Genomic DNA, 144,179 nt, shown 5'->3' on the forward strand with positions numbered 1-144,179 from the left:
CTGTCATGATCAACGAAATGCAGTGATGAAGGATATGCATCCATTATCAAGAGACAGAATATGACAATGGTAAAAACTGATCCCATAGTCTTTGTCAAAATATCAAATTTCAACGTGTCTATGTCTGACAGCAAGGCTATAAACTTGGCCTCCGTGATGCAATCTAGATTGTTCAAAAATAGATTGGTGCACCCCTGAAAAAAAGCGGTCGGCTTAAGAATGATTATTTTAGATGATGTTTTGGATAACTTTAGTCTTACTTGCTGATATTAAAGTCGCAGACCATAGTTTCAACCCGTATAAATGGACACTACATTTAGTTAATCTACAAACCTGTTACTCATTTGCATAAAGTTACAACAGAGTGAAACAAGAGTCTGTAACGTTAAAATTGGGAAATATCCTTTAAAAAATAGACTAGAACTCGAATCAGTAAACGCTACTTCTCGGACGCACGTGCGTTTTTTAAAATTATGAAAAATATGTTTTGTAATATTATAAACACCAGAATAACCAGAAACACTTCGGTTCTACGGAAATGGATAATCTAAACAATAAAATATAAGTAATTTTTTATTTCAATGATCATAAATGGCTCTAATAGTGACACACATGTTGTAGTGCTTAAAATCTAGGGTCTGTCCCTTTAAAATATATTTAAAAAAAGAAAAAGATCAGATACCCTCAAAACTTTCAAAATGATTTTTTTATACGATGCACAAACCGTGGACATTTCTTTGCTTTTTAAGCCATTTTGCTAGCCATCATGGATTCAAGCAATGATAAAAATTGCTGTGCATTAGAAAGTAAATGCAAGAAATAAATTTCTTACCTCTAAATATCTCTGTATTTAAAGTAAGTATTATTTTGGGAAGTAAATTAGAATGTAAGATAAGGTTAGTTCTTACACTTGGTGACTATTTTCGTGGCCATCTTGGATTTAAATGCTGATGCAATATCTCATTTACCAAGATATTGTTATAAAGTAATTCCTTGACCCATACAACTCAATCACTAACATCACAATCTTACCCTAGATGATCTGAAATTATAATGTCTGTGTTCTGACGTTTATGGTGTTGGCCATCTTGGATTTAAATGATGTTGCAATGTCTTAATTAGCTGGGTGTAGTTTAAATTAATTTCTTGATCCCAAAATCACTGTCATATAGACATCGACAGGTTTTTTTTTCATATGTGATAAAGTATACGACGTCTCTGTTTTGGCAGCCATCTTGTATATTTAAAAATACTCAAGTGTGCCAAGTTTGCACACCTCGGTTCCTTAGTCAGGAAGGAAGGACATGATTTATTTAACGACGCACTCAGCACATTTTATTTACGGTTATATGGCGTCGGACATATGGTTAAGGACCACACAGATATTGAGGGAGGAAACCCGCTGTCACCACTTCATGGACTACTATTTTCGATTAGCAGCAAGGGATCTTTTATATGCACTATCCCACAGACAGGATAGTATATACCACGGCAATTGATGTACCAGTCGTGGTGCACTGGCTGGAGCGAGAATCCTCAGTCAGTACCTGTCAAAGATGCAAATACCACAAAGAACAATTGTGGGTACTGAAATGCAACGTTTAGCAGTGGCGGATCCAGAAAATCCATTTGGGATGGGGCGGGGGGGGGGGGGGGGGGGGGCAATGACATGAGGGGGAATGCCAATGGAACTTTGGGGGAGGTTTGGAGGGGATCGTAAAAAAATGAAAATTAATATATAATAAAATTATAACTCGCAAAAACTTTTTTTTGGGGGGGTACGAGCCCCTGCCCCCCCCCCCCCCCTCCTAGTCCGCCTCTGTTTAGTGCCCTGGCAAACAAGACTATTATGGAGAAGGCCTAGTAAGTAGTATAACTTGTGTCTAATTCATTTGTTGTATTTTTAAAGCAATAAAATATGTGTCAGTCAATTCCGTCGTGACAGCTGGTAGTCTGATCCTAGCATGGTGAACCTTTTTGCAGACTGAACGTCATATATATTGTATGAACGGCGCAGCCGCAATGAAACAAAAAACCAAACTTTTTCTCCAGGAAATTAATGTGTCCGTGTGTGCGTGCGTGAGTTGTGCATGCATGCGTGTGTGACTGACTTTTAGAAAGAGCATAAAATAAATAATTAAACAAGGCTCACATTTACAGGTTGTACTGTACCAACTAAATTCCCATAGGTGACAATGTTGACATATGTCGTTAAAAACACTATATATATATATATATATATATATACACAAAGAAAAAAGTTAAGCACCCTTAGATGTAATTAGTACTGAAAAAGCCCCATTCGTAAAAACTGCAAATTACGTGACGAATATGTCGAGAATGGTGTTCAGTTGAAATAATAGGAGAGTACAATGATAACTGTGACATCCCACAACAGAACGACATGCACATGCATCATGCCACCCATGCTTTGCTCAAAATGCAGTATCAATACACTGCAAGTGTTGACATTTAACGTCACTGTCTTGCATTGTTGAAGTTTAATTGTTGAATATGGCACGTCGACGGTTATCAAGAGGCCCAAAGATGGCGTATTATTGGTATGCATGTGACCGGCATGACCTTCAAAAATATAGGATGTCAGCTGGGGTATCATTACACCGTAATCAGCAGACTGATACAAAAACACGGGCATACCAATGCTGTAAAGGATCTTCCACGGCATGACGTCACAGCGCGAGGACAGGGCCCTGCTTCGGCTTGTACGTCGTCAACCCTTTGCTATGTCTCCTGTTCTGAAGAGCCAATGGTTACCCAATAGACGGATGTCAGCCAGAACAGTGAGGAATCGTTTAAAATTTGTGGGATTGAAGGCCAGAAGGGTCATCAAGCATCCCTTTCTTGCTGATTACCATGAGAGACGCCGTTTAGCGTGGTGTTTGGCCCAGAGAGGTTGAAATCAGAGGTCCTGGCGAAGAGTCCATTGGTCCAACGAAAGCCGGTTCCTGCTCCATGTCACAGATGACCGATTGAGAGTTTGGACACATAAAAATGCTGCCTACACACCCAGGAACATACGACCTATGACCTCATATGGTGGAGGTTCAGTAATGGTTTGGGGTTGCCTATCACATGATTGTAAACTGGATCTTGTCACCATCCAAGGCAACCTCAATGGTGATCGGTACATTCGTAACGTCCTGCAACCAATTGTTGTGCCGCATCTTGACAACCATCCACTCGCCACCAGACCTCTGTACATGGATGACAAAGCTAGGCCACATCGTTCCCGAGCAGTAACAGCTTTACTCCAAACTGAAGCTGTGACGACCCTGCCCTGGCCGGCCATAAGTCCTGACCTAAACCCGCTAGAGCATGTTTGGGACATCTTGGTGCGTTGAGTACAGGCAATGACCCCACCTGTACAGACTCTGGCACAATTAGAGGCAGCTCTTCATCGAGGATGGCAGCAGTTGCTCATGCAGCAGATCGGACGATTTACTGGAGGGATGAGATGAAGGTGGAAGCTGTCATCCAAGGCACGTGGAGGGTTTACCCGCTATTGATGATTTGTGTCATGAATGTCATCTGTGAACTTCAAATGACATTTTTCATCATCAATCATGATGTTGACTTGTATTTCTGACTCTGCACCTCCATACTTATTGTGCCTCAGTTTTTGGCTCAAATACAGCATATTGGAATTCTTCTCAGAATTATGATTAAAATTTCAAAACTGGATACACTTGTTATGTTTTCTTACTGTCAAAGATGTATTCTTGCAAAACACATTTGTTTTTCAGAAGTTATGTTATCAGGCTTTCAACGCCAAACCTCGTAAGACAAGTCATTGTGAAAAATACAGGGGGTACTTAATTTGTTTCTTTGTGTGTGTGTATATATATATATATATATATATATATATATATATATATATATATATATATATATATATATATATATATATATATACATACACGATATATCAACAATATACTATGGAACATAAATATGAATACCATAACCCTTCCCTCAATGTACTGGCTGAAGAAATTCGAACGTTTTGTGGCTCATTTTCGATAGCGTTGGTAGTGGTTAACAACATCTAAGTTTAATATCATAACTGGACTCGAGAATAATCAGACTAAAGCTCTGTGCTATCAGATTTAGGGGGAAAGTGTATTTAAAACACACTAGCTGACTACCATATGGTCGTCGACGATTGCTAAAATATTATACACAGTCCTCTTTAGCCTTCCCATCCTGGGCCCCGTTCCACGAAACGATCTTAGTCCTAAGATCAACTGAAGTGCATAGGGTAGCTATGCGCTTACGGTAATCTTAGGGCTAAGATCGCTTCGTGGAATCGTGCCCTGTCCTGAACGGAGGAGCCGGTTGAGGTCGGCACCTGTGCCCAGGACAGCCGTGCGCTACGAGAGTTTGTTCTGAATGTGCACGTTAACCACCTTGACCTGACCTAGCCCTCCGCTACAACATATCAATACGGGGAGGGCTACAGGTGATTCGAGCTAAAGGCTACTTGATATAGTGGTGCTGGATGCAATAAACATATATACATTTATTGCCGGGATAAAAGGGGTTTTTTTTTCCCTCAAAAACACTGTCACATCTATCATCAGTGGCAGGACTGGCGGTATTAACAGTGTTATCAAAACTTTCGAACTTTGATCCAGCCAGAATTGTTTTGGTTTAGTGATACATATATACTGACAACTTTCAAAAGGTGTCAAAATCACGTGTTTTTATGCCTATCAGGATCTGAGGTATTCTGACATGCACTGACAACCTCACTGAAACGGTTATTTCTACAGTACAACTTAATATATTAACGTACATGTATACCCACAAGGCAAATACGCGTATAGTGTATAAATGCAATATGTCATTTTTTTTTTTTTAAAGTAAAGAAGTATATAATGCTCCTGAAGATATTTACTGTCAGTTGGGTGCATGTGCTCAACTATATATATAGTGACAAAATGAATATTCAGAGAATATTGTCTGGTTAAATCATTCCATTGAAATATATGTACTACGCTGACCCGATAACTGTTAAAGCTGTAACAGGCACAGGGCGACCAACCTAATGGAACTATTTTCCCGGAATTTTCTGATATTTTAATTTTTATGCGCGCAAACGCCCTTTTCAAAACAATAATTTAAAGTGCGCGAAAATGTCATTTTCATAAAAGTAATTTTAAACAGTACGAAAAATATTTGCAAAATGATAATACAAATGAGTATATCATTATTTATATGTGAATTATAACTTCCTCATAAACATATGCACTATTTCACCATATGCATGTAATGGGGTCGAACTGATTTGTGGCGAACTGGTTCGGGGACGAAACGTCTGCTACCCACGTTAAGACTGGCTGCCGTTTTTCATTACGCTCACATTACTAATACAGTAACACTTTTGGGGAGCCAGTGTCCAGAAGAAAAAAAAATCGCGTTATTATTTAACTTACTTGAATAAAATAATATCGGTAGGTGTATTAATGTCATGGATGCCTGATGCACATTATGAAAATATCGCTGTTAAAGGGACATTCCTGAGTTTGATTAAATATTAAACATGTTTTTTTATCGTTCTAATATTTGTAGTAGGTTAAATTTCATTTTATTTCTAAAAAATATATTTTTTCGTACGTACGAAATTATTTGAAGACAAAATCCAGTTTGGGCTTCTTACAAATATTAAGACGACCAGAAACACATTGAATATACAGACACTGATATTCTTAAAAAAAAAAAAAAAAAAATGTAATATGTAAATTTAATCGTAAAAATATTTTATTAGTCGGAAACATCTTACAATGCCGCAAACTCAGGAATGTCCCTTTAAAAGAAATGCTGTGTCTGACGAAGAACAAAATCATCATGTCTGCACCTGTACGAAGTAAGGCCATCGGTCTATAGGCTGGTAGGTACTGGGTTCGGATCCCAGTCGAGGCATGGGATTTTTAATCCAGATACCGACTCCAAACCCTGAGAGTGCTCCGCAAGGCTCAATGAGTAGGTGTAAACCACTTGCACCGACCAGTGATCCATAACTGGTTCAACAAAGGCCATGGTTTGTGCTATCCTGCCTGTGGGAAGCGCAAATAAAAGATCGCTTGCTGCTAATCGGAAGAGTAGCCCATGTAGTGGCGACAGCGGGTTTCCTCTCAAAATCTGTGTGGTCCTTCACCATGTCTGACGCCATATAACCGTAAATAAAATGTGTTGAGTGCGTCGTTAAATAAAACATTTCTTTCTTTCTGTACGGAGTAATGACTTTGGGCCGAATTTACGAAGCAGGGGCCTAATTCACTAAACTCTCGCAGCTTTGCGGTCTCACAGTGCAATACTAAAAGACTTACAAAAAGGATGCTTTGTTGTCTAGCAGAGCCTAAGGAGACCTTTGTGAATTAGACCCCAGGGCCCTGTTCTACGAAGTGATCTTAGCCCTAAGTTCAACTGAAGTGCATAGGGTAGCTATGCGCTTACGGTAATCTTAGGACCAAGATCGTTTCGTGGAACGGGCCCCTGGTGTTTAAGCATTGTAAATGTATGTATGTATGTAGTTAAACGCGTATATGTGGGGGTTTTTAACGACGCACTCAACACATTTTATTTACGGTTATATGGCGTCAGACATATGGTTAAGGACCACGCAGATTTTGAGAGGAAACCCGCTGTCGCCACTACATGGGCTACTCTTCCGATTGGCAGCAAGGGATCTTTTATTTGCGCTTCCCACAGGCAGGGTAGCACAAACCATGGCCTTTGTTGAACCAGTTATGGATCACTGGTTGGTGCAAGTGGTTTACACCTACCCATTGAGCCTTGCGGAGCACTCACTCAGAGTTTGGAGTCGGTATCTGGATTAAAAATCCCATGCCTCGACTGGGATCCGAACCCAGTACCTACTAGCCTGTAGACCGATGGCTAACCACGGCGCCACCGAGGCCGGTGAAACATCTTACAATGCCGCAAACTCGGGAATGTCCCTTTAAAAGAAATGCAGTGTCTGACGAAGAAGAAATCTGTACTTGTACGGAGTAATGACTTTGGGCCGAATTTACGAAGCAGGGGCCTAATTCACTAAACTCTCGCAGCTTTGCGGTCTCACAGTGCAATACTAAAAGACTTGCAAAGAGGATGCTTTGTTGTCTAGCAGAGCCTAAGGAGACCTTTGTGAATTAGACCCCAGGGCCCTGTTCCACGAAGCGATCTTAGCCCTAAGTTCAACTGAAGTGCATAGGGTAGCTATGCGCTTAAGGTAATCTTAGGACTAAGATCGTTTCGTGGAACGGGCCCCTGGTGTTTAAGCATTGTAAATGTATGTATGTATGTAGTTACACGCGTAATTATTATTATTATTTTTTTTTTTAACGACGCACTCAACACATTTTATTTACGGTTATATGGCGTCAGACATATGGTTAAGGACCACGCAGATTTTGAGAGGAAACCCGCTGTCGCCACTACATGGGCTACTCTTCCGATTGGCAGCAAGGGATCTTTTATTTGCGCTTCCCACAGGCAGGATAGCACAAACCATGGCCTTTGTTGAACCAGTTATGGATCACTGGTCGGTGCAAGTGGTTTACGCCTACCCATTGAGCCTTGCGGAGCACTCACTCAGGGTTTCGAGTCGGTATCTGGATTAAAAATCCCATGCCTCGACTGGGATCCGAACCCAGTACCTACCAGCCTGTAGACCGATGGCCTGCCACGACGCTACCGAGGCCGGTCATTACACGCGTATAATGCATAAAGAGACTTTGTGAATTCGGCCCTTAAGATCCCATCAACGTTATCATCACTGTTTGGGGGAAATCCTGTAGGCAGGTTGTGCATTTCTTCAAGTCACCGAGTGCAGGATTTTAAAATCATTTAGCTTTACAGGGCGCAATTTGACAAAACACCGTAAGCCTTGTTTTGCACGTAAACGTAAATCTACGACTAAACCACAATACTTATCACTATTATAGTTCAATTAATATAGTTAGAAGAACACGTTTCATTTTCTTTTGTCTTTAAAATACTCCAGCTTTCGTAATGATGTAATTTTCTACTTGAAATTGATGCCAAACACGTGTAAACGCACGACCGGTGTAAATGCTAGTAGCAGACGTAAACTTACGATGTTTAATGAAATGGGCCCCTGGTTTTCTTATATGATCCATGAAAACCATTGGCAGCTATTTCTATTCCTAACTACTGTAAATCTTAAAATACTAGTGATCATAAATTTATCGAAATCCAAACAAGTGTCATATTAGCGACATAAAACTTCAGTGAGGTAGGCATATCAGTCATTTAAAAATTAATAATAAACTTAAATTGTAGGAATTGCTGAATTGATACCTTTGATATATTTTGATGTAACAAAGCCTACAGACAATTAAATTTAGTATCAGTAATAAAGAAAACAAATAATTGCAGTACCTTTAATTTTTTATTTTATTTTTAAATCGCACAAGCATTTTTTTTTTTGAACAGTCTATTGTATGTCTGTTTAAATTTAGCGTCGTGAAATACGAGTATTAGCTCCGTTTTTGTGGCCTTGTTAATATTTTATGCTCAATAATATTATCTGATTTTCAATTTCTATGCTATTTTCGGTCTACTGTTGTTGAATGTTTCAAATATTTGTCTGTCCCGAATCATCCTGTTTATAGGATGATCGTCCTACATCTGGTGGTGGGAGGCCACTTGAATTCATTAGAATTCCATCCTTCTCGTCCTTAGAAATGATGTGCAATCCGGATGCAGTGTTGTTTGCTATTTCGTTAACTCGACTATTATTCTTCTGGTCATCGTCTGCGTTCATCGTGTTGTTCTGGTTAAACGCACGTGTTCCTTTGGACTCATGGTTTTGTTTTTCTGATCCATTCTTTAGTTTCGTATCTGAATCATGGAGTCCATTCTTTAGTTTCGTATCTGAATCATGGAATCCATTCTTTAGTTTCGTATCTGCATCATGGGATCCATTCTTTAGTTTCGTATCTGAATCATGGAATCCATTCTTTAGTTTCGTATCTGCATCATGGGATCCATTCTTTAGTTTCGTATCTGAATCATGGAGTCCATTCTTTAGTTTCGTATCTGCATCATGGGATCTATTCTTTAGTTTCGTATCTGAATCATGGAGTCCATTATTTAGTTTCGTACCCGAATCGTCGTCATGGCGTTTAGACTTAGAACCGATCAGAGTTCGTACATCAGAGTCATCAACTTTGACGCTCATATCATCCATGCGGTGTTCGTCTGTGAGGTCACGTCTGCCGGTGACGTCACTTCCGATTGGTGTTTGGTCTACAGTACCTGCTGATACTTTGCCTATAATTGCTGGTAGTTGAGCTGTCGCAGTGTCTTTTTCACCGTTTGTTTCTGTTATATTTCTGATATCATCTATGTTTAAATCATCTTCCTGCTTCGATTCCCGAGCTCCACTAAGTGCTTCTTGTTGTGACGTCTCGTTTTCAAATCCTTTGTTATCGTCATCGTCAACCATTGTATTATTATCATTATCATTATCATCATCATTTATATTATTATTATTATTGTCATTACCATTAAGTGTATCATTGTTCTTATCATAATGTCCATCGCCATGATCATTTGTAGTATTAACGTCATCGTCATGAACTTTATCCGTGCTATTATCAGTATTAGCTTTGCTTTCGATATCACTATGACCATCGTCATCTGTATCATTGTTGGTATTAGTATTGTTTCCATTATTACTATGACCATCGTCATCTGTATCATTGTCACTATTAGCATTGTTTTCGATATCACTATGACCACCATCATCTGTATCATTGTCAGTATTAGCATTGTTTTTATTATTACTATGACCATCAACATCTGTATCACTGTCAGTATTAGCATTGTTATCATTATCACTATGACCATCATCATCTGTATCATTGTCAGTATTAGCATTGTTTTTATTATCACTCTGACCATCTTCATCTGTATCAGTGTTTTTATTATTACTATGACCATCAACATCTGTATCACTGTCAGTATTAGCATTGTTATCATTATCACTACGACCATCATCATCTGTATCATTGTCGGTGCTGTTTCTTTTAACGTCTGTGCTCATTGTTTTCTCTCCAGCTTTGGCACTGTCATCATCAACGTCAGCATCACTATTGTCTTTATTATTATCACCACCACCATCATCATCATTATTCTTATAATCATTATTGATATTCCCACGACTATCATTAATGTTGTCATCACCACCATCGTCACCATCATCATCTTCTTCGCGATCTTCACCATTACTCTCATTGATATCCCGATGGGTATCACTAATGCCGTCGGCATCATCATCGTCATCACCACCATGACCACTCTTTCCATTATCATTGTTATTGTCAATATCATCATCATTTCTCTTCTGATCGTCATTATCAGAATCATCATGATCATTATCATCATCATCATCATCATCATTATCTTCATTTTTATTCTGATTCTCATCATTATTATCGTCATCACGATCATTAGTTTTCTCAACAGTGACAACGTTGTTAATAACATTGACATCATCATTATTATCATTATCATCGTCATCACGATCATTAGTTTTCTCATCATTGACAACGTTGCTAATATCATTGACGTTATCATGATCATCATTATCATCGCCAACACCATCATCATTAGTTTTCTGACCAGTGACAACGTTGTTAATATCACTGACATTATCATGATCATTATCATTAGCAACTCTCTTCTCGTCACTGTCATCACCGTTATCACCAACATTGTCATCATCTTTTCTGTTATTATCAATAGTTTTCTTATCACCATTGTTAGCATAAGGCCTATTATCAACATCCCGATTACTATTGTCCTTATTGCCATCATCATCATCATCATCAACATCATCATCATCTCGATCACTATCAGCTTTCTTATTATCATCGTCATCAACATTGTTATCATTATTATTATTTTCCTCATCGCTATCATCACCATTCCGATAACTATCAACTTTCTTATTATCATCATCATCAACATTGTTATCATTGTTCTTTTCCACATCTATATCATCACCATCCCGATCACTATCAACTTTCTTATTATCATCATCATCAACATTGTTATCATTATTTTCCTCATCGCTGTCAACACCATCCCGATCACTATCAACTTTCTTATTATCATCGTCGTCAACATTGTTATCATTATTATCATTATTATTTTCCTCATCGCTGTCAACACCATCCCGATCACTACCAACTTTCTTATTATCATCGTCGTCAACATTATTATTATTATCATTTTCCTCATCACTATCAACACCATCCCGATCACTATCAACTTTCTTATTATCACCGTCATCAACATTGTTATCATCATTATCATTATCATTTTCCTCATCGCTGTCATCGCCATCCCGATCAAAATCAACTTTTTTATTATCATCGTCATCAACATTGTTATCATTCTTTTCCTCATCGCTATCATCACCATCCCGATAACTATCAACTTTCTTATTATCATCGTCATCAACATTGTTATCATTATTCTTTTCCTCATCGCTATCATCACCATTCAGATCACTATCAACTTTCTTATTATCATCATCAACATTGTTATCATTGTTCTTTTCCTCATCGCTGTCATCACCATTCCGACCACTATCAACTTTCTTATTTTCATCGTCATCAACATTGTTATCATTATTATCATTATTATTCTTTTCCTCATCACTATCATCACCATCCCGATAACTATCAACTTTCTTATTATTATCATCATCATCAACAACATTGTTATCATTATTATCATTGTTCTTTTCCTCATCGCTGTCATCACCATTCAGATCACTATCAACTTTCTTATTATCATCGTCATCAACATTGTTATCATTATTATCATTGTTCTTTTCCTCATCGCTATCATCACCATTCCGACTACTATCAACTTTCTTATTATTATCATCATCATCATCAACATTGTTATCATTATTATCATTGTTCTTTTCCTCATCGCTATCATCACCATTCAGATCACTATCAACTTTCTTATCATCATCATCAACATTGTTATCATTATTATTCTTTTCCTCATCGCTATCATCACCATTCAGATCACTATCAACTTTCTTATTATCATCATCATCAACATTGTTATCATTGTTCTTTTCCTCATCGCCGTCATCACCATTCTGACCACTATCAACTTTCTTATTATCATCGTCATCAACATTGTTATCATTATTATCATTGTTCTTTTCCTCATCGCTATCATCACCATTCAGATCACGATCAACTTTCTTATCATCATCATCAACATTGTTATCATTATTATTCTTTTCCTCATCGCTATCATCACCATTCAGATCACTATCAACGTTCTTATTATCATCGTCATCAACATTGTTATCATTATTATCATTGTTCTTTTCCTCATCGCTGTCATCACCATTCTGACCACTATCAACTTTCTTATTATCATCGTCATCAACATTGTTATCATTATTATCATTGTTCTTTTCCTCATCGCTATCATCACCATTCAGATCACTATCAACTTTCTTATTATCATCGTCATCAACATTGTTATCATTGTTCTTTTCCTCATCGCTATCATCACCATTCTGACTACTATCAACTTTCTTATTATCATCGTCATCAACATTGTTATCATTATTATCATTGTTCTTTTCCTCATCGCTATCATCACCATTCAGATCACTATCAACTTTCTTATCATCATCATCATCATCAACACTGTTATCATTATTATTATTTTCCTCATCGCTATCATCACCATTCAGATCACTATCAACTTTATTATCATCATCATCAACATTGTTATCATTGTTCTTTTCCTCATCGCTGTCATCACCATTCTGACCACTATCAACTTTCTTATTATCATCGTCATCAACATTGTTATCATTATTATCATTGTTCTTTTCCTCATCGCTATCATCACCATTCAGATCACTATCAACTTTCTTATTATCATCGTCACCAACATTGTTATCATTGTTCTTTTTCTCATCGCTGTCATCACCATTCTGACTACTATCAACTTTCTTATTATCATCGTCATCAACATTGTAATCATTATTATCAGTGTTCTTTTCCTCATCACTATCATCACCATCCCGATAACTATCAACTTTCTTGTTATCACCGTCATCAACATTGTTATCATTATTATCATTTTCATTTTCCTCATCGCTGTCATCACCATCCCGATCAAAATCAACTTTTTTATTATCATCGTCATCAACATTGTTATCATTATTATCATTGTTCTTTTCCTCATCGCTATCATCACCATTCAGATCACTATCAACTTTCTTATTATCATCGTCATCAACATTGTTATCATTGTTCTTTTCCTCATCGCTATCATCTCCATTCAGATCACTATCAACTTTCTTATTATCATCGTCATCAACATTGTTATCATTGTTCTTTTCCTCATCGCTATCATCACCATTCAGATCACTATCAACTTTCTTATTATCATCGTCATCAACATTGTTATCATTATTATCATTGTTCTTTTCCTCATCGCTATCATCACCATTCAGATCACTATCAACTTTTTTATCATCGTCATCAACATTGTTATCATTATTATCATTGTTCTTTTCCTCATCGCTATCATCACCATTCCGACCACTATCAACTTTCTTATTATCATCATCATCAACATTGTTATCATTATTCTTTTCCTCATTGCTATCATCACCATTCAGATCACTATCAACTTTCTTATTATCATCGTCATCAACATTGTTATCATTATTATCATTATTATTTTCCTCATCACTATCATCACCATCCCGATAACTATCAACTTTCTTATTATCATCGTCATCAACATTGTTATCATTATAATTTTTCTCATCGTTATCATCACCATTCCGATAACTATCAACTTTCTTAGTATCATCATCATCAATATTTTTATCATTATTATCATTGTTCTTTTCCTCATCGCTATCATCACCATTCAGATCACTATCAACTTTCTTATTATCATCATCAATATTTTTATCGTTATTATCATTGTTCTTTTCCTCATCGCTATCATCACCATTCCTATCATTATCAACTTTCTTATTATCATCGTCATCAACATTGTTATCATTATTATCCTTTTTCTTTTCCTCATCGCTGTCATCACCATCCTGATCACTATCACCATGCACATCATCAACAGTGACATCAGATGCATTGACATAATCACCATCTGTTTTTTCATCATCATCATCATCATCATCTGAACTGATGTCATCATCGTGATGTTTCTGAATATTTACACTGATTTCGTTTCTAAAGCCATCACCAGCATCACTGGCATCCGCATTTTCATCACCAGCAATAATAGATGTGACAATGTTGTTGCTACCATCGTTATTAGCTGAATCATCGTCGTCATCATTAATATGATTATTAAAGATTTCAGCAGTCGCATTTCGTCCAAGAGTGTTATTACCATTCGCTTTCCTGTCGTCACCTTGATCGACATTGGCACCAATAAAAGGAGCCCCATTGTTCATATTCTTCTCACCATTACTAGAATTGTTATCGTCTTGTGTTGCAGCAGTCACAGTTCTACCATCTGCGTTATTACCATTGTCTTTATAGTCGTCACCATGATCGACGTTGGCATCAGTAAAAGGAACAACAAGGTTAATTGTATTTTTCTCGCCATTACTAGAATCAGAGTTATAGCCTTGAATTGTATCAGTAACAGTTCTCCTATCTGCGTTATTGCCATTATTTTTATGGTCATCATCGTGCTGAACAAAGGCACCAGTAAAAGGAACCCCATTGTTAATTTTATTATTTCCGTCATTACTAGAATCAGAGCTATCGTCTTGAGTTGCAACAGTCACAATTCTCCTATCTGTGTTATTGCCATTATCTTTCCTGTCGTCACTCTGCTGAACAATGGTACCAGTAAAATGAACAGCATTGTTCATGTCATTCTTCCCATCATTACTAGTATCAGAGTTGTCGTCTTGTGTTGCAACAGTCACAATTCTCCTATCTGTGTTATTACCATTGTCCTTACGGTCATCACTCTGCTGGACAATGGTACCAGTAAAATGAACAGCATTGTTCATGTCATTCTTCCCATCATTACTAGTATCAGAGTTATCGTCTTGTGTTGCAGCAGTCACAGTTCTACCATCTGTATTATTACCATTCTCTTTACGATCGTCACCATGATGGACAAAGACGTCAATAAAAGGAATACCGTGGTTTATTTTATTCTTTTCATCATTACTCGTATCTGAGTTATCTTCTTCTATTGCAGCAGTCACAGTTCTACCATCTGTATTATTACTATTATCTTTACGATCGTCACCATGATGGACAAAGGCGTCAATAAAAGGAACAGCAGAGTTCATTTTATTCTTCCCACCGTTACTAGTATCAGAGTTATCTTCTTCTATTGCAGCAGTCACATTCCTACCATCAGCGTTGTTACTATTATCTTTACTGTCGTCACTATGATGGACAAAGGCACCAGTAAAGGGAACAACATGGTTCATGTTATTCCTCCCACCATTAGGGTTATCGTCTTGTGTTGCAGCAGTCAAAGTTCTGCCACCTGCGTTATTGCCATTATCTTTACGATCGTCACCGTGATGGCCAGAGATTTCAGTAAAAGGAACAGCATGGTTCGTGTTATTCTTCCCACCATCAGAGCTAGGGTCTTGTGTTGCGTCAGTAACATTTTCATCATCTGTATTATTACTAGTATCTTTACGGCCACCATCTTGATGGACATTGACTTCAGTAAAAGGAACCCCGTGGTTCGTTCTGTTCTTCCCGACATTACTAGAACCAGAGCCATCTTTTTTTATCGCATTGCTGTCAGTGAATTTCCCCAGGGCGTGCAGTTTTCCCGTCAGTTTGTAAAGTGAATTCTCATGTTGACTGTTGGCAATACTACCATCGTCACCAATAGACAAGACATTGCTGGTGGATCGAGATTTCCGTTCTCTGCCCTTTCTCAAAATGGCTCTGCTGTCAGACACAGGAACAATGGACGCCCCTGAAACAATGCAAAAATACCACTAAGATAAAAAGTGTAAGAATATAGCTAAGTTATATTTTACAATTTGTAACCTTACGTGACAAACCTTGCCCCCCAACCAACCGTTGTTCTTTGTCTCGCCATACAGATTTTGGGTCAGAAGTACAAGATTATGAGATCGAATCTCAAAAATATCTATAGTACATCACTGAATGATTCCAGCGGAATCCTAAAACCACTTCCCCAAACTCCGTGCATGCCATATACAAACCAAATCCAAATATTTATATTATGAATGAATGAATGAATGAATGTTTAACGACACCCCAGCACGAAAAATACATCGGCAAACAAATAAGGTGATGATCAACATCAATATAAAAATTCAAGATTTAAATAAAAACAGTGTAAAGAACTGTGCAAAAATACAAATATCACAGATAGATACTGACTTTTACTCAAAATTTCAATTTGTGCTGCATTGGCCATTCTCAAAGAGAATGTTACACCCCTGCACCACGGTTAGGTTACAGCACGCGCAGGGGTAATAATATTTATATTACATCACTGAATGATTCCAGTGGAATCCTAAAACCAATTCCCCAAACTCAGTGCATGCCATATACAGACCAAATCCAAGTGTAAACAAGAAGACCGATATATCGGGTGGCCCGATAAAGAACGAACGATAACTCTACTGGATATGGAATTATTTAAAATGTTTGGGGACTGTAACTATATTTATGGGTATTTGTCATCTTCAGTGAACATTTTAGGCTCTTAGATCAAATAGTGTTAATATAGCAACAGATTCAAAATGTGTGTGTGTGTGTGTGCGCGCGCCTGTATGTTTGTGTGTGTGTGTGTGTGTGTGTGTGTGTCTCTGTGTGTGTGTGCGTATGTGTGTGTGTCTGTATGTATGTGTGCCAGTGTGTGTATGTTTGTGTGTGTGTGTGTCGTTGTATATATGTGTGTATGCATGTATGTGTGTGTACATACGCGCGTGTGTCTGTGTATGTATGTACTGGTGTATGAATATCTATATATTGTATGTATGTCGAGGTTGACTGTTACATACATAGTTATTAACGCACTGGCGCAGGGGATAATTAAATCCTTTCTGGCCTCACAATGTGTCTCATGCCGTTGTTGGGACTCGAACCAGTGGCACCGAATCGCCCGCAAATAGCAGACTAACCACGATGTGTTCTGAGCTACCGAGACATCCATAAAAAGGATGCTCTTTAACTCAACCACATGCATTGAGTCTACAATCTACGCGGTTTATCCCGCTTACGCGCGCGCGCGTGTATTTGTGTGTGTGTGTGTGTGTGTATCTGTGTGCGTGCGCGTGCGTGTGTCTCTGTGTGTATGTATGTTTGTGTGTGTGTTCATATGTGTGTCGCGCGTGCGTGAGTGTATGTATGTGTGTGCATGTGTCTGTGTGTGTATGTGTGCATGTGTCTCTGTGTGTATGCATGTGTCTGTGTGTATGTGTCTATGGTGTATGTGTTTGTTTTTATGTATGTGTGCATGTATGTGTGTATGTATGTATGTGTGTATGTGTGGGTTTTTGTATATTTTTGGGTGTATGGGTGTATGCATGTATGTGTGTGCATATACGCGCACGCGTGTGTATGTGTGTGTGTGTCTGTCTGTCTGTCTGTACGCACGTACATGTATGTATATTTGTGTGTGCCTGGGTGCGTGCGTGCGGGCGAGCGAATGTGTGTGCGCGCGTGCGTGCGTGCGTGTAACTGTACACTTTGTGGGTGGGATGACATTCAAACACACAGACAGACAGACAGACAAATAATGAGACAGACAGGCCACATAAACAATTAAATTAAATACTAAACAATGCGATATGAATGGTATATTGTTTTCTCGTATGATCTTAATATTATATTGACCCTCGAGACGTTCGGCTTCCAGGTAGATTCTCCTCACCTTGATTTAATTTTAGATGTGTTTGGCGGGTTTTATTGTGATTTATTACATATTGAGTTTTTCAGTCGCGACTGTATGACAGAGGTAAACTACATAACATTGTTAACAGTTTATGCCGCCATCTGTTCGCTACACTTGACTGACGTATTAATATGACATATTATGATTTATATCTTTCTATATTTACAATATCAGGGGTATTATTTTGAAACTTGATAGCTAGACAATAACTTGCATAGTGTATCATTCAAGATGCATTATCAAAGCTTATTTTAAAAAATATTTATTCGTGATATATAACAATAAATTAATGAATCCCATGTTGGGGGTTTTCTTTTATATATAAAATAGCCAAGAATCTAAAGACTGTTGTGTAGACTACTGTCACTCAGCGTAAACGAATATATTCCCAAGATTCCCCAAGGCTACAGACAGCTTATAAATACAGTAAAACCACTCTAAACTGAACACCCACTGTACAAAGTAAAAAAAGTCCAGTTTTAAAGGGCATACGGTTTACAGAGAGTTGGGTTGTGTAGGGTTTTACTATACATAAAAAAAACCTCAACACGTATCCATCAAAATAACATACAGACAGGTTTTTTAAAGACGCAACTCAAAGTGTGACGTCACGCATTATTCTCTTGGTCACCTCATTTGGATTTTGCAATTATATACTTTAATAAATAATTAAAAGTTAAAGTGCTGTGCCAGATGTATGATGTATTGAGCTATACCAATCAAGATATTATTTAATATGATTAGAAAATTTTAAAAAAAATGTAAAAAAATTATATACCGGTATATTTTCCATTTAAAAATATTCCCCTGAAAAACAGAACCAGCTGAATTCGTTTCGGGAATTTCCGTAAGATTTGATCCGTGACGTCACGAAGGGAACTCCTTTCGATAGTCAGCGCCATTGTTCATTGCTTCGTTTGTGTTTATTATGGTTAAACGGCGTGTTGTTGGCGGCTGTAGCAACACAAAAGCCGATAAATTTAGTCTTCACGCATTTCCTAGTAATGTTGCTGTGAGAAAGCTGTGTGTGAATTTGATTAAAACAACGTGGAAATGCTGGACAGGAAGAAAATGCCGGAGACCGTTGCGACAGCAGACACTTTAGTTTCGATTCGTCCCAACTGGCTTGTCGGCTTAAGCGAGATATGGGAATACCATGTGTTATGGTTTTTAAAAAAAGATGCCGTACCAACAATTTTTCTGTGACACAAAACAAATGACAACAAGCCGACGCCATCCACACCGAAACGACCTTGGGGTGCATATCGTCAATGTCCCAAATTGCGTTATGCTTTCAACTCCGGTCAGGTTGTTTTCTCATGCACGGTTCGTGCAATCATCGAGATCCGATTTGTTGTCGTTTGCATCTCGTCCATTTGTGAGATTTTTCTTTACAGTTCGAGAATATTAAAACAATAAAGTACAAACAAAACAATAAAGTACAAACAAGTAAGTATCTATAGCCTAGTCCGTCCCATCCTACAAAAATGTAGGTTTTTTTTGTAAAAAAGAAAAAAAAAGAAGCTAAATTTGTATGCATCTTAGAAAACAATCGGCTCAGAAAGAAAGAAATGTTTTATTTAACGACGCACTCAACACATTTTATTTACGGTTATATGGCGTCAGACATATGGTTAAGGACCACACAGATTTTGAGAGGAAACCCACTGTCGCCACTACATGGGCTACTCTTCCGATTGGCAGCAAGGGATCTTTAATTTGCGCTTCCCACAGGCAGGATAGCACAAACCATGGCCTTTGTTGAACCAGTTATGGATCACTGGTCGGTGCAAGTGGTTTACACCTACCCATTGAGCCTTGCGGAACACTCACTCAGGGTTTGGAGTCGGTATCTGGATTAAAAATCCCATGCCTCGACTGGGATCCGAACCCAGTACCTACCAACCTGTAGACCGATGGCCTGCCACGACACCACCGAGGCCGGTCCATTCGGCTCAGAAATAAATGACTTGTAAATTCCATAGTATGAAAAAAGGCGTTCCCTGTAAAACAGACTATAAATACGTCAAACTAAACTGAAATTATTCACACAAAAAAAACATCTTCATAGTCGTTTTTTTTTGTGTTTTTTTTAAATTCAAATAAGTTATTTATTTCTGAGCAGACTGTTTTCACAACTGCACACAAAAAATAGTATTGTTTTGTTATTTCCAAAACACTTTTACTTTTTTTTTTTTTTACGTTAAACTAAACTGAAATTATTCACACACAAAAAAACATCTTCATAGATGGATGGGACAGACTAAAAGTCGTTTTTGTTTATTTCTTAAAATTACCGATATATGGTTCACTTGACTCGTAGAATTCAAGAGTTATTTATCGTCTTTTCTACTACATCACAAGTATTAGAACATACAGTGTAGCAAAATAATTCGCACGAAAAGTTAAAGAACAAAACAAGAATAAAAGTTGTAAATTAGTGGTAAGCTGTCTCCACGACCATTTTCATCGTCATCTGTCAGGCCGGTGGTTCGTCGGAAGATGTTCCAGGTTCAAACTGATAAGGCATTATTTGTTGTGTTGCACAAATATTAGTCCAGTCGTCATTACTACACTATTCATCATCGAAAGAAAAATCGCATGATCAATGAGCTTGGCAGTCGCTGTCGGTCCCACTTTCGCTTGCGCTGGAAGTCATCTCGTGGTAGGTTTCTGTGAAGCGCGTTCCCTTCGTGACGTCACGGCTATTTACAGGCAAATGTGTTTACCGAGAATTTTACTCGGTCGTTTCCGGCAGTGTTCTACGGGAGTGATGTTTTAATACTTTTATGGGGCATTTTCGTAATTATTGATTTACATATCGGTGTAAAATATTATTGCAATGAATTAAGAAAGCATTTAATTGTGGAATTTGAAATTTTAGTGTATGGTCTGGCACAGCACTTTAACGTTTGTTTTGTTTAACGACATCACTAGAGCACATTGATTTATTAATCATCGGCAATTGGATTTCAAACATTTGGTAATTTTGACAAGTATTCTTGGAGAGGAAATCCACTATATTTTTCCATTAGTAGCAAGGGATAGTTTATATATACCATCCCACAGACAAGATACATTGTAGCACATACCACGGCCTTTGATATACCAGTCGTGGTGCATTGGCTGGAATGAAAAATAGCCCAGTAGGCCCACCGACGGAGATCGATCCCAAACCGACCGGGCATCAAGCGAGCACTTTACCATTGGTAATAAAAAATGAAATTATTTGGTTGTAATATTTTAATGAGCAAAAAGAAAGAAAGAAATGTTTTATTTAACGACGCACTCAACACATTTTATTTTACGGTTATATGGCGTCAGACATATGGTTAAGGACCACACAGATTTTGAGAGGAAACCCGCTGTCGCCACTACATGGGCTACTCTTTCCGATTAGCAGCAAGGGATCTTTTATTTGCGCTTCCCACAGGCAGGGTAGCAGGATCATATGTCGGTGCAAGTGGTTTACACCTACCCATTGAGCCTTGCGGAGCACTCACTCAGGGTTTGGAGTCGGTATCTGGATTAAAAATCCCATGCCTCGACTGGGATCCGAACCCAGTACCTACCAACCTGTAGACCGATGGCCTAACCACGACGCCACCTAGGCCGGTATTTTAATGAGCATGTAGTTAACGTATAAACTTCAAATTTCACTTGACAATTATTACATATTTTTGGTCATTAAGCAATTTATTGTGCACTGTTCCTTTAACGGACCGGCATCGGTGGCATCGTGGTAGGCCATCGGTCTACAGGCTGGTAGGTACTGGGTTCGGATCCCAGTCGAAGCATGGGATTTTTAATCCAGATACCGACTCCAAACCCTGAGAGTGCTCCGCAAGGCTCAATGAGTAGGTGTAAACCACTTGCACCGACCAGTGATCCATAACTGGTTCAACAAAGGCCATGGTTTGTGCTATCCTGCCTGTGGGAAGCGCAAATAAAAGATCCCTTGCTGCTAATCGAAAAAAGTAGCCCATGTAGTGGCGATAGCGGGTTTCCTCTTAAAATCTGTGCGGTCCTTAACCATATGTCTGACGCCATATAACCGTAAATAAAATGTGTTGAGTGCGTCATTAAATAAAACATTTCTTTCTTTGTTCCTTTAACGCGAAATTTAACGACTGATTACAGACTGATTTGGGTCAGAACCAAAATAAAACAATTGCTAAAATATTTGCTTTTATATTTTATTTATTTATTACTTCAGCGTATAGTGTTCAGTGGTTACTTCTGGCATTGTTTAGAAGTACTTATAATCCCCAGCTATGGGTGTTTGTAATCCCCTATTACTCTACTACAGGCGGTTTGTAGTTCCATGGGTCCGACCATTTATTAGCGACACTAGATTGTCAGGTACCGGTATATGCAAGGAAGAGGACAGCTTACAAGACTGGGTCGGGGGAAACTGACAGCTGCAATAGGGTCGAAACAGTTTGAAATCGTAGGAAATATTTAAACTATCATAAACATACATTTAAAATAAATAAATAAATACAGACAGACAGACAGACAGACAGACAGACAGACAGACAGACCGACCGACCGAGAGAGAGAGAGAGAGAGAGAGAGAGAGAGAGAGAGAGAGAGAGAGAGGGAGAGAGAGAGAGAGAGAGAGAGAGAGGGGGGAGAGAGAGAGAGAGAGAGAGAGAGAGAGAGAGAGAGAGAGATACCGAGAGAGAGAGAGAGAGAGAGAGAGAGAGAGAGAGAGAGAGAGAGAGAGAGAGAGAGAGAGAGAGAGAGAGAGAGAGACCGAGAGAGAGAGAGAGACCGAGACCGAGAGAGAGAGAGAGAGAGAGAGAGAGAGAGAAGAGAGAGAGAGAGAGAGAGAGAGAGAGAGAGAGAGAGAGAGAGAGAGAGAGAGACCGAGACCGAGAGAGAGAGAGAGAGAGAGAGAGAGAGAGAGAGAGAGAGAGAGAGACCGAGAGAGAGAGAGAGAGAGAGAGAGAGAGAGAGAGAGACCGAGAGAGAGAGAGAGAGAGAGAGAGAGAGAGAGAGAGAGAGAGAGAGAGAGAGAGACACACACACAAATATATATATATATATATATATCATTTTTATTTTATCGTCTTTCTTTCATTATTACAGTGTATTTTCAATTCCACCAAATAAAGAATAAACTAATAATAATAAATCACATTAAGATGTTTTGTGAATATATTTGAAAATAATTATTATATAACACTTACCAAAAATCAGCAATAATAGAGTGTTGACAAGTTTCATTTTTGTCTGTCTGTATGTTTTTTTTTATCGAGTATACATACTGCAGAAATACGCATTAATGTGAGAGCGGGAGGAGACAAGGTGCAAGCCTGGATCCACGGCTATTTGTAGTTTCTTTTCTCTCAAGTTTAGTCATAAGCGTGCTCGCGTGACTGATTTGGGAGAGATATAACCGTCCACGGTTTATGACAGTGTCACAACTTCGTGACTTTATGCTGTTCCGACCGGTTCTCTAGCGTAAAAATCTCGTTAAATTCACTGGTTTTTTCTTCAAAACTATGACATCAGCAGCTCAATGGAATTTTCTGTCACGGAAACGGATTTATTTTTGATTGTTTGTGACTGAAATATTAAATTCTAGGATCATAAGGAAATAAAATATTTAAAATTAAAAAAAAAATCATAAAAAAATAGGAAAAATATATATGGAAATAAAATGTTCAGAAGAATTAGAGAATGTTTTTGGAATAAGAAACTTAAAACATATAAAAACGATATAGTTTAAACACTAAGGACTGAACTACGGTGGTCAAGTGGTTAAGCCATCGGACTTACGGCTGGAAGGTACTGAGTACGCATCCCAGTAACGGCTCCCATCCAGAGTGAGTTTTAACGACTACACAGACTTCTCTCTCACTAATCACCTTGCCACTGGACAGACAGGTCAGACAGTTGAGTTGGGTGTCCAGGACAGCGTGCTTGAACTTTAATTGGCAATAAGAATGAAAATAACTATATATGTAAATGAATGAATGAATTAAGTTTTATGAATTCATTTAATTTATTCTTGCTTTTTTTTTTTGCTTATATCAAAAATTATTTACAGCCGTTGCACTTGTAGCTGACTTACGCGTCACAGACACACGATATAATAAACCGGCCTCGGTGGCGTCGTGGCAGGCCATCGGTCTACAGGCTGGTAGGTACTGGGTTCGGATCCCAGTCGAGGCATGGGATTTTTAATCCAGATACCGACTCCAAACCCTGAGTGAGAGATCCGCAAGACTCACTGAGTAGGTGTAAACCACTTGCACCGACCAGTGATCTATAACTGGTTCAACAAAGGCTATGGTTTGTGTTATCCTGCCTGTGGGAAGCGCAAATAAAAGATCCCTTGATGCCTGTCGTAAAAGAGTAGCCTATGTGGCGACAGCGGGTTTCCTCTAAAACAATCTGTGTGGTCCTTAACCATGTCTGACGCCATATAACCGTAAAATAAAATGTGTTGTCGCCATGTAATTTTATTTTACATAGCAGAACCTTCAGGTAGGGAAGCATGGGGGTAGATGCTGGGAATGCGCACTCCACACCTAGAATATCGAAGTCACTGTAAATCCGGTCTTTATTAAATGTTGGTAATCTGTTACTAAGCCCACAGCTTAAAGCTGATGGGAAATGACAGGCGTGTGGCACGGATAGCCACAAGAGACAAGCACATGTCGGAGTTGTAGAGACGAGGAGTGGGATGTTGAGCTGACCAGTGAACTAAAAATTATTTACAGCCGTTGCACTTGTAGCTGACTTACGCGTCACAGACACACGAGCGTCAGGTTAACTATACGTCACAGTCTAATCAGTTGCCATTGTGTAGTTTTTCACTGGCTGCATGGCACTGGTGACCTGGTCATCACACCTAGGAGCAGTCAGTCGTAGGTCTTAAAATTGTTAACACACGTACGTTATCAAAAATAATGCATGGTGTTCTCACTAACGGGTGTGTAAAAAATATATATATATATATTAATTGATCTATACTCTTCAAAAGAAGAAACGCAAAACCACATTGTCGTAACATTTGGAGAATTGATTTAATTATTGAATGGTGAGTCCAATAATTACCAAATGTTGCAGGATTGTTCACAATTCACTCTAGTCCATTGTGAGTAAGTGATAGGACACACCACCAAGGTCATGGTCATCTGGAGTCAATACCGGGTGTGGCCTCCGCGTGTGTTGACAACTGCCTGGCACCGCCTGCCCATTGAAGCAACCAGAGTACGGATGACGTCCCGGGGGATGGTGGCCCACTCGGCCTGCAAGGCTGCTGCCAGCTCGGGCAGGGTCTGGGGCTGTGGTTGTCGCTGTCGGAGGCGTTGGTCCAACTCGTCCCATAGATTCTCAATTGGGTTCAAATCCGGTGATATCGATGGCCAAGGAAGGACATTAATGTTGTTGTTCTGTAGGAAAGCCGTTGTGAGACGTGCTGTGTGAGGCCTGGCGTTGTCATGTTGGAACACTGCGTTGGCGTTGGCGTTGGCCATAACTGGAACGATGTGTGGCCGGAGGATCTGGTCAATGTAGCCCTGTGCATTCAGGTTTCCCTGCACGTGGACCAGGTCAGTTCTGCCAGTGTGTGAGATGGCTGCCCACACCATGACACTACCCCCGCCGAATCTGTCCACTTCCTGCACGCAGTTTGCCGCATAACGTTCACCACGACGCCTATACACGCGACATCTTCCATCATGACGTCGGAGCAGAAATCGGGACTCGTCACTGAACCACACCTGTCTCCATCGCAGTTGAGGCCATTGTCGATGAATCTGGCACCACTGCAGTCGGAGTCGACGGTGTTGTGGTGTTAAGATGACACCTCGAACTGGACGTCTGGCACGAATTCCTACCTCACGTAGGCGGTTCCGTACGGTCTGGTCGGATATCCTGCGCAAACCTGGTATTGCTGCGGCTGTGGAGGTGGCAGTAGTCAATCGTTCCCGAAGGTGGCGTACCCGGATGTAGCGGTCCTGCCCGGGGGTAGTGACCCGTGGTCGACCGGATCTAGGGAGGTCACGTGTTGATCCATGTTGCTGGTAACGGTCCCACAGTCTGGAGATGGTGCTTGGGGACACATGGAATGCCCTGGCAACGGCCGTTCTGGATTCGCCTGCGTCTAGTCGGCCGATGGCATTGTTTCTCTGCGGTTCACTGAGACGTGGCATGTCCTGGATTGTCAACTGTCGGCCAGATACAGAGGCCAGGCAAGCGAACACCCTGCACTTTTATACTGTCGGTGATATGTTGCACGTGCAGACAACGCACGTGCAGCGGTGACATGGTTTGCACGTGGCTGCGTTTTTGCGAATATTCACATTTTGGAACTTTATTGTACAGTAGCTGCGTTTTATCGAATGTAACCGTGGGAATGTGTTTGGGACATGCAATGATCTTATATTCACAAAGCATGAACCGGTAGGAAACATAAAATCGGAGTTATAACCCATTTGTACCCTTTTGCGTTTCTTTTTTTGAAGAGTATATATATATATATATATATATATATATATATATATATATATATATATATATATATATATATATATATAGTATCTATGTATGTATGTATGTATATGTGTATGTGTATGTGTGTGTGTGCGTGTGTGCGTGCGTGCGTGTGTGTGCGTAGTGACGAGCACCCTAAGGTCAGGTAATAGTTCACAACACTGAGGCATTTTGAACTACTGATTTTTTGTCTCGCATTTTATTTAGACACTGGTCGAGTGAAAGAAAAAACTCTTATTTCCACACGTTAATACAGGGGGAGTGTTTACTGGCCATTAATTCTAAAGATGCGTCACTTGTGGTGTTAGCTCGAGTTACTTCCAGCCCTACCCCTTATTGTTATCGACATGTGGGGTAAGGCTAAAGGAAAGTCTATGTAATGCTTTGGCAACCAAATGGTAGATAGATAAGGTAGATAACTAGTTCATTGACAACCAAATGCTTGTCAGCTACTGTGTTGTAAAATACAACTTTCCCCCTAAATCTGATGCCACAGAGCTTTAGTTTGATTATTCTCCAGTCCCGTCATGACACTAAACCTACATGTTGTTAACCAGTACCAACGTGTCACGAAGAAACACGACGCCGACAAGAAGAAAGTACAGCGCTGGTTCGTTTTGCGGTGTATTCAAGCACGTGTGCAAGAGTGTGTGTATCTGTGTGTGTGTGTGTGTGTGTGTGTGTGTGTGTGTGTGTACAGGCCATTAATTCTAAAGATGCATCATTTGTAGTGTATTTAGTCGCGTGGTCAGGGGAAGGGTTTACTGCCTGTGACGGACCATGCGCTTAAATTTGTTTCGCCTGTGGCGATTTTAATTGTGTTAGAGGGCCGTGTGCAGTTTCATTGCCCGTAGCCCAGATGGGCAACTTGTTACGTAATACTTCGCGCGATCGGGCATTCCAATATGCACTTAGTCCAGCTGTGGAGGCCATGTGGCGAGTAGTTACGTAATACCTCTGCGAGTGCGGTTTTTACAACCGTGATTTGGCGACGATGGCGTCAGTAAGTCTGACGATCAGAGAGAAATATACCGACTCTAGTAGAGTTGGAATATGAGATGATACGTGAGGTACCTCCTTGTACCCCCAGGCAAAATCCTGATTTATAATAAATAGCTAGTGTTTTAGAGATATCGAGGAGAAACATTTGGAAGGCGTCCAGGGGGAACGTTGTCCGTTTGGACTGGTAAATATATTATTTCTGCTCTGTGTATAACCTTGATGTGATTGATGTGACTTTTAAATATTTTAATACTGTATTATACCAATATTCTTTAGACAGTGTCTTCGGTCATCTGACGAAGTAAATCGTAGACTTCTTGTTCTAACTTTATATGAGTATTTGGTAATATAAAGCTTAGCCAGTCATCCTAGCGGACCTAGGTACACTGTAGGTTATTGTCTTTATTGTGATCGGTACCAGTATTAATTCTGTGTTACAAGGTTACTGAAAGAGTAGTTAAGGGTTAATTAAAAATTAACCCGTTAGGAATAGAGCTGTAATTCCTTTATTAATTAAGTTCCCCTGGAAGCGTTTCTAAATTATCACACGTTACTGAACGAGTAGTAAGGGTTAATTAAAAATTAACTAGTTAGGAATGGTGTTGTAATTCCTTTATTAATTAACTTCTCCTGGAAGCGTTTCTCAATTATCACACGTGTGGGTGTGGTGTAACGGTGAAGTGATTCGCATATTGTGTAACTAGACACCTAGAGATTAACTAATTAAGTGATCAGTTCTGGGTTGTTATTATTGCTGTTATTAATTAACTACTACGGCTGTACATTTGTCAGCGTAGATTAATACAGATTCCAAAGTGTATTGTGTTTTTGTTGTGTTTTCTAGAGAACTAACGTGCTATAATAATATATACTTATATAAGATCATATCTCTGATCATACCTAGAGACGAGCCATACTAGGGTTTAACCGCCTGTTACAGAGAGATCTAATAGATATACAGTTAGGAGAGATATTTTAATAATCGTGTTTTATTCAGTTACGGGAATTATAGAATCCCCGTGATACTGCCCATTAATTCTAAAGACGTTTCACTTGTAGTGTATTTAGTCGCATGTGCAGGGGGTGGGGGTTACTGCCCATTAATTCTAAAGACGTTTCACTTGTAGTGTATTTAGTCGCATGTGCAGGGGGTGGGGGTTACTGCCCATTAATTCTAAAGACGTTTCACTTGTAGTGTATTTAGGCGCATGTGCAGGGGGTGGGGGTTACTGCCCATTAATTCTAAAGACGTTTCACTTATAGTGTATTTAGGCGCATGTGCAGGGGGTGGGGGTTACTGCCCATTAATTCTAAAGACGTTTCACTTATAGTGTATTTAGGCGCATGTGCAGGGGGTGGGGGTTACTGCCCATTAATTCTAAAGATGCATCATTTGTAGTGTATTTAGTTGCGTGGGCAGGGGGAGGGTTTACTGTCCAATAATTCTAAAGACGTTTCACTTGTAGTGTATTCAGGCGCCTGCACGGGGGTGGGAAGTGGGGGTGGGGATGTTTGGAGGTCGAAAACCCCTCCCTGCTCAAGCAAATTTTCTTTTTTCTTAATCTGTTTTTGGGGCAGCATGACTCTATCTCCCTATAAACTTCGATTGCCACAGTCTACCCCATTCCCGCTTATATTCCTGTACAGGTGCCTGGTAGTTCAGTGATTTGAAGTGTGAATTGATATACGTTTCAGGAAGGACGGAAGGGAATGTTTTATTTAACGACGCACTCAACACATTTTATTTACGGTTATATGGCGTCAGACATATGCTTAAGGACCACACAGGTATTGAGAAAGGAAACCTGCTGTCACCACTTCATGGGCTACTCTTTTCGATTAGCAGCAAGGGATCTTTTATATGCACCATCCCACAGACAGGATAGAACATACCACGGCTGTTGTTAAAACAGTTGTGGAGCACTGGCTGGAATGAGAAATAGCCCAATGGGCCCAGTTGGATCCTAGATCGATCACGCATCAGGCGAGCGCTGTACCAATGAGCTACATCCCACCCCCTGCCTTGTTTCAGAAACAAAAATAATTCATGAAATATGAATCTGATTTATTTGCACATGAATCATTTAAAAAATTGCATTAAGGTAGTAATGAGCAAACATTTGGTGATGTGTATATCCTGTATGTATATAGTATGTATAACATGAATACTAAATAAATTACATTCTTATCACAACCTTATCTACATTCAAGTTAAAGGGACATACTCTAGTTTTTAAACACTAAGGCATATTTATTTTTTTACTATTAGAGCCGTTTTTGATAACTGAAATCATACTTTACTTAGATTTTATTGTTTAGATTATCCATTTCTGTATATTCGAAGTGTTTTTGGCCATTCTGGTGTTTTTAATATCACAAAATGCATTTCTCATATTTTTAAAAACGTATGTGCGTCTGAGAAATAACAGTCATGGAGTCAAGTTTTGGTCTATTTTTAGAGGGTATTTCACCATTTCAAAGTCACAGACTCATGTTTCACTCAATTGTAACTTTATCCAAATGTGTTACAGGTTTGTAGATTAACTAAACTTAGTGTTAATTTTCACGGGTTGAAATAAGGGTGTGTCCCTTTAAAATGCATTCTAAAAATCTATAATAAAAATAATTCTGAATAGCACTATGTAATGATATATACTCTCCTCAAAATTAATAAATTTTCTTGTTCGGGCCAAATTGGCCTAAATAACAAGCGTCCTGAGAGTACTGCTAAAGCAATACATGTCCCCCACCGGGCCCAACGAATGTTTGTATCTCCTAAGTTCAAGGGACATAACTTTGTGAAAAATGGGTAAATTGATATGAAAGTTAAACTTGATCTGTAACAGAAGAAGAAGATTGTTTTGTTTAACGACACCACTAGAACACATCGGCTATTGGATGTCAAATATTTAATACTTCTGACTCACAGTCATTAGAAGAAGAAACCCGCTACATTTTTCCTAATGCAGTAAATGATCTTTTATATGCACTTTCCCACAGACAGGAAAACACATACCACGGCCTTTGATATACCAGTTGTGGTGCACTGGTTGGAATGACAAAAATCACAATCAGTTGAATGGATCCACCAAGGTGGTTTGATCCTGCAACGCAAGCACCTCAAGCGAGCACTCAACCGACTGAGCTAAATCCCGTCCCTTATCTGTAACAAGACATTGTAAAGCTATATACAAAATTTCAGCTCACTATCTTGAGTCACTGCAAAAACAAATCTGGAATATATATAATAAATTACATATTTATGAATCTCCTACGTGCAAGAACAATAATGGAGACGAGGCAGCTAGGGCAGAGTCCCATTATTTTTCAGTTATGAGGATATTCCCCTACATAAAATACACCAATAGATAATGGAGAGTTATGAGGATATTCCCCTACATAAAATACACCAATAGATAATGGAGAGTTATGAGGATATTCCCCTACATAAAATACACCAATAGATAACGGAGAGTTGCGAGGATATTCCCCACCTTAACATACACCAATAGATAATGGAGAGTTGCGAGGATATTCCCCTACATAAAATACACCAATAGATAACGGAGAGTTATGAGGATATTCCCCTACATAAAATACACCAATAGATAACGGAGAGTTGAGAGGATATTCCCCTACTTAAAATACACCAATAGATAATGGAGTTATGAGGATATTCCCCTACATAAAATACACCAATAGATAACGGAGAGTTGAGAGGATATTCCCCTACTTAAAATACACCAATAGATAATGGAGAGTTACGAGGATATTCCCCATCTTAAAATACACCAATAGATAATGGAGAGTTGCGAGGATATTCCCCTACTTGAAATACACCAATAGATAATGGACAGTTGCAAGGATATTCCCCTACTTAAAATAAACCAATAGATAATGGAGAGTTGCGAGGATATTTCCCTACTTAAAATAAACCAATAGATAATGGAGAGTTGCGAGGATATTCCCCTACTTAAAATACATCAATAGATAATGGAGAGTTGCGAGGATATTCCCCTACTTAAAATACACCAATAGATAATGGAGAGTCGCGAGGATATTCCCCTACTTGAAATACACCAATAGATAATGGAGAGTTGCGAGGATATTCCCCTACTTAAAATACACCAATAGATAATGGAGAGTCGCGAGGATATTCCCCTATTTAAAATACACCAATAGATAATGGAGAATCGCGAGGATATTTCCCTACTTGAAATAAACCAATAGATAATGGAGAGTTGCGAGGATATTCCCCTACTTGAAATACACCAATAGATAATGGAGAGTTGCGAGGATATTCCCCTACTTGAAATACACCAATAGATAATGACTTATATGTCTGTCTAGATATATCTATATTTTATCTATATTACTCTTAGTAATGGAGAGTTATGGAATCATCGCTCCATTACTGAATAACAATGAAGCATTGAGACAATACAGTGACGTTACAGGTGTATTTTAATCACTAGTACACACACTACTGGATGAAGAAACCTGACAGCACCCTCTTTCAATAATGTTCCAGTTAAATACATATTTGCTGATGGCTAGAGAGCGTGATAACTGTCCAAATGTCTGTCTAACTCTCTTACGGCCAGAGTACTCTAACTATAGGCTACATCCCATCTGTATTAACTGGAACATTATTAAAACTACTGATCTGATAATGCAGTTTCTGTGTTAAGTTGGAAAGATACACTGTGATCTGAGGTAGTTGTAGTCAACATAAATCTTCTGATCAATGCCTGGTAACTATGTAATTTATTCCAAATTAAATATATCCATTGAATAATACCCCTCCCCTCAACCCCTTTTCTGTCATGCAGGGACCGAAGGATGATGGGGGGACTGTAGAGACCATACCCCGCCCCACTTCTTTTTCCTGTCATTGTGCTCAGAAGGCTGAAAATGCCATATTTGAACATCTAAAATCAAAATAAAAAATTCAAGGGAGTATCTCCGACATCCCCTTTTCATCTCTTCTCCCCATCTTCTGTAAGTTTCATGCCCTACCCTTTTTCTGTTGTTGTGCTCAGAAGGCCGAAAATGCCATATTTTAACATCTAAAATTCTAAAACTTTTCTCAAGGGAATACGCTCTTGAAGCCCCCACCCTTTGTAACAAAAAAAAAGAAAGAAAGAAAGAAATGTTTTATTTAACGATGCACTCAACACATTTACGGTTATATGGCATTAGACATATCATTAAGAACCACACAGATATTGAGAAAGGAAACCCGCTGTTGCCACTTCATGGGTTACTCTTTTCGATTAGTAGCAAGGGATCTTTTATATGCACCATCCCACAGACAGGGTAGTACATACCATGGCCTTTGATATACCAGTCGTGTGCACTGGTTGGAACAAGAAATAGCGCAATGGGGCCACCGGCGGGGATCGATCTCACACCGACCGCACATCGGAGGGCTGTACCACTGGTATACGTCCCACCCCTTTAAGGAAAATATGCAACAAGATAAAGAAAATACATCCTACAGGTTGAAGTTGATTTTTAAAACATGAAATATATGTACTGAAGCTTATTTAACAGGCTACAGCAATACATGTCCCCTACTAGACCCAACAAATGTTTTTATCTTCTAAATTCAAGGGCAGTAACTCTGTAAAAAATTAGTAAATTGCAATGAAAGTTAAACTTGATACAATTATATAAAAATTTCATATCAATATCTTTAGGCATTGCAAACAATAAAAGTCTGGAAAACAAATTTTCGTATCTCCTAAGGTCAAGGGCCATTACTTCGTCAAAAATGTGTAAATTGCCATGAAAGTTAAACTTGATCTGTAACAAAACATGATAAAGCTATATATAAAATTTCACAGGCCATAGGATTTCAAATTTCATGGGAAACACTTTTTCGGTTCCACTGAATAGTCGTACTCGATAATTATAGTAATCATGGGAAACAAAATTTCGCTAACAACACAACACGCATCTTCATAAATCAAGGCTAATATTCGTTCCTCGTATTCAGCCTTGATACATGTCTGTAACAAAACATGATAAAGCTATATATAAAATTTCACAGGCCATAGGATTTCAAATTTCATGGGAAACACTTTTTCGGTTCCATGTCTTGTGATCATGGGAACCCATCGAAAACTGTTTTTAGGTTCCACTGAATAGTCGTACTCGATAATTATAGTAATCATGGGAAACAAAATTTCGCTAACAACACAACACGCATCTTCATAAATCAAGGCTAATATTCGTTCCTCGTATTCAGCCTTGATACATGTCGTCAAGAAATCGTGCCACAAAATGCTTAAATTTCATTGGATGCGATGAGATCTGATTGCAACGAATCGCAACGCTCCTTATAGATTCCCTTGTTATTGTAAACAAAGATGGCAGCGTCAGCATCCGGCGGTTAATTTCTGATATTGCTTTCAAGATTGTCACATGTTACCGGATGCTGTGATTGGTCAGCGATGTCATCGTGTAAGGGACATAATCGGTGTTAAAAATTTTCTTCCAATAGAGGGCGCTAGTAGTGGATATCAGTAATCTTGACTACATGTATCAAGGCTGAATACGAGGAACGAATATTAGCCTTGATTTATGAAGATGCACAACATGATACCGACTAGATTTAAAAGAAATATAAATATATTTTTCATTGTGAAACTTAAAGATCAAATTGTATCTAACAATTTGATCTTTAGATATAGCCTCAAAAAACTAGATTTAAAAGAAATATAAACATATTTTCCATTAAGAAACTTAAAGATACACAAGACTTAAGATATAGCCTCAAAAACCTAGATTTAAAAGAAATATAAACATATTTTCCATCATGAAACTTAAAGATCAAATTGTATATAACAAACACAAGGCTTAAAATATAGCCTCAAAAAAACACCCAGATTTAAAAGAAATATAAACATATCTTTCATTTACATGTACATACATACTTATTTATAGCATTTTCAATTCATAGATAGCAATTGGTTTCCATTGTTTTAATTTCAGTAGATGGTTTTATTACATATATAATACTTTACCAACCATTAAAGGCTTACGTAGGAGATATTGCTGGCACTATAATTTGCGATATCTCCTGCAATATTCTCCTAGGAGATATCGCTTCTTTTTGTTACTTCACTGTGTGTGTTTCAGCGCTAAACCTATCATTAGTGATGTCACGGCACTGTCATTCTGCTAGTTAACGAGTCTACTGCTGCCAAATATAAGAACATTCAACCCACAATACTGACATAGTTTACAATCGTCACAAATGAAAAGAATGATAATGGATGATAAAAAGAATAGCCCCTCGTGTCTTGTGATATTATAATTTATCAGCACTCGTTGACAAAAGTATAAAAATTCTCGGCAAGCCTTGGATTTCATATTATTATCAACTTGTTCTGATAAATTATGATATCACAAGACACGAGGGGAGTATCCTCTATTTACGACCATGAAACAGCCAAAAAGAAGAAAAAAGAAACAGCCAATCAAATGAATGTAAACTGAACATCAAAATATGTCTGATATTGCCATTTGATATCACAAATATTACACTGGATCCTCCCCACCATGTGTGTAAGATATAAACCTGATGATTGTGTATGAAAATCGGTAATCGTTTCTCAGCAGTATTTTATACGAGTCGCACATACCGTCTTTGGCCAATGCAGAGGATGCTGAATATGTTGGGTACTTCTGTGTAGTATCACAAATATCACACACAGTCTTCCCCACCATGTGTAAAAGATATAAAACTTGTGATGGTGTATAAAAGAGTGTAATCTTTTCTCTGCAGTATTCTACACCAGTTAGCATCTTTGGTCATTGTGTAGAACGCTGAATATGCTGGGTACTTCTGTTTAGTATCACAAATATCACACACTGTTCTCCCCACCATGTGCAAAAGATATAAAACTTGTGATGGCGTATAGATGTCTGTAATCTATTCTACGCGAGTGCCGAGTCTTTGGCCATTGTGTAGAATGCTGAATATGCTGGGTATTTCTGTTTAATATCACAAATATCACACAGTGTACTGATTGTATACGAGTCTGTGATCATTTCTCGGCAGTATTCTACACGAGTCCAGCGTCTTTAGCCATTGCGTAGAACGCCGATTTCCTGTCTTTAAGAAGAGAGTCGGGAGTGTCGTACTCTCGTATCAAACCTTGATCCAGCACAAGAATTCTGAAAACAAGAAACGTAGACACATTATGTCAGAAAAAAAAACATAAATTCAAGTTATGTGGCTGTAGACAAATGTTAATTCCAGGGGAGGTCCGGAGGTGAACAGCCCCATTCTCCCAAGGGAGGTACTGGAAGTACACACAACCTTCCTTCCAGGGGAGGTACTGGAGGTACACACAACCTTCCTCCCAGGGGAGGTACTGGAGGTACACACAACCTTTCCTCCCAGTGGAGCTACTGGAGGTACTGGCGGTACACCCCACCCCTTCCTCCCAGGGGAGGTACTGGAGGTACACGCCCTTCCTCCCAGTGGAGGTACACACGCCCTTCCTCCCTAGGAGAGGTACTGGAGGTACACAGGAGAGCTACTGGAGGTACCTTCCTCCCAGTGGAGGTACTGGAGGTGCACAACCCCTTCCTCCCAGTGGAGCTACTGGAGATGCACAACCCCTTCCTCCCAGTGGAGGTACTGGAGGTGCACAACCCCTTCCTCCCAGGAGAGGTACTAGAGGTGCACAATCCCTTCCTCCCAGTGGAGCTACTGGAGGTACCCTTTCTCCCAGGGGAGATACTGGAGGTGCACACCCATTTTCTTCAATTTTCAAAGTTAAGGCGCACCTGCTAATTTCATCTAAATAAAATAAAATTCCATACACAAGGCTCTCGTCTGATTTATACCCAACCCATTTAGCGTTTGTCAGACATATTGTTAGTGCTTTACTAAATGGCAGGATTTTTTTTTTTAAATACTGAAATTTCATTATTTTAAAATTTGCTCGGTACAGTAAATCAGCACTGACATGATACCGATACTGAACGGTATGTATGGTATACCGCCCAGCTCTACGTCTAACACATGATTACTTTGGATTTCTCTTTCCTGGGGAAGGTGTAATATCTTGGATGCCTGGGTGTTTATATAACGAAGGAAATGTTTTATTTAACGACGCACTCAACACATTATATATACGGTTATATGCCTTCGGACATATGGTTAAGGACCACACAGGTATTGAGGGAGGAAACCCGCTGTCACCACTTCATGAGCTATTCTTTTTAGATTATCAGCAAGGGATCTTTTATATGCACCATCCCATAGACAGGGTAGTACACACCACAGCCTTTAATATACCAGTTGAGGTGCACTGGCTCGAGTGAGTATAATTTGATTAACATTCCGGTAAGTCTATAGTGCACCAATCGTATGACGTTGACCTGTTACGTCCCACTTGACGTTCTAGTGGGACGTATCACTTTGACATGAACCAAGATATCTTTAACAATATGGTTAATACAAGTGGGGCCGATTTACGAAGCCTGTTTTTCCTAAAGCATAGTAAATGTATGTAGTAACTACATCACGTGTAAGTCTTAAACAGGCTTGGTAAATTCGGGTCATAGATCTTAGTAATGTAGACCAAGCTAATAATAATTAAAATCTGTCTGACCTGTCATAATCTAGGATTGTGTTGAGACGGTGAGCAATGGTCAGAATTGTACAGTCCTTGAATTCTGTTCTTATAGTTTGTTGAATGAGGTCATCCGTTTCCATGTCAACCGCAGCCGTTGCTTCATCGAGAACGAGAATCTTGGTTTTACGGAGAAGAGTTCGAGCAAGGCACACAAGTTGCCTTTGTCCAACACTACAACAAATCCATTACATCTGTTATATTAAAGTTATAAGATACTAGTTTCTAGTGAACTGACCTTCAGTTCTTCTCAGTCTCATTAACATAATAATGAATGGTTTACAAGATACTAGTTTCTAGCCAACTAACCTCAGTTCTTCCTAAGTCTCATTAACATAATAATGAGTGGTTTACAAGATACTAGTTTCTAGTGAACTGACCTTCAGTTCTTCTCAAGTCTCATTAACATAATAATGAGTGGTTTACAAGATACTAGTTTCTAGTGAACTGACCTTCAGTTCTTCTCAAGTCTCATTAACATAATAGTGATTGGTTTACAAGATACTAGTTTCTAGTGAATTGACCTTCAGTTCTTCTCATGTCTCATTAACATAATAATGACTGGTTTACAAGATACTAGTTTCTAGTGAACTGACTTTCAGTTCTTCTCAAGTCTCATTAACATAATAATGACTGGTTTACAAGATACTAGTTTCTAGTCAACTGAGCTTCAGTTCTTCTCAAGTCTCATTAACATAATAGTGATTGGTTTACAAGATACTAGTTTCTAGTAAACTGACCTTCAGTTCTTCTCTCTCATTAATATAATAATGAATGGTTTACAAGATACTAGTTTCTAGTCAATTTACCTTCAGTTCTTCTGTCTCATTAACATAATAATGAATGATTTACAAGATACTAGTTTCCAGTCAACTGACCTCAGGTTCTGTCCTCCCTCGCCACACTCGTACTCGATGGTTGTGGGCAGCTCGCTGACAAACTTGTTGAGGTGAGCGTGTTTCAGAGCCGTCCAGATCTGCTCATCAGTGTACAGGTTAAACGGGTCCAGGTTCATTCGCAGGCTGCCAGAGAACAACACCGGGTCCTGACGGGGCAGAAAAACAATAACACAAAATCTCATCATATATGTTAAGGAGATGCAGCTGTCTGGCAGGTATATACAGAGGATAATAAACAAGTTACCAGTTATTATCAAATTTTTGTCACGAGTTAAATACTTTTCACTTGTCACAAGCTTTATTTCATGAGGGACATAAATTTGACAATAACTGGTACTGAATTTGTTATTCTATTTATTACCTTTAGTTAGACATTTTTTTTCTTTAAGAACCTTCTATTCATAAGTGTACAACAGAGGGTGGTGGTGGTGGGGGGGGGGGGGAGCTGGAGCAAAACATTAAATTTGGGCAAAAATTATAGATATCCGGGCAAAATGTGATAACCTGAAACCTTTTCACCATGTATTTCCAACATTCTACCCTCAAAATTAGTTGTAATCCATGTGAAAATGTGTGACGACTCGTTTACAACCTTATATAGCTATTTGGTAGTAATGCAAAAGCCAGCCTGCCCGCCCCTCCCCCCCCTTACAAAAATGGGAGCGCGTATGCCTATGCTTCTCTTTTCATTACAACTACGTTTATATAAAAATTATGTTTTTTAAAACACATGAAAGTGAGCAGAATAGCTGCATCGGCTATCTCTAGAGCCCGTAGAGGTCAAATGTCATCCAATCAGCGATAATGTTATTAATCGTTTTGTCTAAATGTGTGCTAGCATAAGCCTTTCAACGATTTTATCTTTTATTAGAATGGTGAGTCTAGATACTCGTACTTTTTATGCATATATGGTAGTCATGTGTTTATTACCTGTGGTAGAATGGTGATTCTAGATCTGAGATCATAAAATATATACATGTGTTTATTTGTTTGTGAGTTTTTTCGTAATGTCATGGTGAGGTCAGACCATGAAGTCCCATGTAATGGGTTGTTTTAATCTTGTACTTGTGGTAGAATGGTGAGTCTGAGATCATGAAGTCCCATGTAATGTGTTTATTAGAATCTTGTACTTGTGGTAGAATGGTGAGTCTAGATCTGAGATCATGCAGTCCCATGTCATGTGTCCCCTGTGTAGAATGGGTTTATTAGAATCTTGTACTGTGGTAGAATGGTGAGTCTAGACCATGAAGTCCCATGTAGGGTTTATGTAGAATCATTGTACCTGTGGTAGAATGGTGAGTGAGATCATGCAGTCCCATGTCATAGATGTTTATTACCTGTTGTAGACTTGTGGTAGAATGGTGATGTCACACCATGACTGTCCCATGTAATGGGTTTATGTAGATGTCTGTGTTTTACCTGTATAGTAGAATGGTGAGTTAGATCATGAAGTCCCATGTAGATGTTGTTTATTAGAATGTTGTACCTGTGGTAGAATGGTGAGTCAGAGATGAAGTCCCATGTAATGTTTTAGCTGAACCTTGTACTTGTGGTAGAATGGTGAGTCTAGATCATGCAGTCCCATGTCATGTGTTTTATTACCTGTGGTAGAATGGTGAGTCTAGATCTGAGATCATGTCCCATGTAATGTGTTTATTACCTGTGGTAGAATGGTGAGTCTAGATCATGAAGTCCCATGTTTTCATGTGGTAGATGTTGTGTTAGAATATTGTAGATGTGATAGAATGGTGTGGTAGAATGGTGAGTTAGATCATGCAGTCCCATGTCATGTGTTTATTACCTGTGGTAGAATGGTGAGTCTAGATCATGCAGTCCCATGTAATGTTTTATTAGAATGTAGATGTACCTGTGGTAGAATGGTGAGTCTAGACCATGAAGTCCCCATGTCATGTGTTTATTAGTTGTAATGTTGTACTGGTGAGTCTAGATCATGCAGTCCCATGTCATGTGTGGTAGAATGGTGAGTTAGAGATCATGATCATCAACTGTTGTCATGTGTTTATTACCTGTGGTAGAATGTACCTGTGGTAGATGTGGTGTTTCTGTTGTAGATGGTGAGTCTAGATCTGAGATCATGCAGTCCCATGTCATGTGTTTATTACCTGTGGTAGAATGGTGAGTCTAGATCATGCAGCCCCATGTCATGTGTTTATTACCTGTGGTAGAATGGTGAGTCTAGATCTGAGACCATGCAGCCCCATGTCATGTGTTTATTACCTGTGGTAGAATGGTGAGTCTAGATCATGCAGTCCCATGTCATGTGTTTATTACCTGTCGTAGAATGGTGAGTCTAGATCTGAGATCATGCAGCCCCATGTCATGTGTTTATTACCTGTGGTAGAATGGTGAGTCTAGATCTGAGATCATGCAGTCCCATGTCATGTGTTTATTACCTGTGGTAGAATGGTGAGTCTAGATCTGAGATCATGCAGCCCCATGTCATGTGTTTATTACCTGTGGTAGAATGGTGAGTCTAGATCTGAGATCATGCAGCCCCATGTCATGTGTTTATTACCTGTGGTAGAATGGCGAGTCTAGATCTGAGATCATGCAGCCCCATGTCATGTGTTTATTACCTGTGGTAGAATGGTGAGTCTAGATCTGAGATCATGCAGCCCCATGTCATGTGTTTATTACCTGTGGTAGAATGGTGAGTCTAGATCTGAGATCATGCAGTCCCATGTCATGTGTTTATTACCTGTGGTAGAATGGTGAGTCTAGATCTGAGATCATGCAGTCCCATGTCATGTGTTTATTACCTGTGGTAGAATGGTGAGTCTAGATCATGCAGCCCCATGTCATGTGTTTATTACCTGTGGTAGAATGGTGAGTCTAGATCATGCAGTCCCATGTCATGTGTTTATTACCTGTGGTAGAATGGTGAGTCTAGATCATGCAGTCCCATGTCATGTGTTTATTACCTGTGGTAGAATGGTGAGTCTAGATCATGCAGTCCCATGTCATGTGTTTATTACCTGTGGTAGAATGGTGAGTCTAGATCTGAGATCATGCAGTCCCATGTCATGTGTTTATTACCTGTGGTAGAATGGTGAGTCTAGATCATGCAGCCCCATGTCATGTGTTTATTACCTGTGGTAGAACGGTGAGTCTAGATCATGCAGTCCCATGTCATGTGTTTATTACCTGTGGTAGGATGGTGAGTCTAGATCTGAGATCATGCAGTCCCATGTCATGTGTTTATTACCTGTGGTAGAATGGTGAGTCTAGATCTGAGATCATGCAGTCCCATGTCATGTGTTTATTACCTGTGGTAGGATGGTGAGTCTAGATCTGAGATCATGCAGTCCCATGTCATGTGTTTATTACCTGTGGTAAAATGGTGAGTCTAGATCTGAGATCATGCAGTCCCATGTCATGTGTTTATTACCTGTGGTAGAATGGTGAGTCTAGATCTGAGATCATGCAGTCCCATGTCATGTGTTTATTACCTGTGGTAGAATGGTGAGTCTAGATCATGCAGTCCCATGTCATGTGTTTATTACCTGTGGTAGAATGGTGAGTCTAGATCATGCAGTCCCATGTCATGTGTTTATTACCTGTGGTAGAATGGTGAGTCTAGATCTGTCATGCAGTCCCATGTCATGTGTTTATTACCTGTGGTAGAATGGTGAGTCTAGATCATGCAGTCCCATGTCATGTGTTTATTACCTGTGGTAGAACGGTGAGTCTAGATCATGCAGCCCCATGTCATGTGTTTATTACCTGTGGTAGAACGGCGAGTCTAGATCATGCAGTCCCATGTCATGTGTTTATTACCTGTGGTAGGATGGTGAGTCTAGATCTGAGATCATGCAGTCCCATGTCATGTGTTTATTACCTGTGGTAGGATGGTGAGTCTAGATCTGAGATCATGCAGTCCCATGTCATGTGTTTATTACCTGTGGTAGAATGGTGAGTCTAGATCATGCAGTCCCATGTCATGTGTTTATTACCTGTGGTAGAATGGTGAGTCTAGATCATGCAGTCCCATGTCATGTGTTTATTACCTGTGGTAGAATGGTGAGTCTAGATCATGCAGTCCCATGTCATGTGTTTATTACCTGTGGTAGAATGGTGAGTCTAGATCTGAGATCATGCAGTCCCATGTCATGTGTTTATTACCTGTGGTAGAATGGTGAGTCTAGATCTGAGATCATGCAGTCCCATGTCATGTGTTTATTACCTGTGGTAGAATGGTGAGTCTAGATCATGCAGTCCCATGCCATGTGTTTATTACCTGTGGTAAAATGTTGAGTCTAGATCTGAGATCATGCAGCCCCATGCCATGTGTTTATTACCTGTGGTAAAATGTTGAGTCTAGATCTGAGATCATGCAGCCCCATGTCATGTGTTTATTACCTGTGGTAGAATGGTGAGTCTAGATCTGAGATCATGCAGTCCCATGTCATGTGTTTATTACCTGTGGTAGGATGGTGAGTCTAGATCTGAGATCATGCAGTCCCATGCCATGTGTTTATTACCTGTGGTAAAATGTTGAGTCTAGATCTGAGATCATGCAGCCCCATGTCATGTGTTTATTACCTGTGGTAAAATGGTGAGTCTAGATCATGCAGTCCCATGTCATGTGTTTATTACCTGTGGTAGAATGGTGAGTCTAGATCTGAGATCATGCAGTCCCATGTCATGTGTTTATTACCTGTGGTAAAATGGTGAGTCTAGATCTGAGATCATGAAGTCCCATGTCAGATGCTCTCCGCCCATCAATTACAATACTTCCACCGGCTGCTTCAATTAGACGAAACAATGCAACGGCCATTGATGACTTTCCCGCACCTGTTCTTCCCACGATTCCAATCTGCAAGTAAATATCAGATGTTACTCAAATTTACATTGAAAACTTGCATGTCTTTCTTCCAACTGTCAAACTGTCACTGGTGAGGTGATAATGGATGAGATGGGAACTCGTTTTACATGCCCACGTCCAAAAGTAAGTGCACGCCCATTCCGGACTTGATCTCTGACATCGCCAGTGACCAATTCCAGGACGGGAGGTAGGTGATAATGAAGATTAAGCATTTATATGAAGAGTTTAGGCGCAAAACGTGATATATCCATTTTTCATTATCAGTAAAAGTGATTTTTTAAATTGGCGTATATCGTGTTTTGATATAAAAAAAACCGGGATTTACCCAATACAATTTCAAAAGGATCAATCAGGTTTTGCAGCTAAACAGCGGACCTACGATTAGCCCTTACTGACATACAATAATGGCTTTAACTAAAACCTAGAAAGAAAATGGTTTATATCGCATTTTGCGCTTGAACTCTTCACATATATACAAATCATATAGTTTAATGTCACCAAAATTAAGTTATACAAGTTACATATGTATAAGAACCAACAAAGGAGAAAAATATTTAATTATTAAAGTTTGAACTTAATTTACTGCATCTTGAGAAAGAATAGAGTAAGATGACAGGGTTGAAAATTAACAAGAAAACCATGGTCACCAGCAGGGCCAGTTGATGAAAAATCTTACTGACCCTTCTCAAATTCAACTAGCTCTCCAATTTAACTGCACAGTGAAAATCAAACCTTGAATTTTCTTTGTTGAATAATAACCATGTATAATAATAACCATATACACACACAAAGAAACAAGTTAAGCACCTCCTGTATTTTTCACAATGACTTGTCTTGCCGGGTTTGGCGTTGAAAACCTGATAACATAACCTCGGAAAAACAAATGTGTTTTGCAAGAATACATCTTTGACAGTAAGAAAACATAACAAGTGTATCCAGTTTTGAAATTTTAATCATAATTCTGAGAAGAATTCCAATATGCTGTATTTGAGCCAAAAACTGAGGCACAATAAGTATGAAGGTGCAGAGTCAGAAATACAAGTCATCATGATTGATGATGAAAAATGTCATTTGAAGTCCACAACTGACATTCATGACACAAATCATCAATAGCGGGTAAACCCGCCACATGCCCAGATGACGGCTTCCACCCTTCATCTCATCCCTCCAGTAAGTCGTCTGATCTGCTGCATGGGCAACTGCTGCCATTCTCGATGAAGAACTGCCTCTAATTGTGCCAGAGTCTGTACAAGTGGGGTCATTGCCTGTACTCGACACCCCAAGATGTCCCAAACATGCCCTAGCAGGTTTAGATCAGGCCTCATGGCCGGCCAGGGCAGGGTCGTCACAGCTTCAGTTTGGAGTTAAGCTGTTACTGCTCGGGAACGAGGTGGCCTAGCATTGTCATCAATGTACAGAGGTCTGGTGGCGAGTGGATGGTGTCAAAATGGCACAACAGCTGGTTGCAGGACGTTACGGATGTACCGATCACCACTGAGGTTGCCTTGAATGGTGACAAGACCCAGCTTACAATCATGTGACAGGCAACCCCAAACCATTACTGAACCTCCAATATACGGGGTCGTAGGACGTATGTTCCTGGGTGTGTAGGCAGCATTGTTATGCCTCCAAACTCTCAAATGGCCATCTGTGACATGGAGCAGGAATCAGCTTTCATCGGACCAATGGACTCTTCGCCAGGACCTCAGATTCCAACCTCTCCGAGCCAAACACCACGCTAAATGTCGTCTCTCATGATGATCAGCAAGAAAGGGACGCTTGATGACCCTTCTGGCCTTCAATCCCGCAAATTTCAGACAATTCCTCACTGTCCTGGCTGACATCTGTCTATTGGGTAACCATTGGCTTTTCAGAATAGGAGATGTAGCAAAGGGTTGACGATGTACGAGCTGACGCAGGGCCCTGTCCTCGTGCTGTGACGTTATGCGCGATCTCCCTGACAGTGGGAGATCCTTTACAGCATTGGTATGCCCGTGTTTTTGTATCAGTCTGCTGATTACAGTGTAATGATACCCCAGTTGACGTCCTATACTTTTGAAGGTCATGCCGGTTGCATGCATACCAATAATATGCCATCTTTGGGCCTCTCATAACCGTCCACTTGCCATATTCAACGATTAAACTTCAACAATGCAAGACAGTGATGTCAAATGTCAACAATTCCAGTGTATTGATACTGCATTTTGAGCAAAGCATGGGTGGCATGATGGACATGCATGTCGTTCTGTTGTGGGATGTTACAGTTGTCATTGTACTCTCCTATTATTTCGATGGAACACCATTCTTAACATATTCCTCACATAATTTGCAGTTTTTACGAATGGGGCTATTTAAGTACTAATTATATCTAGGGGTGCTTAACTTTTTTCTTTGTGTATATATAGTCTCTGAAGTAATCGATAATGCTGTATAAAGAGACTAAAACCTTAAAAGGTAGTACTGCGCATGTTTTAGTAAATTAGTCAGGAGTGGCAATCCTCTTTATGGCAATGCAAGAGGGATGAATTATCCATTAAAGGATTTCCTTGGGAGTAGCTGTCCATCTATAGACAAGGCACTAGATAAAGATTGATGAAATCATCCACAATTTCCCAAATACCCATCCGACAATGACAACTGACAACTTACTTTACTGCAGTATAAATTCAGAATAATCAGAAATGACTAAAGTTTTAACTTAACTACATTATTATTGACGGTCAGAAATGACTCAAGTTTGAACTTAACCACAGTATCAGTTCAGAATAATCAGAATTGACTAAAGTTTGAACTTACCTTCTGCCCTCCCTGGACATCATACGTTATTCCCTTGATGACGAGATCAAGACCCGGTCGGTATCGAGCCTGGTAGTTCAAGAAGTTGATGTCTCCTTTCTGCGGCCAGTCTTGAGGAGGACGTCTGAATGGATTCTCCCATTCAGCCTGTAGGGGTGTAAAAATACGAATCGCAATGTACAAAGGTGTTAAAATACGAATCACAATGTACAGTAGTGTTAAAATATTAATCACAATGTACAGTGGTGTTAATATACAAATCACAATGTACAGTGGTGTTAATATACAAATCACTATGTACAGTGGTGATAAATACGAATCACAATGTACAGTGGTGTTAAAATATGAATCACAATGTACAGTGGTGTTCAAATATGAATCACAGTGTACAGTGGTGTTAATATACAAATCACACTGTACAGTGGTGTTAATATACGAATCACAATGTACGGTGGTGTTAAATACGAATCACAATGTACAGTGGTGTTAATATACGAATCACAATGTACAGTGGTGTTAATATACGAATCACAACGTACAGTGGTGTTAAATACGAATCACAATGTACAGTTGTGTTAATATACAAATCACAATGTACAGTGGTGTTAATATACGAATCACAATGTACAGTGGTGTTAATATACGAATCACAATGTACAGTGGTGTTAATATACGAATCACAATGTACAGTGGTGATAAATATGAATCACAATGTACAGTGGTGTTAAAATATGAATCACAATGTACAGTGGTGTTCAAATATGAATCACAGTGTACAGTGGTGTTAATATACAAATCACAATGTACAGTGGTGTTAATATACGAATCACAATGTACAGTGGTGTTAATATACGAATCACAATGTACAGTGGTGTTAATAAACGAATCACAATGTACAGTGGTGATAAATACGAATCACAATGTACAGTGGTGTTAATATACGAATCACAATGTACAGTGGTGTTAAATACGAATCACAATGTACAGTGGTGTTAATATACAAATCACAATGTACAGTGGTGATAAATACGAATCACAATGTACAGTGGTGTTAAAATACGAATCACAATGTACAGTGGTGTTAAAATACAAATGACAATGTACAGTGGTGTTAATATATAAATCACAATGTACAGTGGTGTTAAAATACTAATCAATTTAAATTAGTATATATTTTTAAAAATTAAGTTTATCAATAGGAGAAACTGAAAGATAAAAGTTAGATCCTAACAGCTGCATAAATGTCTGTCTGTCTGTCTGTCTGAACCAAATGACATTAACAGGATACTCTGTGAGTACAATGACTAAACAAAAGGAAAGATTTTTTTTTAATTTAACAACGCCTCTAGAGCACATTGATTTTTATCTTATCATCGGCTATTGGACATAAAAAATATGGTCATTCTGACATATTTCTTTAAGAGGAAACCTACAGGGCCTGTTTATGAACTGAGAAAGCTAAAGTTTGTTTAACGACACTACTAGAGCACATTGATTAATTAATGGATGTCAAACATTTGGTAATTCTGACACATAGTCATCAGAGGAAAGCCGCTACATTTTCCCAATAGCAGCAAATATATTTTATATGCCCATGGACAGCACATACCACAGCCTTTGGTATAGTACCTTTTGTCAGGCACAGCTTGGATTGGAAAATAACCCAATCAGAGAGTGGATAAACCAAGGGGGTTCGGTTGTATAACCCAAGCACCTGAGGTGAATGTCACAGAAACAGAAACACAAAGTCTAATCATGAGTGTACTAGACGGGGTTGGGGGGTGGGGGGGCAACTGCCCCCCTCTGGTGCATGAGAAAATCCTGAAATTCAGGCAAAAACAACAGAGATATTCAGACAAAATATGAGCTAGTCTGAAACATTTTCAACATGTATTTCCATCATTCTTAGGTCTCACTACACAGATCACTTCTGGGTGAGAATTCATTCATCACGGTCCACTATAGTTCCTAATTGTGACACGTGTTATGGTTCACATATTCACTTCTAGGAAATGGTGAAGAATAAAACAATATGTATGTTTAATGGTAAGCCTTCTGGCTGTATTTTGCCCATGTTATTTTGTAATATTGTGCATCGACCTTTTGGGACATGGGTATATAGCGCAAGAGACAGCTGGAGTGAATTAGTTAATGAACCACCTGTTCAGACCGATACTACAGCTAGATGCGGTCATATAGCAAAAAACTGCGACGGAAATGTTCTCAGTTTTGGAGTGAAAACAAATGCTTATATAATGTATGTTCGCAAGGGTGTATGTTGTTAGTGCCAACGAGAACCCATCTATTGGCATCTTCGTTTGAAGTTGGGCAATTTAACATGGGTTTCAATGGCAGATGACATCTGTGTAGTGAGACCTAACCACAATTATAGCAATCCATGTAAAAAAAGTGTAGTGATTAATATGCAACCATTTGATTATGAATATTGATTATTGTCTGATGTCCATCTTGTATTGGAGAGCACTTATATAGGCTCTGCCTGTTGTGCAATATATCAATAAAATATCTCCAAAAATAAATAAAAATGCAACCATACATTGTAAATATATATAACTTTTTTGGCAGTAATGCTAATACATATATATACAGTGAAACTCCTCTAAACAGGACACCCTCCAGACCAAGTAAAAAGTCTGATTTTAAGAGGTATCCGGTTTAAGAGAGGTTCTCTTATATACAGATATTTAAAAAGGGGCAATGAAAAACGTCTAAATAATGTTATCCAGATTCGGACATTTTCATTTAATTCGGAGAAAACTCAGGCTGCCCCCGCCCTCCTCACAAAAATGGGAGCCCGTACGCCTATGCAGAGCTTCTAGATTATGGTTGTCCCACTCCCATGGCTAGTGATATTCAATGTTGGGCTAGTAAATAACTATTATTGCCATGCCAGACAGGGCTTCTAGATCATGGTAGCCCCACTCCCATGGCTAGTGATATTCAATGTTGGGCTAGTAAATAACTATTATTGCCATGCCAGACAGGGCTTCTAGATCATGGTAGCCCCACTCCCATGGCTAGTGATATTCAATGTTGGGCTAGTAAATAACTATTATTGCCATGCCAGACAGGGCTTCTAGATTATGGTTGTCCCACTCCCATGGCTAGTGATATTCAATGTTGGGCTAGTAAATAACTATTATTGCCATGCCAGACAGGACTTCTAGATTATGGTAGCCCCACTCCCATGGCTAGTGATATTCACTGTTGGGCTAGTAAATAACTATTATTGCCATGCCAGACAGGGCTTCTAGATTATGGTTGTCCCACTCCCATGGCTAGTGATATTCAATGTTGGGCTAGTAAATAACTATTATTGCCATGCCAGACAGGGCTTCTAGATCATGGTAGCCCCACTCCCATGGCTAGTGATATTCAATGTTGGGCTAGTAAATAACTATTATTGCCATGCCAGACAGGGCTTCTAGATTATGGTTGTCCCACTCCCATGGCTAGTGATATTCAATGTTGGGCTAGTAAATAACTAATATTGCCATGCCCGACGGCTAGTGAAAACAAAGGGAGTCAAATGTTGCAGTTAAGTCTATTTTGTAAATATGAATATCCTGCCCCCATGCCAACCCCCCAATGTTAGTGTTTTCTAAGCTCTATCTCCCTCTTTAGGTGACATATTTGATTATTACTATTATGTAGTAAAATTCTATTAACTTACAGTAAAGTAGGGCTAGTGAAATTTTAATTGTGGCTAGTAAATTTTTTAAATCACTGATCCCATGGCTAGTGGTTTTTATAAAAATGCTAGGAGCACTGGCCTATAAGTTTAATATCAACATAACTTACCTCTGTCGGAGTTTCAGAATATTCTTTCACTCTTTCCACCGACACGATGTTCGTTTCAAGGTCAGAGGTCGTCCGAACCATCCAATTTAAAGTGGCCGTCACCTGCAAACAAAGTGTTGGATATTGAAATTTTGCCTATATAACCATCATCAGGGGTGGGAATTGGTGAACTGTGAAAAAGAGGAAATCTAGAGAGGTCCCGGAAATTCTTGAAATCCTAGGTTAAAATCTGTGCCATCTGACACATTTTGGAGGAAAGGATGATTAAAATGCGAGGAAACGCAATGTTCCACGAGAGGTAAACAGCTGATCCGAGGAGAATTCCCACACCTGCATCATACTTTGTGGATAAGGTTTTTAAAAATCTGTCACATGATAATGCTTTGTTATCAAGTTTATTTGATAATAATGACACAGAGATTCATTAAAAAATTTATTATCCACATGGTTCAACATAACTGAGTTAATAAAAATCATATAAAGCACACGTGTAATAACAAAGGTAATGATATAATTTTGGGAAGCGACGTCATAACATGAGGTTGCTTCTCCAGTCCTAGCTCAGACTGTGCATGTGAAATACGACGTCATTTCATCATCTCCTTCTTAGTTGTGGCTGAAACATTTTGAGTTGGGTCTTGTTATTCGTAAAGAAAACAACAACAATAATACGGATAATAAAGAAATTATTACACTAGCGTTTGAGTCGTACTGATTTTATGAAAAACTCGCTCATGCAATACAAAAATCTTGACACAAGCTCATATAATAATCCCTATATTCATTACACTCTAACAGACTTCACCAACTGAAGACTGAAAATTGTTTTAAAATGAAAAGATGACATATAACTACGTTGTGATGGTCAACTGTAACACATATAATACACCCATCCACTCATAAACTGATGACCTATATAGAGGATATTATATAAGTGTCCATGACAGAAGATGTTTACGACACAAGTGCCTAAATTATCGTATTTCCTGAGTGAGAGCGAGGGAAATGCGATAATTTAGGCACGAGTGTCGTAAACATCGTCTGTCATGGACACGAATGTAATATTCTGTTTATTACCGTAGAACTGTCTTGCTAAATGAACATTCCAGTCATTGTTTACAAACTAACGTTTCCTTAACGGCGGAGTAATGTTTGTTCATTGATGTCTTGAAAACCAAATCGCAACCTGTTCTAAAGTTACGTGATATTTATACGCCCATAAGTACATGTAAAGAGTACACATGTATCAACAGCTGTAAATTGTAAAGCATGTGTATACTAAAAAGCAAACAAATACACAGTAATTGAAATAATTAGTTTTGAATTTGAATGACGTCAGTATTCCAATGACGTCACTTTGCATCTCCTTACAATAACTATAAATTGGGTACATGACGTTTCCGTTTTAAGAATGCTGGAAAAATTCCACTGCAAAATTGCTATTGAATTTTTGTTTGTTTGAACATTATTAACGCACCTGAATGTGTTTGAAGAAAATCTTGTGATTAAAACATTGTACCTTTTACTAAATATGGCTTTCAAGTGAAATTACGGTAAGATATGCTACATTTATTATGTACGAAGCCAAAACAAGGGTGCGAAAAGTGACTCGTCGACCTTAGTATAGATTTCTAACAGTTGTATTTGATGTGTCACAACTACATTGTAATATAATACAAGTTATCATAAATAATCAATTAATGTTTTATTAAATTCATTAAAAACACGTATTTGTCATTACGGCATGTGATCAGCTTACACTCGAAATAAAAATGTATTAATGAAGAAAGTAGTATCTGTGGAATGTCATGTCAGCCAATCAGAAAGAAATGTACTCTTACAACAGCCAATCATTACACGACAATGTCAGGAGGACATACGATTTAGTTATGACATACGAGGGAAATCGTACAATAAATATGTCCCTCGTTATGCTGTAGTAATAAAACTATGTTGTGATGGACATCTGTAACACATATAATACACCCACCCACTCATAAACTGGTGACATATAACTATGTTGCGATGGTCACCTGTAAAACATGTAATACACCCACCCACTCGTAAACTGATGACATGTAACTATGTTGTGATGGTCAACTGTAACACATACAATACACCCACCCACTCATAAACTGATGACATGTAACTAAAATGTAATTTGTAATGGTCACCTGTAAAACGTATGACACACCCACCCACTCGTAAACTAATGACATGTAAGTATACACTAGGTTGTCATAGTTACCTGTAAAGCGTACGTGATTGACAGACCGACGAGTCCGCCCTCCAGCCCATCGTCATTGACGGCGAAAACCGCTGCAGCTAGTATTACTATGCTTCCTAGAAAGTCCAGACGCCAGCCCAGCCATCTACAGCAGTTTATAGGATAAATTATCAGTTAATTAATAGTAGCTATACCAGGCTTTCACTCAGTAGTGTGCCTGACATGCACTTTAAAGTTCTGCTTGTAACGACTAATGCACTTAAAGGCATATTGTCACAGACCACTGACCTATGAAATGGCCTAACAAAGTATTACCTGAAAAAAGATATATTGGGTCTGTCCCTAAATGTACATCATCTGCGTAACCACCATATTCCACTTATTAAGGATATTTTGTACAAATAATTGAATTATGGCAATGGTCCATAATTAAAAACCTAAAATTGTGGAGAGGGTTGACATGGATTTCACTCCATCATGGTTCAGTTACGATGATGCGATAGCTACAATTAGTTTCCTAAAATCAATGTAGTTTTCATTTATTATCAATTTTTTAGAGAAATAAGGTCCTTAAATCCATGACAGTATGCCTTTAAGCCTAAGTGTAACCAAATTTTTTCACGTAATTATAATCTACATTATAACTGTTTTACGATATCAAAAATTTAGAAAACACACGGAAATAATACATATTCTTTCACACATGAACATTATTTTGAATATTTATATATTCATTTATTTATATTTATAAATATTTGAGAACAAATTATAAACCTGAACCCCTTTGATGTAATTTTTTTCAAAAACTGATCCTGGGAACAACAGTTTAAAGACTAATTCACTGCTATTTAAATATTACAATAATATAAAACAATAACTTTACAATACATGTCGGTCGGGATGTAGCCCAGTGGTAAAGCACTCGCTTGATGCCCAGGAAGTTTAGTATCAATCCCCGCCTGTGAGCCCATTGGGCTATTTCCCGTTCCAGCCAGTGTTTCACAACTGGTGTAACAAAGGCTGTGGTATGTACTATCCTGTCTGTGGAATGGTGCATATAAAAGATCCCTTGCTGCTGGCACCATATAACCATAAATTAATGTGTTGAGTGCATCATTAAATAAAACATTTCCTTTATTCCTTCCTGATAACCATAAATAAAATGTGTTGAGTGCGTCATTAAATAAAACATTTCCTTCTTTCCTTCCTTGCAATACCTGTTTGAAGCTATTCCACAAAAATAGTAGACAAGATTTTTGTCCACTTTAGCTTGTGATTCTTTAAAGAACCTCTCAGAGACACCAAAAGCTCGTATGGTGGAAGCACCCGTCACGGTTTCGCTGAAGTGAGAATATATTGGGGATCTCGTCACAGATTCTATCCTCTTCAGCTGTCGAGAGGTAGGAATGTAGAAGTGCTGAAAAACCAAAAAACCAAACAAGGTTAAACATAAAACAAACTGTATGAATGTTTTGTCTGAGAATGCATTTGAAGTAGTATTGTAGTAATCTGCAGTCTGAATGTTAGATAAATAGAGAATACTACACGACTTTCAGTTTAATACCATTTTTATGAACGAGTACAGATACCATTCTCTAATGTACGAGATGTTTTTACCAGTAAACTGTCATTTTTGCTGAAAATCATAATTGCATTTTTTATATTGTCGACTGTAATATTCAGTTCTTTTCCCACTCACCTGAATAAAAGTTTGTTTTGTTTAACGACACCACTAGAGCACATTGACATATTAATCATCGGCTATTGGATGTGAAACATTTGGTAATTCTGACCTAGAGAGGAAACCCACTACATTTTTCCATTAGTAGCAAGGGATCGTTTATATGCACCATCCCAGAGACAGGATAGCACATACCACAGCCTTTAATATACCAGTCATGGGGCACTGGCTGGAATGAGAAATAGTCCTATGGGGCCACTGATGGGGGTTGATCCCAGACCGACCAGACATCAGGCGAATGCTTTACCATTGGGCTACATCCTGCCCCTGGCATTTAATAGATTTTAAAAATGTGGTTTTTTACCAGTAACCATCATTTTTGCTGAAAATCATAATTGAAATTTAAAAAATTATACTGTCGATTGTAATATTCCATTCTTTTCCCACGCACCTGAATAAGCCAGTAGAAGAGTGCAAGGGGGATAATCACGACGAGGAAGATGGGCGTGCTGTAGCTGATGACGATGACGATACTGAGAACCGAGAACACCGTGTTTATCCACATCCGAACCAGCTGCATCCCTCACTAAAAACATTAAGACTGGATCGATCAGACTCACCGGAATTAGCCAGTAGAAGACTCCAAGGGGGATAATCACAACGAGGAAGATGGGCGTGCTGTAGCTGATCACAATGACGGTACTGAGAACCGAGAACACCGTGTTTATCCACATCCGAACCAGCTGCATCCCTCACTAAAAACATTCAGACTGGATCGATCAGACTCACCTGAATTAGCCAGTAGAAGAGTCCAAGGGGGGTAATTCACGACGAGGAAGATGGGCGTGCTGTAGCTGATGGCGATGACGATACTGAGAACCGAGAACACCGTGTTTATCCACATCCGAACCAGCTGCATCCCTCACTAAAAACATTAAGACTGGATCTGACTCACCTGAATTAGCCAGTAGAAGAGTCCAAGGGGGATAATCACGACAAGGAAGATGGGCGTGCTGTAGCTGATGACGATGACGATACTGAGAACCGAGAACACTGTGTTTATCCACATCCGAACCAGCTACATCCCTCACTAAAAACATTAAGACTGGATCGATCCAACTCACCTGAATTAGCCAGTAGAAGAGTCCAAGGGGGATAATCACGACGAGGAAGATGGGCGTGCTGTAGCTGATGACAATGAAGGTGCTAATAACGGAGAATATCGTGTTGATCCACATCCTGACGACGAACGGCATGTTGTTGTCGATGGTCTCCACGTCACGTGAGAACCGGTTCAGGATCCGGCCAATGGGGGTCGTATCAAAGAACATCATCGGCGAACGCATGATGTTGGTCAGCATGGCTTGGTGCAGTCTGCCCGCCGCTCGCACCGTTTGTATGGCGGTGAGGACGGCGAATAATAGAACAATAAGAGCTGCAAATACATTTTTGTTATCATTACAAAAATACCGTTTTGGGGGTTTTGTTGGGGGGTTGTTTGTTTGGGCGTTTTATTGGGGGTTGTTTGTTTGGGGGTTTTATTGGGGGTTGTTTGGGGGTTTTATTGGGGGTTGTTTGTTTGGGTTTTTTATTGGGGGTTGTTTGTTGGGGGGCTGTTTGTTTGGGCATTTTATTGGGGGTTGTTTTTGGGGGGTTTTATTGGGGGTTGTTTGGGGTTTTTATTGGGGGTTGTTTGTTTGGGGTTTTTATTGGGGGTTGTTTGTTTGGGGGTTTTATTGGGGGTTGTTTGTTTGGGTTTTTTAATGAGGTTGTTTGTTTGGGCGTTTTATTGGGGGTTGTTTGTTTGGGCGTTTTTATTGGGGGTTGTTTGTTTGGGCGTTTTTATTGGGGGTTTTATTGGGGGTTGTTTGTTTGGGGTTTTTAATGAGGTTGTTTGTTTGGGGGTTTTATTGGGGGTTGTTTGTTTGGGGTTTTTATTGGGGGTTGTTTGTTTGGGGGTTTTATTGGGGGTTGTTTGTTGTGGGGCTGTTTGGGCATTTTATTGGGGGCTGGGTTTTTTGGGTTTTATTGGGGGTTTTATTGGGGGTTGTTTGTTTGGGGTTTTTATTGGGGGTTGTTTGTTTGGGGGGGTTATTGGGGTTGTTTGTTTGGGGTTTTTATTGAAGGTTTGTTTGTTTTGGGGTTTTATCGGGGGTTGTTTGTTTGGGTTTTTTATTGGGGGTGGTTTGTTTGGGGTTTTGTTTAGTTTTTTAATACTACCATAAATGGAGCAGCTAAAAAGTGTTTTCTTAATTTCGAAAATACAGAATTCAATTCCCCGTTTTGGGGGTTTTGTTGGGTGGCTGTTGGGTTTTTGGTTTGTTTTCTTAATACTAGCATAAATGGAGCAGCTAAAAAGTTTTTACTTAATTTCAAAAATACAAAATTCAATGCCCCATTTTGGGGGTTTTGCTGGGTGGCAGTTTGTTTGGGTTTTTTTTAATACTACCATAAATGGAGCAGCTAAAAAGTGCTTTCTTAATTTCGAAAATACAGAATTCACTTCCCCATTTTGGGGGTTTGTTGGGTGGCTGTTTGTTTGGGTTTTTGGGGTGGTTTTTTTTAAAACTACCATAAATGAAGCAGCTAAAAGGTGTTTTCTTAATTTCAAAAATACAGAATTCAATGCAAATTAAACAATGAAACACAATGTTTAAATATAAGGCCGAAAAAAAATATGTGCGTGTTTCAGGTTTCTATGTGTTTTGCAAAATCAGCATAAAATGTAAATAAAATAGTTATTTATTACTCAATACATAGCAGTGATGTCAAAACAGAAGTTACAATTATAATCTCCGATGACTGGAAAAGAAGTTTGTTTTGTTTAACAACACCACTAGAGCACATTGATTTATTAATCATCGGCTATTGGATGTCAAACATATGGTCAGGAACTTTTTTTTTTTTTTTTTTAATCGAATCAAATCAAGAAACTGTAAACTGTTTGGTAATTCTGACACGTGAACTAACCTAGAGCGAGAGAGAAACTGTAAACCGTTTGGTAATTATGACACGTGTACTAACCTAGAGTGAGAGAGAAACTGTAAACCGTTTGGTAATTCTGACACATGTACTAACCTAGAGCGTTCTGACACTTGTACTAACCTAGAGTGAGAGAGAAACCGTAAACCGTTTGGTAATTCTGACACGTGAACTAACCTAGAGTGAGAGAGAAACTGTAAACCGTTTGGTAATTCTGACACGTGTACTAACCTAGAGTGAGAGAGAAACTGTAATCCTTGGGTAATTCTGACACATGTACTAACCTAGAGTGAGAGAGAAACTGTAAACCGTTTGGTAATTCTGACACATGTACTAACCTAGAGCGTTCTGACACGTGAACTAACCTAGAGCGAGAGAGAAACTGTAAACCGTTTGGTAATTCTGACACGTGTACTAACCTAGAGCGTTCTGACACGGGTACTAACCTAGAGTGAGAGAGAAACTGTAAACCGTTTGGTAATTCTGACACATGTACTAACCTAGAGCATTCTGACACGTGAACTAACCTAGAGCGAGAGAGAAACTGTAAACCGTTTGGTAATTCTGACACGTGTACTAACCTAGAGCATTCTGACACGTGAACTAACCTAGAGCGAGAGAGAAACTGTAAACCGTTTGGTAATTCTGACACGTGTACTAACCTAGAGCATTCTGACACGTGAACTAACCTAGAGCGAGAGAGAAACTGTAAACCGTTTGGTAATTCTGACATGTGTACTAACCTAGAGCGTTCTGACACGTGTACTAACCTAGAGCGAGAGAGAAACTGTAAACCGTTTGGTAATTCTGACACGTGTACTAACCTAGAGTGAGAGAGAAACTGTAAACCGTTTGGTAATTCTGATACGTGTACTAACCTAGAGCGTTCTGACACGTGTACTAACCTAGAGCGAGAGAGAAACTGTAAACCGTTTGGTAATTCTGATACGTGTACTAACCTAGAGCGTTCTGACACTTGTACTAACCTAGAGCGAGAGAGAAACTGTAAACCGTTTGGTAATTCTGACACGTGAACTAACCTAGAGCGAGAGAGAAACTGTAAACCGTTTGGTAATTCTGACACGTGTACTAACCTAGATCGACAGAGAAACTGTAAACCGTTTGGTAATTCTGACACGTGTACTAACCTAGAGTGAGAGAGAAACCGTAAACCGTTTGGTAATTCTGACACGTGAACTAACCTAAAGCGAGAGAGAAACTGTAAACTGTTTGGTAATTCTGACACGTGAACTAACCTAGAGCAAGAAAGAAACTGGAAACCGTTTGGTAATTCTGACACGTGAACTAACCTAGAGCAAGAAAGAAACCGTAAACCGTTTGGTAATTCTGACACGTGTACTAACCTAGAGCGAGAGAGAAACCATAAACCGTTTAGTAATTCTGAACCGTGTACTAACCTAGAGCGAGAGAGAAACTGTAAACCGTTTGGTAATTCTGACACGTGTACTAACCTAGAGCGTTCTGACACGTGAACTAACCTAGAGCGAGAGAGAAACTGTAAACCGTTTGGTAATTCTGATATGTGAACTAACCTAGAGCGAGAGAGAAACCGTAAACCGTTTGGTAATTCTGACACGTATACTAACCTAGAGCGTTCTGACACGTGTACTAACCTAGAGCGAGAGAGAAACTGTAAACCGTTTGGTAATTCTGACACGTGTACTAACCTAGAGCGTTCTGACACGTGTACTAACCTAGAGCGAGAGAGAAACTGTAAACCATTTGGTAATTCTGACACGTGTACTAACCTAGAGCGTTCTGACACGGGTACTAACCTAGAGTGAGAGAGAAACTGTAAACCGTTTGGTAATTCTGACACATGTACTAACCTAGAGCATTCTGACACGTGAACTAACCTAGAGCGAGAGAGAAACTGTAAACCGTTTGGTAATTCTGACACGTGTACTAACCTAGAGCATTCTGACACGTGAACTAACCTAGAGCGAGAGAGAAACTGTAAACCGTTTGGTAATTCTGACACGTGTACTAACCTAGAGCGTTCTGACACGTGTACTAACCTAGAGCGAGAGAGAAACTGTAAACCGTTTGGTAATTCTGACACGTGTACTAACCTAGAGTGAGAGAGAAACTGTAAACCGTTTGGTAATTCTGATACGTGTACTAACCTAGAGCGTTCTGACACGTGTACTAACCTAGAGCGAGAGAGAAACTGTAAACCGTTTGGTAATTCTGATACGTGTACTAACCTAGAGCGTTCTGACACTTGTACTAACCTAGAGCGAGAGAGAAACTGTAAACCGTTTGGTAATTCTGACACATGAACTAACCTAGAGCGAGAGAGAAACTGTAAACCGTTTGGTAATTCTGACACGTGTACTAACCTAGATCGACAGAGAAACTGTAAACCGTTTGGTAATTCTGACACGTGTACTAACCTAGAGTGAGAGAGAAACCGTAAACTGTTTGGTAATTCTGACACGTGAACTAACCTAAAGCGAGAGAGAAACTGTAAACTGTTTGGTCATTCTGACACGTGAACTAACCTAGAGCAAGAAAGAAACTGTAAACCGTTTGGTAATTCTGACACGTGAACTAACCTAGAGCAAGAAAGAAACCGTAAACCGTTTGGTAATTCTGACACGTGTACTAACCTAGAGCGAGAGAGAAACCATAAACCGTTTAGTAATTCTGAACCGTGTACTAACCTAGAGCAAGAGAGAAACCGTAAACCGTTTGGTAATTCTGACATGTGTACTAACCTAGAGCGTTCTGACACGTGTACTAACCTAGAGCGAGAGAGAAACTATAAACCGTTTGGTAATTCTGACACGTGTACTAACCTAGATCGTTCTGACACATGTACTAACCTAGAGCGAGAGAGAAACTGTAAACCGTTTGGTAATTCTGACACGTGTACTTACCTAGAGCGTTCTGACACGTGAACTAACCTAGAGCGAGAGAGAAACTGTAAACCGTTTGGTAATTCTGATATGTGAACTAACCTAGAGCGAGAGAGAAACCATAAACCGTTTGGTAATTCTGAACCGTGTACAAACCTAGAGCAAGAGAGAAACCGTAAACCGTTTGGTAATTCTGACACGTGTACTAACCTAGAGCGTTCTGACACGTGAACTAACCTAGAGCGAGAGAGAAACTGTAAACCGTTTGGTAATTCTGACACGTGTACTAACCTAGAGTGAGAGAGAAACTGTAAACCGTTTGGTAATTCTGACACATGTACTAACCTAGAGTGAGAGAGAAACTGTAAACCGTTTGGTAATTCTGACATGTGTACTAACCTAGACCGAGAGAGAAACTGTAAACTGTTTGGTAATTCTGACAAGTGTACTAACCTAGAGCATTCTGACACGTGTACTAACCTAGAGCGAGAGAGAAACTGTAAACCGTTTGGTAATTCTGACACGTGTACTAACCTAGAGCGAGAGAGAAACAGTAAACCGTTTGGTAATTCTGACACGTGTACTAACCTAGAGCGAGAGAGAAACCGTAAACCGTTTGGTAATTCTGACACGTGTACTAACCTAGAGCGAGAGAGAAACCGTAAACCGTTTGGTAATTCTGACACGTGTACTAACCTAGAGCGAGAGAGAAACCGTAAACCGTTTGGTAATTCTGACACGTGTACTAACCTAGAGCGAGAGAGAAACCGTAAACCGTTTGGTAATTCTGACACGTGTACTAACCTAGAGCGAGAGAGAAACCGTAAACCGTTTGGTAATTCTGACACGTGTACTAACCTAGAGCGAGAGAGAAACCGTAAACCGTTTGGTAATTCTGACACGTGTACTAACCTAGAGTGAGAGAGAAACCGTAAACCGTTTGGTAATTCTGACACGTGTACTAACCTAGAGTGAGAGAGAAACCGTAAATTGTTTGGTAATTCTGACACGTGTACTAACCTAGAGTGAGAGAGAAACCGTAAATTGTTTGGTAATTCTGACACGTGTACTAACCTAGAGTGAGAGAGAAACCGTAAACCGTTTGGTAATTCTGACACGTGAACTAACCTAGAGTGAGAGAGAAACTGTAAACCGTTTGGTAATTCTGACACGTGTACTAACCTAGATCGACAGAAAAACTGTAAACCGTTTGGTAATTCTGACACGTGTACTAACCTAGAGTGAGAGAGAAACCGTAAACCGTTTGGTAATTCTGACACGTGTACTAACCTAGAGTGACAGAGAAACTGTAAACCGTTTGGTAATTCTGACACATGAACTAACCTAGAGCAAGAGAGAAACTTTAAACCGTTTGGTAATTCTGACACGTGAACTAACCTAGAGTGAGAGAGAAACCGTAAACCGTTTGGTAATTCTGACACATGAACTAACCTAGAGCAAGAGAGAAACTTTAAACCGTTTGGTAATTCTGACACGTGTACTAACCTAGAGTGAGAGAGAAACCGTAAACCGTTTGGTAATTCTGACACATGAACTAACCTAGAGCAAGAGAGAAACTTTAAACCGTTTGGTAATTCTGACACGTGAACTAACCTAGAGTGAGAGAGAAACCGTAAACCGTTTGGTAATTCTGACACATGAACTAACCTAGAGCAAGAGAGAAACTTTAAACCGTTTGGTAATTCTGACACGTGTACTAACCTAGAGCGAGAGAGAAACCGTAAACCGTTTAGTAATTCTGAACCGTGTACTAACCTAGAGCAAGAGAGAAACCGTAAACCGTTTGGTAATTCTGACATGTGTACTAACCTAGAGCGTTCTGACACGTGTACTAACCTAGAGCGAGAGAGAAACTATAAACCGTTTGGTAATTCTGACACGTGTACTAACCTAGATCGTTCTGACACATGTACTAACCTAGAGCGAGAGAGAAACTGTAAACCGTTTGGTAATTCTGACACGTGTACTAACCTAGAGCATTCTGACACGTGAACTAACCTAGAGCGAGAGAGAAACTGTAAACCGTTTGGTAATTCTGATATGTGAACTAACCTAGAGTTAGAGAGAAACCGTAAACCGTTTGGTAATTCTGACACGTGAACTAACCTAGAGTGAGAGAGAAACCGTAAACCGTTTGGTAATTCTGACACATGAACTAACCTAGAGCAAGAGAGAAACTTTAAACCGTTTGGTAATTCTGACACGTGAACTAACCTAGAGTGAGAGAGAAACCGTAAACCGTTTGGTAATTCTGACACGTGAACTAACCTAGAGTGAGAGAGAAACCGTAAACCGTTTGGTAATTCTGACACGTGTACTAACCTAGAGCGAGAGAGAAACCGTAAACCGTTTGGTAATTCTGACACGTGTACTAACCTAGAGTGAGAGAGAAACCGTAAACCGTTTGGTAATTCTGACACATGAACTAACCTAGAGCAAGAGAGAAACTTTAAACCGTTTGGTAATTCTGACACGTGAACTAACCTAGAGCAAGAGAGAAACTTTAAACCGTTTGGTAATTCTGACACGTGTACTAACCCTGAGTGAGACCGAGACCTCCGTAGACTCCGAGATACATTGCGTTTTTGTTCTGATACTCCGACGTATTCCACCGACTCGTGTTCTTCAGCAAGTCATCGTCCGTCCAGTTACTCAGCCAGATGTTGGCGTAGACGCTGCTCGCCTGGAATGCTGCGTACAAGAAGACAATGACCAACGACATCACGTAGCCAACGGATTTAGCATACTGTATGTACACCGACATCTTCACCTGATAAAACAAGACAAAAGTGATCATAGATTTAACAAAGTGTTATGATTTTAAATTTAATTTTACGTCATAAATACACTTTCTTAAATCTATGATCAATCTTACTTTCATGGATTTACTTAACGTTAAGAATCATACTCCGAGGCAGCCTTGTGTAATGTTTCAAATACGATGCGACGTCATTTGTAAATCATATATGACGTCAGTAAATAAAAGGCGTTAACTGCAGTAAAAATAAAAAGGGAATTCCCCATTTAAAAGTTCTAGTTAAGATTGCACATATGTGATACAAAATAAATTTATCACACGGTTTCAAAATGTCTTTATCACTATAGTAAGATTGAATACATGTAGGTATGTAATAAAAAGTAAAACAACACATACTCACTCACTCTTTCTCCCCCTCCGTCTCTCCCCCTCCCTCCTCTCTCTCTCTGTATCTCTGTCCCTCCCTCCCTATCTTGCTCTCTCTCTTTCTCTCTCTCTCTCTCTCTCTCTCTGTGTGTGTCTCTCTCGTTTATCTCTCTCCGTCTCCCTCCATCCTCTCTCTCTCTCTGTCTATCTCTCTCCGTCTCCCTCCATCCTCTCTCTCTCTCTCTCTCTCTCTCTCTCTCTCTCTCTCTCTCTCTCTCTCTCTCTCTCTCTCTCTCTCTCTCTCTCTCTCTCTCTCTCTCTCTCTTACTCTCTCTACTGAGGAATCACTGTTATGCTATTGTATGGATGGAAATTATTACATATTATGCAATTTCACGTACTGCCTTTGATTTTGTAATGACGTAATAAACAGGTAGCAATGGCCGTCTACCTCCTAAACGACGAGACCAACTGACCAATGAAAAGGGCACATTACCGTCTAGGGAACAATTTTTCTAGCACAGCTTTCTGGCACCTTTCTATCAGTTAACTGAAACAGAATTACCTTTCCTGCCTCCGACGTCTCTTTCTGAATGAGTTTATCTCCCTTGTCATCTGGTTTTACCAAGTCTTTTACTTTCGTTTTATCCTCTGATTCGGTTTTCTTTTTAGCTCGCTTGACCCTCCTCACAGATTTAGCACTAAAATGAAAGTAGATAATTGTATTTAATATCTGTCCATGAATGTATTATGTACCTACCTGCCTGCATACTTATAGTCTCTTTTTTTTCATACTTTTTTTTTCATACTATGGAATTTACTACAAGTTATTTATTTCTGAAGTGACTGTTTTCTAAATTTCACACATAAATATTTTTATTATTTTAAAAACACTTTAAATTTACTTTTCTGAGGTCAAACCAAACTAAAATTATTTATAAAAAACATTTTTGTAGGAGAATGGGACAGGACTATAAATGTAGAGGATATTTCTTTTCTTTTTTTTTAAATTTGAGTGAACTTTGGATGCAGAGTACATTGATTAATTAATCATCGGCTATTGGGTGTTAAATATTTTGTAAATCTGACACATAGTCTTCAGAAGAAACCCGCTATGTATTAGAAAAGGATCTGTTGTATACACCTATCCAAAGACAGGACAGCACACACAGCATATTAATTAATGAATCATCAGCTATTGGGTGTCAAACATTTAATACTATAATTTAAATTATTAGTCAGGAGTAAATTTGCTACATTTTTCTATAGCAGGGTCAGGTCACGTCAGGTCATAGCTAGGCTTAACGTGCACATTCAGAGCAACTGTTGTAGCGCACGCCTGTCATGGGTGCAGAGGTGTCTATAGCAGCAATGGATCTTTTACATACTGTAAAATACTCTATTTTCACAAGATCAAATTTTCGCGATTTAATAAAAATGAGTCAGTTTCACAAGCATTTATTTTCACGAATTCCCATCCCTCCCCAAATAACAAAACAAATTAAATTCTGATGTTAATCATTTTGACGTTTATTGTTTACAAAATACTGTAAGTTTACGCAAGGTGCTTTTTTTTTGTAATCCTCAAACTTGTTATAAAAACCGAACCAGAAAACAAAACTGAATTTGCGCAAGTTTGATTTAAACATTATTTATGACTGTCAAAACACTTGTTCAGTACGGTTTATGATTGACCAACAGGTAAATAAAAACTTTAGTGTGAAAACCCAATAAGAACTACGAGTATAGTATTGCTACAGCATACAAGCCCAACCCAGATTTTTTTCACTTCCACATTTTAAGATACTGTGATGTTTACTTCCAATTTTTAAACGTATATTGCTTTCACTTATGAAAGAAAACCATACAAACCTTCATATTGTTTATTATCACGTCTCGCTTCGTGATATAAAGTTTTAAGTGTCACACTGTTACTACTGTAGTCCTGTAAAGCAGAAACTAATGATGTCTGATTTAAAGAGACTACATTAAAAAAAAAAAAATTAATGTCCAATTTTCATCAGACTTTAATTTCTTGTGGAATTTATTTTCATTTATTTTATTCAAATGCGAAAAAACGCGAAAATAAAGTAATTTATAGTATACATTCTCAAAACAGGCCTGTAATATACCAGTCATGGGGCACTGTTTGGAATAAGACAAAGTAAAAGTTAAAGTTTGTTTTGTTTAACGACACCACTAGAGCACATTGATTTATTAATCATCGGCTATTGGATGTCAAACATTTGGTAACTATGACATATAGTCTTAGAGAGGAACCCGCAGTGGGATAAAAAAAGGAGAAGATATTTGCTTTACAGTATTTAACAATAATTTCTTTGTTTACCCAGCTTCATCTCCTGATGTGGCTGCAGTATCGGACGTTACTGAATCAACTCTCTCGAGAATCTTCGACTTGATAGCTTGAACTGAAAATAAGAACACGTTCTACTTTTACTAGTAACAGAGAGACAGAGAGACAGACAGAGAGAGAGAGACAGACAGAGAGAGAGAGAGAGAGAGAGAGAGAGAGAGAGAGAGAGAGAGAGAGAGAGAGAGAGAGAGAGAGAGAGAGAGAGAGAGGAGAGAGAGAGAGAGAGAGAGAGAGAGAGAGAGAGAGAGAGAGAGAGAGAGAGAGAGAGAGAGAGAGAGAGAGAGAGAGAGAGAGAGAGAGAGAGAGAGAACCTCAGGTTAACACTGCCAACTGAGCTAGATCTCTCCCCTTATACAGGACATTTTTATTTTTTTAAGAAAACATAGATCATTTTGTCTACAAGAAAACTTAACCAGTTTTGTAAGACCCACTCAGCCTCCCTGCTTCCGTTTCTCTAGACAATGACACTCAAAGAAAAGAAGCATGTTCTTGTCAGTGAATTTCAATGGAGGAAATACCAATGGTGAGAGGTCAGGTCAAGTTAAAACAAAAATACCTACATTTGTAACTATAGTCCTTTCCACAGGGAATGCCGTTTTCTTACGGTGGTATTAAGTTTTTTATTTTTGGGCATGTATGTTTTCTAAATTGGACACAAAAATAGTGCTTTTTATTATTTCCTAAACACTTTTTCTTACATCAAATCAAACTGAACTTCTTTACAAAAAACAATGTCCATGGCTGCTTTGAAGGACTATAGTAAGTAACAAGCATTCTGAGAGTACTGCTGAAGCAATACATGTCCCCTCACAATGGGCCCAACAAATATTCTTATCTTCTAAATTCAAGGGTCACAACTCTGAAAAAACTGGGTAAATCGCCAGAAACGGAAAAAAAAATTCCAGACTTTTTTGGGGTAGTGCTAACATTTTATATATTGCATTATCGTATACTGTTACAGAAGGAAATGTTTTATTTAAAGACGCACTCAACACATTTTATTTACGGTTATATGGAGTCAGACATATGGTTAAGGACCACACAGATTTTGAGAGGAAACCCTAGCAGCAAGGGATCTTTTATTTGTGCTTCCCACAGGCAGGATAGCACAAACCATGGCCTTTGTTGAAACAGTTATGGATCACTGGTCGGTGCAAGTGGTTTACACCTACCCATTGAGCCTTGCGGAACACTCACTCAGGGTTTGGAGTCGGTATCTGGATTAAAAATCCCATGCCTCGACTGGGATCCGAACCCAGTACCTACCAGGCTGTAGACCGATGGCCTAACCACAATGCCACCGAGGCCAGTATACTGTTACAGATCACATTTATTTATCTCCTAAGTTCAAGGGCCATAACTCTGTGAAAAATGTGTAAATCGCCATGAAAATCAAACATGATATGTAACAGTACGTGATAAAGCTATACACAGCTCAATATGTCAACAGAATAGATGCTTAAAGCCACACACCCTAGTTCCAGCCAGCGAAAATAAATTATAATTTGGTTAATCTACAAACCTGTAACACACTTAGATCACGTTTTTATCAAATGGAGTGAAAAAGCAGGTTTTATATCGATAAATACCATGGGAATCCCCATGTCCCAATTGCTTGAAATAATTTTGAAAGTTAGTATTCTGATGTCACCGGTAGATGTCGCTCGAAGTACAACAATGCCTATGTCACGACAAATTTCACAGACTTGGGGTGCGTTCGTTTCACCTCTCCTGGACATGTTCCAACTGTTCTGTCCTAGTTGTATCCCCTCTCTAGATATCATAAGACTTAGCAAAATTATTGGTTTTAAGGGTTTGTAACGTTTTGTATTGAGACACTTACTTGTCTGAACTTTATTGTTACAGAAAATGTTCACGAACTGTGAAGAAAAATCTCACAAATGAACAACAACAAATCGGATGTTGATTGCATGAACCGTGCACGAGAAAACAAACCGAACCAAAATGATAACGGTCACGTGATATACCAACGTCTGTGACATTAAAAATAGATTGGACCTCATTTGCTTAACGTTTTTTTCTCGACAGAACGAATTGTGAAAAAATTCAAAAAATGCATTTCGTGGTTTTACAAACATCAGGATTACCAAAAAGCACTTCAGGTGAATGGAAATGTGTATTCTAAATAATAAAATGTAAGTAAAGTGCAATTTTATTTGTGAAAAATGGGGTTTAATAGCGAAAAACAAAACCGTAATGGTTAACAAATAGCCGTAACTAGGGTGTGTCCCTTTAACGTCACCCCAACACGAAAAATACATCGGCTATTGGGTGTCAAACTCTGGAACATGCAAACAGGGGTGTAGCGTGCTCTGCACCTGGGAGGGGTTCGAATCTGATACAAGTGGACTCTTTTTCTATTTTGTTTTTGCACCACCAGAAACTCCATATGTATAAACCTGTATGTTTTAGTTCTGAAGGCGGACCATTTGCTTCAGCTGGGGGGGGGGGGGGGGGGGGGGGGAGGGGGGGTTTCGTCTGAACCCCCTCAAGCCTACGCCCCTGAACATTAAGTGATGATCAACACCAATATAAAAATGCTGTTAAAACTGTTAAATTAAAAGAGTGTAAAGAACTGTGCAAAAATACAAATATCACAGATAATTTAAATTAAAATTTAGAATAAAATTCAGTATCTTGAAAAAACTGCAATAAAAGTTCTGGATGGAATCGAAATGATTCCATCACATTTCTTCGTCCAAATACATCTTTTCTAGTCTCCTTGACAAAATGTAGCGTAGCATCAAAATACTCAATATCTCAAGGCACTGTGTAATAAAACATCAGGAAAAATATATGTGGGGCAGACAGACGGACAGACAGACGGACAGACAGACGGATGGAAGGATGCACAGATAGACGGACGGATGGATGGACAGACTGACACACAGATGGACGGACAGACAGGCGGACAGACAGATAGATGACGGATGGACATACAGACTAATAACTTACTTTCAGGATCTTCATCCTTATCATCATCACTCTCTTCCTCTTGGGTGAAATACGTCTTGAGGAACTGAGCGAATGGTCCATCATGTGACAGCAGCTCATCATAGGAACCGAGCTCCGAGACTCGGCCGTCCACCATCACGATGATCTTCTCAACCATCGGCAACCAGTGGACGCCGTGAGTTACCAGGATCCGGGTCTAGGAAATAATTACATTACTGTTTGTGAGTTACCAGGATCTGGGTCTAGAAAATAACTATGTTACTGTGTGAGTTAATAGGATCCATGTCTAGAATATAGTTATATTACTGTGTGAGTTACCAGGATCTGGGTCTAGAAAATAATTACATTACTGTGTAAGTTACTAGGATCCGGATCAAGAAAATAATTACATTACTATGTGAGTTACTAGGATCCAGGTCTAGAAAATAATTACATTACTATGTGAGTTACTAGGATCCAGGTCTAGAAAATAATTATATTACTATGTGAGTTACCAGGATCCGGGTCTAGAAAATAATTACAGGATCCATGTCTAGAAAATAATTTCATTACTCTGTGAGTTACCAGGATCCAGGTCTTGAAAATAGTTATATTACTATGCGAGTTACCAGGATCTGGGTCTAGAAAACAATTACAGGATCCATGTCTAGAAAATAATTACATTACTTTGTGAGTTAACAGGATTTGTGTCTAGAAAATAATTACAGGATCCATGTCTAGAAAATAATTCAACAATCTGTGAGTTATCAGGATTCGGGTCTAAAAAATAATTACAGTATGATATGAGTTACCAAGATCCGGGTCTAGAAAATAATTATACTACTATGTGAGTTACTAGGATCGGGTCTAGGAAAATAACAAAATGATCAAATGCATGACATCCAATAGCCGATGATTAATACATCAATGTGCTCTAGTGGTGTTGTTAAACAAAATAAACTTTTTTTAGAAAAAATAATTACAGTATCTGTGTCTAGAAAATAATTACATTACTCTGTGAGTTATCAGTATCCCTGTCTAGAAAATAATTACATTTCTATGTGAGTTACCAGTATCTTTGTCCAGAAAATAATTACAATATCTGTGTCTAGAAAATAATTACATTACTCCATGAGTTACCAGTATCTCTGTCTAGAAAAAATTACAATATCTGTGTCTAGAATCTGTATTTAGAAAATAATTACATTACTCTATGGGTTACCAGTATCTTTGTCTAGAAAATAATTACAATATCTGTGTCTAGAAAATAATTACAATATCTGTGTCTAGAAAATAATTACATTACTCTGAGTTACCAGTATCCTTGTCTAGAAAATAATTACTTTACTCTGTGAGTTACCATACTACTTTATGAGTTACCAGAATCTGTATCTAGAAAATAATTACATTACTCTGTGAGTTACCATTATCTTTGTCTAGAAAATAATTACATTACTTTGTGAGTTACCAATATCTTAGTCTAGAAAATAATTGCTTTACTCTGTGAGTTACCATACTACTTTGTGAGTTACCAGAATCTGTATCTACAAAATAATTACATTACTCTATGAGTTACCAGTATCCCTGTCTAGAAAATAATTACATTACTCTGTGAGTTACCATACTAGTTTGTGAGTTACCAGTATCCGTGTCTAGAAAATAATTACATTACTTTGTGAGTTACCAGCATCTTTGTCTAGAAAATAATTACATTACTCTGTGAGTTACCATACTAGTTTGTGAGTTACCAGTATCCGTGTCTAGAAAATAATTACATTACTTTGTGAGTTACCAGCATCTTTGTCTAGAAAATAATTACATTACTCTGTGAGTTACCAGTATCCCTGTCTAGAAAATAATTACTTTACTCTGTGAGTTATCATACTAGTTTCTGAGTTACCAGTATCTGTGTCTAGAAAACAATTACATTACTCTGTGAGCTACCAGTATCCGTGTCTAGAAAATAATTAAATTACCCTGTGAGTTACCGGTATCCCTGTCTAGAAAATAATTACATTACTCTGTGAGTTACCAGTATCTGTGTCTAGAAAACAATTACATTACTCCGTAAATTATCAATATCTATGTCTAGAAAACAATTATATGATTCCAGACTGAGTTATCAGACCGAGTATTCTTATGTAGAAAATAATTACATTATACATAGAGTTATCAAAAAACATTTACATTTTTCCGTGAGTTATCTGTTTCTGTGTCTAGAAAATAATTACATTATACATGAGTTATCAAAAAACAGTTACATTTTTCTGTGAGTTATCTGTTATTGTGACTAGAAAATAATTACATTACTCCTCGATTTACCAATATCTGGGTCTAGAAAATAATTACATTACTCCTGAAGTTACCAATATCTGGGTCTAGAAAATAATTACAATAATCGATGAATTACTGATATCCAGGTCTAGATCATAATTACATTTAAAGTTTGTAGATAAGTCTATACACACCTTATTCTTGAGCAGTCCCTTACTGCTGATGACGTGGTTGAAGATGTGTTTCCCCACGTGCGAGTCCACGGCACTGAGCGGGTCATCCAACAGGAAGATCTCCGCATCACTGTAGATCGCTCGCGCCAAACTCACTCGCTGTTTCTGACCACCACTCAAATTTATTCCCTGAAACATGACAAACTCAGATGAATTTGACATTCTTAACAATCTATAAACAAAAAGATGTCTATATTACAATCTATATTAAAGGCTGTGGTATGGGCTATCCTGTCTGTGGGATGGTTGATATAAAAGATCCCTAATTGCTATTAGTGGAAAAATGTAGCAGGTTTCCTATCTAAGACTATACGTCAAAATTACCAAATGTTTCACATCCAATAGCCGATGATTAATAAATTAATGTGCTCTAGTGGTGTCGTTAAACAAAACAAACTCTATTAAAATCTCTACCCACATTTTTACAAAACATCCCTGAGAGTTCTGATCCTCACATCATGTACACAGACCCTAATTTAGAATTGAAAAAGTAGGAGAAGTGACTTCTCCCTTCCCAGAGGAAGGAAGGAAAGAAAAGTTTTATTTAACGACGCACTCAACACATTTTATTTACGGTTATATGGCATCGGACATATGGTTGAGGATCACACAGATACTGAGGTAGGAAACCCGCTGTCACCACTTCATCGGCTACTCTTTTCGATTAGCGGAAAGGGATCTTTTATATTCACTATCCCATAGACAAGATAGCACATACCTTTGATGTACCAGTCGTGGTGCACTGGCTGGAGTGAGGAAATTGCCCAATGGGCCCACCGACAGGGATCAATCCCAAACCGACCGCGCATTAAGCGAGCACTTTACCACTGGGCTACGTCTCGCTCCCCCGAGAGTAAGAAGAAAAGTTTGATAAAAATAGGTCAAGTGAACATTTAAGGGATAACTGTGTTGTATTTGACCATTTGCAGACATTCATGCTGGCGACATTGTTATCCCCATTCTAATTCAATAAATGCTTTTTCTTTTTAAAAATCGTTTAAATAATAATTTTTTGGAATGAACGCAGCGTTAACAAAAACCTGATCGCTACTATTATGTTTGAAGTCATCCGCCGTATAAAATAATTATAGCAGAAGCAGATTAAAAAATATGTTTTTATGTGAAATACAACTGTTGCTCCTAATATTGTTTGTGTATTTTATTGTTTTATTAACAACAATACCAGCCATTATTACCGATTTCATTTATTCCTAATACACATCACAACAACTGGTGCATGATAATGAAGATTTATAATTACTTCCACATTCCTATCAGCATTGGAGGCAGGACGTAGCCCAGTGGTATAGCGCTCGCTTGATGCACAGCCGGTCTAGGATCGATCCTCGTCGGTAGACCTATTTGGCTATTTCTTGTTCCAGCCAGTGCTCTACAACTGGTGTAACAAAGGCCGTGGTATGTACTATCCTGTCTGTGGGATGGTGCATATAAAAGATCCCTTGCTGATAATCAAAAAGAGTAGCCAATGAAGTGGCGACAGTGGGTTTCCTCTCTCAATATCTGTGTAGTCCTTAACCATATGTCTGATGCCATATAACCGTAAATAAAATGTGTTGAGTGCATTGTTAAACAAAACATTTCCTTCCTTCCTGTCAGCGTCACGTAGGTGACATCACACAAACAGCTTTTACGTCATCAAATTTAGAAGAGCACACATTTTGCTTCAGACGAAGACTCAATGTTTTTTTTTTTAAAGTAAGTGCATCCAAATAAACAGAGAGAAATAGCGTAGGAATAAGCAAATAGGCTCTTGGGGAATCCCCCAAATTTCCGACAGGTACATGCATGGTCATTATACTGCCACAAATGAATTTGATTAGTCAATCGAATTTTGCGTTACATGCAGAGTGAATTAGAATTATTGGTGCATTTCGTAATGTTTCGCCATGTTCCGCATTCATTCAGAAAAACCAGCCTCGGTGACGTCGTTGTAGGCCCAGGGGTTCAAAAATCCCATCGCCCAACGCCCGTGCCAAGTGGAATTTTAATGCCGGGCAAGTAATTATGTTAACTGCATAAGCCTGATGACAAGTGACTAATGTAACACCTAAAACCTTTTTTAAATTTTATTACAAATCTCGGTAAAACCTTTGGAAAGAGTTCCGATCGTGCGAGCATTTACATAGCTCTAAGGACAACTAACCCTAAACCTAAATGCTCAAACGATCGGAACTCTTGCCAATGTGTTGACACACCAAAACTGAAAACAATGTGTTGAAAAGTTCGATAACAATTTTAGAGTTATTCCCCTTTTACTATCGACTAAGATCGGCAATTTCCGCCACTGAACGTAATCGGTTTGATGATCTTCAAACTTAGAAATAACATCCAATACGCTTTACAGCTCATATAAAAATAAAGTATAAATGCCTTGTGTGTGCAATCATAATGTTTAATCCTTGCAAACATGGTAAATGAGGTGGGATACAGTTTAGAAATGTCATATTCAAATTAAATTAGACGTTAATGTGGTTCCGGAATCTGCTCTTTGCAAATGAACGGGGGCGTAAAGCAAATTTATAATTTCCGAGTTCACTTGAACAGAGCATAAATATTATGAACTGTATGCTTATAAAAGATGCAAGACATTTTAGTTTAGATATAATAAACCTTGTAGCAGAAAATACTTAATGTGTTTCAGTACTTTGCAAATGTAAATCTACGTTCGTGTAAAATGAACGGGTAAGGTGAAGTTAGATTTCATTAGCCCTACGTCATAATCGTGATGGTGCGATGCCCTCTAAGCATACATGAATATATTCACTTTTCCTGCTTTATTAATAGTTTTTAACAAATAAATTATGCTCAATAAATTAAAAATACAAGGCTGCAATCGATGTACACCCCCTCCCGGCTGTTACCAAGCCTGCACTATTTAAAAACATTTGCAAAGTAACAGAGCTCATGTTTACTTTGAGCTCAGCCACGACTGTTTTCGAGAGACTTTTCTCAGCTATTAACAGGGTAAAAACAACCCAGAGAAGTGTTCAGGGGCAAAACAATTTAAATAATATACACACAATAATGACACATGGGCCAAAATCCCTAAACATTTTTAAACCAATGCCAGCCATAAAAAAATGGCTCACGAGTGGAAAGGGATCTCACAACATCCACGGTCATACAAGTGGTCACTAAGGCATACATCGACACAATAATTATATTTAGATGAACAAGTGGACACTACCAAACAAATAAGAAAGTTTAAATCAACAAATGGACACTATTTAAAAAATAAAGTTTAAATCAATAGAGAAGACAGTTGATACTACTGGACAGACATATACATTTAGTACTTCCTAGTTAAGTGTTGTAACCTATTGGCAAAATTCTTTATTTGTGGAATTAAACCAATTACTTTCAAGATTATTACACTATTAAGCACTGTATTAAATTAAATAGGAGTAACACAATTGGTTACCTTAAGAAGTATGGGCAAGTGGAAAAATATATTGGGCAAGTGAATATCTGATTGGCACTTGCCCTGTGGCAAGTAATTTTTTTGAACATTTTTGAACCCCTGAGGCCATCGGTCTACAGGCTGGTAGGTACTGGGTTTGGATCCCAGTCGAGGCATGGGATTTTAAATCCAGATACCGACTCCAAACCCTGAGTGAGTGCTCCGTAAGGCTCAATGGGTAGGTGTAAACCACTTGCACCGACCAGTGATCCATAACTGGTTCAACAAAGGCCATGGTTTGTGCTATCCTGCCTGTGGGAAGCGCACATAAAAGATCCCTTGCTGCTAATCAGAAAGAGTAGCCCGTGTAGTGGCAACAGCGGGTTTCCTCTCAAAATCTGTGTGGTCCTTAACCATATGTCTGACGCCATATAACCGGAAATAAAATGTGTTCAGTGCGTTGTTAAATAAAACATTTCTTTCTTTCATTCAGAAAAATACTAAAGTAAAATACTCCATGGGACATAGGGGAAATACTACAGGTTCAGAGGTCAGGTTATGTACGGTATGCAAAGAAATATGTTTTTGTTATCAGCTCTGTAAACTATACACCCAATCTGACCTTTTCTCCGATCTCTGTGAGGTCACCTGCAGGAAGAATGTCAAGGTCGGGTTTCAGGGCGCAAGCCTCGATGATGCGATCGTATTTCTCAGCGTTGTAGTGCATCCCAAACAGAATGTTGTCTCTCACAGTCGCGTTCTGAATCCACGCCTGCTGGGCCACGTACGCTACAGAACTCTGAAAGAAAACAATATCACAATAACTTCTCACGAGTTATCTATAGACCTGCTGGGTCATGTACGCTACAGAACTTTGAAAGAAAATAATATCAGATTAACTTCTCATCAGTTATCTATAGACCTCCTGGGTCACGTACGCTACAGAACTTTGAAAGAAAATAATATCAGATATACTTCTCATCAGTTATCTAGGCCTACAGAACTCTGACAGAAAATAATATCAGATATACTTCTCATCAGTTATCTAGGCCTACAGAACTCTGAAAGAAAATAATATCTGATATACTTCTCATCAGTTATCTAGGCCTACAGAACTCTGAAAGAAAACAATATCAGATATACTTCTCATCAGTTATCTAGGCCTACAGAACTCTGAAAGAAAATAATATCTGATATACTTCTCATCAGTTATCTAGGTCTACAGAACTCTGAAAGAAAACAATATCAGATATACTTCTCATCAGTTATCTAGGTCTACATACATGTAACTCTGAAAGAAAACAATATCAGATATACTTTTCATCAGTTATCTAGGTCTACAGAACTCTGAAAGAAAACAATATCAGATATACTTCTCATCAGTTATCTAGGTCTACAGAACTCTGAAAGAAAACAATATCAGATATACTTCTCATCAGTTATCTAGGTCTACAGAACTCTGAAAGAAAACAATATCAGATATACTTCTCATCAGTTATCTAGGTCTACAGAATTCTGAAAGAAAACAATATCTGATATACTTCTCATCAGTTATCTAGGCCTACAGAACTCTGAAAGAAAACAATATCAGATATACTTCTCATCAGTTATCTAGGCCTACAGAACTCTGACAGAAAACAATATCTGATATACTTCTCATCAGTTATCTAGGCCTACAGAACTCTGAAAGAAAACAATATCAGATATACTTCTCATCAGTTATCTAGGCCTACAGAACTCTGACAGAAAACAATATCTGATATACTTCTCATCAGTTATCTAGGCGTACAGAACTCTGACAGAAAACAATATCTGATATACTTCTCACTGAAGCTCGCCTTTTACATCGTTATCAAAACGTCCCCAAATAACCACAATATCAAAACGTAGTAACCTGATATTCTATATTTATCTGTACAGAAAAACATGGGTGAAAAAGTAACTTTCTTATTTGACCATGTTATCATAAACAAACTACATTTATTTATCTTTATTTGCTGTGTTTGTTTCACGTCTTAACTATAACAGTAAACTAAGACCTACAGATACATGTGTAGACAAACGTTTCTGTTACAATACCATAACTAGAGTTATCCAAGCCTGTTGCTAAAGATCTCTAAAACAGGGGCGGCACGTAGCCAAGTGGTAAAGCACTTGCTTGATGCGTGGTCGGTCTAGGATTGATCCCCATTGGTAGGCCCATTGAGCTATTTCTCATTCCAGCCAGTGCCCAACGACTTGTATATCAAAAGCTGTGGTATGTGCTATCCTGTCTGTGGGATGGTGCATGTAAAAGATCTTGCTACTAATGGAAAAATGTAACGGGTTTAATTCCTCTCTAAGACTATATGTAAAAATGACATCCAATAGCTGATGAAAAAGAAATCAATGTGCTCTAGTGGTGTCGTTAAATAAAACAAAAAAACTTTAATTAAATCAATACAACTCATGATTAAAATATCTTAAAGATTGTAAAATCACACCCACATCTCATTAGTTAGTTAACTTGGGTTGGTAGGTATTGGGTTCCGCTCCTACCCAGTGAGTTTCAACGACTCTTTTTTATAATTCTTTCTTTTTCTTTTTTATTGACAAAAAATACAGTTTACAAAACATAAATTACAAAATGCAAGAAAAAAGAACAACACACTATACACACAGCATGTAATTAAATACAAACAGTAATTGAGAAAAAAACAGAAGGAAAAAAGTATATATTTGTATCCCCTAAGTTCAAGGGCCATAACTCTGTGAAACATGGGTAAATTGCCATGAAAGTTAAACTTTATTTGTAAATGTACATGATAGAGCTAAATAAAAATTTCAGCTCAATATCTCGAGGCATTGCCGAAAAAAAAAAAAAAAAAAGTCTGGAAAACAAAATTTCGCATCTCCTACGTTCAAGGGTCATAACTCTCTGAAAATTGGGTTAATTGCTATAGTACTTAAAACTAATCTGAACTTATGTATGTTAAACATATACACAACATGTCATCTCAGTATTTCGAAGTATTGTCTAGAAAACTATATGTGGGACAGACAGACAGCAGACAGACAGACAGACAGCAGACACAGAGACAGACAGAAATGAAACCTATAGTTCCCTCCGGTTGGACCGGTAGGGGACAATAACAAGCTGTCAAAATGTATCAAATATTAAGTCTCTTTATTAGCCGAGTAGTTGACCCTCACCTTGATGACGACCTTGCCCTCAATGTTCTCCATCTCTCCAAGAATAGCTGATATAAGCGAAGACTTCCCCGATCCGACCTGACCCACAACTGCGTACAGTTTCTCATCCTGGATTTCTATGTTGATGCTGCAAACACAGAACATAAATTACATCATCCGTGACTGACCCACAACTGCGTACAGTTTCTCATCCTGGATTTCTATGCTGATGCTGCAAAGTTACCACAGAACATTCATTTATATTTACAAGTATAGTCTGTTACTTTTTTTTAGGTTCATTGGGATTAAAAAAAAAAATTAAAGCTTTGTAGCTTGTGGGTACATGTACCACCAAATAAAATCAAACAGACGACAATAGTAACATATGTGGCTAAAACTCCTACCTGCAGCATATAAATCGACATATACACCACAGATATAAATACTACCACCCCTCACTTTAAAGTGAATCAGAACAAATCTGGGGTTAAGCTGCTCATTTCAGAGATAAGGGGTAGCGTATATGACTACCCTAGTTCTGCAAAAAAAAATTAGTAGGATCCTGCACATGTCTGAAGCACAATCATGGTAGTTGGTACATTGACATTAGTGCAAATTAAATTACATGAATTTACTGGCCAGATGAAACACTATTTTATCACAACAAACACTCTCACGTTTATCACCAATGGCAGGACTTGTAGTTACAGTATTAACTGCTCTATCAAAAGTTAGGTGCACCTCAAACTTTGATATTTAGTTTAGTACTACCCATTATTAACCATAGGATTAAAAATATCTTGGGACATATCAAAGTGATACGTCTGACTAGAACGCCAAGTGGGATGTAACACGATGACGTCATCGATTGGCACACTGCACCCTTACAGGAGCATCAACCAAACGAGTCGAGTGATATAAATTAAGATTGATTATGGGTAATAAATAGGATATTAAACTCGCTACCATAAAGCTTGTGACAATTAAACATTATTTCACTCGGGATATAAACATGATATGAAATGGAAGCTTGTTTAATATCCTATAAGTGTTGCAATTTAGGACCAAGGTGAACACTATAGTAACAGGGATATTGTGAACTAAATCAAACTTATGTGCACGTTACAACATCAATTAGAGGATAATATCACTGTGTTTCGTTGTTAACTATAAGGATTTATCACAAAATGTGGATTTAGGGACGAGACGAAGTCAAGTCCCTAAATCCAAATTTGTTTTTTATAAATCCTTATAGTTAACAATGAAACTCAGTGATATTATCCCTATTACATCTATTAGGAGCATCTGTAAGCAATTCTATTGTGTTTTTATTAAAGAAATCCCACAAATTTTAGAAACCTAATTATCTACATGCATTCTCCTTACTTACGATATTCAGTGATAAACGCTTGAAGTAAAAGTATGACGTGATATATATATTTTTTTTCATTTGACATGACGTCACTGACTTTGGAGCAAAGGAAAGGCAAATTGCTGCGATCGATCAGCAGTGCTTCACCACTGGGCTACATCTCGTCCCCGTTTTTGCACATAGAATGGAAGGGACAGAGTGAAGCAACAAGCAAAGGAAAGGAAGAAAATGTTTTATTTAACGACACACTCAACACATTTTATTCACGGTTATATGGCGTCGGACATATGGTTAAGGACCACACAGAAATTGAGGGAGGAAAACAAACAAAGGAATACAGATTTGGGGTAGAACTAAAATCTGAATTCTTTTTATTGCTGATAACGAAACTGTCAGATATTGAGCCATATGTTCCACCAAATTAAAAAATGTGAAAGTGAACTAGCATGTATAAGTATGTTTTTCAGTCAATAAGACTTTGAACTGGTCGAAGACTGCCAAGAAAGGACATATTTTTTCAACATTACCTGTCCTCAACCAGTGCACCTCTCCCCCACGCAAGTGGTCTGACCAGACCAACTGTGTGTGTGTGTGGGGGAGGGGGGAGGGGGGTAGGTGCACTGGTTGAGGACAGGTAATGTATCTACATGTGTATAAAAGAAAAAACACTCCAAGTTTTCTCTATTTTTTGTTATTCCGGATTTATACTGACTTTTTCAGTGTTGGATGTGGCATCGTTTTGTCCCACGTAAACGTTCCATTTCTCACAGAGATGGCACTGTCTGAAAATAAGCAAATAAAAAAATTAAAACAGAAAAAGAGAAAAAAAGACAATAAATATGAAAAGAAGGTCATTTACACAAATCTAAATTTAAAAATTAAAAAAGAAAAAAAGAAGAAAAAAGACAAGAAATATTAAAAAAGGGGTCATATATACAAATCTAAATTTGAAAAAAATTAAAGTCTTAAAAAATTTAAAACATAATTATTATTAAATATTTTAAAACCATTTAATTTTGTTAGTCTATTGGCAAAGATCTTTAACTTCAAGTTGATAATGGTTAAAATTACGTATGGAAAATATTTACTACTAAAGGCATACATAACAAATCAACTTATATATTTTTATTACAAGTCTAAAGTTAAAGCTTGTTTTGTTTAACGACACCACTAGAGCACATCGATTTATTAATCATCGGCTATTGGATAAAACATTTGGTAATTTTGACATTAAATTTAGTCCTAGAGAGAAAACCAGTTACATTTTTGCATTAGTAGCAAGGGATCTTTTATATGCACCATTCCAGACAGGATAGCACATACCACAGCCTTTGATATACCATTAGATCCTAGGATAGCACTTTACCACTGAGTTACATCCTGCCCCTCTAATATAAGTCTAATGCTGATAAACATGTTATTTTGTCAAACTTATATTTTAACGTGTAGCCAGCCTGCAGGTTTATATACTACTTTACTATTAACATGTTTTGAAAATCTGTATATGGCTTCTCTAAACTAAATATTAAAGGGACATACCCTAGTTTTTTAACACTAACGCATATTTTTTACTATTATATCTGTTAAGACATCTGCAGGGACGGGACATAGGTAAAGCATCTACCTGATGCACGATCAGTTTGGGATCGATCCCTGTCGGTGGGCCCATTGGGCCATTTCTTGTTCCAGCCAGTGTACCACAACTGATATATCAAAGGCCGTGGTATATGTTATCCTGTCTGTGAGACTGTGCACATAAAATATCCCTTGCTACTAATGGAAAAATGTAGCGGGTTTCCTCTCTAAGACTTTATGTCAGAATTAAAAAATGTTTGACATCCAATTGCCGATGTGCTCTAGTGGTGTCGTAAAACAAAACAAACAAACTTTTTCATCTGTCACTGAACCCACCCCACCTTAACCCTCTCCCCCACCTCCCCCACCCATACCTACCACTGTAAGCGTCATGAATGACGGAATCGAAATCCAGGTCTGGCTGTCGAAGGAATTTCCCAATACGTCCTAAAGACACACTTGCCTACAACAAAGGAACAGAATATTTGAATATGTTTAAGAAGCATGTTGTCGAGATATAAATTGTCGTGGGTTGGGAACATCACAGACAGCAGTTTTGTTCAGATGGATAAAAATTACTGCCGATGGTAAAACTCCTCAATGACAACAAAACGAATATACCTGATATACATTATCTGCCAGTATTTAAAAATTTTACATTTGAAATAAGTTTACATGCAACAAAATAACATGAAAGTCATATTTATTTGCTGGAAAACTCACCTTTTAAAACATTGCCATAGGCAGGCTCAAAATTGTTATCAGTGGGCCGTTTCACCCACAACAACTAAAATAAAATACAGTGGGTGACAAATTCCCATAGGCAGTGGCAGATCCAGAAAATCCATTTAGGGGGGCCCCAGTGACATGAGGTGGAATGCCAAGGGAACTTTTGGGGAGGTTCGGAGGGGGATCATAAAAAAATGAAAATTAATATATAATAAAATTATAAATATCGCAAAATTTAGGGGGGTCCGGGTCCCCCCTAGATCCACCTCTGATGGGTGCACAAAGGATAATTTATCCTTCAAATCACAGCATATTAGGAAAAGAAGGAAGGAAGAAAGAATGGAAGGAAGGAATGTTTTATTTAATGACACGTACACTCAGCACACTGTTATATACAGATATAAGGTCAGTACAGCAACGTCTTTCTCACTAACCACTGACAACTATAACCATTTACTAAATTTGCTGATTCGGCACTCATGTAATTTAAAAAGCATTTATAGCAAAAAAAATGAAGCAGACAGATCGAGCATGAAATAATAATTACAGTGGCCCCTACACACACCCTACATGCCTTTTTATAAAATATAAAAAATGTATTTTGAGGTATTAAAACACCAGGATCACCAGAAACACTTTGGATGTACGGGAATGGATAAATCTATGTAATGTCTGATTTCAGTTATCAAAATGGCTCTAACAGATAAAATTATGTCGTAATTTTTTAAAAACTAGGATCTGTCACTTTAAAGACTCGTTGACTGGGTCCCGCCCACTATGTCACTATAAAGTCTCGTTGACTGGGTCCCGCCCACTATGTCACTTTAAAGACTAGTCAACTGGGTCCCGCCCCCTATATCACTTTAAAGACTCGTTGACTGGGTCCCGCCCCCTATATTACGTTAAAGACTCGTTGACTGGGTCCCACACCCTATATCACTTTAAAGACTCGTTGACTGGGTCCCGCCCCCTATATCACTATAAAGTCTCGTCAACTGGGTCCGGCCCCCTATATTACTTTAAAGACTCGCTAATTGGGTCCCGCCCCCTATATCACTTTAAAGACTCATCGACTGGGTCCCACCCCTATATCACTTTAAAGACTTGTCGACTGGGTCCCGCCCCTATGTCACTTTAAAGGCTCGTTGACTGGGTCCCGCCCACTATGTCACTTTAAAGAATCGTTGACTGGGTCCCGCCCACTATGTCACTTTAAAGAATCGTTGACTGGGTCCCGCCCACTATGTCACTTTAAAGAATCGGTGACTGGGTCCCGCCCACTATGTCACTTTAAAGACTCGATGACTGGGTCCCGCCCACTATGTCACTTTAAAGACTCGTTGACTGGGTCCCTCCCGCCCCCTATATCACTTTAAAGACTCGTCGACTGGGTCCCGCCCCCTATATTACTTTAAAGACTCGTCCACTGGGTCCCGCCCCCTATATCACTTTAAAGACTCGTCAACTGGGTCCCGCCCCCTATATCACTTTAAAGACTCGTTGACTGGGTCCCCCCCACTTTAAAGACTATATCACTTTAAAGACTCGTTGACTGGGTCCCATATCCCTCCTATATATTACTTTAAAGTCTCGTCGACTGGGTCCCGCCTCCTATATCACTTTAAAGACTCGTTGACTGCGTCCCGCCCCCTATATCACTTTAAAGACTCGTCAACTGGGTCCCGCCCCCTATATTACTTTAAAGACTCGTTGACTGGGTCCCGCCCCCTATATCACTTTAAAGACTCGTCGACTGGGTCCCGCCCCCTCTATTACTTTAAAGACTAGTCAACTGGGTCCCGCCCCCTATATTACTTTAAAGACTCGTCGACTGGGTCCCGCCCCCTATATCGTCGACTTTAAAGACTCGTTGACTGGGTCCCGCCCCCTATATCACTTTAAAGACTCGTCAACTGGGTCCCGCCCCCTATATCACTTTAAAGACTCGTCGACTGGGTCCCGCCCCCTATATTACTTTAAAGACTAGTCAACTGGGTCCCGCCCCCTATATCACTTTAAAGACTCGTCGACTGGGTCCCGCCCCCTATATTACTTTAAAGACTCGTTGACTGGGTCCCGCCCCCTATATCACTTTAAAGACTCGTCGACTGGGTCCCGCCTCCTATATGACTTTAAAGACTCGTCAACTGGGTCCCGCCCCCTCTATTACTTTAAAGACTCGTCAACTGGGTCCCGCCTCCTATATCACTTTAAAGACTCGTCAACTGGGTCCCGCCCCCTATATCACTTTAAAGACTCGTCAACTGGGTCCCGCCCCCTATATCACTTTAAAGACTCGTCAACTGGGTCCCGCCCCCTATATCACTTTAAAGACTCGTCAACTGGGTCCCGCCCCCTATATCACTTTAAAGACTCGTCAACTGGGTCCCGCCCCCTATATCACTTTAAAGACTCGTCAACTGGGTCCCGCCCCCTATATCACTTTAAAGACTAGTCAACTGGGTCCCGCCCCCTATATCACTTTAAAGACTCGTCAACTGGGTCCCACCCCCTATATCACTTTAAAGACTCGTCAACTGGGTCCCGCCCCCTATATCACTTTAAAGACTAGTCAACTGGGTCCCGCCCCCTATATCACTTTAAAGACTCGTTGACTGGGTCCCGCCCCCTATATCACTTTAAAGACTCGTTGACTGGGTACCACCCCCTATATCACTTTAAAGACTCGTTGACTGGGTCCCGCCCCCTATATCACTTTAAAGACTCGTTGACTGGGTCCCACCCCCTATATCACTTTAAAGACTCGTCAACTGGGTCCCACCCCCTATATCACTTTAAAGTCTCGTCAACTGGGTCCCGCCCCCTATATCACTTTAAAGACTCGTCAACTGGGTCCCGCCCCCTATATCACTTTAAAGACTCGTTGACTGGGTCCCGCCCCCTATATCACTTTAAAGACTCGTTTACTGGGTCCCGCCCCCTATATCACTTTAAAGACTCGTCAACTGGGTCCCTCCCCCTATATTACTTTAAAGACTCGTTGACTGGGTCCCACCCCCTATATCACTTTAAAGACTCGTCAACTGGGTCCCGCCCCCTATATCACTTTAAAGACTAGTCAACTGGGTCCCACCCCCTATATCACTTTAAAGACTCGTTGACTGGGTACCACCCACGATATCACTTTAAAGACTCGTTGACTGGGTCCCGCCCCCTATATCACTTTAAAGACTCGTTGACTGGGTCCCACCCCCTATATCACTTTAAAGACTCGTCAACTGGGTCCCACCCCCTATATCACTTTAAAGTCTCGTCAACTGGGTCCCGCCTCCTATATCACTTTAAAGACTCGTCAACTGGGTCCCGCCCCCTATATCACTTTAAAGACTCGTTGACTGGGTCCCGCCCCCTATATCACTTTAAAGACTCGTTTACTGGGTCCCGCCCCCTATATCACTTTAAAGACTCGTCAACTGGGTCCCGCCCCCTATATTACTTTAAAGACTCGTTGACTGGGTCCCACCCCCTATATCACTTTAAAGACTCGTCAACTGGGTCCCGCCCCCTATATCACTTTAAAGACTCGTTGACTGGGTCCCGCCCCCTATATTACTTTAAAGACTAGTCGACTGGGTCCCACCCCCTATATCACTTTAAAGACTCGTTGACTGGGTCCCACCCCCTATATCACTTTAAAGACTCGTCGACTGGGTCCCGCCCCCTATATCACTTGAAAGACTAGTCGACTGGGTCCCGCCCCCTATATCACTTTAAAGACTCGTTGACTGGGTCCTGCCCCCTATATCACTTTAAAGACTCGTTGACTGGGTCCCACCCCCTATATCACTTTAAAGACTCGTTGACTGGGTCCCACCCCCTATATCACTTTAAAGACTCGTTGACTGGGTCCCACCCCCTATATCACTTTAAAGACTCGTCGACTGGGTCCCACCCCCTATATTACTTTAAAGACTCGTCAACTGGGTCCCGCCTCCTATATCACTTTAAAGACTCGTCGACTGGGTCCCGCCCCCTATATCACTTTAAAGACTCGTTGACTGGGTCCTGCCCCCTATATCACTTTAAAGACTCGTTAACTGGGTCCCGCCCCTATATTACTTTAAAGACTCGTTGACTGGGTCCCGCCCCTATATTACTTTAAAGACTTGTTGACTGGGTCCCGCGCCCCTATATTACTTTAAAGACTCGTTGACTGGGTCCCACCCCCTATATCACTTTAAAGACTCGTTGACTGGGTCCCACCCCCTATATCACTTTAAAGACTCGTCGACTGGGTCCCACCCCCTATATTACTTTAAAGACTCGTCAACTGGGTCCCGCCCCCTATATCACTTTAAAGTCTCGTCGACTGGGTCCCGCCCCCTATATCACTTTAAAGACTCGTTGACTGGGTCCCACCCCCTATATTACTTTAAAGTCTCGTCAACTGGGTCCCGCCTCCTATATGACTTTAAAGACTCGTCAACTGGGTCCCGCCCCCTCTATTACTTTAAAGTCTCGTCAACTGGGTCCCGCCTCCTATATCACTTTAAAGACTCGTCAACTGGGTCCCCCCCCCTATATCACTCTAAAGACTCGTCAACTGGGTCCCGCCCCCTATATCACTTTAAAGTCTCGTCAACTGGGTCCCGCCCCCTATATCACTTTAAAGACTAGTCAACTGGGTCCCGCCCCCTATATCACTCTAAAGACTCGTCAACTGGGTCCCGCCCCCTATATCACTTTAAAGTCTCGTCAACTGGGTCCCGCCCCCTATATCACTTTAAAGACTAGTCAACTGGGTCCCGCCCCCTATATTACTTTAAAGACTAGTCAACTGGGTCCCACCCCCTATATCACTTTAAAGACTCGTCAACTGGGTCCCGCCCCCTATATCACTTTAAAGACTAGTCAACTGGGTCCCGCACCCTATATCACTTTAAAGACTCGTTGACTGGGTCCCGCCCCCTATATCACTTTAAAGACTCGTTGACTGGGTACCACCCCCTATATCACTTTAAAGACTCGTTGACTGGGTCCCGTCCCCTATATCACTTTAAAGACTCGTTGACTGGGTCCCACCCCCTATATCACTTTAAAGACTCGTCAACTGGGTCCCACCCCCTATATCACTTTAAAGTCTCGTCAACTGGGTCCCGCCTCCTATATCACTTTAAAGACTCGTCAACTGGGTCCCGCCCCCTATATCACTTTAAAGACTCGTTGACTGGGTCCCGCCTCCTATATCACTTTAAAGACTCGTTTACTGGGTCCCGCCCCCTATATCACTTTAAAGACTCGTCAACTGGGTCCCGCCCCCTATATTACTTTAAAGACTCGTTGACTGGGTCCCACCCCCTATATCACTTTAAAGACTCGTCAACTGGGTCCCGCCCCCTATATTACTTTAAAGACTAGTCAACTGGGTCCCACCCCCTATATCACTTTAAAGACTCGTTGACTGGGTCCCACCCCCTATATCACTTTAAAGACTCGTCAACTGGGTCCCGCCCCCTATATCACTTGAAAGACTAGTCGACTGGGTCCCGCCCCCTATATCACTTTAAAGACTCGTTGACTGGGTCCCGCCCCCTATATCACTTTAAAGACTCGTTGACTGGGTCCCACCCCCTATATCACTTTAAAGACTCGTTGACTGGGTCCCACCCCCTATATCACTTTAAAGACTCGTTGACTGGGTCCCACCCCCTATATCACTTTAAAGACTCGTTGACTGGGTCCCACCCCCTATATCACTTTAAAGACTCGTTAACTGGGTCCCGCCCCTATATTACTTTAAAGACTTGTTGACTGGGTCCCGCGCCCCTATATCACTTTAAAGACTCGTTAACTGGGTCCCGCCCCTATATTACTTTAAAGACTCGTTGACTGGGTCCCACCCCCTATATCACTTTAAAGACTCGTTGACTGGGTCCCACCCCCTATATCACTTTAAAGACTCGTTGACTGGGTCCCACCCCCTATATCACTTTAAAGACTCGTCGACTGGGTCCCACCCCCTATATTACTTTAAAGACTCGTCGACTGGGTCCCGCCTCCTATATCACTTTAAAGACTCGTCAACTGGGTCCCGCCCCCTATATCACTTTAAAGACTCGTTGACTGGGTCCCGCCCCCTATATCACTTTAAAGACTTGTTTACTGGGTCCCGCCCCCTATATCACTTTAAAGACTCGTTAACTGGGTCCCGCCCCTATATTACTTTAAAGACTTGTTGACTGGGTCCCGCCCCCTATGTCACTTTAAAGACTCGTTGACTGGGTCCCACCCCCTATATCACTTTAAAGACTCGTCAACTGGGTCCCGCCCCTATATTACTTTAAAGACTCGTTGACTGGGTCCCGCCCCCTATGTCACTTTAAAGACTTGTTAACTGGGTTCTCACCTGAACGACATTGGAAACGATCATCGGCAACAGAGTGATGGGAAAACGAAGAATGTTGAACAATGACAGAGCTACAAAAGCCTTCTGGGCGTCCAGAAAACCAGTTTCCGACGTCAGAACATAGGTTGTAAATGTTGCCAAGGTTACCTGTCAAAACAGTTAAAAACAAGTTTAGTAAATAAAAGAGAGGCATGTTTAACACCACCTCAACACATTTAAAGTTTCTTTTGTTTTGTTTAACGACGATACTACGGCACATTGATTTATTAATCATCAGCATTTATGTCTAACATACGGTAGTTTGGTTGAGAGTTTGTCTTGTTTTAATAACACAAGATCACATTCACTATTTAACCTTCTGACTACTGCAGGCGAGATATCTTGCCTGACATCACGCTATTCGACATACTCCCCAATTCATATGTCCCACCGTTTTGCACACGACACTCACTGGAAAGACTTGTATAACAGTTTTTGTTTTTGTTTTGAAAATAGCTTGTAATTTTGAGTTGAAAAAGTGGATTTCGCAAGCATTTTTGCTTGACAATAATGGTGACATGTCATCGTCATTTTCAGGGATCGATAGCTGATTGTGACAGCTAATTTGATAATAAATTTTATCATTTTACCAACAACAAAAATCACCAAATATTGGGATATGAATCGGAGTTCACTTTTTAAAAACAATTCTGGTCAGAAAACCACTGTTATCGGGAATAATAGACATAAATACTGGCCACAAATTCTGGTAAGTAAACACGACTTTTTCGACATTAACTGATCTAAAAAATCATAAAAATTATAAAAACCCACGAAAATAATACTTACCGATTCAGATATGAACTTTATTTTATGTATTTATAAATTATTTAAGTGAATATACATGTATGTGAGTTAAAATAATAAACTTGTACCCACTTAACATGGTTTTTGTCAAAAATTAATCCAGTAGTCTAAAGGTTGACAAGCATTCTGAGAGTACTGCTAAAGCAATACATATCACCTACTGGGCACAACGAATTTTGCCATCCTCGTCCATTAAATCTGATGCAACATTATGACAGTAAATCACTAAGTAAAGTCAAAAGTTAAAGGGACATTCCTGAGTTTGCTGCAATTTTTAAGATGTTATCGACTAACAGACTTTTTAACGATTGTAATTACATATCAAATAAATTTTTCTGCATAAAATATTAGTGGATGTATATTAAACGTGTTTCTGATCGTTCTAATATTTGTACTACGTTAAATTTCATTTTATTTCCTAAAATAATTTTGTTTCATATGTACGGAATTATTTGAAGACAAAATCCAATTTGGGCTTCTTACAAATATTAAGATGAACAGAAACACATTGAATATACAGACACTGATATTCTAAATAAGAAAATATATTTAATATGTAAGTTTAATCATAGAAATATTTTATTAGTCAGAAACATCTTACAATGCAGCAAACTCAGGAATGTCCCTTTAAAGTTTGTTTTGTTTAATGACACCACTAGAGCACATTGATTTATTAATCATCGGTTATTGGATGTCAAACAGTTGATAATTCAGACATACATGTATAGTCTTAGAAAGGAAACCCACTACATTTTTCCATTAGTAGCATGAGATCGTTTTTATGCACCATCCTACAGACAGGATAGCACATACAAAAGCCTTTGGTATACCAGCTGTGGTGCACTGGCTGAAACGGGAAACAGCTCAATGGGTCTATCGGCGAGGATTGATCCTAAACCGACCACGCATCAAGTGAGCGCTTTACCATTGTTCCATTAGTATCAAGGGATCTTTTACATGACCCATCCCACATCACAAAGTAAGTAAATATTGTCACATATAGTTACCAGGAATGGAGAACACGTCCAAATAAACGTTGAAACTGCCTTGAGGTAAGCAGCCTTCAACAGAACATTCAGTTCCCGTGTTCGGATATCCAATATTTTGTCTTGAAACGAGAGCTCCCACGCGTACAACTTCAACACCTGGTAAATAAACATTGCAAATCTTGTTTAACAACATATTAACATCTCGTCCAAACAGCAGCTAGTATGTGTCAATCATGCCTCAGTCGTGTCATGGTTTAGCCTTCGGACATAAGGCTGGTAAGTACTGGGTTTGCAGCCCGGTACCAGCTCCCATCCAGAGTGGGTTTTAACAACTCAGTGGGTAGGTGTAAGACCTCTGCTCTCTCACTAAAAACTAACCCACTGTCCTAGACAAGCAGCCCTGGGCCCCGTTCCTCAAAGCGATCTTAGCCCTAAGATCACTGTAACTGCACAGCTAACATCTGCACTTACGTTGATCTTAGCCCTAAGATCACTGTAACTGCACAGCTAACATATGCACTTACGTTGATCTTAGCGCTAAGATCACTGTAACTGCACAGCTAACATATGCACTTACGTTGATCTTAGCGCTAAGATCACTGTAACTGCACAGCTAACATATGCACTTACGTTGATCTTAGCGCTAAGATCACTGTAACTGCACAGCTAACATATGCACTTAAAGGAAGGGACAATTAAGGCATTTGGCCTGGTATGCATATTCAATGATATATAATGCACATTACTGCTTAATATCAACAAGTATAGTCGTATAGTTAATTAATTAAACGATTAAATGTGACGGCTATTATATATAACGGGCGCAGCCATTTTGTACCATCTCAGTGAGTACGCCCTCTGGCGAGCTGGTGGTTACGTAATACTTAACGCGAACGTCAGGAATGAGCCTTTGAACTAGAGAAACACAATCTACCTGGTTTTTGCGGGATGATAAATAGTCATGCATTGCAATGTTCTGTAATAATATACATCCCAGTATGCCAGCAGTAAGTATATCCAGCACTATATATATTATTTTTCGATACAAAATAAAATTCGAAATAATTAACAATGTTTTGTCCATGCATTAACCTACGTACTGAAATGATACACGGAGTGTTTTCTTAGTTAATTGGTCTATGCTGTTAGTTGCTGCCACCTGTGATTCCTGATTGGCAGATGTGTATTTGATTGGTAACCAGACGAGCCAATTAATTGACGCTGTCTAGACACAAAAATACATACCGGTATTGTGGAATATTACCTGTCGCCCCTAAAATGGTAATGGACATGGTTTATTACTGTAAATAGTTCTGTAAAACTATTGATTAAGTAGACTTTTCCATCTAAAACCACAGAACTGACCAATTACGTAGTCCCAAAGAAAAGAAATTATCACTTGGGTATCGTGGGTTGTTGTTTTTGCTCCAACGTAGCATATCAATAGGCCTAATAGTGTACAGTTTTCCTTTGGATTATTTAACAGAGAAAAATACTATAACCCCATTTTGTTCCGTTAATGCAACTTGAAATATATTTAGTTAAATAGTTTATTATATTATTACATCATTTATGCTGTTTTACAAGTCAGGTTGATCAAAGAGAAGCGCCTTGTCGAAAATGACTGCTTTTGTTTACACTGTACATACAGGAGATGGTCAGGAGCTGATGTCACTTCGCCCCAAGCTATCCCACCGGACGTCACAAAAACGAAACAAAATGGCTGCCCCCAGTTAGCAGGAATAATCATGTTTTTTTATTAACTCTAAAATTACGTGTTTTTCATTTGCTAAAGTGTCAGTATGTGTTGGTGGTCCGGGTATGCATCTTTCCAACACATAAGGCTCTTGCTTGAGTTGACCCTACCTTTAATGTGATCTTAGCCCTAAGATCACTTTGTGGAACAGGGCCCAGGACAGTGTGCTTGAATCGTAATAGGATATAAGCACAAAAATAAGTTGTATGAATAATTAGTTATTTTAAGGGATGTTCCAAAACTGATTCCACAGTTTAAAGTTTAAACATACATTTTGATGATTTAATAATAAATATATTTTTGTAAAATTTAATTTTAATTGACATTGGGGGGGGGGGGGGGGGGGGGGGGTCTATGCTTGAACAGAGAAAGTTTAACATTAAAGTTTTGCATTTAGATCAGCTTCTCACAAACTATAAGACTTAGTCCTACTTTAATGAAACTTGGTTTATACATGTAGTTGCACCTATGGATATTCATCATAGTGTACTGAAAATGTTTATGGTAGGTAACATTTAATTCTGTGAAATTTTTGTTTATTTAAACCCAAGAATTAATACAAAGAAAAACAATCACACAGAAATGTCTGTGTTTAACAACACCACTGGAGCAAATTGATTTATTAATCATCGACTTTTGGATGTCACACATTTGGTAATTTTGACGTATAGTCTTTGAGAGGAAACCCCCTATATTTTTTCATTAGTAGCAAGGAATCCTATACATGCACCACCCCACAAACAGGATAGCATATACCACAGCCTTTGATATACTCGTCATAAGGCACTGGCTGGAACAAGAAATAACTGTACTGTAGTGTTGGTATGAAGTGCTCTTACTGGCACATAATCAAATGGGTCCAGCGATGGGGATTGATCCTAGACTGACTGCACATCAGACAGACTTAATTTACTACTGGGATACATCTTGCCCAAAATTGCACAGAGCCATGAGGTTAAACTAATAATTAGGGTATGTCCCTTCCCCCAATGTGATTAATTCTTTACCTTTCTTCTTTTGATCGTATAATTTTATTATTTTAAAATGCTGGGAGAGGCTCGCATTAATATATGCTTTCACTTGTGGCTGATCCCAAGATTTCTTACTTTAGATGATAATAAAATATATTTAAAATTATATAAATACAAATCTTTTTAAAACCCTTAATCTTAGTATGTTTTTTTTTTAGTTAAATGAAACTTAAATTTGTCTTCAGATTTATAGACCAAATTCACCAAATTGAAAATAATTTTGTTTGTCCGACTTAAATGCTGTATATTTATTGTATTTGAAATCATGGTCAGACAAAATAGCATACAAAAACATAAAGACAATTCAAGGTTAGTGTATAGTCAGTTTGTGTGAAAAGGAATCTGATGAATTGGCATATAACTACATGTATAATGAATAAAGTAAAAAATTCATATAAAATAGTGAAGTACGACTAGTGAAGTACGACTAGTGAAGTACGATACCATTTAAAACTTCATTTACGACCAATGAAGTACAACTAGCATTCCGTTTTGAACTTCGTTCACAACCAACGAAGTAAAAGTCGAACCTTCATTCCATTTAAAACTTTGTTCACGACCAATGAAGTACAACTAGCATTCCATTTAAAACTTCATTCATGACCAACGAAGTAAAAATCAAACCTTCATTCCATTTAAAACTTCATTCATAACCAACAAAGTAAAAATCAAACCTTCATTCCATTTAAAACTTTGTTCACGACCAATGAAGTACAACCAGCATTCCATTTAAAACTTCATTCATGACCAACGAAGTAAAAATCAAACCTTCATTCCATTTAAAACTTCATTCATGACCAACGAAGTAAAAATCAAAACTTCATTCCATTTAGATCTTCGTTCAAAACCAATGAAGTATAAATCAAACCTTCATTCCATTTAAAACTTCATTCCTGACCAGTGAAGTAAAAGTCAAACCTTCATTCCGTTTAGAACTTCATTCATGACCAACGAAAGAAAGAAATGTTTGATTAAACGACGCACTCAACATATTTTATTTACGGTTATATGGCGTCAGACATATGGTTAAGGACCACACAGATATTGAGAAACCTACTGTCGCCACTTCATGGGCTACTCGTTTCGATTAGCAGCAAGGGATCTTTTATATGCACCATCCCACAGACAGGATAGTACATACCTCGGTCTTTGATACACCAGTTGTGGTGCACTGGCTTGAGCGAGAAATAGCCCAGAGTGACTGTGTATTGAGAGAGTGCTTTACCACTGAGCTACGTCCCGCCCCTCAAACGAAGTAAAAGTCAAACCTTCATTCCATTTAGGACTTCGTTCACGACCAACGAAGTAAAAGTCAAACCTTCATTCCATTTAGGACTTCGTTCACGACCAACGAAGTAAAAGTCAAACCTTCATTCCATTTAGGACTTCGTTCACGACCAACGAAGTAAAAGTCAAACCTTCATTCCATTTAGGACTTCGTTCACGACCAACGAAGTAAAAGTCAAACCTTCATTCCATTTAGGACTTCGTTCACGACCAACGAAGTAAAAGTCAAACCTTCATTCCATTTAGGACTTCGTTCACGACCAACGAAGTAAAAGTCAAACCTTCATTCCATTTAGGACTTCGTTCACGACCAACGAAGTAAAAGTCAAACCTTCATTCCATTTAGGACTTCGTTCACGACCAACGAAGTAAAAGTCAAACCTTCATTCCATTTAGGACTTCGTTCACGACCAACGAAGTAAAAGTCAAACCTTCCTTCCATTTAGGACTTCGTTCACGACCAACGAAGTAAAAGTCAAACCTTCATTCCATTTAGAACTTCATTTACAACCAACGAAGTAAAAGTCAAACCTTCATTCCATTTAGGACTTCGTTTACAACCAACGAAGTAAAAGTCAAACCTTCATTCCATTTAGAACATTCTGTTTAAAACTTCATTCCATTTAGGACTTCGTTCACGACCAACGAAGTAAAAGTCAAACCTTCATTCCATTTAGGACTTCGTTCACGACCAACGAAGTAAAAGTCAAACCTTGATTCCATTTAGGACTTCGTTCACGACCAACGAAGTAAAAGTCAAACCTTGATTCCATTTAGGACTTCATTCACGACCAACGAAGTAAAAGTCAAACCTTCATTCCATTTAGGACTTCATTCAGGACCAACGAAGTAAAAGTCAAACCTTCATTCCATTTAGGACTTCGTTCACGACCAACGAAGTAAAAGTCAAACCTTCATTCCATTTAGGACTTCGTTCACGACAAACGAAGTAAAAGTCAAACCTTCATTCCATTTTGAACATTCCGTTTAAAACTTCATTCCATTTAGAACTTCATTTATGACTAACGAAGTAAAAGTAAAACCTTCATTCCATTTAAAACTTCATTCCATTTAAAACTTCATTCCATTTAGAACTTCATTCACAACCAACGAAATAAAAGTCAAACCTTCATTCCATTTAGGACTTCATTCATCACTTTAATTCGGCTGTCTTTGAACTTCATCTGCTTCACTTGAAGTTGTTTTTGCTTCATGGCCATGACTCCATTAATGGGAATGAGGAGAATCAAGACGGCAAGCCCAGCAAACATGGACGAGCCAACCGTGTCTGAAGAATTAAACAGAGTGTGTGTTCAAACTCAATCTGATTAAAATTAGCTCTACTGGTCTACCAGTAGATCTAACAACATTGCGTGGACTCCCATGTCCAGGTGACATTTCATCTATAAATAACAATTTAAATATCAACCAATTACACTTTGCCTTTTATAGCATTATTCGGGAGCATACACATTCTAAAAATATTGGGCGAGACTATTTAAGCAATAGGCGAACTTGTTGGTCTATTTCAACATTGAAAAAGACTGGGAAAAGTGCAGTAATAAACTCTGGATTGTATACTAGTATAAACAGATTTTATGGCTATACCATCACACAATTTTATATTGAAATTAGCTTCCGGCATACTTCGTAATTCATCCGAATTATTTTGTATACCCTCGGCATAATCCCGAATGTTTTCAAATTCTTTTCAAATCACTGGCATGATTTTGCAAGTACGGTTTTGATTGGTCGAATGAAAGGTCAACTGGACATGACCTCCAACAGGGTGCTGTTAGATCCACAGGTAATAGTAATTAACCAGTGGAGCTAATTTTAATTAGATTGGTTCAAACTATGAAAAATACAGGGGACAATATTTTAAGATCTTAGGGAACCGGAAGTCGGTTCACGTGAGTTTTACTTAGGTAACCGATTGTTCGGTTACGTGAATATAGTTCTAGTATCCAATGAGTCAGACCTATCAAATCGTAAAACACTTGAACTACGGTTCTATGCTACATTGGTGGTTCAAAGGTATTAAAAAAAATAAACTGATTTTCAATTTGACTTCTGATAGGGTACTTTTAATTTTATAAATTAATTGTTCACCGTATAACCAATTGACAGTTCACGTGATTTTAAAGTTGTGTAACCGACACGCGAACAGAATGGTTCTCGTGAAATATTGTGCCCTGAAAATACCATAGGGATTATTTTCTCACACTGGACTGAATTAACCAGCTTTTGCATGGTGCTAGATAAATCTTTCCAGTATCCCCACACACACAGACCCAGGGCTAGATGATTTCTAAATACGCCTGATGTCGTAACTCATGTTTTACTACGATTAACATCATAACTCATGTTTTACTACAATTAACGTCATAACTCATGTTTTACTATGATTAACATCATAACTCATGTTTTACTATGATTAACGTCATAACTCATGTTTTACTATGATTAACATCATAACTCATGTCTTACTATGATTAACGTCATAACTCATGTTTTACTACGATTAACATCATAACTCATGTTTTACTAACATTAACATCATAACTCATATTTTACTACGATTAACGTCATAACTCATGTTTTACTAAGATTAACGTCATAACTCATGTTTTACTATGATTAACATCATAACTCATGTTTTACTACGATTAACATCATAACTCATGTTTTTCTAAGATTAACGTCATAACTCATATTTTACTACGATTAATGTCATAACTCATGTTTTACTATGATTAATGTCATAACTAATATTTTACTACAATTAACGTCACAACTCATGTTTTATTATGATTAACGTCACAACTCATGTTTTATTATGATTAACATCACAACTCATGTTTTATTATGATTAACGTCATAACTTATGTCATTGCATAAGGTGAACTACATTTTCTGCATACGATTAAATGAGTTTGTAGGTGAAATGTTTATGAATCATTCTAGAATAAACAAACCATAGCTTACAAAATTGATATTTTGTTACTTTAATTAAATGGGCAAGAATTTTTTTTATTTACCATTGTGAGGTGTAGATAAGGCAATTCAAACCTCGGAACAAAATTATTTTGTAAGGGCCTCGGTAAACCTCAGCAACACAAAAAATATTTTGTCCCTCGGGTTGAAAACTGCCTCATCTATACATGTACGTCACAATGGTGATAGATTCTATTATTATACAAGCTTGTGTGCCATACTGATTTTATAACACAACTATCAGGATTCTTGTATTGCCTGAGAAAGGGTCGAGAGTAATATATGAATCCTGACAGGAGTTTCGTAAAGTCAATATGACTGAAACGTGAGTGTAATAATTTCTTTATTATCCATTTTCTTTTCTTTTTTTAATGAATAAAGTTAAAGTTTGTTTTGTTTGATGACACCACTAGAGCACATTGATTAATTAACCATCAGCTATTGGATGTTTAATGAATAATGTCAAAATGTTTCAAATATAATACAGAAGAAGACGACAAAATTACGTTATTTCTGACATTTCGTTAAGTGATGCTTCTCAAAATGACATCACTGATTGTTCTCTACTTACTGTATAGTAGAGCGAGGGCCAGACAAATCTGGAGGGGAGCGGACCACAACATCCACAGAAATCCGGTCACATCCTGGATCCGCTGGCAGTCCACCGACATCAGGTTCACGATCTCACCAACTGTCGATGTTTTCTTAGCTTCATTGCTGATCGTCAGGGCCTAAAATAATGTTCTTCATCTTTAATAACCATTCTGAGACGTAGCTCAATTTTCTTGTTCTGGCCAAATTAGCCTATATAACAATACAAGTTGTAGAAGCATCACGAGGGGTATATGGCTTTTTATGTACCCTCTGTGTGTTCTTTTACCCCGAGCCGAAGGCGAGGGGGTAAAAGAGCACACAGAGGGTACATAAAAAGCCATATACCCCGAGAGATGCTTCTACAACAAATTTATCTTGCCGACATGTTAAACCATATAGTCAAATAATCAAAATAACGCCAGACAATAATTGTTAACAATTTATTAATGGAGCCGTACCACGCGGACGCGAATGAAACCATTTGCCAGTGACGAAAAATAGTTCCATCGATAAACGAGTTTTTAACTTCAAATGTTTGTAATACGAAATTGTCTGAAACAGATATTAATATACTTGATTGATTATCAATGTTATTTATAATCTAATTATTGCTTTAGCATTACCGTAACTGGGGTGGCTGGAAACTGTTGGAAATTACAGACGGGGTATAAGAGAATTTGGCTCCGCCTACAGGGGTATAAGGGATTGTCCAACGGCAAACAACCAATGAGATTAAAGAATTTTACATGAAGGCAAGATAAGTATTCTGAGAGTTCTGCTAAAGCAAAACGTGTCCCCTACAAGGCTCAACACATTTTTGGATCTCCTCGGTTCAAGGGCCATAACTCTGTGTCAAATAGGTAAATTGCCATGGAAGTTAAACTTCACCTGTAACAGCTAGTACATGATAAAGCTATACACAAAATTTTATCTCAATATCTTTAGGCATTGCAAAACAATGGCCTGATAAAAATAAAAAAACATTCATGTCTCCTTAGTTCAAGGGCCATAACTCTGTGAAAAAGTGAGTAAATTGCCATGAAAGTCAAACTTGATCTTTAACTGTTACAGTACCTAATAAAGCTACACGTGGATACACAAAAATTCAAGGCATTGCATAAAAAAACACACATCTGGAAACTATATGTGATACAGACAGATGGACACACAGACAGATGGACATACAGACAGACAGACAGACAAAACAACAGAACAACACAGATGAAATCTATAGTCCCCTACAGGTGGACTGGTAGGGTACTAAAAGGTAGTAAGACAGCATAAAAATGTAACAACGGTCATTACCATAAATGCAATACATGTACCTGTATGTCAAGGGCTTCTAGAATATGGTAGCCCCACTCTCATAGCTAGTGATATTCAGTGTTGGGCTAGTAAATGACTACTATAACTAGCCCGACGGCTAGTGAAAAAAAAAACCAACCTTGTCAAATGTTGCATTTTACTCTTATTTTGTAAATATGAATATCCTGCCCCCTCTTGTAAGGGTTTTTAAGCTCTTTATGTGACATATCTGATTATAACTACATGTATTAGTAAAATTGCATTTATTTAAAGTTGGGACTAGTTAATTTTTAATCATGGCTAGTAAATATTTAAAATCACTGATCCCATGGCTAGTGTATTTTTATAAAATTCTAGAAACCCTGATGTTATAATGATTATTACAACCAAATGCAATACTGCCCATTATCATGAATATGTCATAATACTTATTACAATCAAATGCAATACTGCCCATTATCATGAATATGTCATAATACTTATTACAATCAAATGCAATACTGCCCATTATCATGAATATGTCATAATACTTATTACAATAAAATGCAATACTGCCCATTATCATGAATATGTCATAATACTTATTACAATAAAATGCAATACTGCCCATTATCATGAATATGTCATAATACTTATTACAACCAAATGCAATACTGCCCATTATCATGAATATGTCATAATACTTATTACAATAAAATGCAATACTGCCCATTATCATAAATATATGATGTCATCACATTTGCTTTTATATACCATAACACATTACGGCATTGTTAGATTATGTCATATCCTTTCACCCCTCTTGGAGAGTATTCCATAACAAGGCAAAATGGCAGACAGTGAAAAATTGCATGTTTTATCCTAGGAGATCTTAACAAAGTCAATATAGGTGATATGGTTTCTGTGTAATATGTGGAATCTATGTCAATGTAATGTGTTTTTCACGGTTTACATTTGGACAAAAAGTGGAGAAAATCTAACAGTAATTAAAGGTAGGAGAGTATGGTACACATGTAGTTCTTAGCAATTTGGTTCTAACATTAGGTCTCACTACACAGATCACTTCCGGGTGACAGTTCATTCATTACGGTCCACTATAGTTCCTAATTGGGACACATGTTATGGGTCACATATTCACTTCTAGCAAATGGTGAAGAATTAAAACAATATGTATGTTTAATGGTAAGCCTTCTGGCTGTATTTTGCCCATGTTATTTTGTAATATTGTGCATCGACCTTTTGGGACATGGGTATATAGCGCAAGTGACAGCCGGAGTGAATCGGTTAATGAACCACCTATTCGGACCGGTACTACAGCCAGATGCGGTCATATAGCAAAAAACTGAGACGGAAATGTTCTCAATTTTGGAGTGAAAATAAATGCTTATATAATGTATGTTTGCAATGGTGTATGTTGTTAGTGCCAACGAGAACCCGTTCTATGGGCAATCTTCGCTTGAAGTTGGGCAATTTAACATGGGTTTCAATGGCAGATGACATCTGTGTAGTGAGACCATAATGTAAAACATGAAATTACTGTCTATCCCAAAATATATAAGTTTAGCAAGCCAAAATGAAAATGTACTAGTGTAGCATCCTTATAAAAGGTAATTACATCGATGTGGATTTCAGCCGTGTATGGGGGCCCTATTTGGGTAAATAGTGCAAACGTAAATTTTATTTATTTTTATTATTTGTCTTTTTCTTTTATTTTTATTTTTTAGGGGCGTGTGTGTCAAAATGTATATTCTAGTATACTTACATGTAATAAATAAATTGATCTGAGTGTCTAACACTGAGTTTCTCATTGTAAAAGGTCAAAATTCAAGGTCACAAGGTCAATATCCAAATTCACCCTAATTTCTGTGATTTTGTGCATAATGCATTTTTTCGAATGTACAGTCATAATGACACACAGTTTTGATGGTATTGTGAATATATAACATAGTATTCTACTATGAAAGTAGAATTTGTATCTGCCATTAATAATATGTGGATCTTCATGCTGAAATATGCAGAAAAAAACAGGATTTCAACACTTCATTATGAAACAATTGTTGCCCATAGCAACAATTGATAGAAACTAATATTTTTAATGAACTAACTAGATAATTAGCTTCTTTGTATGTTCCCCATATCAAAACTACCAACAAGGTCATACATTACCATATAGTGGCTGCTTGTTTGATGACCATCTATTGTGTGGATGACCAAGGAGTAACAATGTGATATGAAGTTTTATTGGATGGTATGGTGCATCTATCTTTTGGTGTATTGGTTAGAGTTCATAAGTTACATGGCTCTAGTATAGCTTTTCATGGTGTAAATGACCCAAATTATCAAACTGACTTCAAACCAAGTTTGACAAAATCAGTCACTAGACTTTAAGGTCTCACTACACAGATCACTTCCGGGTGACAGTTCATTCATCACGGTCCACTATAGTTCCTAATTGGGACACATGTTATGGGTCACATATTCACTTCTAGGAAATGGTGAAGAATTAAAACAATATGTATGTTTAATGGTAAGCCTTCTGGCTGTATTTTGCTCATGTTATTTTGTAATATTGTGCATCGACCTTTTGGGACATGGGTATATAGCGCAAGTGACAGCCGGAGTGAATCGGTTAATGAACCACCTATTCGGACCGGTACTACAGCCAGATGCGGTCACATAGCAAAAAACTGAGACGGAAATGTTCTCAATTTTGGAGTGAAAATAAATGCTTATATAATGTATGTTTGCAATGGTGTATGTTGTTAGTGCCAACGAGAACCCGTTCTATGGGCAATCTTCGCTTGAAGTTGGGCAGTTTAACATGGGTTTCAATGGCAGATGACATCTGTGTAGTGAGACCTTAGTTCTATAATGAATAAGGAAATGTTTTATTTAACGACACACTCAACACATTTTATTTACGGTTATATTGAGTCGGACATATGGTTACGGACCACACAGATATTGAGGGAGAGGAAACCCGCTGTGACCACTTCATGGGCTACTCTTTTTGATTAACAGCAAGGGATCTTTTATATGCACCATCCCACAGACAGGATAGTACATACCACGGCTTTTGTTACACCTTTGTGAAACGAGAAATAGCCCAATGAGGCCACCGACGTGGATCAATCCTAAACCGACCGCACATCAAGCGAGTGCTTTACCACTGGGCTACGTCATGCCCCTTACAATGAATAGTGACTCAACAAACCTTTTTGTAAACGGCCGAGATGAGAGAAGACTTGATTCTCATGCCGAGAGACATCCCAATGTGATTGTGCTGGTGAAAGAACGTCGACTGCGTCACTGTGATCACGAAAAACGAACTCGCCAATACGTAGCCTTTCCACTGCGGTTCGTTCTCCTTATTCTGGGTATAGTTGATGAGAACACTGCAAAAAACAAGACGAACTCACTGGCTGGTTATTTACAAATACTCTGATTTTGCATGTGTGTTATGAACAACCATGTTTTTGTTAGTGGCAATATATTTTCCGATTCTAAATACTTTGGGAAATTTGGGAGATTTGTTTATGGAACACAAACAATCATTAACATTTGACATTTACTATTTTGCTTTTTCAAATAATTTCTCGAAATTATGAATTTTGTTTTACAACCATTGATAATTTATTTCTTGGGAATTTCCATTATGTTATCACCCAAGGAAAGTCCCGAAGTATACTGATACAGTACAAAATGTACTACGATAGAAAAAATACTGGTATTTCGGTATACTGGTAATACCCCATACCTCTATTTTTTCTGGGATTTTTAAAAACACTATCTTACCTTAACATGTTTTAAAAATAAAACATAATGTGTAGGTATGAAATTATTTTAGACAAAAATCGATACTGTGATACTACAAAACATTATGGTCTCCAGAAATGCATTGATTACAGGCCTTTCCCCAAGATTGTTTACGGCACTAACATTTTTAGCATCAATTTAACGCAAATCAAGGCAAAATAGGTGGGGTTGGGGTAGTGGGGTTGAAAACATATGTCTGTACTGGCTATATAGAGACAATATCAATCCCCTCGACGCCTCATCGCAAGAAGACAAATAAAAAGAAAACTCACTTGAGTACCATTGGACCCAGGAACTGAATAAAATCCTGAGTCAGTTTACACAGCCATCCTTTTGAAATTTCCAAAAAGTAAGTTTTACAGAGCACTTTAAACAGAGAGGCCTCTTTCAGCTTCTTCTTGTCTGACTTATCTCCCTTGAATGTGACCTCTTCTTTCTGGGATCCGTTTCCAAGGAGTGGTGTTCTCTCGGATGATGAAAATGATTTGTAGCTGTTGGACATGGAGGCTTGATAGTGACTCACCAGCCTTGATTGTCGCTTCTTGTACTGCCTGAAAAAAAACGAGACAATATTTAATTGTCGCTTCTTGTATTGGCTGAAAAAAACCAAGACGATATCTGATGAAGAACATGAACTCCATGAAAACATGTTACTTAATTATCATCGTCCTTAGTGGCGTCATGGTTAAGACAACAGACATAAGGCTGGTAGGTACAGGGTTCGCAGCCCGGTACCGGCTCCCACCCATAGCGAGTTTTAACGACTCATTGGGTAGGTGTATAAGGCCACTACACCCTCTTCTCTCTTACTAACCACTAACAACTAACACCTGACCCACTGTCCTGGACAGACAGCCCAGATAGCTGAGGTCTGTGTGTGCCCAGGACAGCGTGCTTGAACCATACATTGGATATAAGCACAAAAATAAGTTGAAATGAAATAAAATCACTTATCATAAACCGATTTGGTGTCGCTTGTGGTATCTAGGTATCGATATCGGTATACTGAAAATATTGGTATCTAGGTATCAGTATCAGTATACCGGAAATATTGGTAGCTAGGTATCGGTATACCAAAAATATTGGTATCTAGGTATCGGTATACCAAAAATATTGGTATCTAGGTATCGGTATCCCGAAAATATCGGTATCTAGGTATCGATATCGGTATACTGAAAATATTGGTATCTAGGTATCGGTATCGGTATACTGAAAATATTGGTATCTAGGAATTGGTATCAGTATACCGAAAATATTGGTATCTAGGTATCGGTACCAGTATACCGAAAATATTGGTATCTAGGAATAGGTATCGGTATACCGAAAATATTGGTATCTAGAAATAGGTATCGGTATACCGAATAACATACTGATACAGAGGTAAATTGCCACCAAAAATACCAATACCGAATCTGAAATTTCAATACCATCCAGATAACATATAGTTAAAAAATGTTTGTGTCAGAAAAAAAAAGAAAAAGAAGAAGCTCACTCATTAAGTCTGCGAATCTGAAATTTCAATACCGTCCAGATAAGATAATTCAAAAATGTTTGTGTCAGAAAAAAAGGAAGAAGCTCACTCATTAAGTCTACGAACAGTGTGCAGTTCTTTTTCCCAGGCTTTGGAAAACTGTGGAACGACTCGAACACTCTTATCTCTCGGGTGCAACTCAAATAAATCATCTTCCTGCAACTCCTTCTTGTATCCACGGAAAATAAGACTGGAAAATAGAAACATGCAACTCATATTAATTTAATTTAATTTAAAAAAGTAAAGTTTGTTTTATTTAATGACGCCACTAGAGCACATTGATTTTTTTATCTTATCATTGGCTATTGGACATCAAACATATGGTCATTCTGACACTGTTTTTAAGAGAAAACCCACTGTCGCCACATAGGCTACTCTTTTACAACAGGCAGCATGGGATCTTTTATTTGCGCTTCCCACAGGCAGGATAGCACAAACCATGGCCTTTGTTGAACCAGTTATGGACCACTGGTCAGTGCAAGTGGTTTACACCTACCCATTGAGCCTTGCGGAGCACTCACTCAGGGTTTGGAGTCAGTATCTGGATTAAAAATCCCATGCCTTGACTGGGATCCGAACCCAGTACCTACCAGCCTGTAGACCGATGGCCTAACCACGACGCCACCGATGCCAGTTTAACTTAATTAAGGTGCGGGACATAGCCCAGTGGTGAAAGTGCCCACTTGATGCGCAGGATCGATCCCCATCAGTGGACCCATTGGGCTATTTCTCGTTACAGCCAGTGCACCAGGACTGGTATATCAAAATGTAGCAGGTTTCCTTTCAAAAACTATTATGTCAAAATTACCAAATGTTTGACATCCAATAGCTGATGATTAATAAATCAAGTAGTGTCATTAAAACAAAACATACTTTTTTTTTCACTTAATTAAAAAATAGCTGTAAGAAGATGAAACACTGACAGTGAATTGTTTGTCAAATGTAAACAGCGTTTAAATGCGTAGGATACCTGTAGCCATAAGTTCATTGTTTCACCCATCACATGACCTAGCTTCCTCATGAACTGATAACTTTATAATTATTCTGTGCCAGTGCTCTCTTGCACTTGATGTGCGATCGGTCTGGGATCAATCCCCGTTGGTGGGCCCATTGGGCTATTTCTCACTCCAGCCAGTGCACCACGACTGGTATATCAAAGGCTGTGGTATGTGTTAACCTGTCTGTGGGATGGTGCATATAAAAGATCCCTTGCTGCTAATCGAAAAGAGTAGCCCATGAAGTGGCGACAGCGGCTTTCCTCTCTCAATATCTGTGTGGTCCTTAAACATATGTTTGATGCCATATAACCATAAATAAAATGTACTGAGTGCATCGTTAAATAAATAAAACATTTCCTTCTTGCACTTGCCAAGCGCGTGCAGTCCCTTCTCTCATCCACCCCAACCCTTTTACTGTCCTGGACAGCGGAGCCGGCCTAGTCTGGCACCTGCGACAGGCATCAATGGTGGATCCAGAAAATCCATTGGGGGGGGAGGGCAGTGACGTGAGGTGGAATGCCAAGGGAACTTTGGGGGAGGTTTGGAGCAGGATTGTAAAAAAAGAAAGAAAATTAATATATAATAAAATAATAACTATCGCAAAATTTAGGGGGCCCCGAGCCCCCCTTAGATCTGACTCTGGGCATGCGCTACAACAGCTTGTTCTGAATGTGCATGTAAAATGCTGTGACCTGACCTCACATGACCCGTTGGAAAGATAATTTGTTATTTATGATAACACACATACATTGTATTATGAATATTATTGATTTAATGGCTTTTAACGGTTTTGACCCAGTCACTGCAGTCCAATTAAATAGGCATGATAAAAAGTGATAGCTTTGTGAAGTATGTCAACTTATAACTGATTACTTTCTGATGTATATAAGCACAAGTACCAAAAATATGTTTCAGTTGGAAAATATGTTTAAATTTGTTTTAGAAATAGAATACTGCATTTGTGTCGATTAGATACCATGTATCTTACAACTTGTTCAAAAATGTATCATACTCGTTTTTGCTCATTTTAAAACAACTTGAAAGATAAATGGTATCTCATGGCCACTCATACAGTATTCTCTATAATATGATATACCCATAGTCGTCTTCTTTTTTTTTTACTTCGTAGAAGCAAATCAATAAATCTGATAACACTACAACCTACAACTCACCTGTTTATCCAGTGAAATGTTAACCTGCTTGGAAAAGACGCTTCTTGTTCTGGGGATGGTTTCTGAATGAAAATAAGATACATGTTTCCTTCATAATGGGTATACATAGAGGATTCGTTATGAGTGTATTTTAATATGGAACAAATCAACTAAGGTTGATGTTTTACATATTAAAAAATGTGTTTTTTAATATGGAACACATCAACTGAGGTTGATGTTTTACATATTAAAAAACATGAGCAGCAAATTCTATTTATCCTGTAACACTTCTAAAATAAAATTTTAATCAGATATTTAATCAATCAGTTCTGAAGTCGCCATCGCAATTAGCACAAATGTAGTTTGACGTCACATACTTTAACTAAATCTCATCAAAATGTACAATTGTTGTTGGTTGTAGACAAATTACCCATCAACAGCAAAACATGGTAAACATCAAATGGGTTTATGAAAACTCACTTGACCCAAGGCATAGTAGCCCGCTCTCGTCATCTTCTCGGCGAAGGAATGCAGGAAAAGCCCGAACATGATGAACGCAAAATAGATGTAGAACAAGGCAAAGCTGAACAGGTTTTCATCGTACTCCTAAAAACAAAAATAAATTAAAAATTCAAAGACACTGGCTTTGGTTAATTTCTTCTGGACACAAGAATTATGTTCAAAGAAAAGACAGAGACAGACACAGAGAGAATCAGAGAGAGAGAAAGAGAGACACACAGAGAGACAGAGACACACACAAAGAAAGTGAGAGAGAGACAGAGACAGAGATAGAGGGGAGGTAGATGATAAAATGTACATTTTAATGGAAAATACCTCTAGTTTGATTTTTGAGTAGAAAGGAATAATGGATGCTATGAACATCAAAAGCCAGAAGATCCAGAGAATTCCCGACGTGATGATGCCTTTTCTTCTTTCTATCTGAACCAAAACAGTCGCAATCAGCTGAAACATAAATTAAACTAAGCATTTTAAAATTTAATAAATTAAACACAGAATTCATGAAGTGATAATGCCTTTTCTTCTTTCTATCTGAACCAAAACAGTCGCAATCAGCTGAAACATAAATTAAACTATGCATGTTAAAATTTAATAAATTAAACACAGAATTCCCGACATGATGATGCCTTTTCTACTTTCTATCTGAATCAAAATGGTTACTACCAGCTGCAAAGTAAATCAAACTGTGTCTGTTAATATTTCATAAAATAAATGTTTCATATGGATGGACAGATGATGTATGTAAAACCTGTTAGCTATTTGGTAATTATTCTTGATTACAAAAATTTACCTACATCGCCAGATGTTGTACATAAGGTTACATACCAGTGTTTTTCACTATCGTCAATATCATATATTTTAGGAATAAAAATTGTATTATGCGAGCCTCTGGCGAGCATTTAAATACATTGTTTTTATTCCTAATATATGATATTGACGATAGTGAAATACACAAGGGTAATAATCTCTTAATCATATAATCTCAAGTTTGATACATGTTTTTGTAAACTGTATAAGCAACTTTAATTCCAATCAGCCATTAGGCATTATTCAAATGATGTAAGAATATGTGATGAGGTCTTTTTCAGTGGAAATGACGCCAAACCTGAATGACGTCATTATGAATATCCTTACATAAAAATAAATTAGTGCTCAACGTTTTTTGTTTTTTGAGTGCTAGACGGTTTTCAGTGTAAAATTGCTATTGAAATAATTTTGTTTGATGACTATGAATGCATACATCAATTACAGAGTGTCACCGTAGTACGGTTGCTTAAATATCAATAAATAAGGTGCCATGTTGTGATTTCGATTATTTTACATCTAATTTGCAAAGTTATCAAATTCTGAAAGTATGTGATCTGAAAAATATCATGGGATGGGATTTAGCTCAGTCGGTTGAGTGCTCGCCTGAGGTGCTTGCGTCGCAGGATCGAACCACCTCAGTGGATCCATTCAACTGATTGGGTTTTTTCTCGCTCCAACCAGTAAACCACAACTGGGAAATAAACGATCCATGATGACTACGAGTCAGAATTACCAAATGTTTGACATCCAATAGCCGATGATTAATTCATCAATGTGCTCTAGTGGTGTCATTAAACAAAACAAACTGATGACAAAATATCATATATTTTGCTGACATTGGATATACTAGAGAATGTATGATAAATAAGAGTATCAACAATCCAAGTCAAGTGGGGTTTTACCGAACAACTTGAGCACTAGTACGCACAACTGTGAATAAAGAGGTGGGACGTAGCCCAGTGGTAAAGCGCTAGCTCGCTTGATGGGCAGTCGGTTTGGGATCGATCCCCGTCAGTGGGCCCATTGGGCTATTTCTCACTCCAGCCAGTGCACCACGACTGGTACATCAAAGGTTGTGGTATGTGATATCCTGTCTGTGGGATAGTGCATATAAAAGATCCCTTGCTGCTAATCGAAAAGAGGAGCCCACGAAGTGGCAATAGCGGGTTTCCTCCCTCAATATCTGTGTGGTCCTTAAGCATGTGTCCGATGCCATATAACCGTAATAAAATGTGTTGAGTGTGTCGTTAAATAAAATAAAAAAATAAAAAAATGTGAATAAAATTAATTCCTTGTTAATATTCCGTAATTCATATTCTTACACACCCGTTGGTAAGAACACCATGCATTATTTTTGATAACACATGGGTTGTTAACACACACGAATGTGTATTAACAATTTCATGACATACGACTGGCTGCTCCTAGGTGATGACCAGGTCACCATGCAGTGCCAAGCAGCCAGTGAAAAGCAACACGGTGGAAATAGATTACATTGTGACGTATAGTTAACCTGACAATCATGTGTCTGTGACGTGTAAGTTCGCTACAAATGCAATGGCTGTAAATAACTTTTAGTCCAAAAAGATGTTAAAACCTGGTATTTGCGGATATGTAAGAAATAGAATAATACATTTGTGTCCGTTAGATACCATTTATCTCACAACTTGTTGTTTAAAAACGTATCAAACTCGCTTTCACTCGTTAGATACATTTTAAAACAACTCGTTGTGAGATAAATGGTATTTAACGGTCACTCATGTATTAAACTCTATTTATACACATGTATTTCAGGATGACCACAGGTAAATATTATCAAATAGATTTTTATCCAAATGTGAAGGAATATTATGCTCATAGGTGAAAAATGTTTATCTCCCTGTGAAAATATTAGGTCATTTCTATCATTAATATATTATAGTATTATCCACATGGTTCAACATAACCGAGTTAATAATAATCATATGAAGCATACATGTAATAACAAGCTTAATGATGTAATTTTGGGAAGCAACATAATACCATGACGTTGATTCCCCAGTCCTAGCTCAGACTTTGCATGTGAAATATGACGTCATTTCATCGCCTCCTTCTAGTTGTGGTTGAAACCTTTTGAGACTGTCCTTGTTATTCATAACAAAAGTACCGGTAACAATAATAATTAATATGGATAATAAAGAAATTATTACACTCGTGTATGCATCGTACTTATTTTACGAAACTCATGTCAGGATTCATGTATTATCCTCGTTCTCGCTCAGGAAATACAAAAATCCTGACACTTGTTTTTGTAAAATCAGTTCGACACACAAGCTCGTATAATAATCTCTACATATTGAAGGACAGAAATATGTTTTATGATTCATTAGGAGAGGTTAACTAAATCTGAAATATAACTGCCTTAAGTCTGTTGGTTTAAGACACAGGGTTAGCTCTGCCACTCATCAATTGTGAATTTTAAGAACAATTTGGCGGATTTAAGAACAATTTGGCGGATTTTTAGAACAATTTGGCAAATTTTATTTCAATATGGCAAAAAAAAAAGTGAATAATAATTGATATTTTGTTGGAAAATAACAATAGGTTTTGCATTTTTGAGATAATTTGGGAAAATGTTATGACCACTCTGTCAAAAACAAGCTATTATATAAAAACTAAAATTGATATATATATTTTTTTTGGCAACAATTGAAAAGTGCAATATTGACGTGTATACTTACGAAGGTTCCTGCCTTGAGGCCAGCTGATACATAAACAACTCCGGCGACATGACCCTTCTTACTGTCACTTCCTGCTCGTATCAAGTCTATCGTCGACAGCAGAAACAAGAACAAACCACAAAACTGAAACAAAAGAAAATTAATATTAAAATTTCCAAACAGGACTTGTAAGCTAGCTCAGCTGATATTGCACATTATCATCCATTCTACCACGACTTTGGAAAATACTCAATTCTGATTGGCTACACACCTTAAATTAGAGGTGTTAAATTTACGATAACCACCTCTGATTTAATTAGGCCGCTTTACTCGTGTAGGAATATGAATAGGTGGTTATCAACAAAGAATTCAAGATGACAGCTATACATTTGACATCGGAAAGCTGGTGGATATTTTCGATCCAGAAAGAGAAATAAATCTTGGAATGGTTCGATGACGACATGGAACCCAGCGACAGGGAACAAAACGGAACAAGCGAAGAACAGAAAAAAAGTTAGTACACATATTGTATTTTTTACAAGACTAAACAATAACAAAGGACTACAACAGTCACTTTTCGCACCCTTAATTGTTTTGGCTTGTTTTGTACATAATAAATATAGCATATCATGCAGGTCATATCTTCAATTGAAATCCATATTTCATAAAAGGTACAATTTTTTAATCACAAGATTTTCTTCAAACACATCCAGGTGCATTAGTAATGTTCAAACAAAACAATTTCAATAGCAATTTTCCATTGGAATTTTTCCAGCATTCTTAAAACGGAAACGTCATGTACCCAGTTTATTGTAAGGAGATGCCAATTAAGTTCTTACTGTTTTGACTGTTTTGAGTAAATTAAAGAATTCAAATTATTCCAAACTAAGTTCTTACAGTTTTGACTGTTTTGAGTAAATTAAAGAATTCAAATTATTCCAAACTAAGTTCTTACAGTTTTGACTGTATTGAGTAAATTAAAGAATTGAAATTATTCCAAACTAAGTTTTTACAGTTTCGACTGTATTGAGTAAATTAAAGAATTAAAATTATTCCAAACTAAGTTCTTACAGTTTTGAGTAAATTAAAGAATTCAAATTCCCCCAACCCAAGTTCTTACTGTTTTGACTGTATTGAGTAAATTAAAGAATTCAAATTATTCCAAACTAAGTTCTTACTGTTTTGACTGTTGAGTAAATTAAAGAATTCAAAATCCCCAACCCAAGTTCTTACTGTTTTGACTGTATTGAGTAAATTAAAGAATTCAAATTCCCCAAACTCAAGTTCTTACTGTTTTGACTGTATTGAGTAAATTAAAGAATTCAAATTCCCCCAACCCAAGTTCTTACTGTTTTGACTGTATTGAGTAAATTAAAGAATTCAAATTCCCCCAACCCAAGTTCTTACTGTTTTGACTGTACTGAGTAAATTAAAGAATTCAAATTATTCCAAACTAAGTTCTTACAGTTTTGACTGTATTGAGTAAATTAAAGAATTCAAATTATTCCAAATTAAGTTCTTACTGTTTTGACTGTATTGAGTAAATTAAAGAATTCAAATTCCCCCAACCCAAGTTCTTACTGTTTTGACTGTATTGAGTAAATTAAAGAATTCAAATTATTCCAAACTAAGTTCTTACTGTTTTGACTGTATTGAGTAAATTAAAGAATTCAAATTCCCCCAACCCAAGTTCTTACTGTCTTGACTGTATTGAGTAAATTAAAGAATTCAAATTATTCCAAACTAAGTTCTTACTGTTTTGACTGTATTGAGTAAATTAACAGGAACAGCAACTCCATGTTGTGTGGCGAGATAGTGAAGATAGACGGGCAGAGTTATCCACAGCCAGGCGCACGGTACCCACACGAGAACGGAGTTCTGAAAACAGTCGGTGAAGTGAGGCCAGTCGCTCTTCAGTAGCAGCGTCTCATCCTGTAAACAGAACACAGTTTATTAAAAAATATAATTATTATAGGTAATATAGAAAAAGAATGAAAGAAATGTTTTTTCTTACCTATCTGTGTGAGATAAATAATGTCTCCAACATGTCTCCAGCCAGTGCACCACGACTGGTACATCAAAGGCTGTGGTATGTGCTATCCTGTCTATGGGATGGTGCATATAAAAAATCCCTTGCTGCTAATCGAAAAGATCGAGTAGCCTATGAAGTGATGACAGCGAGTTTCCTCCTTCAATATCTGTGTGGTCCTTATCCATATGTCCTATGCCATATAACCGTAAATAAAAATGTGTTGCGAGCGTCGTTAAATAAAACATTTCCTTCCTTCTAACATGTGTCAGTGATACCTTTTTAGAGGAGTGACTGGTTGCTCCACAGTGATGACATGGTTACCATGGCGAGCCATATCATCCAATAAAATAAGGACATCCGAAATTGATTGTTCTATAGCGGGTTTTCTCTCTAAGACTATTTTTTTTTTTTTTTTTGCTTAACGACACCACTGGAGCACATTGATTAATTAATCATCGGCTATTGGATGTCAAACATTTGGTAATTCTGACTTTTTTTTCTAATGCAGCAAGGGGTCTTTTATATGCACTTTCCCACAGACAGGAAAGCACATACTGTGGCCTTTGTCCAGTTGTGGTGCACTGGTTGGAATGAGAAAAAAAACAATCAGCTAAATAGATCCATCGAGGTGGTTCGATCCTGCGACGCAAGCACCTCAAGCGAGCACTCAACCGACTGAGCTAAATCCCGCCCCTCTCTAAGACAATGTCAGAATTACCAAATGTTTGACATCCAATAGCCGATGATTAATAAATCCATATGCTCTAGTTGTGTCGTTAAACAAAAAAAATTATTTTCAAAATGAGGCTTATGGTGTTGATTATACTTGAAAAGGTTTCAGGACATTAACAAACAAATGATGGAGTTTTTGGGTCCCAACAGGTCAATAATTAATAAATGTGCGTGATCAAAGTCAAAATAAATGGAAGAGATAAGTGCTAGTGAATACATTAGTGCAGTATGTTTGCTTTGGTGTTCTAATTTCTGTTATTAAACCAAAGGCAACACTTGCTGTGAACCCCCTTAAAAAAAACCAATTAACAAAAATTTAAGACCCCTGATACTGATAACTGCTCCACAATTTAGTTAGCCCAACAATTGGATCAGACACCCGCAATGTAACACCATTTCTTCAAATATCTCTCACTATATTTCTTCCTCCTTGTTAAAGGACTTACCTTAGTTTTTAAACACTACGGCATATTTTTTACTACAGCCATTTTTGATAACTGAAATCATACTTTACTTAGATTTTATGGTTTAGCTTATCAGTTTCCATTACATTCCAAGTGTGTTTGGTCATCATGGTGTTTTTAATATTACAAAATTCATTTCTCATATTTTTAAAAACGCACGTGCGTCTGAGAAGTAACACTTATGGAGTTGAGTTTTAGTCTATTTTTAGAGGGTATTTCACAATTTCAAAGTCACAGACTCATGTTTCAATCAGTTGTAACTGTATCCAAATGTGTTACAGGTTTGTAGATTAACTAAACTTAGTGTTAATTTTCATGGGTTGAAACTAGGGTCTGTCCCTTTAACTAAACTTAGTGTTAATTTTCACGGGTTGAAACTAGGGTCTGTCCCTTTAACTAAACTTAGTGTTAATTTTCACGGGTTGAAACTAGGGTCTGTCCCTTTAACTAAACTTAGTGTTAATTTTCACGGGTTGAAACTAGTGTCTGTCCCTTTAACTAAACTTAGTGTTAATTTTCATGGGTTGAAACTAGGGTCTGTCCCTTTAACTAAACTTAGTGTTAATTTTCATGTGCTGAAACTAGGGTCTGTCCCTTTAACTAAACTTAGTGTTAATTTTCACGGGTTGAAACTAGTGTCTGTCCCTTTAATTTCAAGCTTTGAAATTAGCTTACATTGTACATGTATGCGAGACAAACCTTACACCATGAATGTTATGACCTACTCTATATACCAGCTAAACATTTCAGTGTTTTTGTAAATAATTCTAGATTGGAATGACATAAAAAGAAAAGGAAAACAGTTTTGGAAATAAAAATGTTCTATTTTTATGTGCAATTTGTGAAAATATTGGTTAGTATATAAATAAAACTTAAATAGAAAGAAAGAAATGTTTTTATTTGACGATGCACTCAACACATTTTATTGACGGTCATATGGCGTCCGACATATGGTTAAGGACCACACAGATATTAAGAGAGGAAATCTGCTGTCACCACTTCAAGGGCTACTCTTTTCGATTAGCAGCAAGGGATCTTTTATATGCATGATCCCATAGACAGGATAGCACATTTTACGTACAGCCTTTGATGTACCAGTTGTGGTGCACTGGCTGGAGCGAGAAATAGCCCAATGGGCCCACCGATGGGGATCGATCCCAGACCGACCAAGCATCAAGCGAACACTTTACCACTGGGCTACGTTACGCCTAAAAACTTAAATAGCCACCAAAATATAAAATGAGTTGTCAGCTTATGTAGGTCTAGTTTGAAATTACGCTTTCTTGATTAATTATACACGCCGTTTATCCTACTAATCCATATTTGATTAATGTGTGTTTGCTAGATGGAGATATCTTTTGTATGTGTGTTGAATGAAAAAGAATTTAGAAATAATAACTACAAAATCCATGAGCAATCAACATTCTTAATTCTCTATGGGCACCATACCCAAATTGTTTAGCAGATTTTTTTTTTTTTAAGTAGACCCTTTGACAAAATTAATGACTCTTATCATTACTGTATGATTTTCTTAACCCTAATCCTAATTTTAACCCATTTTCTTTCTGGAGGAGGGCCCCCCATACTCCATATTGACTGTGGATGCATTCAGCACACATTCAATTCCACAGCGCTGGCAAGTATTACTGCTAAGTCATGTTCGGGGGTGGGGGGGGCAGTGATAGCAGTTACTTGCTAAAATGTTTTTTGTGCCATTTGGTCATATCAATTTAGACTCGGTTGGTCAGCATTTTTTCCCCCTTTTCTTTTAAAATGTTACAGTCGCAGTTTTTCTAGGGATGATCGCGTAATCGGAACCACAACTATTATTTTGTTTTGCTTCAGACCTTGTTTTTTGAATAGAAAAACTGAACATTTTTGCTATTTCCAGCACATGTATGCATTTTCCTTTTATGTCAAGACAAACTGGAAAGACTGACAAAAAAATAACTTTCATATTTTGTTGGAATGGAGTATATTGGCTACAGTGTCATCATGATCACGGGCATAGGAAGGTGCCAAAAAGTGTGGGTGTGGGGGGGGGGGGGGCACACACACACATATATATATATATATATAAATACATGTATAAATATATAAAAAACATTGCTGCTCCCACAAAGTGTGGGCACATACCACCACCACACACACACACACACACACACACACACCCACACACACACACACTTCCTACGCCAGTGATGATGACTGCTACTGTTTTGGTTCTGATGGTCAGTCCATTCAGTGTTGAACAAGTCTGAAGTGAGGAGGAGGAGGAAATGTTTTATTTAACGTCACACTCAACACATTTTATTTATGGTTATATGGCACTGGACAAAAGTGAAAATACAGAACTTCACAGCAGGGACACATTTTCATAAAATTAAACGTATTTGATGCTTTGTCATTATTTATCCACCCATTGTTAACTTTTTGGGTAGAATATATATCATAATGAAGCGTTATTTGTAGAAGACAATGCATATTGAATTCAAAATAACTTAAAATAATGTTTTGCTTATCATGATGACTCAGCAGTTTCTGATAGCTGAAGTTGATTTTAAAAAACATTTTGATAATGCATAACTATTCAAATATAGACATGTAAATCTATTTTTATGTAAATAATTTGAATGAGTTTAGCATATGACTGGTTCAGTTTTATACAAAAGAATAGTATTAATGCAATGGAAATAAATTATTAAGTATAATACACAGAATTTGTACTTTTTAAGTCTGTTATAAGTTTTTTAAAGAAAATGTTTCAGGTACCATAACTTCTCACATCGTGACACAAACTTAAATTTTTTGGTAACCAAGTAACATTAAATTCTAAATATAATTATACTTTTTCATCACTTCATCAATGAATATTACTGTTAAAAATGGTAAAGAATTAATTATTTGTAAAAGATACTAAACTGTAAAGTAGATGAGATTAGTATATTTAATACAGTGAACATTTGTATAGCATCGCGATCCACTCTGCAAGTTTCAGATATAGCTATACAATGCTAAAACATTAAATAGTAGTTGCTAATCAATTCTTAAATTGATAGCACTGTCACTAATCAAAAGTTTTAAAACAAAATGTTCTATGTAATAATTTTTTTTTTTAAATCCAATTAATATTACAGTTGAGAATACTTCCACATCAGCTAAGGACTAACACATGATCCCACAATGACACGTTCTGATCTAAGAAGTACACTTAATGTTAAGATTATGACAGTGTCTGTTACTCTCACAGTTATCGTATATAAGATATGCACCTCTACATTTATGTGTAAAATAGTTGTACACATTCCAATAAAATCCTCAATTGAAGTCTCAGTCTATTTATAAATAAGAAAAAAGATAATGTCTCACGATTTAATTCTATTAATGCTGGTAATCATTTTTTTTTTTAATGAAGAACTCTGCTGAACCTGAAATGGAAACGGAGTGGGAGAGTACACTATGGTTATGAGACAACTTTCAGTAGATTCAATTATACTTCAAGCTTGATGCTGTTATGTTTTATGTTTCCAACTGTGACAGAACCTGGAACAGAAATGAAGTGTGTGACAATAATTCATTGACAAATTTAGACTAATACTCTTTCATGGATGCTAAATTTGGTAGATCAGGCCATAAAATTTTATTATAATTCAAAGTGGTATATAGTTATATTTATAATAATTCATTGTTTGAATTTGTCTTTATACAGCACTTTATTGAACCAAAATAATCATAGCTGCATTTAGTAAATTATTTAGCACACGTCTGACTGCTGTCTTATGCCTTCAGTGTTTCAGCTGCTAAAATATGTTTTGGGGATATTTTTCCTGGATAGAAATTTACCTTTCTGATATTTTATGAGTGTTTGGACATTCCTTTCAAAGGTGAAATATGGCTACTTACGTTGCTTTGTTTCTAATAATGACATTGAAGGTGTAAAGTATGTAAATAGTTACGTAAGAAATTGATTAAACATATTGGCCAAGCATTGGCATTCGTTGTGTGGTAGGTTTTTACTGGTTTGAGTTAAAAGACCAGTACAGATGATAAGTTCTATTGCATCTTTTATTGAAATCTTCAAGTATTCAATATTATTATGAGTCTAGGTAAATATATATCTTCTATTTTTTTTAAATATTTTGAAAAAAGAAGCTTATTTTTCATGTATCGTGTATCCACTTTCCATCTGCGATCTAAACCTTTACGTTTTCCTTTTTATTATTGGTCTGGATGTACATTATTGTATAAGCATGAATAAATGTGAACTGAAAATGTTATTCTGATGTAACATTTGCATAAATTATTATGTCATTAAATTACGTATTCCAAGATGTCTGTGTGTTTTTGTCATTTTGGAGCAGTTTCGAACCTACCCCAAGAATACATATGTTATCAGAAATAATAGTAACACTTTATATTTTCACTTGAAATTTTCAGAGATGCAACATTAATAACTGCTTGTAACATGTATAAGCTTTCAATGGAAATTTCTCAATTAATTTTTGATTTACAAAAGTGGACGTAAACGACAATTAAAATTGTCATGTCGGCCATGTTTGGTCACAGAAGTACAAGGCTACTATGACCTTATTTTGCTTCATTTGGATAATATAGTAATGTTTTTTCAATAAGAGCAACAATTTTAATGAAACTATGACCATAAAGAAAAAAAATGTTTTAAATTATTTTTTTGGTCTGCAGTACACAGAATAGCAGCAGAGGCTCTTTTATGTGCACCATCCCACAGACATAGGGAATCGGCCCACCGACGGGAATCGACCCTAGATCGATCGCGCATCAGGCGAGCGCCTATAAGTTTGCAGTGAACAAAATTCCAAAAACAAAATAAATAAACAAGCAACCATGCACCATGCACGAAGGTTACAGCACTGAAACTCACTTTAGTTCAACGGTTAAACAGAAATACTTACAAATATCACGCCGCCACAAAATTCATTAAATGAGGTTTCACTTATCTTGGACATAGTGATTGTCACGACCACCTTTCGTCAGGTCGTTCTGGGAGTCCTTAGAGTTATTTCCCTTATATGAGAGGTTTCTAGACTAGGGGTTTTCCCAATCGAAAGTCGTTTTGCTTTTTGCTATTTCATGATGACCAAGATATTTTGGAGCGGTTTTAGAATCTGTCTGCCGCTAATTGAAAGGTTGCGGACAGGTTCTATAACCATACCGATTTGGGTGGGTGGGTTTTAGTTCATTTGGTAGAGCTCTTGTGCAAGTCATAGGATTATTAAACCCCACCCCCATCCCAACCAATGTGTTACGAATGATAATGTAATAGATATATACTCTTAAAAAAAAAGAGATGGGGAACTCCGTAAGAATTTACAATTGCCAAAATTGTAAGGTATATTACCCGTGGGGAATGGTTATATGATAATAGTTAATTAATTGGGCAAACATTACAACCAGTAGTTTTGTCTGTCCCTTTAACAATTCCACTAGAGCACGTTGATTTATTAATCGTCGGCTAGGCCTACTGGATGTCAAACATTTGGTAGCCAGGTTTTTGTGTGTGTGTTTTTCCACCATCCCACAGATAAGCATAAAGTTGTATTCAACAAATTGCAGAGAAAGCAGAAAAGCCAAGTAGCTCAGTTTGTGTCTCACTTCACCAATGCAAGTAATTATGCACACTGCATATTACGTGAGCACAGCTGTGTGCATAATAAGTTCACTTTATAGCAGTTGCATCTGCTATAACAGTTATTAGTTTTGCAGGCACATTTCACAAGTTTATGATACATCTTGGGTAGGCTATCTGTGACATTATATTCATATGGGGAACCAGTTTTGAAGCTATGCTCTCTCACCCAGCCCCAATGTGCAACAGACGCTACTTAATTCAGAACTGGCAAACAACACTTGAAACCCAGATTGTGAGGATGAGTTCAATTTTATATTTCCAAACGCGAATAGCTATTTTCTTGCCTTGTTTACGTTTTGCAATGGTGACGAGGGGTGACCGTGACATTCATTTATTAATCATCGGCTATTTGATGTCAACCATTTGGTAATTTTGACTCGTAGTAATCAGAGTAAACCCGTTACATTTTTCTATTACATGTAGTAGCAAGGCATCTTTTATATGCACTTCCCCACAGACAGGAAAGTAGGGCCTACGTAGGCCTATCACGGCCTTTGGCCAGTTGTCGTGCACTGGTTGGAACGAGAGAAAGGGCGGAACGTAGCCCAGTGGCCTGCTACTCTTTTAATAATCCCTGGAACCTATCGGGAAATAAGAGAAAGGATATAGAGTGTGCGACACGAAACCTTCTGCAGACACTTGACGAATAACAAAGTATCTTTTATATACTCTTCAAAAAAAGTAGGGGAACTTTAATAAGAATTTACAATTGCCACAATTGTAAGGCATATTAGCTGTGGGGAATGGTTATATGATAATAGTGAATTAATTGGGCAAACAATACAACCGGTAGTTCAGTATTACAGTAGGTTTTATGACCACCAAAGATCTTGAAGTAAGATTGGGGTCAGAAGTGAAATTTGAAAGTTGACTTTTTTATTAGTAAATCGTAAATTCAAACAATAGAAATGACTAAAAACAAAACAATAACAACTGTATGATCAACAGAATGAAAAAGATTGACAGAAATAATGTTCCACAGTGATTAATGGACCTTCCTGGAAATTGTCAAAATCGAGAATGACACCACAGGCACGTGTACGGGGCAACTTCGTGATTCACTTGCAAACTATGGAATGTGTTTCGGGTTGAACAGACCTAAACGTTCTTTACTATGATGTCTGTGGTCAAAACGTATGTTTGGTCTTATAGTTGATATTAACATTAATATTTCAGGTTCCCCTACTTTGTTTTTGAAAAGAAAGAAAGAAAGAAATGTTTTATTTAACGACGCACTCAACACATTTTACTTACGGTTATATGGCGTCAGACATATGGTTAAGGACCACACAGATTTGGAGAGGAAACCCGCTGTCGCCACTACATGGGCTACTCTTCCGATTAGCAGCAAGGTATCTTTTATTTGCGTTTCCCACAGGCAGGATAGCACAAACCATGGCCTTTGTTGAACCAGTTATGGATCACTGGTCGGTGCAAGTGCTTTACACCTACCCATTGAGCCTTGCGGAACACTCACTCAGGGTTTGGAGTCGGTATCTGGATTAAAAATCCCATGTCTCGACTTGGATCCGAACCCAGTACCTACCAGCCTGTAGACCGATGGCCTAACCACGTCACCACCGAGGCCGGTAAATTGTTATGAAAGTCAAACATGATCTGTAACAGTACATGATAAAGCTATATACACAATTTCAGCTCAATATCTCAAAGCATTCTAAAAAAAAACCAATCCGGAAAACTATATGTGAGATGTTGACCGATTGCCTAACCACGACGCCACCGAGGCCGGTTTGTTTTTGAAGAGTAGACTATGTAGCCACGACACGACACATCGGATCATACATACATCGTGCAGCACTGGTTAAGACTGGAGCGCTCGCTTGAGGTGTTTGCGTCGCAGGATCGAACCACTCCAGTGGATCCGTTTAATTGATTAGGGTTTTTCCTCGTTCCAACCAGTGCACCACAACTGGTCAAAGGCAGTGGTATGTGCTTTCCTGTCTGTGGGAAAGTTCATATAAAAGATCCCTTGCTGCATTAAGAACATGGTAGCGGGTTTCCTCTATGGACTACGAGTCGAATTTAACAAATGTTTGACATCCAATAGCCGATGATTAATGTGCTCTAGTGGTGTCGTTAAACAAAAAATGTTTTGGTTAGGACTGAAAAGCATGAGGTTAAGTGCCATACCTCCAGAGCCTAACTAGCGGTAAACAACATGACAATTTACTGGTTAATATTGATATTGACGTTTTAAGTATGTATACAACCTCATTGCAATGGCTGCAAAATGGTATTTTAGAGCCTCTAGATTTCAATATTTCCTGGGGGGGGGGGGGGGGGCATGCCCCAGAACCCCTTGTATCTTGCGCTTTCCATACTCGTTCGTTCCAAGAATTCATCTGCCCCCCACCCTCCCCCCCAAAACAAAAATCCTAGCTACGGCCCTGGTAATCATGGTGCATTTTGCATTAGGAGGGTGTGAGAAATATACTCTTCAAAAAAAGTAGGGGAACCTGAAAATATTAATATCAACTATTAGAACGTTCAGGTCTGTTTATCAACACACCGAAACATATTCCATAGTTTGCGCATGCATCACGCAGTTGCCCCACACACGTGCGTGGGGTGTCATTCTCGATTTTGACCATTTCCAGGAAGGTCCATTAATCACTGTGGAACATTATTTCTCTTAATCTTTTTCATTCTGTTGATCATACATTTGTTATTGTTTAGTTTTTAGTCATTTTTGTTGTTTGAATTTGCGATTTACTGATAAAAAACCCCGTCAACTTTCAAATTCAACTTCTGACCCCAATCGTCCTTCAAGATCTTTCGTGGTCATAAAAACCTCCTGTAATACCGGTTGCAATGTTTGCCCAATTAATTCACTATTATCATATTACCATTCCCCACAGGTAGTATACCTTACAATTTTGGCAGTTGTAAATTCTTATTAGAGTTTCCCCTACTTTTTTTGAAGAGTATAGTTCAGCTTCTATTGGGTTGAAAGATTCCAAAATGCAGGTTTGCAAAGTAGACGAGGCCTGTTAAGCGTTAAACCACCAGGAGAAAAGTGTCCCTGTATAGTTTGTTTTGTTTAACGATACTACTAGGGCACATTGATTAATTAATCATCGGTTATTGGACGTCAAACATTTGGTAATTCTGACACATAGTCTAAGAGAGGAAACCAGCTACAATTTCCTTAGTAGAAAGGGATCTTTTATATGCACTTTCCCACAGACAGGAAAGCACATACCACGGCCTTTGACCAGTCGTGGTGCACTAACCGCTAACAACTAACCCTCTGTCTTGGACAGACAGCCCAGATAGATGAGGCGTGTGCCCCTGACAGCGTGTTGGAATCTTAATTGGATATAAGCACGAAAATAAGTTCAAATGAATGACACTGAATAAAAATACAGGCCCGTCAGAGCATTTGTGTGTGTGGGGGGGGGGGCTTGTCCTTTTCTGTCCTGGACGGAGAAATCAATACCTGCGCCCATGATAGGCGTGCGCTACAACGGCTTGTTCTGAATGTGCACATTAAACCCTATGACCTGACCTGCCTTGCCCTGAGGGCTAGCAGCACCCGAAACATCTAGGGGGGTCCGGGGCAATGCTTCCCCGATCAGGGTCTGGGGGTGTATTCTGTTTTGTTTTTGTTTATTGTGGTTACAGCTCTATAGTCCGAAGGTTCAATGGTCCGAAGGTTTAATACTCCAAAGGATCAATGGTCCGAAGGTTCAATAGTCCGAAGGTTCAATGGTCCGAAGGTTCAGTAGTCCGAAGGTTTATAGACCTAACTATAATCACGAAGAATGGCAAAACAACAGTGCCAAATGCACTAAAAAATGTGAATTCTTTACAGTAATAGACAAGCGTACCTCTGCGTAAAATGTTTTAGGCAACAGCGTAAGATGTTATAACACGAAGATATTAAACATGCTGGATATCAATTTAAAGCCATCTGATTGGCTTCTTAAATATCAATCCAAACTAACCACTGTCTGAGATTAAGGCTACACATGTCGATTTCTGTTGTCAGATGACGTACTTGTAAGTCAACAGTGTATATTACTTGTATATAATTTGGTTCAAAATACGTTTTAAAGGCGCAGACCCTAGTTTCAGCTCGTATAAATGGACACCAAGTTTAGTTACTCTATAAACACATTTGGATAAGGTTATAACGGGGAGAAGCTAAAGTTTGTGATGTTTAAACATGGAAATACCGTAAAAAAAACCCCAAAACTACAGATTGTCTTGATAACCATAACTTCTCAGACGCGCGTTTTTAGAATTATGGAAAATGTATTTTGGGGTTTTACTAAAGGCTGGATGGCCACATCCCGGATGACAACCACCACTTTAGGTATACAAAAGTAAATATTCTAAATAATAAAATATAATTTATATTATCAAAAATGGCTTTAATAGTAAAAATTGCGTCATAGTGTTTAAGAACTAGGGTCTGTCACTTTAATTTCTCTTGTTGAGTGCTCGCCTGAGGTCTTTGCGTAGCATGATTGAAGCACCTCGATGGATCACATCAACTGATTGTTTTTTGTCTTGTTCCAACCAGTGAACCACAATTGGTCAAAGGCCGTGGTATGTGCTTTCCTCTCTGTGAGAAAATGGATACAAAACATCCCTTGCTGCATTAAGAACAATGTAGCGGATTTCCTCTGATTACCAAATGTTTGACATCCAATAGCCGATGATTAATTAATCAATGTGCTCTAGTGGTGTCGTTAAACAAAAATATTTTTTATTTATTTCTCTTAAACCTGTATTTTAAAGATAAAGATCAGGGCCGTAGCTAGCGGGGGGGGGGGGGGGGGGGCAGAAAAATCCGGAAAGCATTATAGAAACTTAAAGAAAATTATCTTCTTAACTGTTTAAGGGGTTTTAGACTATTAACTACTCAGTTGCCCCCCCCCCCCCCCCAACAAAAAATCCTAGCTACGGCCCTGAAGATATGTAAGAAAAATAATTCTACACTCGTGTCTCCAGCTCTCGTGTTAGTTAGATACCATTTATCTTGCATATCATTTAAAAGCGTATTCACCTCACGTTTGTTTCCATCGGCGTAGCCTGGATTTTATATTGGTGGAGGACCACAATATCATAGAGGGTCAACCACATTCAAGTCTCTGGCTGTCGGTAGCATTTTTTAAAAGTAACATTCCAAATTCCCCTCTTAATTTTCTGTTCCGAGTTAAGTCCCTGGCTATCCAGAGACACGACCGGGGATGGACCTGAAACCTTAGTATAATATGGGTGTCACGGGGATCCTATAATACCCGTAACTGAATAAAACACGATTATTCAAATATCTCTCCTAACTGTATATCTATTAGATCTATCTGTATCGGGCAGTCTATACCCGAGTGGCTCGGCTCTAGGTATGATCATAGATAAGATCTTATATAAGTATATATATATATAGCACGTTTAGTTCACTAGAAAACACAACAAAACACAATACACTTTGGAATCTGTATTAACCTTAAGCTGTCAAATATATTTGCCGCAGTTAATTAATTAACAACAACAATAATAATAACAACCCAGAACTAATCACTTAATTAGTTAATCACTAGGTGTCTAGTTTACACAATATTCTAATCACTTCACCGTGATACAACACACACACGTGTGATAATTGAGAAACGCTTCCCGGGGAACTTAATTAATAAAGGAATTACAACTCTATTCCTAACTGGTTAATTTTTAATTAACCCTTAACTACTCATTCAGTAACCTTGTAATACAGAATTAATGCTGGTACCTATCACAATAAAGACAAACCTACACCTAGGTCCTCTAGGATTAAGCTTTACCTAGGAACAGTGACGCCTACAATTTACTTCGTCAGATACCCGAAACACTGTCTAAAGAATATTGGTATAATACAGTATTAAAATATTTAGTCACATCAATCACATCAAGGTTATACAACAGAGCAGAAATATATATTTACCAAGTCCAAACGGACACGTTCCCCGGAAGCCTTCCAATATGTTTCTCCCCGATATCTTTAAAATCCTATCTATTTATTACAAAAACCCGAATATCGCCTGGGGGCACATCGCGGTACTCCCCCTATCATGTGAATTTTCCACAGCGACCAAGACGACCTTTTTTTTTTAGATGGTCAGACCAGATGTCGCCATTCCGCTAGGAATACACGGTCGTAAAACAGAACTCGCGGAGGTATTACGTAACTACTGGCCACATGGCCTCCACACCTGGTCTGGGTGTGTATTAGGGGGTACGGTCGCGCGGAGGTATTACGTAACAAAGAGCCCACCCGGGTCTAAATGCATATTTGGAACAGCTCGACCACCACCGCGCGGGGGTATTACGTAACCACGCCGCACACGGCCCTCTGAAACAATTAGCATCGCCACAGGCGAAAAAAATAAGAGCATGTACCGTCACAATGGGCATGTTAAACAAATTCAAGCTCAAGCTGTCGGTAGCCAAATTAGCCATTGGCTAATTTAAAAAAAAGAAAAAAAGAAAGATGACTAATACAATTTGCAAGCGGCTAAAATTTTGGCTAAACCATTTTCTATCTTCTGATATGAAGAAACGGTTACATAATCTATCAGACACCTCAAACATAGTAATACGAAATATTCAATTAGCGTAATAGCGATCTCGCGACCAGTATAGAAAAAACCCCAGTGTCATCCAGAATAGGCCTACAGTGACGTTGTTTTTGAGACTCTTAATTGGGAAGGAAGGTAATGTTTTATATAACAAAGCACTCAACACATTTTATTTACGGTTATATGGCGTCGGACACACAGATATTGAGACAGGAAATCCGATGCCGCCACTTCATGGGTTACTCTTTTATATTAGCAGCAAAGCGGTTTTTATATGCACCATCCAACAGACAGGATATTACACACCACGGCCTTTGTTACACCAGTAGTGGATCTCACTGGCTGGAATGAAAAGTATCCCACCGACCAGGGACGTAGCTAGGGGTGGGGTGGGGGGTGGGGGGTTGGGGGGGGGGGGGTAACTGAGTAGTTAATAGTCTAAAACTCCATAAACAGTTAAGAAGAGAATTTTCTTTAAGTTTCTTTAATGCATTCCGGATTTTTTTCATCTGCTCCCCCCCCCCCCCCCCCCCCCCCCCCCCCCCCCCCCCCGCCCTGCTAGCTACGGCCCTGCCGACGGAGATCGGTCGTGCATCAAGAGAGCAGTGTACCACTGAGCTACGACCCGGCCCCTTGTTAAGAGGGCGACAGACAAACATGGTTTGAAAAACAAAGAAGAGGCGTGCTTGGAGAGAGCTTAGTCCCTTCCCCCTCCTCCCCAGGCAGACCGGCCTCGGTGGCGTCGTGGTTAGGCCATCGGTCTACAGGCTGGTAGGTACTAGGTTCGAATCCCAGTCGAGGCATGGGATTTTTAATCCAGATACCGACTCCAAACCCTGAGTGAGTGCTCCGCAAGGCTCAATGGGTAGGTGTAAACCACTTCCACCGACCAGTGATCCATAACTGGTTCAACAAAGGCCATGGTTTGTGCTATCCTGCCTGTGGGAAGCGTAAATAAAAGATCCCTTGCTGCTAATCGGAAAGAGTAGCCCATGTAGTGGCGACAGCGGGTTTCCTCTAAACATCTGTGTGGTCCTTAACCATATGTCTGACGCCATATAACCGTAAATAAAATGTGTTGAGTGCGTCGTTAAATAAAACACTTCTTTCTTTTATTTAACGACGCACTCATTACATTTTATTTACGGTTATATGGCGTCAGACATATGGTTAAGGACCACACAGATGTTGAGAGGAAACCCGCTGTCGCCACTACATGGGCTACTCTTCCGATTGGCAGCAAGGGATATTTTATTTGCGCTTCCCACAGGCAGGATAGCACAAACCATGGCCTTTGTTGAACCAGTTATGGATCACTGGTCGGTGCAAGTGGTTTACACCTACCCATTGAGCCTTGCGGAACACTCACTCAGGGTTTGGAGTCGGTATCTGGATTAAAAATCCCATGCCTCGACTGGGATCCGAACCCAGTACCTACCAGCCTGTAGACCGATGGCCTGCCATGACGCCACCGAGGCCGGTAGGTACGTACGGTTTGAAGCAAATCGGAAGCAAAAATGTTTTGTAATGATCATTCATGTAGTATTCTCTGTTTATCCAAAAACATTTTACAGTGGTCACGATTTAAACGCTTGGTGATAATGCTATTAATTTATAATTATATAAATAATATAACAAAAAGAATGCCTCTTTTTAAGAGTGGATATTTAAAAACATAAGCCACACCTGGATAGGCCAGTAGTATAATACATGAATTAACAAAAAGGAAATGTCGATATTTAATTAAAATAACTTTATTGAAATCCAACGGTTAAAGCTCCTATATCCGGTTTCCATGTTATGATGTCGAATACTAATGCAAAATAGCGGACCCTACACTGCACCTTTATTACACTCGTCCGTCTTTGCTATCAACGGATATCATCAAAAATATACTATTCATTTCGCAAGACGTAAAAATGCAGTTATGCCTGCATTTTTATTTAGTAATCGATGTTATAACATGGTATCTTGTATAGCAGCTTTAACTGTTGGATTTCAATAAACGGAGTACAGTGTTACGGATCAATGAATCTTCGGACTACTGAACCTTCGGACTATAGAGCGGTTCCCGTTGATTGTTTTTACCGAGGGCTATTTTATATGCATCATTCCACAGACAAGATATCATACATCACAGCCTGGAACGAGAAATAGCCCAATGGGCCCACCGTCGGGGATCGATCCTAAACCGACCACGAATCGGGCGCACGCTTTACCAATGGGCTACGTCTCAGTCTGGGCTAGATATTGGTCCCATGACGATGACAGAAACCGTTAATTTGAAAAATGATGCTATCATAGCAAGGCATTTAGAAATCTAAAGGTGATAAACAGAAAGTGATGCAAGGTCAATAAATATGAGAAAAGAACTTCACAATCAATAAATTTCATAATACTAAAATTCTGCCAGTCATCATAAAAACTATTTTCTCATATTTACTCATGAATTGTAGCCTGACAAGTTCAATATTTCTTCAATTCTCTATATACCGTAAATCCTTAAATAGAGGCCTACAGATCGTCGCGAAAGAAATAGACGCCTGCCTTGAATAAAGGCCTACCTTACACGGAGACCTACGTTGCACAGAGACCTGTTTCTGCTATTAAAGATAGGTTAATGGCCAGTAATACTCGATCGATACTTCCGTTGCACGACGTCAAAAGCTTCTGCTTTTTTGCTAATAAATGTTGCTTCATATAGCCTATAATAATGTTATATTCGTCAATACCACAGTCCATAAACAAAAGAATGTGAGATAAACGATCAGCCGGTATTTTATAAAATTTCGCATGAAAATAAAAAGAAATCCTGTATTGAATCTATATAGAAGCCAATCTAATTAAAATTAGCTCCACTATTACATGTGGATCTAACAGCAGCCCGTTGGAACTCATGTCCAGTTGACCTTTCATTCGACCAATCAAAACCTTACTTGCAAAATCATGCCAGTGATTTGAAAACATTCGGGATTATGCCGAGGATATACGAAATGATTCGGGTGAATTACGAAGTATGCCGGAAACTAATTTCAATATAAAATTGGTTTCAAGACGAAAAAAAACAACGTGATGGTATAGCCATAACATCTGTTTATACTAGTATACAATCCAAACTTTATTACTACACTTTTCCCCCTGTTTTTTTTCAATATTGAAATAGACCAACAAGTTCGCCTATTGCATAAATAGTCTCGCCCGATAATTTTAGAATTTGTATGCTCCCGAATAACGCTATAAAAGGCGAAGTCGATATTTAAATTATTATTTATAGATGAAATATCACCTGGACATGTGAGTCCACACAATGCTGTTAGATCTACTGGCTAGACCCAGTAGAGCTAATTTTAATCAGATTGTATAGAAGCTTGAATTGAAGCCAAGGCTGAGTTCAGCCAGACCGAACTGAAAAACGTCCGCAAGACTGGTTTATTCGCTTCAAGATAAACCAAATGGAACCAATCAAATAGTTCACGAAACGTTTTCTAGCTGAATTTGGGGCGGGTCTCAGAGCGTCGCAAAAAAAATAAAAAAAAAAAAAAAAAAACAACAAAACAAACCCATAAGCCTTCATGAACATTGTTTTGGTAAATAATTTCAGTTTCATTTGACAGTTAAAGTTTGTTTTTGTTTAAAGACACCACTAGAGCACATTCATTTATTGATCATCGGCTATAAGATGTCAAACATTTGGTAATTTTGACATAGGCATAGTCTTTGAGAGGATACCCGTTACATTGTTCCATTAGTAGCAAGGGATCTTTTAAATCCATAACCCCACAGACAGGATAGAACATACCACGGCCTTTAATATACCAGTCATGATCAAACTGGCTAGAACGAGAAATAGACCAATGAACCCACCGACGGGGATCGATCCCAGACCGATCGCGCATCAGGCAAGCATTTACTACTGGGCTACGTCCTGTCCCCATTTGACAGAAAAAGAAAAGTAGAGGTGTATTGGAAATAATAATTTTTAAACACAACACCCCCCCCCCCCCCCCCACACACACACACACACACTGTCACACACACACACACCACTGGCGTAGGAAGGTGCCAAAAAGTGTGTGGGTCAACACTTTTACATTTACACACTTTTACACTATTATAAAGCAAATATAAAGCAAAATATCTGAAAAGTGGGAGGGGGCACATGCCCCCTTTGCCCCCCACCCCGCTTCCTACGCCAGTGCACACAATTATTGTGTGCTATGTAAAAAAAACTAAACAACAATCGATCCAGAAATAATTAGATTGGGCAAGACTACATGGCGTCTGTGCAGGGATTTACGGTAATAAAAATTATAGTACAAAGAACATGGCTCATTTTTTTAAATAATAGCTATGACAAGGTTACTTGTACTGTGTACGTAGGTCCACAAAGTCTACAGGGTCTCAACAGTTCTGCTTCTTTGTGTGAGACCATTTTTGAAACACGACTAACCTCCTATTGGCGATATGTGAGCCGAAAAGCCTAGGACTAGGAGAAAAAGTGCTATTTTGTTTTCCACTCTAAAAACACACGTTAATTTTATTCAGGCTAGGAGAACATTTGACCCTTGGTGATATAAGGGAAGTAACTGCGAAAAAAACAAAAGCGCCGAAGTGTAAAATGTGGAATGCAGCAGAAGATGACAGTTTTACAGAATTTTGCGGTGGTAGTGTGTTATTTGTAAGTGTTGCATGCTTTGCAAGTAACAGATCGAAAACTCCAGTTCGTCTTCTTGCATTGAAGTGGTGTGTCAGCGCGCACAATAGTTCATAAACCGAATATTTCTGTTTGTAAACATCGTAAAAATCGATGTCAACACTGTTGAATGTGTTTACAAGCAAAATTAACATATCTTTTTTTTAGTTCATCAGGATTAACCTCGAGTGCAAGCACATCTTTTCTTTTTTCTCAGTAGGGGGCGGGACATAACTCAGTTGTAAAGTGCTCGCTTGATCCGGAATCGATCCAGAATCGATGCTGTTCGGTAGGCCCATTGGCATTGAGCCGTTTCAAGCTCCAGCCGATGCACCATGACCGGTATTACAAAGGCTGAGATATGTGCTATGAAAGAAAGAAGTGTTTTATTTAACGACGCACTCAACACATTTTATTTACGGTTATATGGCGTCAGACATATGGTTAAGGACCACACAGATTTTGAGAGGAAACCCGCTGTCGCCACTACATTGGCTACTCTTCTGATTAGCAGCAAGGGATCTTTTATTTGCGCTTCCCACAGGCAGGATAGCACAAACCATGGCCTTTGTTGAACCAGTTATGGATCACTGGTCGGTGTAAGTGCTTTACACCTACCCATTGAGCCTTGCGGAGCACTCGCTCAGGGTTTGGAGTCGATATCTGGATTAAAAATCCCATGCCTCGACTGGGATCCGAACCCAGTACCTACCAGCCTGTAGACCGATGGCCTGCCACGACGCCACCGAGACCGGTATGTGCTATCATGGCAGTGGGATGGTGCATATAAAAGATCCCTTGCAATTAATGGTGAAATTTATCAGGTTTCCTCTCTTAATGATTTCCCTATTGTCTGAACCAAATTGTTAACAACTACGAAAAATTACTCTCCTATCTTTAATTGCCGTTAGATTTCCTCCAAAGTTTGTATAGACGCAAATCTTGAAAAAACCATTACAATGACACAGATTCCACATACCAGATGATAACCATGTCACCTATATCGACTTCGCTGAGAACGCATAGGGAAAAAAGCATGTAATTTTGTATCAGCTGCCATTTTGACTTTTAATGGAATATTCTTCAAGAGAGGTGAAAGGATAGGACTTAATCTAACAACGTCATAACATGATATGATATAAAAGCAAACATGATGACGTCATATTATTATTTTTTTTATTATTATTATTATTATTATTATTTTAATGATACCACTAGAGATCATCGATTTCATAGTAATTGTGTCACATACTTTCACTTTGGAAGCTTTCACCCCTCTTGAAGAGTATTCCATAAACAAGCAACATGGCAGATGGCAGAAAACTGCATGTATTTTTTCCTATGCAATCTCAGCAAAGACGATATCGGCGACATCGTTGCAGTTTCGTGTGTGGAATCTGTATATTTGTAGCGGTTTTTTTTGCGATTTGTGTCTGGACAAACTTTGGAGGAAATCTAACGGCAATTAAAGGTAGGAGAGTAATTTTTTGTAGTTGTTAACAATTTGGTTCGGACAGTAGAAATTAGGCAAGGTATGGTAGACCAAATGCTTTTGGGGAATTTTCACCATTTTCGGGGCACTTGTATTTCATTAAAAATACACCAAAATTAATTGAAATAAATATTAATGTAATTTTTGTGCTTTAATAAATGAATGGCAAAGGATATAAAAGGCATATTTTATTAATTATTATTAATTATTATTAATTAATAATACCTTTTTTGGTGTTTTATAAAGGCGATTTTAGAATTAATTACTGCAAAAAGCTTGTTTAATCTCAGGGCAGCATGGCGCTGATTATGGCAAGATGGTGCTAGGCTATTGAGGCATGGTGCTGCACCATGCTAAAACAAGCTAGGGAAAACATTATCTCTAAGACTATATAGTAGATACATCAAAACTACCAAATGTTTGACATTCAATAGCCGATGATTAATAAATCAATGTGCTCTAGTGGTGTCGTTAAACAAAAACAAACTTTTAACTTTATAATTAACACTTTAACACCATACATTGATTCATGTCAACTGACAGCTATACACAGGATTGGCACACAACATATATATATATGATTAATTAATTTTAATATATGTTTATATATTGTAATATATTATTAATTATATAATTATTATACAACTGTATAATATGTAATGAATTTTGCTTCTGTTACATGAAACATTATAACTTATACCCTGGTCCAGCTACTCCTTTCAGTTGTAATGAATTTTGCTTCTGTTACATGAAACATTATAACTTATACCCTGGTCCAGCTACCCCTTTCAGTTGTAATGAATTTTGCTTCTGTTACATGAAACATAACTTATACCCTGGTCCAGCTACCCCTTTCAGTTGTAATGAATTTTGCTTCTGTTACATGAAAAACTATAACTTATACCCTGGTCCAGCTACCCCTTTCAGTTGTAATGAATTTTGCTTCTGTTACATGAAACACTATAACTTATACCCCAGGTACCCCTTTCAGTTGTAATGAAATTTTGCTTCTGTTACATGAAACACTATAACTTATACCCTGGTCCAGCTACCCCTTTCAGTTGTAATGAATTTTGCTTCTGTTACATGAAACATTATAACTTATACCCTGGTCCAGCTACCCCTTTCAGTTGTAGTCTTCCAAATCATTTTGTAGCCCAGTGGTAAAGCGTTCGCTTGATGAGCGGTCGGTTTGGGATCGATCCCCGTCCATGAGCCCATTGGGCTATTTCTCACTCCAGCCTGTGCACCACGACTGGTACATCACAGCTGTGGTATGTGTTATCCTGTCTATGCGATGGTGCATATAAAAGATCCCTTGCTGCTAATCGGAAAAGAGTAGCCCATGAAGTGGTGACAGTGGGTTTGCTCCCTCAATATCTGTGTGGTCCTTAACCATATGTCCGATGCCATACAAGGCTAGTTCTGGGTGATCAGAAAATTTCGCCAAGTTTTCTAAAAAATGCAAAACCTATTATATTATTTTTATTATTAAAAAATGCAACATGTCATAAACAGTATTTCATTTTATTTAATAGCGTTTTCTAGCTTTATGACAAGCAGCTGGCAGTACTACTGAATAGTAGACTGGCCACGTGGACATGCAAATAGCACTTATTCAACTGAACAAAACTGGTTGAAAATGTTTGGTTCTTTCGCAATTTTTTCTATTTTTCGCAATTGGTGACTTTGGCGAATGACTGTGCGAGCCCTGCTGTAGCTGTTTTACACAAAATTACAATTTATAAAATAATATTTTTCCGCCAAATTGAAATAAAATTCACCAGTTGTTGTCAAAATTCGCAGTTGGCGGATTTGGCGAGTGACAGAGCTAACCCTGCCATATAACCATAATTAAAATGTAAATAAAATGTGTTGAGTGCGTCGTTAAATAAAACATTTTCTTCCTTCCTAATCTCTAATTATGCCTCTAAAAAAATACCAAACTTTTCATACCACTCCTAGTTTCCATGCTCAGACAGAAAGAAAGAAAGAAGTGTTTTATTTAACGACGCACTCAACACATTTTATTTATGGTTATATAGCGTCACACATATGGTTAAGGACCACACAGATTTTGAGAGGAAACCCGCTGTCGCCACTACATGGGCTACTCTTCCGATTAGCAGCAAGGGATCTTTTATTTGCGCTTCCCACAGGCAGGATAGCACAAACCATGGCCTTTGTTGAACCAGTTATGGATCACTGGTCGGTGCAAGTGGTTTACACCTACCCACTGAGCCTTGCGGAGCACTCACTCAGGGTTTGGAGTCGGTATCTGGATTAAAAATCCCATGCCTCGACTGGGATCCGAACCCAGTACCTACCAGCCTGTAGACCGATGGCCTGCCACGACGCCACCGAGGCAGGTATGCACAGACAGATAAAACAACAGCATGACAAGAATAATTACTAGGCTACATAAATGTTTTATCTTCGTGGTCATCTACTTATATCCACAACAATAAAACAACCACTCAAATTCAAATACACAAATAAATTATTATTACTCGCTAACTGGTTTAAAAAAAGAAAAAATCCCCTTTCCCTTTTAATTTAATATTCCCTCCCTTATTTAATTTTATATCCACAAAAAATATATATTGGGTCTGTCCCTAAATGTACGTAACCACCATATTCCACTTATTAAGGATATTTTGTAAAAATAATTGAATTATGACAATGGTCCATAATTCAAAAATTAAAATTGATGAGAGGGTTGACTTGTATTTCACTCCATCATGGTTCAGTTAAAGTGATACGATAGCTATATTTGGTTTCCAACAATTAATGTAATTTTTATTTATGATCCATTTTTAGAGAAATACGGTCCTTAAATCTGTGACAGTATGCCTTTAAAGTCTTGACAGAATCAATTCCGTCCTTACTTTTTCGGCAAGTGCTTACACTGCTTAGCCTACATACATACTTGGCCGCCTGGATGTTACTCCCTATATTAAAGTCTAGCGGTACCATTGATGAAGCTTGTAGTTTCCACTAAAATGCAAAAGTAAATATGGTTTCATACCACACTTTTTTATTAATAAAAACAACCCAATGCCATATAAGGCAACGTTCCTGACATTGCCATATTAGTAAGGTCAGTACTAGTGATTAGTTTATTAATTTTATTATAATAATAATAATAATAATAATAATAAATTCTTTATTTAATGAAGGTAACACAGTTAGCAAAAGCTAATCTTCCCTGAGGCCCTCCGGTACAAACAATACAGAATTACAATGCATACATTTATGAACAAATAGAAAATACATATATGGTAATAAACATATGTACAAATGATATTATTTTAGAAAATATTTCTTGAGTCTATATTTAAAAACAGCAGTATTTGGCAATGATCGGATAGCTTTAGGCAATTTATTCCAAAGTACTGGTCCAGAGTAACTGAAAGCATGTTTAAATAAAGACATTTTAGGTTTTGGAATTAATAGATTTCTATCCTCTACATTTCGAAGGTTGTAGGGATTGTTTTCTCCAACATATATTAATAAGTTTGAAAGATAGTTTGGGGCTTCATTGTATAGACATTTATAAATTTGTAAACATTTGTGATAGTGGATTAGTGTTTCCATTGTCATCCATTTTAACTGTTTAAATAGTGGGGCAGATGGAGTAATAGGATCTACATCTAATATCCTTGCAGCTCTCTTTTGCAGTTTTAGCAAACGTTCTAATCCATCCTTGATTACAGTTTCCCCAAATTACACAGCAGTAAATTTTAAATTATTATCAACTTTAATTCCTAAATGTTTTTCACAATCAGTGTGTTGCAGATGTTCTGAACATATTATAAGAGAAATATCATTTTGGATTGTAACTTTTTGTCTTGTTCCTATAGTCATATATTTGGTCTTTTTTGTGTTTATGAACATTTTATTATAAGAACACCATTTTTCTATACTATTCAGATCTTGCTGTAGTTTATCTTGAATTTGAGTCACAGTTTTCCCTGACATGAACATTGTTGAATCATCTGCATACATACTTGTGGTACAATGTTCAATGTATAGTGGAAGATCATTTATGTACAGTATAAAGAGAAGAGGTCCTAGTGGGGAACCCTGTGGAACACCATAAATAATGGATTTAGGTTCTGATGTTGCCATTCCTATAGTGACTTGCTGTGTCCTGTTAGTTAAATAAGATTGGAACAAGTTAAGAGAATTCCCTTTGCAGCCATAAATGTTTAACTTTTGCATCAGAATTGAATGGTCCACAACATCAAAAGCTTTTTTGAAATCAAGAAATATGACTCCATTTAGATTTCCTTCATTCATTTCATGTAACCATTTATCAGTTATATCAATAAGTGCTGTTTGGCATGAGTGTTTTGGTCTAAAACCTGATTGAGATGAGTGTAAAAGGTTAAATTTTGTTAAGTAATCATAAAATTGCATGGAGATATGTTTTTCTATTAATTTGGACAGCGTTGGCAATACAGATATTGGCCTATAATTTGTAGCTTCAGTTTTGTCACCAGACTTGAAAATTGGAGTAACTTTAGCATTTTTAAAACATTGTGGATAAATACCACTGTCTATTATTTTGTTAAAAATAAATGTTAACGAAGAAGCAATTGCCAAGGTACCTAACATAAGTATTCATGGACCTAAGTTGTCGTCTCCGGATGATTTATTGACATTTAAGTTCTTAAGCTTATTATAAAGATAATTTATTTGTACAGGAGCTATCTTAAAGCTTTTCCTCATTTGGGAGTCTCTCTTTTACAACACGTTCCACTTTCTCGTGATTTGGCATATCATATCCAGAATTAGTTCTCAAATTTTCAATACAAGAAGTAAAGAAGTCATTAAATTTGTTTGCTATGTCGGTCTTATCCTTAAGTGTTGTTCCATTGTCAGATTTCAGCTCTACTGGACTTGATACATGTGAAGGATTTAGCTCATGGATACATTTCCATAATGATTTTGGATCCCTAGATTCATTCACCTCAGCAGAATAATAGTTTTGTTTGGCTTTGTCTGTAATTTGTTTAGTTTTGTTCCTCCACACCTTATATTCATCCCACATACCTAGCTTGTGATATCTGTCTCGTAACTGTCTGGCTTCTGTTATTTCACAGGAATACCAACCTGGCTGCTATTTCCTCTTGACTCTTTTTGTGACTAAAGGGGCATGCTTGTCTAATACATTGTTGAAAATTTTGTACCATAATTTTAAACAAGTATCTAGATCATCCTCAAATTCCACAGAATAAAATGGGGCATCTAGTAAATCATTAACAAACTCCTCCTCATTTAAATGTTTACAATTTCTATAGGTAATAGTATTGTGTGCATTTTGTTTTGTATGAAATTTGCCATTTCTTGTAAAGCAAACAGTATAATGGTCGCTAATTGAGTATTGAACAACATGAGATTCCTGTACTTTGCTACGATTGGTTACATATATGTGTTCAATCAGAGTTTTAGAATTTTGTGTTATCAGTGTTGGGTCAGTAATTATCTGTTGTAAATTGTATATTTCTAACATGTTTAGCCATTGTTGAGGTATGTTATTTGCTAACAGGAGATCAATGTTAAAATCACCAGTGAGGATTATATCAGAATTATAATGCATTGCTAACTTAATTTCCTCATCAAGCTTATCAATCCAGGCAATGGGAGATTTTGGAGGTCTGTAGCTAAAACAAGAGTAAAAAAGATTTTTTATAAGTAGGTTTAATCTCAAGCCATAATGTTTCAATATTACTTACTTTAAATTCAGTTTTTCTTTCAAAAGTTAAAAGATCATTTAAATATATTGCCCAGCCCCCACCTAAGTCACTGGTCCTATCTTTTCTTATCAGTGTATACCCAGGTAATGAATTGTGGTCATTTAAAATGTCATTTGTGACAAATGTTTCACAACATCCAAAAATATCTGGGGGATTTGTAGTATGAAGAAGGTTAAACCTTACTTCATCTAACTTGTGTTGTAATCTATTTACATTATGAGAGCATATTTTTAGACCTTTGGAGGTAAAATTGAATACATTGATAGGATCATTGGATAGAACATTGGGAGTTTCATTACAAAGAACATATGTACAAGAGATAAGTAACAATAAATATATACACACACATGCTAATCTGTGACTGACACTAAAGTCATTGTGAGACTGGGCTTGATCCCTTTCACAGAGAGTGTTATTTACACAGTCCACAGAGGAAGTTACTGAACACCCAGGGTGTGAAGTGTCACAGTTTGTATCAGCAGGATCACTAATAATATAAACGGAGGACAGGGGCGAGGTATGTGATCTGGTAGTCACCTCTAATAATCTCTAAATTACACAACTGGCATTAATTGGAGTTAAAGGACAACAGCTGTTTTCTTCCAGTGTTACTGGCAAATCAGGGGAATTACAAATACAGGTACAATTATCACATTCTTGACACAGAGAACTCGGTGTGTCGAATCTGTTTTTTAATGATAAATGAAGAGCACTGTCTTCATTAACCAAACTGGATGCGCTAACTAATCTGCCCACCACACACTTCGCACTAATCAAATTAAAGTCACTTGTTGAGTCCGATGATATTTTATCCCTCTGACCTGACCAGCCTCGGTGGCATCGTGGCAGGCCATCGGTCTACAGGCTGGTAGGTACTGGGTTCTGATCCCAGTCGAGGCATGGGATTTTTAATCCAGATACCGACTCCAAACCCTGAGTGAGTGCTCCGCAAGGCTCAATGGGTAGGTGTAAACCACTTGCACCGACCAGTGATCCATAACTGGTTCAACAAAGACCATGGTTTGTGCTATCCTGCCTGTGGGAAGCGCAAATGAAAGATCCCTTGCTGCTAATCGGAAGAGTAGCCCATGCAGTGGCGACAGCGGGTTTCCTCTCAAAATCTGTGTGGTCCTTAACCATGTGTCTGACGCCATATAACCGTAAATAAAATGTGTTGAGTGCGTCGTTAAATAAAACACTTCTTTCTTTCTTTTTTTCCCTCTGACCTGAAACAGGCCCCAAAACATGGTTTGCATTAGCAATACATGCACATCTAAACAGATTACAGTAAGAACCGTTCACTGGGGTATTACATCTGTTTGTGACAGTTTTGTTTTTGGCTTGCTCTTCCTTGCCAAATCTTCAGAAGTGTCGACAACATTTTCCTTTGTGTCCAAACAAACCACAATGGTAACATTTTAATTTTTGCCCAAACCTACAACATCCAGTGTCATGATTATGTTCCCCACAGTTCATACAGGTCTTTGTTGCAGTAGCAGTTTTCATAATTCCAATAATGTTATTGATGTTCTTCAGATACCTCGATGTGCCCTTTCTATTCAGATGTATTCCCTCTCTTACAAAGTACATGCTGTACTCACTTACTGCAATAGTTACAAACTGGGGAATGAACATTATACACAAAAAGTTGCACAGATTTTCTAGTACAATATTTGCATCATGAACACAAATGTCTGACCTTGGTAAGAGTCCTGATACAATGATATTGGCATCCTTGTTTGCAAATGCCCTAGCTGCATACAATAAACTCGTAGTCTCTTCAAACTTCTGTAGACGTCTGAATCTTGCAATATCATTTCCTCCTACCTGGAGGATGATGTTCTTGTAGCTTGACAGGTCCCGTTTCATTAACTCACCAGCTATTCTGTCAATTGTTGCACCCCTGATGGTTAACACGTTGGTATCACTCAGGCCTCTAGGTTTTATTCCTTTTAAAATGGAGGATCCTATTATCAAAGTGTTTTTGCCTTTCCTTTTATAATCCTTGTTAGAAGTTGTAGACTTTGTGTCCAAATCATTGTTAATGTTGTGTTCAGTATCTGTTGATTTGTTTTTGTCTGTATGCAACACACTGACATTAAGACAAAATAACCAGAGGAAAAAACAAATAAAAATAATCAAAGAAATGTGAAAGGATAAATAGGCAAAAAAATTAGGAACGTTACAAATATATGATTAATTGTAATATATATATATATATATATATATATATATATATATATATATATATATATATATATATATATATATATATATATATATATATTTATTGTAATATATTATTAATTATATAATTATTATACTTCTATATAATATATGATTAATTAATTGTAATATATATTTATATATTATAATATTAAATTATTAATTATATAGTTATTATGTTTGTATATAATATATTATTAATTGTAATATATATTTAATATTATATTATTATAGTTATTAACATGTACTATATAATTATTTACTTTAATATTTATTTATAAATTATATTATTAATATTTCATTTCAACTTATTTTTGTGCTTATATCCAATTAAGGTTCAAGCACGCTGTCCTAGGCATACCTCAGCTATCTGGGCTGGCTGTCTAGGACAGTGGGTTAGTTATTAGTTGTTAATGAGAGAGAAGAGGGTGTAGTGTTCTTACACCTACCCACTGAGTCGTCAAAACTCGCTCTGGGTGGGAGCCGGTACCGGTCTGCGAACCCTGTACCTATCAGTCTTATGTCCAATGGCTTAACCACAACACCATCAAGGCCGGTTCATTATTAATAAACTGTTCTGTTCACAGAATGAGACGCTGCTACTGAAGAGTGACTGGCCTCACTTCACCGACTGTTTTCAGAACTCCGTTCTTGTGTGGGTACCGTGCGCCTGGCTGTGGATAACTCTGCCCGTCTATCTTCACTATCTCGCCACAGAACATGGAGTTGCTGTTCCTGTTAATTTACTCAATACAGTCAAAACAGTAAGAACCTAGTTTGGAATAATTTGAATTCTTTAATTTACTCAATACAGTCAACAATGTAAGAAATTTGGTTGGGGAAATTTACTCAATACAGTCAGAACTGTAAGAACTTAGTTTGGAATGATTTGAATTCTTTAATTTACTCAATACAGTCAAAACAGTAAGAACTTAGTTTGGAATGATTTGAATTCTTTAATTTGCTCAATACAGTCAAAACTGTAAGAACTTAGTTTGGAATAATTTTAATTCTTTAATTTACTCAATACATTCAAAACTGTAAGAACTTAGTTTGGAATAATTTTAATTCTTTAATTTGCTCAATACAGTCAAAACTGTAAGAACTTAGTTTGGAATAATTTGAATTCTTTAATTTACTCAATACAGTCAAAATGTAAGAACTTGGGTTGGGGGAATTTGAATTCTTTAATTTACTCAATACATTCAAAACAGTAAGAACTTAGTTTGGAGTGATTTGAATTCTTAAAGTTACTCAATACAATCAAAACTGTAAGAACGTAGTTTGGAGTAATTTGAATTCTTTAATTTACTCAATACAGTCAAAACTGTAAGAACTTAGTTTGGAGTGATTTGAATTCTTAAAGTTACTCAATACAATCAAAACTGTAAGAACGTAGTTTGGAGTAATTTGAATTCTTTAATTTACTCAATACAGTCAAAACTGTAAGAACTTGGGTTGGGGGAATTTACTCAATACAGTCAAAACAGTAAGAACTTAGTTTGGAATAATTTGAATTCTTTAATTTGCTCAATACAGTCAAAACAGTAAGAACTTAGTTTGGAATGATTTGAATTCTTTAATTTGCTCAATACAGTCAAAACTGTAAGAACTTAGTTTGGAATAATTTGAATTCTTTAATTTGCTCAATACAGTCAAAACTGTAAGAACTTAGTTTGGAATAATTTGAATTCTTTAATTTGCTCAATACTGTCAAAACAGTAATAATTTGGGTTGGGGGTGGGGGGGGATTTAAATTCTTTATTTTACTCAATACAAGTCAAAACAGTAAGAACTTAGTTTGGAATAATTTGAATTCTTTAATTTACTCAGTACAGTCAAAACAGTAAGAACTTGGGTTGGGGGAAATTGAATTATTTTAAAATCAAGTCTTAAGCAACTGTTTTTTGTTTTATTTAAAATACTTTACTGTAAAGGTAAACTTTAAATTAACATAAGAATATCATAGGTGAACCAGTTTCAGTGAGCATAAGCATTTGGTTCTGAAGCATATTAATAAAATGTGTTGTAGTGCGTTGTTAAATAAAACAATTCCTTCCTTCTTGATTTTAGCCATTCCATTTACTATTGGGATGTTCGGACCAGACTAATGTATACTAGGGGAATATGCTTTTGTTTGAGGTAAGGTGAAGTATTGTAAAAAGAGAAAACACTCTAAGTTTTCTCCATTTTCTTTTGTTTCAGTTTTGTGGTTTGTTCTTGTTTCTGCTGTCGACGATAGACTTGATACGAGCAGGAAGTGACAGTGAGAAGGGTCATGTCGCGGGAGTTGTTTATGTATCAGCTGGTCTGAAGGCAGGAACCTTCGTAAGTATACATTAAAGGAACAGTCCTGAGTTTACAACCATTATGAAATGTTTCAGACCAGTAGAGCCTTCTCGATCACGTAACATACAAATTAAATGCATTTTCGTATTTAAAATATCAGTGTCTGTATTTACAAGGTGTTTGTTTTTGATTCAGATTAGATAGAAAGAAGAAAAGGCATTATCACTTCATGAATTCTGTGTTTAATTTATTAAATATTAACTTGCTTAATTTGATTTATGTTTCAGCTGGTGGCGACTCTTTTGGTTCAGATAGAAAGAAGAAAAGGCATCATCACGTCGGGAATTCTCTGGATCTTCTGGCTTTTCATGTTCATAGCGTCCATTATTCCTTTCTACTCAAAAATCAAACTGAAGGTATTTTCCATTAAAATCTACATTTTTATTATCTACTCTTCTTTCTTTATTTGGGAGTGGGATTTAGTTCAGTTGGTTGAGTGCTCGCCTGAAGTGCTTAATTGCAGGATCGAACCGTGGTATGTGCTTTACTGTCTGTGGGAAAGATTGTTTGCCAGTGTTCACTTCGCATATCAGTTACACAACTTTAAAATCATGAGAACCGCCAGTCGGTTACGTGGTGAACAATTACATTCTAAAATTAATTGTGCTGCATTGGTTGAAACAAGAAAAACCCAATGAGTTGAATGAATCCACCGAGGTGGTTTGATCCTGTGATGCTAGCACCTCAGGTGAGCGCTCAAGTATCATATATCAGTAATGAAATGGAAAATCTTTTTTTTTTTTTTTTAATACATTTGAACCACCAATGTAGCACAGAACCGTAGTTCAAGGTAAAATTCACGTGAAGTGATTTCCGGTTACCTAAGATTTTGAAATATTGTCCCCTGAGTCAGGGGAAAATCCTCGCAAATTTTGGGTCGTTTTTCATTTTAACCATATAGTAATTTTAATGCCACATTTTCAATAATTAAAGTATGAAATTTAATCATTAATAATAAATTAATAATTTAAGTATGTAAACATATGCAAAAAAAAGAAAAAGAAAGAAATGTTTTATTTAACGACGCACTCAACACATTTTTATTTACGGTTGTATGGCGTCAGACATATGGTTAAGGACCACACAGATTTTGAGAGGAAACCCGCTGTCGCCACTACATGGGCTACTCTTTCCGATTATCAGCAAGGGATCTTTTATTTGCGCTTCCCACAGGCAGGATAGCAAAAACCATGGCTTTTGTTGAACCAGTTATGGATCACTGGTCGGTGCAAGTGGTTTACACCTACTCATTGAGCCTTGCGGAGCACTCACTCAGGGTTTGGGGTCGGTATCTGGATTAAAACTCCCATGCCTCGACTGGGATCCGAACCCAGTACCTACCAGCCTGTAGACCAATGGTCTCACCACGATGCCACCGAGGCCGGTAAAAACATAACTTTTCTTTTAATAATTATAAAGTTAACTTGGCCAAGTGTTATACATACATAGGGACACTCATGCAGTAATCAGTGATTAAAACTAAGATGGATGCTTGAATTTCTGTTTGTTGTTGTTTTTAGGAGTACGATGAAAACCTGTTCAGCTTTGCCTTGTTCTACATCTATTTTGCGTTCATCATGTTCGAGCTTTTCCTGCATTCCTTTGCCGAGAAGATGACGAGAGCGGGCTACTATGCCTTAGGTCAAGTGAGTTTTCCTACAGAGATTATTTTCTTATGGTTATTTTGTCACCACTCTCAAGTAGTTTAAGGGTTAAAGAGTCGTTTATATGTCACATAGCATTATTTTGGTCTAAATCAGACACACACACACCCATAATGTTTCGTTATACTAGACTATGCCTTGGGTCAAGTGAGTTTTCCTACGGAGATTATTTTCTTATTGTTATTTTGTCACCATTCTCAAGTAGTTTAAGGGTTAAAGAGTCGTTTATATGTCACATAGCATTATTTTGGTCTAAATCAGACACACAAACACCCATAATGTTTCGTTATACTAGACTATGCCTTGGGTCAAGTGAGTTTTCCTTCAGAGATTATTTTCTCATGGTTATTTTGTTACCGTTCCCAAGTAGTTTGAGAGTTAAAGAGTCGTTCAAGTGTTACATAACATTATTTTGGTATAAAGTAGACACACACACTCATAATGTTTTGTTATACTAGACTATACACCCTCCTAAAATATTACATAATATTTGGAGACTCCCATCCCCCATCACCCCCACCCCCACTTCACACATACATGACAGTATTAATAAACAACTGGTGTAATAATAAAGGTTTGTAATTATAAAACTAAGCTCCATTTATTGTGATATATTGTTTTACAATCTTATTGTATGTATGTATCCACATGTATCTATATCTGGGGGGGGGGGGGGGGGGGGGGGCAGGATGTAGCTCAATGGTACAGCACTCGCCTGATATGCAATCAATCTAGGATCGATTCCCATCGGTTGACCCATTGGGCTATTTCTTGTTCCAGCCAGTGCTCCACAACTGGTGTAATAAAGTCTGTGGTATGTACTATCCTGTCTGTGGGATGGTGCATGTAAAAGATCCTCTCTCAATATCTGTGTGGTCCTTAACCATATGTCCGACGCCGTAAAATAAAATGTGTGTCATTAAATAAAACATTTCCTTCCTTCTATATACATGTATATCTACATGTATATCAAGTTAGAGTGCCCACAGTACAGACTCCATCTTTGCTCATGTCTTATGCAGACCATCTGCATTGTCTAACATGGGCCCTGACCAAAACACAAGTGGCACTGAAAATTGGCTGTTTTGATAAATTATGTAACAATAATGCCTTGTTATCATTTCTGGGCGGGATAGCACCAATGGTAAATCTCTCACCTGATTAACAGTCAGTCTGGGGTACCTTGGGATATTTCTCGTTCCAGCCAGTGCTACACGACTGGTATATGAAAGCCTGTAGTATGTGTTATTCTGTCTGTGGCATGGTGCATTTAAAA

At 38.1% G+C, this 144,179-nt stretch overlaps 3 protein-coding genes across 3 annotated transcripts in view; 1 reads left to right on the forward strand and 2 right to left on the reverse strand.

Annotated features, from left to right (window-relative positions):
• Nucleotides 1-8,421: 8,421 nt before the first annotated feature.
• On the reverse strand, nt 8,422-23,311 carry LOC121386852 (AP2/ERF domain-containing protein PFD0985w-like). Its single transcript, XM_041517871.1, has 2 exons — nt 23,187-23,311; nt 8,422-16,038 (listed from the first exon to the last, which is right to left on the reverse strand). Exons 1-2 carry the CDS (start codon nt 23,221-23,223, stop codon nt 8,621-8,623), a joined length of 7,455 nt encoding a protein of 2,484 aa, XP_041373805.1. The 5' UTR covers nt 23,224-23,311; the 3' UTR covers nt 8,422-8,620.
• A 10,768-nt stretch (nt 23,312-34,079) lies between these two features.
• On the reverse strand, nt 34,080-117,450 carry LOC121385805 (multidrug resistance-associated protein 1-like). Its single transcript, XM_041516594.1, has 31 exons — nt 117,397-117,450; nt 110,993-111,169; nt 109,259-109,381; nt 106,047-106,175; nt 105,693-105,818; nt 105,234-105,295; nt 103,113-103,253; nt 101,805-102,083; nt 100,931-101,111; nt 96,389-96,548; nt 93,948-94,108; nt 88,765-88,902; nt 86,912-87,058; nt 80,194-80,278; nt 78,953-79,022; nt 76,890-77,016; nt 74,320-74,496; nt 70,238-70,405; nt 67,791-67,986; nt 64,788-64,869; nt 63,006-63,141; nt 61,855-62,086; nt 54,556-54,866; nt 52,968-53,167; nt 51,772-51,895; nt 49,524-49,625; nt 45,702-45,848; nt 42,738-42,896; nt 38,039-38,205; nt 37,140-37,334; nt 34,080-35,691 (listed from the first exon to the last, which is right to left on the reverse strand). The coding sequence occupies exons 1-31, from the start codon at nt 117,448-117,450 to the stop codon at nt 35,580-35,582; spliced, it is 4,668 nt and encodes a 1,555-aa protein (XP_041372528.1). The 3' UTR covers nt 34,080-35,579.
• An 11,729-nt stretch (nt 117,451-129,179) lies between these two features.
• The window catches only part of LOC121385806 (multidrug resistance-associated protein 1-like), a 68,713-nt gene continuing 53,713 nt past the window's right edge, over nt 129,180-144,179 (forward strand). The window contains exons 1-5 of the mRNA XM_041516595.1: nt 129,180-129,395; nt 139,478-139,654; nt 141,096-141,218; nt 141,467-141,595; nt 142,760-142,885. Coding sequence (XP_041372529.1) covers nt 129,336-129,395; nt 139,478-139,654; nt 141,096-141,218; nt 141,467-141,595; nt 142,760-142,885 — 615 coding nt within the window. The 5' untranslated portion in view covers nt 129,180-129,335. The remainder of the gene's footprint in view (nt 129,396-139,477; nt 139,655-141,095; nt 141,219-141,466; nt 141,596-142,759; nt 142,886-144,179) is intronic.

Source organism: Gigantopelta aegis, chromosome 12 (assembly GCF_016097555.1).
Source record: "Gigantopelta aegis isolate Gae_Host chromosome 12, Gae_host_genome, whole genome shotgun sequence".
NCBI classification, from domain to species: Eukaryota; Metazoa; Mollusca; class Gastropoda; order Neomphalida; family Peltospiridae; genus Gigantopelta; species Gigantopelta aegis.

Excerpts from the sequence above, each read along its gene's own strand:
- LOC121386852 (XM_041517871.1), bottom strand. The coding sequence starts at position 23,223 with ATGAAACTTGTCAACACTCTATTATTGCTGATTTTTG. Across the intron at positions 16,039-23,186 it reads TCTATTATTGCTGATTTTTG|GGGCGTCCATTGTTCCTGTG; the intron begins GTAAGTGTTATA and ends GCATTGTTTCAG.
- LOC121385805 (XM_041516594.1), bottom strand. The coding sequence starts at position 117,450 with ATGTCCAAGATAAGTGAAACCTCATTTAATGAATTTTGTGGCGGCGTG. Across the intron at positions 49,626-51,771 it reads CAATCACGTACGCTTTACAG|GTGACGGCCACTTTAAATTG; the intron begins GTAACTATGACA and ends CTTTGTTTGCAG. Across the intron at positions 38,206-42,737 it reads GACTCACCATTTTACCACAG|GACCCGGTGTTGTTCTCTGG; the intron begins GTAATAAACACA and ends CTGCCCCGTCAG.